General features: G+C 50.1%; 7 protein-coding genes and 3 long non-coding RNA genes across 21 annotated transcripts in view; 2 read left to right on the plus strand and 8 right to left on the minus strand.

Moving 5' to 3' along the window:
- Positions 1–3,346: 3,346 nt before the first annotated feature.
- Positions 3,347–16,767, minus strand: LOC122393763 (protein scribble homolog). 2 transcript variants are annotated; one of them, XM_043390100.1, is made up of 3 exons: positions 16,334–16,622; positions 7,649–7,742; positions 3,347–5,103 (listed from the first exon to the last, which is right to left on the minus strand). In XM_043390100.1, the coding sequence occupies exon 3, from the start codon at positions 5,092–5,094 to the stop codon at positions 3,892–3,894; it is 1,203 nt and encodes a 400-aa protein (XP_043246035.1). In that variant the 5' UTR covers positions 5,095–5,103; positions 7,649–7,742; positions 16,334–16,622; the 3' UTR covers positions 3,347–3,891. The 2 variants fall into 2 exon arrangements, with proteins under 2 accessions (XP_043246035.1, XP_043246034.1); XM_043390099.1 differs by lacking the exon at positions 7,649–7,742 and having other exon boundaries at positions 16,334–16,767.
- LOC122393764 lies at positions 14,118–15,736 on the minus strand. The gene is made up of 3 exons (XR_006258745.1): positions 15,715–15,736; positions 15,363–15,377; positions 14,118–14,252 (listed from the first exon to the last, which is right to left on the minus strand). It is a non-coding gene; the product is annotated as an uncharacterized LOC122393764 (long non-coding RNA).
- A 41-nt stretch (positions 16,768–16,808) lies between the features above and the next one.
- Positions 16,809–28,673, plus strand: LOC122393765 (heterogeneous nuclear ribonucleoprotein Q-like). Of its 6 annotated transcripts, none has more exons than XM_043390101.1 (13): positions 16,809–16,941; positions 20,581–20,751; positions 21,582–21,761; positions 23,365–23,519; positions 23,935–24,111; positions 24,422–24,557; positions 24,746–24,951; positions 25,093–25,242; positions 25,633–25,775; positions 26,137–26,240; positions 26,839–26,990; positions 27,317–27,485; positions 27,801–28,673. In XM_043390101.1, exons 2-13 carry the CDS (start codon positions 20,592–20,594, stop codon positions 28,001–28,003), a joined length of 1,935 nt encoding a protein of 644 aa, XP_043246036.1. In that variant the 5' UTR covers positions 16,809–16,941; positions 20,581–20,591; the 3' UTR covers positions 28,004–28,673. The 6 variants fall into 6 exon arrangements, with proteins under 6 accessions (XP_043246036.1, XP_043246039.1, XP_043246037.1 ...); XM_043390102.1 differs by lacking the exon at positions 16,809–16,941 and adding an exon at positions 17,035–17,117; XM_043390103.1 differs by lacking the exon at positions 16,809–16,941 and adding an exon at positions 17,098–17,151.
- Positions 28,553–33,833, minus strand: LOC122393766 (arrestin homolog). The gene is made up of 8 exons (XM_043390108.1): positions 33,663–33,833; positions 32,518–32,639; positions 30,977–31,105; positions 30,651–30,755; positions 30,275–30,376; positions 29,861–29,992; positions 29,496–29,738; positions 28,553–29,188 (listed from the first exon to the last, which is right to left on the minus strand). The coding sequence occupies exons 1-8, from the start codon at positions 33,703–33,705 to the stop codon at positions 28,889–28,891; spliced, it is 1,176 nt and encodes a 391-aa protein (XP_043246043.1). The 5' UTR covers positions 33,706–33,833; the 3' UTR covers positions 28,553–28,888.
- A 280-nt stretch (positions 33,834–34,113) lies between these two features.
- On the minus strand, positions 34,114–78,737 carry LOC122393767. The gene is made up of 29 exons (XM_043390109.1): positions 78,573–78,737; positions 61,059–61,131; positions 60,611–60,742; positions 49,412–49,693; positions 49,109–49,162; positions 48,646–48,795; positions 47,694–47,762; positions 47,305–47,436; positions 46,764–47,000; positions 45,485–45,626; positions 44,984–45,232; positions 44,551–44,702; positions 44,002–44,122; positions 43,565–43,701; positions 43,141–43,264; positions 42,759–42,907; positions 42,162–42,300; positions 41,848–41,963; positions 41,422–41,514; positions 41,055–41,249; positions 40,568–40,678; positions 40,250–40,354; positions 39,887–39,997; positions 39,619–39,723; positions 39,047–39,188; positions 38,653–38,807; positions 35,663–35,773; positions 35,199–35,303; positions 34,114–34,799 (listed from the first exon to the last, which is right to left on the minus strand). Exons 2-29 carry the CDS (start codon positions 61,093–61,095, stop codon positions 34,456–34,458), a joined length of 3,999 nt encoding a protein of 1,332 aa, XP_043246044.1. The 5' UTR covers positions 61,096–61,131; positions 78,573–78,737; the 3' UTR covers positions 34,114–34,455.
- Positions 78,738–81,220: 2,483 nt separating this feature from the next.
- LOC122393783 (tudor domain-containing protein 7A-like) lies at positions 81,221–109,852 on the minus strand. Of its 2 annotated transcripts, none has more exons than XM_043390159.1 (17): positions 109,827–109,852; positions 103,462–103,576; positions 103,098–103,195; positions 102,581–102,734; positions 101,768–102,221; positions 101,342–101,480; positions 100,730–100,906; positions 99,760–99,930; positions 99,270–99,443; positions 98,623–98,718; positions 98,210–98,455; positions 97,459–97,584; positions 96,533–96,934; positions 96,107–96,252; positions 95,064–95,325; positions 83,645–83,802; positions 81,221–82,090 (listed from the first exon to the last, which is right to left on the minus strand). In XM_043390159.1, the coding sequence occupies exons 2-17, from the start codon at positions 103,538–103,540 to the stop codon at positions 81,685–81,687; spliced, it is 3,288 nt and encodes a 1,095-aa protein (XP_043246094.1). In that variant the 5' UTR covers positions 103,541–103,576; positions 109,827–109,852; the 3' UTR covers positions 81,221–81,684. The 2 variants fall into 2 exon arrangements, with proteins under 2 accessions (XP_043246094.1, XP_043246095.1); XM_043390160.1 differs by having other exon boundaries at positions 109,823–109,841.
- An 810-nt stretch (positions 109,853–110,662) lies between these two features.
- LOC122393780 (U2 small nuclear ribonucleoprotein auxiliary factor 35 kDa subunit-related protein 2-like) lies at positions 110,663–117,391 on the plus strand. 5 transcript variants are annotated; one of them, XR_006258746.1, is made up of 3 exons: positions 110,663–110,826; positions 115,992–116,090; positions 116,846–117,391. XR_006258746.1 is itself a non-coding variant. In XM_043390158.1 (3 exons), exon 2 carries the CDS (start codon positions 113,950–113,952, stop codon positions 115,723–115,725), a length of 1,776 nt encoding a protein of 591 aa, XP_043246093.1. In that variant the 5' UTR covers positions 110,669–110,693; positions 113,940–113,949; the 3' UTR covers positions 115,726–116,090; positions 116,846–117,391. The 5 variants fall into 5 exon arrangements, 3 of the variants coding, with proteins under 3 accessions (XP_043246093.1, XP_043246092.1, XP_043246091.1); XM_043390158.1 differs by having other exon boundaries at positions 110,669–110,693; positions 113,940–116,090; XM_043390157.1 differs by having other exon boundaries at positions 110,684–110,734; positions 113,940–116,090.
- A 129-nt stretch (positions 117,392–117,520) lies between these two features.
- LOC122393781 lies at positions 117,521–118,871 on the minus strand. The gene is made up of 2 exons (XR_006258748.1): positions 118,448–118,871; positions 117,521–117,922 (listed from the first exon to the last, which is right to left on the minus strand). It is a non-coding gene; the product is annotated as an uncharacterized LOC122393781 (long non-coding RNA).
- Positions 118,872–122,878: 4,007 nt separating this feature from the next.
- On the minus strand, positions 122,879–126,854 carry LOC122393782. The gene is made up of 4 exons (XR_006258749.1): positions 126,377–126,854; positions 125,124–125,287; positions 124,700–124,777; positions 122,879–123,970 (listed from the first exon to the last, which is right to left on the minus strand). It is a non-coding gene; the product is annotated as an uncharacterized LOC122393782 (long non-coding RNA).
- A 3,592-nt stretch (positions 126,855–130,446) lies between these two features.
- The window catches only part of LOC122393784 (zinc finger protein 574-like), a 22,428-nt gene continuing 11,988 nt past the window's right edge, over positions 130,447–140,886 (minus strand). Inside the window, exons 3-7 of the mRNA XM_043390162.1 lie at positions 140,078–140,131; positions 138,867–138,968; positions 135,946–136,072; positions 134,368–135,321; positions 130,447–133,974 (exon numbers count right to left, since the gene is read on the minus strand). Coding sequence (XP_043246097.1) covers positions 133,652–133,974; positions 134,368–135,321; positions 135,946–136,072; positions 138,867–138,968; positions 140,078–140,131 — 1,560 coding nt within the window. The 3' untranslated portion in view covers positions 130,447–133,651. The remainder of the gene's footprint in view (positions 133,975–134,367; positions 135,322–135,945; positions 136,073–138,866; positions 138,969–140,077; positions 140,132–140,886) is intronic.

The raw sequence follows: 140,886 nt of genomic DNA on the forward strand, positions 1-140,886 counted from the left end.
CGGGGCGGCTTCAGTTCAATCTAAAGCACTTCTCTCGAGCAGACCGGCCACTCGCAGTCCAAGGGCAGCCAAGCCAAGCCGTGATTGAAATCGGTTAATTGGACTGGTCTCCCTACTCCCTTGAAGCGCAGAAAAGACGACACCGGAAACCATGCGCTCAGTGCCAGAAAGTGACGTCGGTATAATCACGGGAAGGTCGGGTCAACCCACAACTCGATGTAGGGTGAGGGAAACCGCCAACCTCGGGCTTCCATTTGGCCAATGCCACCCCGCGGGATCCGCAACAAGATTACAACATTTTCTGCAAAATTATTTACAAGCGCTCATTATATGCTAAATACTTCATGCGCTTGAATGCGTAATTGGGTCGTGGCCTTGACGTTGCTACTCATTGAGCGAAACTATGGTATGTTACAAACGAAGCGTTATTAGTAAAAATTAGACCCATTCAAGCACGCTAATGATTATGCAAACGACATTGAAAACGGGCATGCTGTGGTCACGATATGGCTTGCTCTGAGTGGGTGTCCCAGCCACAGTGACAGCAGGTTCTAGCATAAAAGACTCAATTTAATTATAAAGCGGAGTTCTATAGCCATGAATTAACTTTTCAAAGGCTCATTTGTAACATGTGATGCGCGATATGTGTGATGTGATTGATGGTGGCGACCTAAAGGTCTCAACTCTCAATAGAAGATATATGCAATACAGATTTCAGATATGTTTAAGTGCCGTGATCGGATCGCATTGGTGGAGATGATTTGGTGACGATGGTGAATGGTGATATGTGGTGACGGTGACAATAATGGTATCGGTGGATCGCAGTGACTGTACGGAAGCGTGGAGGTAGCCGTCCTGACGGTTTCTGGTAGTTCGGTTTTCGGTTCAGGTGCACCTGCTGACCGTTGTGGTTCTACCAAGTCCTTACCTAACCATGAGCTCCCATTTGGCATGCTAACATTGGGTCTAACATGTCATGCTAACACACTCTTATAGGCGAAGAATTCGCAGTGCGAACTGCGAGTGAGTGCAACGACCTGTGCCATGTTCGCAGAAATGGCACATGCCGTTCAACATTAGACACCGCACAGTGTTTTTAGATGTAGACACCTGGTTACAAATACATACAATTCGCTTCCATATTTGCTAACACAACTGCATCAATGTCAAGCAACATATTTATAACAAAGGGCTCCTTTGCAAAACGCTCCATAATGTCGAACTGCGCAAAAATCGCGCCACAACCAGGGCAAAAAAAAAATGAAAGCAAAACTGGCGCGGTGGGTAGCCAGCCACCTGCAGCACGACATATTCCAGGAAGGCATTCTATGTATACCACCAGCGCGGAGGAGGAAAGTGGCGCTGTCGATGGGTCGGTGGAGCGTCCAGTTGTGGGACGCGCTGCTCCGCCTGCTGGCGAGGGCAGCTGAGACAGCGCGGCGCCGCGGCCTGTACGGAGCACGCCGCTCAGGGTCGCTGTCCTGGGCGCGCGCGGTTAGCAGTAAGATCCCCGTCCATCCCCAGTAGCTGGTCACACCCTCCCCATGTTTGATGCTAAACATTTATGGTTAACACACTTCGATAATTATTGCAGCTACAATCAGGTCCAGCATACGCCTGCGCCTTGCCATCGCTTCTAACAAGTAACATCTATCTTAATCATCATACGTTTTACCGCTTTTCTAGCATAATCAAATAACTGCTTATGGAACAATAGGTACCTACCAAGAAGTAGCTCCCGCTGCGCCAAACACGCCATAAATCCCGTGGTAATGGCTGCTGCGTGCTATGGTATTGGTTACCTACTTCTCTGCCCGGCCACCGGAGGCCGCTTTGGAGCCGAGTCGATGGAGATGATATTTGGGCAAATTACGCCAGTCGTCATGATTCCTGTCACATTGCGTCAAACCATGCTCAATGCCATTTGCCCATATATCACACTCAGCTACACAGGAAGTCACCAACATCATCTCCCAATCTCCTTATATAATTTTATAAAGCCAGTCTGCATACATAATTCCGTGCCGTCAAGCCAGTGTCATGGTCGGGCCGTCCCGGTCCCGGATGCCTTTTCCGCCACCTGGCAGTTATACTGCACCGCAAGACATCTGACAGAAATACAGACCCATTTCTATTATAGTAAAGCGAGTTCGGACTCGGAGTCACCTATGAATTCTGAAGTCTGAACTGCATATGTTAGCAGAAATGCACAATTTGTCCAATAAAACGTATGTGCTTGTCAACAGGATTAAAAGCAACTTTGTTTATAAGTAATCGCATCACCGATTACCTATCAAGACTAATACTTGCATAATTTAAATTTCTTCTTATGGTGATAGGTATAAGTTACGCACACACTACACCACAATCCGGCACCCGCTATTTCTCTTATCCCGACCGTTCGGACTTGTTCCCAGATGGTGCCGGTAACAACCGCATCAGCCGCAGGTGCCTGCGGTCTGGCAGGCGCCGCGCTCGACCACTCAGCAGGTATACCTACCGCGCTGCCGCCGACCGGATGCGGCCGCCGCTCCACACCGTGAATCCAACACCATCGGCCTGGTTTGCATGTCCGACCGGAGCAATCGGCTCAGGCGGCTCTGGAAATCGCGTCGGATCGCCGCTCGCCGGTCGGCACCGTCCAATTACCGGGCGCCGGCGCCGACCGCAGCCCCGTGTTCAACAGCACGTGCACGGCGCGAGCGGCGCCCCTGGATGGCCGGCGATGGCGTGACTGACACCGCTGCTTCTTAGTGAGGGTACTAGGTCTCAGGAAGCCCCCTCGTGATGACCGCACCTCTTCAGAAACCTCTCTGCAGGACAGGATAGATAGGTGCGAACCTGCATAATGTAAAACGACATCAATTCAATTGGCATCGAAGTGTAATTAATTCAGGTGATCGTTACCGTACTGCTCTTCTATTTTGTTACATTTGTTTCAATCCACTTGAAAATCCACCTAGTCCTAGACACACTTTTGGCTATATCGGGTCAAATAAATGCTCGTCCCTATTACCACTATTTTCAGCGGATATCTGATCGCAATTCGCATAGCGGAATACCTACATTAAGTTAGTGATATTCGCACGGAGGCCGATAAAGCAAACAACGACATATTCAATAAAGATGATTTAAATCTATAGCTGTTTTCCGTTATACATCCTGTCAAACAAGTGTGAGTGACAAGTGTGAGAACATGTGACAATTGTTCCTCTCTAGCCCGATTACAACCCCTCCCCTCTCCCCCTCAAAAAAAAAAACATGGACCGTGCCATTAGGCCTACTGCAGGCCAAATGTGCACGTGACCCTGTGAAATTCCGTGGAGTTCCCTCAAAATATGGCAAATTTTGTATAAAGTATATTAACCCATCAATAAAACAGAACAGGTATTGATCAGAACCCACACATCCCCGCGACAAAGACATGAATACTGAATAGGAAACACGGAGCATAGCCACGGAGCGAGCCCGGGAGCGAAAGACACGGAAACCCACAGTCCCACACCATCGCGTAAGATCCCCCTACATGAAGTCACCTTCTTCCACTGACCAGCAGGTGGCTAAACAGCACGATGAGTGGTTTACCTCCAAAAATAATATAAGCCAGTTCTGGAATCGGATGGCAGGAGCTCATTTAGTTATGCCAAACTTTGAGATGAAACCATGAAGTGGCTATAAACTGAGAAAAAATAAAAACCTAATTTATCAAGCTACAGTCCGCACGTCCGGAATGGTATCAATCTGAAAGTGAATGCGTAGTAGTGCCCTGCTCAAAGTTATGCCGTATTCCGACCAAAACATTATCACACGCAGAGCCATCGCGGGTGGTCAGCGCACACGAAGGCGTCATAAATGAATACCGAAGTGTCACAGCACCGTCTAACGAAAAGATCACCTGGCCCTCCTGCCGACACACCTGAAGCAGGTTACTTCCCTGAGCGGCAGTGGCCGGCCAGTGGGATGCACCAGTGAGGCCCGACCGTGTCGCAGCGGGCCCGGGCGTAACCGCACCTCGCAGCCGCCCTCGCCGGCGAAACAGGGCCGGCCGCACTGGCGACACCTATCGCACTGTACCAGAAGCTCCAGTAGACAGAGCGGCAGCTCGGCGGCGCTGGGGAGGCGGCCGCCCAGCCGGCGGACGGCCGCTCCGGCGGCCAGGTGCTCCAGGGAAGGAGGCTGATCAGAGCACGGCCCATAGACCGGCTCGACGCCCGCGTTCCCGTGGGTGTCCACCTCCATGAGTTCCATCCGCTCCAGCTGCGCCGGCAGCCACGACAGCCGGTTGTTGGAGACGTTGACGACGCGCAGTCGCGCCAGGTTGGTCATACACTCGGGCAGTGTCGCCAGCTGGTTACCGGCGGCGTTCAGGAAGTGCAGTTTTGTGAGGAACGCCAGTGTGTCGGGCAGCGCGGCCAGCCGGTTTCCGCTGACGTCCAGGTAGGCCAGCTGAGAGTCTGCAGGCCGCTCGGCCAGCGGCTCCAGCGTCTCCAGCTGGTTGCCGGACAACCGGAGCTCGCAGAGCTGTGGCAGCCGGCGGTCGATCGGCGGCAGCCGTGTCAGACGGTTGCCGCTCAGGTCGAGGGAGCGCAGCTGACTGAGGCGCAGCAGGCGCTCCTCGACGCGCCGCAGTCGGATTCCGTTAGCAGTGAGGTGCTGCAATCCCGGCGGAAAGGCGCGCACGTATTCGCCCGAAGTGCGCGCCGTTAGACGCGTCGGCGGACGGCCCATCTGACTGGGCTGTACGCGCTCAGGCGCCGCGGCCGGCGGCGGCCGCTCGCTGTCCTGGCCGCGCGCAGCACCACTCAGCTGCGCCAGGAACGCGCGCACGTGCACTGGATCGCCGGTCACCAGCAGGTCGTGGGCCGGCTCCCGGAAGCTCAGCGACGTCTTTCCGGCGGCCGCATGGCGGGTGAAGACGCGCGTCAGACTGGTCACCTGGTAGCGCAGGCCGCGCTTGTTGCGCGGAGTGTATGCGGTGACCAGCAGCTCGGGCATGCGTCCTGACAGCACCAGCAGGCCCTGTGACTTGCGTGACGACTGTGAGGCGCCAGCACCGGTCCGGTACACCGTCTGCAGCTCACACTTGAGCTTCATGGTGAACACCTATGATGAAAGCAGAAGCCACATTGTCAATTTAACCAGAATAATGACACTGCCAAGAATGTTAAATACCTACCTGTAAAATATGCCTACCGCATTTTTTGAAACACTTCATAACAACAAATCATGAATAGCTCAAAAGCCTCTTACATATACATTTTGTGTAACCTTTCAAAGACATGATAAATTCATATTTTTGGCAGGAAAATATGTTTGACAATGACATGTCTTGCAGATTAACCCTATTCCTGGCGGGGGGGGGGGGGCCTCAGGAGCCCCCCCCCCCCCCTGAGGTCTTTTGGTTATTTCTCCCAAACGCGTTGAGCTAGGAAGCTCAAATTTTCTGACTTTTCCTAAAAGGCTTCTACGCAACATGTCTGAAAATTTTGAGTTGATCTGACCTCAGGCCAGGTCACCAGAGGCGGTTTGGTGACCCTACCTCAGAAAAGTTTGCAATCACGCCAGAGCTAGAGTTTTTGACCGATCAATTTCTTCTCTTCAGGCTTTAGTTAGGGTACCAGTATGTGCAATTTGTATATCTCGGAATTTTGATATCGGTGACCTAAGGTCAGGTCAGTTTCGCGACCTCCCCATTATAAGTCAATGGGGGAAAAATCAACTCCCTGTTTTTACCACTAAAACGGGTCGGAATGGCCCCATATACCATACATGACTTCATATACGATCAACCTTCACTACCTTGAGGTCTGTTTTGCTGTTGGGCAGCTGTGAGGTCATGTGACGTCATCAAAGGTCACCAAAGGTTTTTGGCCAATAACTCCGTACAGGAACAAGATACAGACGCGTGGATGGTCTCATTGTGTTCAGCTCGTCAAGACGCATCGAATGATATACATGATGACCTCGAGGTCACGTGACCTGAGGTCAACCTTTGACCTTGACCTTGCGAGGTCAACATATATATCATTCGATGCGGATTGACGAGAGGATCACGATGATGCCCTTAGTTTGTTCCTATCTTGACTAATTCGAAAGTTATTCGAGAAAAACTCTCTCCATATCTAGCGCCGCCATTTTGACTTTTTCGACCCCTGTGACGTCATCTTTGACCTGACCTGAAAATGACCTTAGTAAAAATTGTAGATCTTGACCGCGCGTATCCGATGCCGTTTACCGTTTGTCGCTATCTTGCTTCGTTCTCGAGATCTCAGGGGGGGGGGCCGAATCGGCCCCCCCCCCGCCAGTTTCTTGTCCCGGCGGAGCCCGCCAGGAATAGGGTTAAGATCCAGCACCTACTGAAAAAGCCAGCTATTGGTACCTAGTGCAATCACCATTTTTTTAGCAGAGGAAACTGATTTGAGTTGAAGTGGCAACAACTCAACCAGGCGTAGCTGTTGTGGAATTCCATATTATAGATTGATAACTTGAGGCATGTTTGAGCGTCCGAATAAGCTTTTTATTTCCACAGAAACCCAATATCTCAATAAGCTTAGCGCATTGTAGCGTCGTGCCGTGAAACAAGGCCGGAGCCGGAAGTTCCGGGGCCACAAAAATCGGCGGAGCGGTGTGTTCGAGGCTGGCGGGGGCAAGCGAGGGCCCGGCAGCGGAGCAGCACGTGCTCCGGTACATCAGCCTCTTCTCGGCACGCACCGCTTGTCTGGGCACTGCTGGCACGCCGCGGAGGGGAGACAGCCGATTCGGTGCACGTACTGGAGCGAGCGGCCCCAGTGGCCCGCCCTCATCTGGTGCATCGAAACAGCGTCGTCTCGGTCCTCCCCGGGGATAGGGAGCGGCAGCGTGCTCCCGGGGAGTGGCTTGAATAGTGACTCGGTCTCGGACCAGTTGTCGCGCGACATTGATGCGAGGCCGCACAATGAACCGCCCTGGTCAGCACATTCCCCTCGATACCGCAGTGGGCAGGAGCCCACTGCGGTATTACTTAACGACGCTCGACGATGTTCAACAAGGCTCTTCACTCTTCCATCATCCATGCCTATCTCTACACCGAAGGTTGAGGCCTAACCTGGGCGGCCGCTCCTCCGCTGAGTATAGACTCTGGGTGGCTCGCCAAGTCGAGCACGCGACGACAGGGGCGAGGACGTCTCATCCAGAAATCTCTCCAGTCTCCACAGCCGCCCACAGGGCAAATCTGCTGCTAGATTGACCAGCGTGCCGACTAAATTCGGCAAAAAATTCTGAGGCCACCCTGCGCTGAAAAATCCAGCCGCCGCTATGCGCATGTGAAATTACGCCGGACGCATGCGAAGTTACGCCGGACGTGCGCTGAAATTTTCGGCGCAATCCTGCCACTACGCCGAACATATACGGCATAACGTGTATTTGTTCCAGTCTGGATAAGGCTGATAAGGGCCAAGGCGTTGGGGGCATTTATTCGCCCAGCCGGCCTATCGAATTTCTGAGCAGGGGGCAAGTCACTCCCTGGTCAGTGGTCACTCTGGCAATTTTGGCCGGGAAGCAATCGTAACGTCAAACTTGAACTGAGACCAGTTCATGTGAACCCGGTAGCAAAAACAACGTCATGGCATAACATAATGTAAGCAAAGCTCAGCAAAGCTAAATGACTCACCTGGTTGACTCACCTGGTTGGGTTCCTCGTCACTGTAGAGTCAGTCATGGGCGAGAATAGGCGAGTGTAGGAAAGGACATTGACATAGGAACCCCTTCGAAGAGACGCGCCAGACCAAGAAGTAGGTATGGCAGTGCGTCAAGCCAGTGATATCGTCTGGGCAAGTGCGTCTTCCGGTGAATTGAGCAGAGTGCATATACCAGTGGTCGGCAGGTCATTCGGGGTCGTGCCCCCTTTTTGGGCGCCAGGCAGGGCCATTACCCCCACCTAACAGACCCCATTGCTGACACAACTATGTTTACTGAAATTCCATACCGTCCTGGAACTCTTTGGGTATTTGTGCATTTCCAATGCATCAAATTTAAAACATGACACTTCCTCCACAAAACATTTAATGCCTATATCCCAGTAGCAGCGGATCACCTTCAATTAAGAGGGAGGGGGAGCACTGCCGACTTTTGGTCCCATTCTTTCCATGCAACGCCCATAGGGCTAATGTTAAATGCAAAAATCAAAGGGTGCACGGTGCCCCCCCCCCCCCCCGTTCCGCCGCCTATGCTATATCCCATTTAACCCTTGTACGTACAGGGGCGGCGGGTGGTTTTTCGTTAAAAGCTCACGTAAAAGGCATTGGATCACGACCAAATTGTACCCTCGAGCCCATCATTTTTTTTTTTCACCAGCCCGGAAAATATCATGACCTGAGACCAGTTTTACCAACAGAAAAATAACCGCCTGCCGGAATTTTTGCCTCAAGACCGCTTCACATACGGAGCGTAAACGCGATGGGCTCGTAAGCGGATAGGGCTTTACCGTTTACGCTCCATATGTGAAACGATCTTTAGGCAAAAATTCCGGCAGGCGGCTATTTTTCCGTTGGTAAAACTGGCCTCTGGACCCATAATGACCGTTGGCTTATGAGCTTTTTCTGGAGATCATCTTGAGCCATAAAATCTCACTTCAAGAAGTTATAGCGGGTCCCGATTTTCTCGACACTTATCATTGCCCTCTTGAATGAGACGGAATGACCAAGGACCTTAAATGGGCAGCAGCGGCTTCCTATGGTCATGGGTAGCACGCTCGTCTTTTTTATGCACAGCTCCATATCAGAGTCCGAGAGGCCGCGGGGGTCCGATCGACTCCTCCCCCTTACGTTAGCGGCTGTTGAAACGCCAACAGACGGGCGACGGTTAAAAGTTGCAGCTGCTTTTGAACGACTGTACGGAGGGGTGAGATGGTGAGGCGAGCAGGTACGTGAAAATTGGTATCTAATCAATAGTGTGCTGTGCCTTTGGCCTGGGCTAATCTTTGAACCCTGGGATGCAACAGTCACGATGGCTACATCACTGGAGCTACAAACTCTAAAAAGATAGGCTTTCTCAGAATCCCTCATTACCCCCAGGGCATATTTTAAGGATTTTTTTACTGCGTCCCAAAGGTGGCTAGGGCACATGCTTCGATCGGAAAGGGCACATACCACATTGCAAGCGAAATAGTAGGGTAAGGTGCCTAATTAGCGACCCTTTCCGATTTGCGACCTACCTCCCTACAGAAAAACTGGCAGGAGAAAACGAGGTAAAAATATCGTCAAAAGGTCAGCCATACTTTGGTTATTAAATTAAATCATTTTCCGGTCGTCGATGTTTCTGGTGGGACGTTTCAGGTGATTTAAAATAAAAATGACGAGTTTCTTATCCAAAACGTGTGTGTTTGGGCCCTCTCTGATGAAAAGCGATGCACATTAGGATGATGCACCTTTTTTTTATTCTGAATCGACGTTCCTTCTTCAATTGGTTGCCGTTTTCCCATAGTGAATCGCTCAACTGTGCACAGCATGGCGGTTAAAAATGTGTCATAACTCATATTTCCTATTTGCGCCCGACATGGTCGCAAATAGCTCAAGAAGGGAAAGAAAGGGGAAAAGAGAGAAATGAAAATGAGGTGTTGCTGAAGCTTGCAATGTGTGGCAGGGGATGCCAAATGTCGTCACCGACTGCAGGGGTGCCGAATTCAGCGCGGACCTCGAATATCATACGAGATAGCCCGCAAAATTTGGGTTTCCGCCTTCTTTTCGCCTTTCGGTGCATCACGTGATCAGTCTTTACTTCCGTAAATGTGTTGGATAGACGTTCCTGTTCGAGTGATTGAGTGCTTTGCGTATGGGTTACCTTTTTGAGATCATATTTCAACTTTTCAGGCGTCGCATTTTTTGCCATTTTTAATATGGGGAAACCCATAGACTTATTAGCGACCCTTCCCGGTCGCTAATCGGGAAGAGTTCCCTTTTAGCGTTTTTTGCAATGGTTTGCCAAAATGCTCACTACAAATAAGTTAGTGAATATTGGGTCAGAAAATGACTATATTTTAATAGAAAAATGCACAATCTCTCCGAAAATCAAGCCAGTAATACAGTGGCACCCACAGAGCGTGAGCAATGACGGTTCAAATTAAGGAGGTCGCTAATTAGGCACCTTACATATAATGCAGGTGAGATACACGTGTCATTGTGTAATGTACCGGTGGAGGGACAGCAAACGGGATATTGGGAGCGGGCTGTGATTGCTTTTGGCCAGTCTCGAAATTCGCCCAGTCATAGCGCGTTCTTTTTCCGCATTCAAAGGAGGGACCGGCGAGTAAATGATATTTTCATTGCTGTTAGTCATTCGTTTTCCTGAACGTCGTTAGGCGTGTTTGACCTCCCTTGATGCACCTAAATGTACCTATGTTTAGAGAATAAAAATGAATATGTACATGGTTATTAGAATATGATACACACGTCACGCGTTTTCCACCCTTATCAATCGAGTCAAAAGAGAGCTTGACGTGTGAAATATTGTCAATTCGCATTTAAGATATTCTGTGTAAGGCCGGGCCCGTAGAAGGCCAAACACAGACGTTTTCAGAAAAGCGTAAGCCGTATAGATACAGTCGTGGATGGAGTTTTGCTGTGATTCGGCTCTCCAAGAGTGCGTCAGGGTACCAGGACCCGGACAAAGGTCATAGTGAACCGGCATCTGATAAAATCCGCTCACCACTTAGCAGCCGACTTCGACCCTTCACCATCGTAAAACACAAAAGCTTGCCGGTCATCAATCCACCTGCATCTCTGCATCTGCTTACTACCTATATCGACCAGTTACTGCAGCCGTTTCGGAGCGGCTCACGGCCGATAACACGCCGGGCGTGCGCTAGCCGCCGGTGCTAAGCGCTAACCACTGAGTGCGCGTGGCCAACTGTCGCCCCGATGGCGCTGGCCTCCGGCACCGGCGCGGCGCTGCTGACCCATGGAGGGGGGGGGGGGGGCGGGGGCTGATAATTAGTTGAGCCGGAATTGGGATAGAAGCCAGTATGGGATTGTGATAGAAGCTCAGCGAGACTAAGGGATTGTGTGGTGCCTTCGGTACGCCCCTCAAAATCACCCGTGTAGGGCCCTCAGGGCCGCCGGTTATAAGCCTAAAGGGACCATCCCACCTTAACATTAGTTTTGAGTTGAGATAGCCAAGTTTGCGGCCAGGCTCAGAAACCACCATTTATCCTGGTCGCAAACCCCGCAGCTTTATGGTGTTCAAGAAATTTCTTCCCTTTACTTGCAGGGTGGGACCAGCTTAGTCCCTATCTCTTAACCATTACGGGAATCTGATGACGTCATCAGGCTTTCGAACGTCCGTTAAATGTTTGACTAAAACGTTTTGTAGCACGCGGTGGTATATGATGCTTTGCGCGCAACAAATGCCGCACTTTCAAATAAAGTCGCTAGGAACAGCGGAGATCCCAAAAAGTAAACAAAAGTAAAAGTCTAATATCTTGAAAACCGGTGAATATTTTTCGATGAAATTTGGTAGATATTCGTTTTTGCTCTTTCTGAACCGAGCGACATCACTTTCATGCCAATTCATTAACTTTTTTGAAGGTGGGAGGGTCCCTTTAAAGGCACTGGTGTGGGCCCTCACAGGTACCGGTGTGATGCTCTCAGAGGCATTGGTGCGGGGCCCCCAGAGGTGCCGCTGTGGGCCCTCAGAGGCGCCGGTGAGGGTCCTCACAGTTCCCGTTGTGGGCCCTCATAGACACTGCAGTGTGGGGTTGTCACAGTCGGGTGTGAGACCCTTAGAGCTGCTGGCTCGAACCCTTTACAGGCCGACAGGGGCTCTCAGAGACCGACAAGGGGCTCTCAAGAGGTCTGGCGTGCCTTCGGGAGCCCTGTGGAGTCCTTAGAGACCAGCAAGGTACACTCAGACGCTAGTGGTGCCCTCAGAGTCGTCGGTGTGGGGCCCTCAAAAGTCACCGGTGAGTGGCCGTCCGATGCGGCTCCGGCGTTGAGCCCCCAGAGCCGCCGATATATGGCCTTAAGAAGCACTGGTTTCGGGACCTCATTCAGGGGTGCCGGTTGCACTCAGAGGTGGCAGTGTTGGGCCCTCAGCTAGGCACCGGTGTGGGGCATTCACAGCCGCCGGTGAGGGCCCTCGCAGGCGCCGTTGTGGGGGCCTTCAACCATTGGTTTAGGGGGTCATCGCAGGCGTGTGTGGAACCCTTAGAGCTGCTGGTCCCTGATAGGCCGATAAGGGCCCTCAGAGGCCGGCAAGTAGCCCTCAGAGGTCGCTAATAGGCCCTGAGAAGCCGGCAAGGGGCCCTACAGGCCGACAAGGGACACTAAAAAGCCGGTGTGGGGCTCTTATGGAGAGAAGTGTGGCTCTTCGGAGCACATAAAGTGTTCTTCCGAGCCCTGTGGGGCCCTTCTGAGTCGAAAGATGCCAGCGTGGACCCTCAGCCGCCAATTGGCGTCGCAAGGCCCCTCTGGCCCGAGAGGCCCCCTGATCCGATGGGGGCACGTGCCCCCTGCTTCCCCTCCCCCGGGTGCAGATAGAGAATGCAATCGGCGGTGCAAAACACAACAATTGCAATCGTTCCTCCTCCCGCCGCGAGGTCGCCCATCCGACCCATATCCCATGATTGTCAACCCTGGGGCTCGGGTCGGCAATGTACCGGCAAGGAAATCAGCTTTAGGTGAGTAAAAAATTATTAAGAGTCATTAGTTGTCGTTACGTTCGTCGTTCAGTAATAACAACTATACGGTGCCAAATGTGCCCGACGTACAGCTTGGAGCCGGGCGCCGCCCAGTCTCCACCAGTGACGTCACGCTAATGCTTAGCGACCGGTCCATTGGAAATCGCGGGATGATTCTACCTCTCTTATACGGCCTTGGTTTCAATGGCCGGGAATCCCCGGAAGGGCGGGCGCCGATTCCGCCCGGGTCAGCCTAACATCCAGGCTCGCACGTCCGCCTCGGCTCCGACAGGTCCAGCACGGCGACTACGCGAATGTGAATCATGAATGGGTGGTGGGCGGTGGATGGTACCACAGGGGAGGGGGAGCGGAGGGGATTAAAGGTGACACTTATGTTGCTTGTGATAACTCGCCTCGCCTCCCTGGGGTCCGCCCAGGACCAGGGATAATCTTCTCCAGCTTTAGCTAGTCTTATATTTGATTTTTTTTTAAATCAATATAAGAAATATTGGATCTGAGGGCAGGGCAAGGAACAGGACTAGATATGCACAATTTTCCCGAAATCCGGGCCCAGCACCGAACCGGCAGCAGCACCGAACGGGTCCTTAAGACGGGAAGACAACAAGGTATCGGGTTTGAGGGCACTGGGCAGGGCAGAGAGGGTCACAGGGCCTGAATGCAGAGCAGGGCGCAGGGCCTGTAGGAAGGGCAGGGCAAGGTACAAGACTATAGGACAGGGCACTGGGCAGGTCACACATCCTAGGGGTATAGTGGGGCAGGACATAACAAGGTGTACGACCCTAGGATAGGGCAGGGCACAAGGACTGGAGAGCGCATGTATGTGCTTAGGTGCAATCAGGGCACAAAGCAATCAGAAAGGCAACATCTGTTGCATAGTAAAAGACCGAGGCATGCTAATTATTTTTGCTTGCACTTTTCCGCTGAAACCGTGACATTTCAGTGTGGGACGCAGTGGTCCAAATTTCGCGAGGGCTACGTCCCAAAGGCAGGGGGCTGCGTCCCAAAATGGGACGCAGTCAGTATGTTAAAATATGCCCTGATTACCCCCACCGAAAGGGCTCCATTACCCCCAAAGGGGGCATGCCCCACCATTTGCCGACCCCTGGCATATACAATACATGTGTCTGTTGCAGTTGTGGGTGTCCTTTTATCAGAGTGATCGGCAGAAGAATGGGAAATAACAGGCACAACATGGCATATAAGCCACACCAGGGCTGCGGAGTCGGAGTCGGTCGGAGTCGACAGTTGTGACCGGAGTCGGAGTCGGAGTCGATTTTAGAAACCTGAGCCGGAGTCGGAGTCGGAGTCACCGAAAATCTGTCGACTCCGCAGCCCTGCTAGGTCTGCGGAGTCGGAGTCGGGAGTTGGAGTCGGTCGGAGTCGACAATTCTGCCCGGAGTCGGAGTCGGAGTCGGAGCTGGTTTTTGAAAGCCGGAGTCGGAGTCTCTTACCTGGTCTCTTACCTGGTTGGGTTCCCATTTGTGTCGGAAAGAAAAGGCAAGGTGGAAGGACCGAAAGGAATTGGAAGGAACCCTGAATGCCAGACGCGCCAGCCCAGTTGTGATATTCTTGACCATTAGTCCTGGGAGTTTTGACTGGTATTGTGCGTCTTCCACAAGCTCGTCAGATGAATACAGTCACATTTCTACACGCTTAGCTACGAGGAAGTAACCTACATACCTATAACTACTTACAAAATCAGCACTGCTCATCCTCAATCATATCTGAACAGGCTATTACGTGCATGTACCTCAATCATTTTCTTAAAGCTAGCTATGTTAGGTGCACGGACAGCATCCTCAGGCAGTGAGTTCCAAACAGCAATGCATCTGACAGAGAAAAAGCGCTTTCTAGTGTCTGTGTGGGTGAGAGTGGGGAAAATCCTAAAGCAGTGGCCCCTAGTCCGCTCCTGTGGAGGGCGGTCGAACAGGTCATCTGGACTCAGGCACGATCTACCGTTAAACAGCTTCCAACATTGTATCAAGTCCGCACGAATGAGCCTCCCTTGGACAGAATACAGGTTCAAGGACTGTAGGCGATCTGCATAGCTTAATCCATTCATTCCATCCACTCGCTTTGTCCACTTCCTCTGAACATTTTCTAAGACCCGCAAGTCTTTCAGATAACCTGTATGCCACAAGCATGAACAGTATTCTATAACAGGTCGGATATGAGTAGTGAGCAAGAACAACATAAATGCGCGAGACCTGCAAACGGTAGACTTAAGAAAACTATGGGCCAGACCGCTAGCCTTGTGTGCAACAGTCCTAATGTGCTCGTGAAATTTAAGCTGCGAGTCGACAGTAACACCAAGATCAGAGTGAGAATCTACATGTGGGATTTGCTGTCCATCAAGGAAGTACACCGGTGAAGGCAAGTTAGCGCGGGGCCTCGCAAAGCGGAGAACTGCACATTTCTTTGGGTTCATTTTCAGACACCACGATGCTGCTGTGGTTTGCAGTGTATCAATGTCTTTTTGTACTTGGACAGAGGATAACACTGGTGAGGTTCCTGGGGCATGTTTCACACAGGCATAAAGTTTCAGGTCATCTGCAAAAATTTTATATTCACTTCTCAGCTGTGATGCTACGCCGTCAATATAAACCAGGAACAACAGGGGCCCAAGGACAGAGCCCTGCGGTACACCACTGCTGACAACCCTAGGTTGGCTTATCATGTCCTTCACACACACCTGCATCTGTCTGCCCTGGAGAAATGAACGTATCCAGTCAATGAGAGCACCTGTCAAACCAATCGATCTCAGTTTGGTTATCATGAGATCGTGGCAGACGACATCGAACGCCTTACTGAAATCGAAGAGAATGACGTCAGTCACGCCACCAAGGTCCATGTTTTTAGACACTGTGTTATAAGCTAGGAGTAGCTGGTCCATTGTACTTCTGCCAGCCCTGAAACCGAATTGGTTTGAGGTCAGCAGTGAGTTCGTTTCCAGGTAATTACGTATCTGCGTGCAAATCAGGCGTTCCATCGTTTTGCACACAACAGACGTCAGACTGATAGGTCTATAGTTTAGTGGATCAAACCGGGAGCCCTTCTTGAAAATAGGTATAAATAGGTATAAGTCGGAGTCGGAGTCGCCGAAAATCCATCGACTCCGCAGCCCTGAGCAACACTACTCTGTATACGAAAATAGCTCTTCTTTTAAAGGGACCCTCCCACCTTAACATTAGTTTTGAGTTGAGATAGCCAAGTTTGCGGCCAGGCTCAGAAACCACCATTTATCCTGGTCGCAACCCCCGCAGCTTTATGGTGTTCAAGAAATTTCTTCCCTTTACTTGCAGGGTGGGACCAGCGTGGTCCCTATCTCTTAACCATTACGGGAATCTGATGACGTCATCAGGCTTTCGAACGTCCGTTAAATGTTTGACTAAAACGTTTTGTAGCACGCGGTGGTATATGCTGCTTTGCGCGCAACAAATGCCGCACTTTCAAATAAAGTCGCTAGGAACAGCGGAGATCCCAAAAAGTAAACAAAAGTAAAAGTCTAATATCTTGAAAACCGGTGAATATTTTTCGATGAAATTTGGTAGATATTCGTTTTTGCTCTTTCTGAACCGAGCGACATCACTTTCATGCCAATTCATTAACTTTTTTGAAGGTGGGAGGGTCCCTTTAAGTCATACTCCAGCAGTCGGTACTTACGTGCACAATCAAATAGCCAACAAATGTGGAAAAATGCTTGAGAAGACCCAAACGTAATCCCTCTTTTTTCTGTAGCCTTCGGAATGGAGTTTTGTGCAACGGTTTTGTGGAGTTTGTTTTGTTTACCATACAATTGTCGCATCTGTGTCATATTTGACTCGTATGGCGGTAAATTTTCCGTATACAAATAAAAATTCTGAGATGAACTTACAATCAAAAATGTATTAAAATTAAAAAAAAAACATCTATAAATTAACTGACGAATCCGTAACTCACTGTTCGTTCAATTTATATGAAAAGCTCGGCGAGGTCGATACAAATTTAATGAGAGAGAGAGAGAGAGAGATTTCTATATGAAATTCACCATAAATCTTAAGCCAATGATACGACACATGATATTTAAAACACATTTCAAAAGTATTCATTAAAAATTTGATTATTGTGGGAAGGACAGAAATAACAATTTTGACAATCATTTTGGTTTAGGGCTATGAATCCTTCACGAATGACGATCCCGACAGCAACCGCGCTGAAACGACCGTGCGCGCGGCCATATTTGTTTTTCGGCTTGTAAAATTTCCTGGGCGGGAGTTTGGGCCGAAATTTCCGTGAGTATTTCCGTGATGAGCCCATTTTCAACCATTGCATGATGAACTGTAGGAAATTCCAATCGTTTTCGTTCGTTTTTATGAGCTTGCTGTGCATTGGTACTGTAGTGCGAGCAAATGTTGCCGGTGGCGTGCTGCAGACCACGTGGTCGCCTAGAGTGGCGCGTTTGATTGCTGTATGTTGATCTAGTGGCGCGAACACGTTATATGGTACTTTTGCACGTGTGGGGAGTTTTGGAAAGGGTGCTGCTGTGCAGTCTGCATTGTCGAGATCATTGGGGGATTAAGGTTTCACATTGAAATGAAATGCCTGATGTGTTGTGGATTGGTCTTGGTTCTTGTGATGCAAGCTGGAGAGGAGGTCGAATATGCTTGTTTTGGTGCTGCCACGTGTTAATGTTAAGGCACATGTTTCATAGCGTGTTGTGACTTAAACCAGTGAGATGTCAGGATGACTGAAGGCTTTGTTAACGTACCCAGACTGTTGGGATCAAGGACATGTTGTAGGTGGCCACAGCCCACTTTCAGCAGGCTGTGTTATTTTCTTATATTATGGAAGGTGGCCACTGCCCACTGAATTCAGCAGGCTGTGTTGTTTTGTTATGTTCCCAACATGCTGTGGCTTGTCATGCCAGTGGTTTGATGCAGTTGAGTTGTTAGCCTATAGACTTGATTAATTGACTAGCATTGTTTATAAAAAATGAGCATGTGCCATTTTGCAATGGGGAAGTGACCTGGATGACAGCTATGTTAAACTCATTTTTACCTGGCCTGTAGATTAACACGCGCACTGCAGCGGGTCTGAGCCAAACACGAACTGCAGGGGGGGGGTTGAAAACAACCCCCCCTGAGATCTCGAAAACGGCGCAACGTAGCGACAAGCGGTAAACGGCGTTGGATAGGTTAACATGAGATCGACAAGAAATACTAAGATCATTTTTGGGTCAGGTCAAAAACGAGGTCACCAGAGGTCACCGAAGACAAAATGTTACGATTTTCACAACAGGAATTTCGCGGTAGTTTTTCTTGAATAACTTGTCTTGCACACAAGACAGAGGATCGATTCGAACGCCATCGTTCTTAGCTCGTCAAGGCGCATCGAATGATATATAATATGACCTCGAAAGGTCAAGTTGAAAATTTGACCTCAGGTCAAGGTCATGACCTGACCGAAATAGGTCATGTTGCATATCATTCGATCCGCATTGACGAGAAAAACACGATAAACGTCGAACGGAGTCTCTATCTCTACTCAATCTCAAGTTATTGAAGAAAAACCGCTGGTGACCTCAGGTGACCTAAGATGACCTGGAGATCACCTTCCAAAGGTCATAAGTGATATGTTTCGGTGAAATCACCAACAGGGACCTGTAATACTATGATCCTGAGCGTATTGAAGTCATAGGATGGCATTCAGAGTAAGTTGAAATTTCTCCCATTGACTTATAATGGGCCGGTCGCAAAAATGACCTGACCTTAGGTCATTGATATAAAAATTCTGAGATATACAAGTTGTAGCTCGTGATGACTTTACTATTTCCTGTGGGTTTCAAGATCATATCTCAACAACTGTGCGCTTGGTGGGATTGCAAACTTCGAAATTTACGTTTCGAGGTAGGGTCACTTGACCTGACCTGGTGACCTGACCATAGGTCACCTGGGGTCAAAATTTTTACTCAAGGTGTGCAAAAGTTGTGAGAACAGGTATGCAAAATTTGGCGGCGCTACGCGCCGCTGTTTTCTCGCAATTTGCGAAAAACCACAGGGGGGGGGGTGAAAACAACCCCCCCCTGCAGTGCGCGTGTTAACACATCTCAATCTGGCCTTGGGTGACATTGGAAGGTAGTAATTGAGCTCTATCTGCATGGGTTGGGAACAATTTTGAAAAGTGTCTGGATGGTATTTACCAGCATTGAACAAATTAAACTTACAGCTCAGACAATTATTGGGGCCCTTCATAAATAAGATTGCCTAAAAAAGGAAGCCTTTAAAATGTTTCTACAAAAGATTATTGTAGGACATGGTTAATGACAATTCACCTTTTAAATGTTGCAAGCATTTTACACCCCTTTTGGTCAGTAAAAATTAATTATTACCAGATGGGGTTTGTAAATAATTAAGAAAGCCTTGATAATCAACATAGATACATACTGTAAAATGGGGTGTTAAGGGACAGTGGGGTGATAAGGGACAGTTGTGTGGGAAAAACTTTGAATCATGTTAAGTTCCTAATTTGAGAAAGTTAAATAAAAACTTAAGTGTGGTAGTTGACACTGTTTTGTTCTTGACTATAAGATAAAATGGCATGGTTTTTCATCCAAGTGATTTGGTTAAAAAATGGTTTTGAAAATCATGCTACATTTTCACAAAATTGAGACATCTCCAAAACTCTGTGTACCACATAAACTAGTAGGTGTACAGGTAAAATGAATGCATAAGTGTATTGTCACGTGTATTGCACATGTTTCCTGAAAACCTTATACAAATCCACCCATTCATTCATCATCCTCTTCCTCTTTTCTGGACACATGCATATTTTGCGGTGGATGTGGGGTGCTAAGGGACAGGGAAGAAAAAGTAAAAAATAATATCTAAATACAATTTCATAAAGTTTTCTATCAGTAGGCATGGAAAACACCAAATTCCACATAAAATGCTGGCAAGCTCATGCTTTCATCTCTAACACATCTTTAGTTATGTAACAAAACACCTCAAAACTCCCTAAGCACTCTGTTTTACAATGATGGGTCAATGAAGACTGATGTAGGTAAATGTGATGTCATCATAAAAAAGGCCAAAACAAAGAGGACAACATAATGACAAGTGACTAGCTTCAAAATGGGTTTTTGTTGATGACAGAAAGATACTTTTTGGTTATATTTACCTTATAATTAGCACGTTTTCCAGAAGCGCAAACTGCATTACATGTAATTGGCTAAAAAGGCCATAAGTGGTGAATGAACCTGACTTGTTTTGTGACACAATATGCAAAACATTTCAATAAATAAATTGTGTGCCCTTTCACAGCCCAATTGTGGACATTTTATGCCTATTTCTTGGAATAATATAGGTGTCCCTTAACACCCCACATTGGGGTGCTACGGGACAGTGATGAAAAATAATAAAAAATAATATGCAGGCATATATTTTTAAAACTTTAATGTAGCATAAGCAGGCCTGTAAAGTACCAAATTCCACATAAAATGCTGACAAGTTGATGCTTCTATCCCCAATTTTTCTTGAGTTATATAACAAAACACCTCAAAACTGTCCCTTAACACCCCGTTTTACAGTAACAAATAAGGTTGCACCTTGATGTGATAATTCCTGTTTGAAGTGAATGAAAGACATGTCAATGCAAGGCCAGAGGTGATGATTGCTGTAATTGCCTGTTTTGAAGTTCCAGGCATGTGGTGCTCTAGTGTCTATGACTCTTGTGCCTATTTGGCTCTAAGCATGCTGTATGCTGTAATAAGTGAATAAATGGAAGAGCTGATCTCTTCAGCTATCACCAGTGCATGATATCATCAATGCGTTTCAGTAAAGCTCCTACCACTTCATAATACTCTTCAGTTATCTAATAAACTATAACTATAATATAAAACTAAACTATAACTATAAACTTCAATTTTATTCCAGGAAATCTCACCATGGCTGAAGGAAATGGTGATGCCACTGTCAAGTCTGAGCCTATTAACATCAAGGAAGAGCCAACAAATTCTGTTGAAAGAACTGAAGACTACCAGAAATTGATCCAACTTGGTCTAAATGAGAAAGTTGCTGCCAAGCTTGATGAGATATACAAAACAGGTGAGTGGCTTTGTGATGGCATTGAATGGTCAGGCTGGGATCACTTAGGATTCCTTTTTTATAATGGGCTAAGCATAAGGCAAGATATGGGCAATGGGTCACTACCTAAGTGACATATGCATGATGATATGGGAATTGCTTTCATGGTTGTTCTGAAACTTGTGTGGATGTGTTGTGAATGGCATTTGGCTCTGATGAAATGAAAGTTGCTATCAGTTATTAAGCATTTTACTGTACTAAGCATTGTATTGCATTGTACTAATCAGCTGCCTCCTGATCCCTGGAATCAATTTCAGTTTCAGTGGTTAGGCAAATGCTATTGATTGCTATTTTGGAGCTTGTTTGCTTGTATGTTCTCAGGTTAGATTTATGGCCAAGGTCAACAGATGGCTTCTGGAGTGCAAAAACAGCTAATGACCCATGAATTATTGGTGCCCAAAAAAACGTCTTTGGCAAAAAGGAACTTTAAATATGCTTTCTGAGATTTGGCTCTTGAAGCAGTGCCTGTAAAACCAACATTTACAGTGCAGATTTTAATGACATCATGCTCCTCTTGAAAAGATCAACTTAAAAGTTCAATTTGGTCAAATATGACTAACATTGACTCTTGGCAGAAGTATTGACTCTTGGCTGCAACAGCTCTTTTGATTGCTGAAGGGACCATTTCACCCTGATATAAGTCATTGATTGGCTAAAAAATGTTGTTTCAGTGTTAGTATTTAGTATTGTATTTTTATCTTAGCCTCTTCTAACAGTTATGTGATTTCACACTTCGATATACCTATTGGTGAACTGTGATATATGACAGATTCATGTCTTTTTCTTTCCAGAAAAGTTGGTCCATGCCGACCTTGACGAACGAGCTCTTGATGCATTAAAAGAGTTCCCTGTGGAGGGAGCTCTGACCGTGCTGAAGCAGTTTGTGGACTCCAATCTGGAGCATGTGTCCAACAAATCTGCCTATCTGTGTGGAGTCATGAAGACATACCGGCAGAAGAGTAAGGCCCAAGGTAAGCTCAGTCCTGGTCACAGGTCAGTGGTGCATCGACCACATCACTGTTAGAAAACAAGAATGTTAATGGATGTTGAAAATTTAAACCCTGTCTGCGCCCTCAGGTATGGTAGTAAAATAAAGGCTCCCATGCATGATCTTTGACAACCCTGAACTTCCAGCTCCATGCGACCGATCCTGACCGTAACTACCTTTGGACATTTATTATATCGATTGCAATGCGGATACGATGGCTGGAAGCCAGAGAGCTTGCTTAGTAGGTAAACACCACTTGAATTGTCCTAACGTGACTAAGATGACGGCTACTACACCTTTTTGCGCCCAATTTAGGCAGTAGTGCACACCTTGCAGTAATAATGAAGATTTCTACAGTGCGTCATACTGCATTCGTATATTGAATCGTGGCACGATATTCGTCATGGTGCACCCATTTCATCGGCAGAGGAAAGTGGCCCAGGTTCAGGCATATTAGACATGGCACACATTATTCGTCAGATCGTTGCAATTTCAGAATGCCACATGTAATATAGGCGCTGTTCAATAAGTCCGGCATTGCATAAAGAAGCGTTACCATTTTTTATACGTCCAACGCTACCTGAGCCTCCAATAACACCCAGAGACAGCAACGCGAAAAAGTCACGTAGCCTGTCTGCCTTAGCTTCAACCATATAAGACATATTGCACATTATTCGTCGGGTGCTTTCAAGTTCGGCGTTAGCAATCTTTTTTCGGCTTAATTCAATCGAATTCGCCACGATTCTGAAAGGCGATAAAAAATGCATAGCATGCCTGATCTTTTTGAACCAGCAACGATGTTGTGCAACCGATTCAGAAGCCCTGAATGCCACGTTACCGTGTCATTGAGTTCTTAGAGCGAGACTAATGATAGTTAATACCTGATTGCTGAAGCTGCATTTGAGCTGCTCTTGACCATGTGATACACAGATTTCAAAAATATTTTCCCAATCCAGCAGCGAATTCACTTGAAAATCGCCTAAACTGCTTCGCGTGACGCCAAATATCTTGCCACATGACAAAAATAAAACCGTGCACTGTGGCGAAATTTAGCCTATGGGCCCTGACTTAATTTGAGTGCATTATCTTCTGAATTGATTGCTGTTTTAGAAACGTGTGCGTTATTACTGAACATCATGCACTCAGTCGCACTAGTGGTGCACTATGCCGAACTGTCGAAATCGGTTACAACTTGCACTATTACCTGAACAGCTATGTGCACTTTTTCTATATTTGGTCATAAAAAGGTGTAAAATTTTAGGTTTAGTGTTCCAAAGGTTCATACTAAACTAAATTGAATATGCAGTCTCCGGACATGTTTTACAGCTCTGGGCTTAAAAAAGTTGGGTAATGCATCAGTCTCTCCCTTTGGCCATCGATGGTCAAGGAAGTTCCCGTTCTCAAGTTAATTGATCGGTTGGTTGTAGCGTTGATCTTAATAATTATACAAAGATCACGGTTGGTTGTAGCGTCGGTTGATGTATGGTTTGCAGCAGGCTCTGTGCCTTGGAAAAGCCTGTTGTATTAGGCGTGAGTATTGTTCAGCGTGTAAGTTACGCTTTACTGACGTGAATTCGCGTCGGCAGGTCCGGCGTATCCGTCCAACCTGGGTCCGGACGAGGAGAAGCTGAAGGCGATCCTGGACCGGACCGGCTTCACGCTGGACGTCACCACGGGCCAGAGGAAGTACGGCGGCCCGCCGCCCAACTGGGAGGGCAAACAGCCCGGCGCCGGCTGCGAGGTGCGTATGGTATCGCATGGCACCGCCATCACGCGCAGTTGGCGCGCCCTAAAGCCCCAACAAACAAACAAACAAAATCGATTGGTCTTCTTGAGACGCACACTGGCAGGGTTTCTTCTTGTTTTCCTTATATCCGTAATGTAAGGTGTTACGTACGAAAAGGATGACGCAATGAAGCTCAGCAAAAATGTAAAGTGATGCCCGGTTTTGAAGCTTTACAAGGATCGTATGCTTTGATTGGCATTTTTAGCTGTTTTTAAACTGTGTTCTTCGTCATCCTATCTTATTATATATCTTAGTATGTCAATATATCAGCGGATGTGCGTATGCTAGGGGTGATTTTGCATACATGCGAAAACCTTTTTTTGCGATGTATCTTATATTTGTATAACAAATCATTTTGGTATGTTTGCAGGCTTTCTGTGGCAAAATTCCCAAGGAGATGTTCGAGGACGAGCTGATTCCGCTGTTCGAGAAGTGTGGTGACATCTGGGACCTCCGTCTGATGATGGACCCGATGACCGGCCAGAATCGTGGCTACGCCTTCATCACGTTCACCAACGAGGAAGGCGCCAGGGAAGCTGTCAAACAGGTATCGTCCAGCGTCTTGTTCGGCAATTTTGTCGAGGCTGCTACGAGATGAAACAATACTTGTACCATTTATAATAACATTTATGTTGCAGTTCTGGAGTTGGCACTCCTGGGTGCCTCGTCATCATTTTACTTCAGAGTCGTCTTTAAACGTTTGGTTTACCAGGTCTCCTCTTTGCCGTGTTGAGTGGGTAAAGTGTTTGAAATGTTGAAAAAGGCGCCTCGTCACCAGAAGCGAGTGCGGATCTGGCGGGGACCAGTGCTGGTATTCGGTGGTGGCCACTAACCATTTGGCGTGCTTCGTTCCACAGCTCGACAATTATGAGATCAAAAAGGGCAAGACGCTCAAAGTCAATATCAGTGTTCCCAACCTGCGCCTGTTTGTCGGAAACATTCCAAAATCTAAAGGCAAAGAGGAGATCATGGAAGAGTTTGGCAAACATACAGGTAAAATTTTGTTTTATTTTCTCTTAAATTGAGTTTTGTGCAAAAAGAACGCAAAATGTTGTAGGGATGAGCCCCAGTCGGACGTGTTTGGGGAATATTATTTGATGATTTCATTTGTCGTGTGCGGTGTGCTGAGGATTGTGATGTCAGTATGGCGGCGACGTGCTAACTTGGCGTGGCGGTCGCAGAGGGCCTGGTGGACGTGATCATCTACAGCTCGCCAGACGACAGGAAGAAGAACAGGGGCTTCTGCTTCCTCGAGTACGAGACCCACAAGGCCGCCTCGCTGGCCAAGCGGCGGCTCAGCAGTGGCCGCATCAAGGTCTGGAGCTGCGACGTGATCGTCGACTGGGCCGACCCGCAGGAGGAGCCCGACCGGGAGGTCATGGCCAAGGTAGGCACCGACTACCCTCTGGTGAATGTACACAGCTTATTGAGATGTCGATATAGAAATTTGTGCCAGGGACAGTCTGAGTCTACACGTTTCTCCAACGGTCTTCTCTGTCGAGTACTCAATATAACCTGATGTTTGCAGGTGAAGGTCCTGTACGCCCGCAATCTAACGCAGGAGTGCACTGAGGAAGCTCTGAAGCAGGCGTTCGAGATCTACGGCAAAATCGAGCGGGTGAAGAAGATCAAGGACTATGCCTTCATCCATTTCGAAGAGCGGGAAAATGCTCTGAAGGCAAGTTGTGTTAATCATGAACTTGTTTTTTGGTTGGGCTGCGCGCACGGTCGTCTGTCTGTTCGGAAGTTGTCAAAGCTGTTTGCCAAATCTACAAAGAGCGCGCCAATTACTGCAAGTTTACCCTAAATGCCTAAAATAAAAATAAGTTCCAGATGACTAGGCTGAAGTGCATGGTCCACTGTTCATGCTCGATTTGTCATGTAATAGGGATGTTTTACAGCTCATATGCCGTTTTGTAAGAAAAAGACGTGTCGAAATATAAATAGTTTTGAGCTCGGCCATGACGTAGGTCAAGGGCAACAGATGACATTGTCTTCCGAGATTTGCCACACGCAAAGTCCACTTAAGCCGTTGTACTGATGTGCTGATGTCTTTTGTCCCATCCAGGCCATGGAGAACCTGAACCAGACGGAGCTGTGCGGGTCCACGATTGACGTCTCCCTGGCGAAACCGCCGTCCGACAAGAAAAAGAAGGAGGAGATGCTCCGCGCCCGCGAGAAGAGAATGATGGACATGATGGCCCAGCGCGGGTGAGTGCCTTCAGCGCCCAGCGTAGCTCCTAATCAACCAGCAGACTCGTCCGGATGCTGACGATCACGTGTCGTGTATGCGTTGCCGTTTCCCTCATGACATCTTGCCCTGATATTTAACGTGTTTTCTCACCTACATATGATAACTGATGGTATTTCTGGTTCTCAAGTATGCAAACTGTTTATTAAGGAAAATTCCGAAGCATCTTCCAGACATTTTGTGCCATACGTTTCGCGAACTTCACGTAAAATTGTCCACTCATTACCAACTGGTATTTTCGGGGCTGCTATATTGTCCCTGAACGAGCTACAGGTGTGTGTGGGTGTGCCTGAGGTTGACTGCGGTACTCTCCGGCTGCAGGTTCCCCATGTTCCCGCCGAGCATGGGGATGGGTCACCACCGCGGCGGCTACATGCGCGGTGGAATGGGCGGTGGCCGCGGCGCCATGGGCCGCGGCGACTATGGTAAGTTCTCCGGGTACAACTACTACGCCAATAACTATTGGTACTACTGACGTGCCAATCGGTGGCGCGGTGTGCCCGCCAATGGGCACTGCGCATAATATGCGCGCCTGACGGCGGCTGGAACGTGTTATGATCTGGGTGATGTTTTATTCGTGCCTGTGGGCGCGTAACGTGTTCGAGCGCGCATTCTCAGTCATCAGACATCAGTAGGGCTGTAGAATCAGACCATGCTCATTGTGGGACGCTATGTGCGTGGACTATGTGCGACGCAGGTTTATTTTTGTAAGTGTGTGGACATGCGTTTTGAGGTGGTAACGCAATACATATTGCATCAATATGGCATGTCCTGTTTGATCTGGGAAGTGTTAGTGGCATGGCTGGGTGTTAGTTTTAACGCTGATCTGGTTACTACTTTGTAAAGTGTTTGTCTCGATTATGCCCGTTCCTTCGCCTCACTATGACTGGCATCTTCAGGCTGGCTGTCTTTCAGATGCACCTACCGGTTTCAGATATGACAACAAAATGGGTCTGGGATGTTATTAAATTATTGCGTGCCGCTTTGGACATGACGTAACAATCTGGTATCCCGTCTTTCTAGATGTCGGTTATGATAGAGATTACGAAGCGTATGGATACGGGGAATATCAAGGTGGCTACAGCGATCCATATTACGACGATTACTATGACGAGCGTTCGTACGGTTATCAGCCGAGCTACGTGTCTGCCAGAGCAAGGGGCAGACCTTCAATGGTGGGTGACCGTTTCGGCTTCAGTTCATTCCGAAATTATGTAGCTAGAGCATTCTGCCTTCTATTGTTTCGTCGTTAAATTGTGCAAATTTCTTTCCACTCTTTCTAAATGCCTGCCTGTCTAGTTGTGTTGGCTACCTCGTGGCTCATCTGCCGTTTGCCTGTCGGCTATAACTACTGCTGCCCCAGTCGAGTTGGTTGGGAGAGCCGCCAGTCATGGTGTTCCGGATCCCGGTCCTCTCCCGCCCGTGCCGCCGGCCGCTCCGCCGCCGCCGCTGCCACACTGCCGCACCACCGTCTGAGAGAGTTTTGTGTTATCATTTGCAGGCTGGCCGCTCGCGTGGGGGTATGGGGGCGCGTGGTCGCGCCGCTGGCCCGCCACGTGGGACTCTCACGGCGAGGGGTATGGCAACTGGTCGTGGAACGGCCACCACCACCAGGGTTATGCGCAGCCGTGGGGCGGGCAGAGGGGCCGTCAGGGGACCAGGCTTACCAGGTCAGAACCGTCTCATTACTCTGCTCCTAACTTAATTTAGAGGTCAGTCCCGCATAATTTAATGGCCAGTCCCAAATCAGTTCATTTTTTTTCAGTTCACCTGGGACTTTTTGTTTTGCTTGCCTTTGTTGTCCGTTTTAATCAGCCTCACACAATCATTTCATTGCTTTGATATTTTGTGTCGTTTCACTATTAGTTAAATTGATTTGTTCTTGTTGCCATAATTTGATCTCATATTTAACCTCGTGAGTAAATTGACTTTTACTGTTTCGGTACCGTTTTCAAAAAGGGGACTGAAATTGTACGTTTTCACAGGTAAGCGGAAATTTGAAGGCGGTCACCAGAACCAGGGGGATCATAAGCGGCGCCAGACCAGTACCAACTGGGGTAGCAATCCGATCCCGCAGCAGCCGCTGCGCAGTTCGCGCGGCGCTGCCGGCGGCGGCGGCTATGGCTATGGCGGCGGGTACGGATCCGCCAGCGATTTCTACACGGACTCGTACGGCGCCCAGTGGTAGGCCGGCCGCGGATCAGTGGTGAACGCACGCAGCGCCCAGCCATGCCACGAGATCTCATAGAGACGGAGATGGTGATGGAGAGACGCGCTGGGGAACGCCGGCCGCTCGGAGCCGGTGCCGAGGCGCCGATCGTTGAGAGGGCATCGCACTGCCGTCGTCCTAACCCGGGTATTGCGAGCACCGGCCGATTTGATACTGTTACATTGTTCAACGCAAATGAAAATTCAAATTCACTTTTCAATGCGGTTAGTGGCATTTTCGGGCGACATTGTGTAACTGGTTGGTTTTGGTTTGGGGCATCCTGCGCCCCCTCGTTCTGGTTCGAGTGGCCACGAAAGGACGACCGACCCTCCCTGTGTACCGGGCTCGTGTTACGACTGAGCTGTGAGCTGTGACGTGTTTTGCTGCGTAGTGAGTGAGAGAGCTCGGTAGTGGAGCTGGTGCCTGAAAGGCGCCGCAGCCGCCTCCCGCCAGAGACGCGGCTGCTTGTCTTTTGTACAGGAGTGTGTGCGCCGCGTGCTCAACGCTTCTACTTCTAACTCGATCTACTTTTAAACGTCCTGCGGTCATTACTGTTTTAGTTAGACCATCGAGTCGGAGACTTGTTGTATTTTACTATCTTGCCCCCATTGGTTTCTTTCGTTTCCGCCGACAATAAATATCTTTCCGATATAATTTGGTTTTATTTATCCTTTACAGCTCCAATCAGTCTCTGGGTATCTTTGACCGGTTGTCTGTTGGTGCGGTGCTGTATTTCGGGCCGGGCCGGGCCGTCTGCTGCTGACGTAGCGTGCGCGGCACCGGCCGCCTGCCCGGGTGCTCGTGCTGTCTGGCGGCGCGTGGCTGCCAAGGTTCTCCAGAAGACCGTCCTCGGGTCAGTCGGGTCTACAGATCGTCGACGCTCTTGCCGCGGCGCAGTTTGGAGAACTCCTCGAACACGATGTCGTCTCCCTTGGCGGGCCGGTCGATGGCGGCGGCCTTCTGGTTGGCGCGGTGCTGCTGCTGCTCCTCGGAGCCCGGCTGCGGGTGCAGCAGCTTGAACGGCAGGTCGGCCATCAGCTCGCCCCCCAGCGCGCCGCAGTTGAGACGGATCCGCACCGAGTACGAGATGACAACGCCGAGCGCGTCCGCAGAGCCGCGGTCGTTGGCCGTCAGCGTCGATGATGCCAGGTTGACGTCAGCGTCCTGCGTGAAGACGGGTTGGTGGGTCAGATTGGCCAGGGGCGAAGATTGGTGGGATCATATGAACGTCTGGCAAAGTGTCAAACTGGAACTCTTCGGGGCGCAGACGTGAACCAGCCCACGTCCCGTCCATGTCTTTCCTTCTGCCTCGTTTCTTTTAGTGTCAGCAAGTGGCGCTGGGCACTTGACCTGACTATTCAGAAGTGCTGGTAGATTTTACTTAATATCTGAGGCTGCACACAATTTCCTTGGATGGATCATGTGCCGAGGTGAAGATACCGGGCATGGGGAGGGTGCAGTGCCCACTGACCTTGAGTTGTCCGTCCAGGGCCACGCCGCGGTCCTTGCTGTTCTTGGCCAGAGGAGTGAGGTGGAATGTCTTGGAGAGGGAGGCGCCGGGCGTGATGGGGCATCCCTCGCGGGTCTCCATCTCTGCCACCACGCGCGTGAAGTGCTTGTTCACCATGGTCACCTCGCAGTGCTGTACGATCTGCGCCTTGATGTTCTTTACCTGCTTTCGGGACGAGTTGTTTATCTGGATCTTGGCGTTCACCTGCGGTGGGTGGATCACGGTATCAGGACGGATCCGCATGGGTGACGCCTTCGCGGGGCCCTCCCTATGCATTCACTCCGCCATATTCATCATGTTACATTTCAACATTTTGGCACTCGTACCTGATCACTGTGGTAGAACACGTCTTGGTCCAGGTTGACCTCCAAGCTGAGCTTGCCGGAGCTGAGGGTGAAGCCCTTGGTGACGAGGGTGCTGGGCTGCTTGGCCTGACGGTCCACAGGGGCGTACTGGACCTGTGGTCGGCACCGGGGGAGGGGAGGTCAACGCCGACCGAGAGAGGCGACAGGCGCTCAGGCAAGGTCCGGTTCCAGGTCTACGGGTGAAATGAACAGAGCGTGTTAGCTTTTAAGATAAATAGCGTGGGGCGATCTTCCACTCTGAAACCCTGACGGTGGACCCCGATCTAGTTGTTGGGTATCAGTCTCCTAAACCAAACAGTCCGGTTTGTTGAACGCCTCCAGCGCTGTTTTCAGGTCGCCTGTTATCCGGATCGTACATGAGCGTGCATGGCTTACCTTGCGGACGACCATGGCGACTGAAGAGCGCTTGTGCGGCTTCTCCTCGTCATTTTCGGCCACGTAGCACTTCATCTCGTAGGCCACACCCAGCGGCTTGCCCTGCGGGGAAACGCGGAACTGCGTCAGCGGACCCGCAGGATTTAGCCATGAAGCTTCTATTGACAGTGACCGGGGCTTATCGCAAAGTGACTGTTGGAGCTTACTGGGAGAGCTCCAGATTCGTCCGACTATTGCTGAGCTTTCGCTTGAATTTGAACCGTATCGTGGGAGTTCGATAGTGATTATCGAGTGCGTAATCGAACGGGCTGTGCTGCATCGAAATAGGGCACCTTCGGCACGCGTGTCGTTGCCAGCGAACAGCTGGCTCTCTTACCGAGGTTCCCTCGCCGGAAAGCAGGGTGACGGAGCAGGGCGCCTGTTCAGGCAGCTGGAACCGGAACGGAAACGCATTGGGTCCCAGCTTCTTCAGCAGCCGGTCCTGTGGTAGTGGGACATGACGTAGGGTCAGCGACGGTATGGGTAGAACGGCGCACACCAGCTGGAATTGAGCAGCTCAATGTAGGTAATTATCCGGCGATGCTGCTCTCGGCTACATGGATCGCCAGTGTATCCCATGATCCCCTGACCCTTCATACTCGTAGTATTGAGTCGGCTTGTTGGACAGGTAGTTATCGGTATTATCCGTATCCGTATCCGTACCTGGAGCTCGCTGACTTCGCCGTTGTTCGCCTGCGGGAAGATCTGCTCCTTGAAGACGGTGATCTCCTTGGCGAAGTTGAGGCCCATGACCTCATCCTCCTCGCGTCCATATCGGTAGTTGACGACCACCTGATGGCGAGACCAAGTGCGGTCAGCGGAGACAGAATGGTGAGAGGTGTTGGGGTCGCAGTTGGAGAGCGAGAAAAAGTAATTAACCCTCGCCCCGTTGGGGGGGGGGCCATTTTGGCCCCCCCCTGTGGTTTTTCCTAAATAGCAAGAAAACGGCGGCGCGCAGCGCCGCCAAATTTTCAGTACCTTCCCGGGCATCAATTTGACACCTTCACACCAAATTTCAAGTCTTAGGTCACCTTAGGTCAGGAGTTATTGAGGTCAAACTGAGGTCATGTTCGAGCAAAAATGAGCAAAAAACATGCAATCTTGAAACGCTCACCAAATCTACAGTTATCAAGCAATTTCAAAGTTCTTTATATGGTCTAGTAGACAAAAAGCGGCGCTACAAAACTGCTATCTCGGATTTTCAAAAATTTTGGTTTTTGACAAAAAAAAATTCAAAAAATTGATTTTTTTAGAAAAACTTTGAAAAAATCCAAAATGTTTCCGAATTTCGAAAAAAACCGGAATATATGTGATAGTCCCACCGCTCTTCTATATACATACCAAATTGCAGATCGATATCTCGTTTTTTGGCCAAGTTATAGCGAAAAAACTGTTCAAAAATGATGACGTCAAATTTTTGAACTCAATTTTTAGCAATTCTAGACCACGTACGGCAAAACAAAGACCACTATTGAACTCCCCGTGACAAGCTGCATCGATTCGATACCCATTTTATGCAAAAATATTAACTTTGAAATTTGACCTAATTTGACCTGACCTTGACCTGACCTTGACCTGACCTTGACCAAAACGTGATCTAAGCTGGCCCCAAAGGCTGCCTGACCCATATAATCACATTTGTCATGTAAAATGGACCATAAAACATGTATCACACGACACTTTCATATTGTGACCCCCCCGTGACCTGACCTCTGTGACCTGACCTGGTATCAGTGACCTCAAATAGCAAAATATGTGTTTGAAGAACATTTCCCCATCGATGATTTTCAATGAAATGCATTTTACTCGATTTTACAACGCATTTCTTGAAGTGCCTGTAAACGGTGAAAATTGGACCTTTGACCTGACCTGTGACGTCATCGGTTTGACCTAGGTCAACAAAATTGGGTCACAAGGTAGTTCCCCGTTGGGGCTATCCAACGCCGTTTACCGCTTGTCGCTATGTTGCGTGGTTCTCGAGATCTTAGGGGGGGGCCAAAATGGCCCCCCCCCAACCGGGCGCGTTGCTCGGCAGAGCCCAACGGGGCGCGGGTTAAAGGGACTTGTCTTTAGCAGATCATTCAATCCTGTGAGAATCGAGCTACATTAGAAGCTTTATGAACGGCTTTGCCTGTAATTGCGGTACAGATTTCCCTAATGAACCGCTCCGTGTACCTATCTTCAACAAAATGTCGCTGACTTACCGATCCGTAGACCTTTCTGCTCTTGATGTATCCATCTTCGACGACGATGACGCCGTCCACCGGATCGGTATGATCCAGGCGGTCGACGAAATCGCGCCGGCCCAGATAGACCGTTAGTTTACCTGCGGCGTGATCGATCGTGAGTGATAAAAAATATCATGGCAGCAAACTTCGCAACGGGACTCTACCTTGCATAGGCTTAGGAACAGGGGTGGCGCGGGGGGCATGCCCCTCCCCCCCCCACTTTTCAGCCATTTTTTAAAGCAAAATCTTTATTTTTTGATTTAGATACAATAATAAGAGCAGAAATGGTCAGCAAGGTGAAATGAGCACAAAACTGCAAAGAATTTCTTCGTAGGGGCACTGGGGCTCCCATAAAGTGACATTGACGTTTCGCTGCCGGGCTGCCCCACCCACTTTTTGTGAGGCTCTTACGCCCATGCAGTACCTTGCATAGACTCCTGGCCTATGCAATGGATAATGAAACTGCCGATCGACTTGATGCATTGCAATTGAGTGTCGTCACGGAACCAGCGCCTTCATTTGGAGGCTTTTTCGCCAAATAAAGGTTCCTATCAGTGCCTTTAAGGGGAGGAATAACGAATAGGTAAGTTAGCAGCAAAATTATAAGGAGTTTGTTATTTCAAGTGCAAGGTGATTTGTGACGAACTCCAAAAAATTTCATTTTTAGCAGCACGAGCTACGTTCCAGAGAATAGCATCAACTCGCTAAGATTGGACTTTCAGTTTTCACTTGTTCATTTTTTATGCACAGAAAGGCGCGCCAAAAGACATGAGTGGACAAAGCGCAAAAAAAAATATTGTGACGTAGGATTAAAATTTGGAACCTTTTACAGCTCGGTTGCGAGCGCCGAGTCGTCTCCAAAAGTATGCCGAGATTGTAAGGCCCACGCAAGACTTTAGTTTTGATTTCGGCGAATGTCCAAGTTTTTAAGATGACACAAATACGTGGACAGCAGATTTACAGGAAGCACACTTTTACTTCGCAAGACTTTCACGGTGTCTTTGAAATTAAACGTTCCCTGAGCCCCCACTAAAGGCTAGAAGCAAGAAGTTCGTGGCACAACCACGTCGTCTCGACGCTCCAAGGCTCAAGCCCTCGGATGGAGGACGGGCGCTACTCACCATTAGGACTGGTCTTCTTGAAAACCTTGACAGCCACCACCATGGGAAGGTCGGGGAGCGGAGGTGTCTCCTGTATGTGTTCTCACAGCCGCCGAGCTGGTCGGATCACTGGCGAAACCCCTGACCGGCGGTACCGCTATATACCGCGCCGCTAACTGGATTGGCCGCGGTGGCGAAGTCGCAGCAGTGCCGTCCCGACTGCTCGGTCGCCTCTCGCGGAACCGCGGGCCGCCGGCCAGCCGAAGACTTACCGCGACAGTGGGCTGGTGGGAGCTGACGGGTGCGCAGCCACCAAAGGGCAACTGCGAACTTGGCTCAGCCGATCGCCTCAGTTATGCGTATATTGCAAAGCATCAAGTACGTGCAGCAGACTATCCCCCGTGTGGTTCCTAATGTTCACGGCTGTTTAGATCCATGGATTTATCTCGAATCGCATTTCTTATACTACGGCTACTATCGGTGTACGTTTATTAATATATTTTCCGACTTAATAGAGGAAGGCACTGATTGATGAAAAAAAAATCACAATAAAGCCCCATTCAATACAGTAGGCAGCTGATTGTCTTTGATCGCTATTGAACGCGTCGCATGAACGAAGTTCAGCAAAAGGTTTATATAAAACACCGTTCATAAACTGTCACAATCAAAACTTTTTCAGTACAGCCACTGATCTTTTTAAACGATACGTCGGACGAACATTTTCGGTTATCACTTTATTCCGTTTACATATTGGAGGGTCACGCCCCATCCATGTGTAGCTGTGGAGCCGCGCGGGCCGACCGACTCGGCGCGCTCAGCCGGCGGAGCGTAGCAGGGACGTGGCCGTGTTCGTCACGGCTTCTCTGGCCTTCACCAGCGGCTCTGTGACCGTCTTTGTAGCCGTGCCGAGCAGTGAGGCCGGCCCGCCGCTGTCCGTGGTGCCGCCGCTGCCCGACAGCAGCCGCAGCCGGCCGCCCTGCTCGCTGGCTGTAGAGCTGCTGCTGGCCCGCAGCGTGTACGCGTCGCCGCTGGCGAACGGCACGCCGCGCTGCGAGTGCGTGGTGCGCACGTGCTCGCGCGTGGTCAGGTTCATGCGCTCGATGTAGTCCTGGCGGCGGTGCACGTGCAGCCGCAGACCGTACAGGTTACGCAGCAGACCTGTCGGATAGGAAAACGGTTGATACACTTGCAAGCTGGGGGGCTAGCTGGCTGGGTTACGGACGGGTCTTGGTTACGATGATATGGGGTTACTCCTGGGATTAAAATTCATCAAATATGGTGCTGGGGCCTGGGATGTTACTTTATTCATCCAACGAGCCACGAAGGAGCAAAGAATCTCCTTTTTTAGTAGTGACGCGCAATTAAAAAAGCAAAAAGCTATGGATTCCATGGTGTCTCAGATATTCTGAAGACTTCCGAGTAGGTACCGATTAGGTATTGTGAGCTGATGCGAAGCTCAGCCTCTACAACATCTATTCCACCCTCGTGGATCAGAGTCGCGTGGTGATCGGCCTATCCAACTTTCGCATGGGGCGCCGGGTTTGTGGGCCATCCTACCTTTGACGAAGCGCGACTTCCACCTGTCGCGGGTGACGCCCTCCTTGCCGTGCCAGCGGAGCACCGTTTTGGCCGCCGCTGTGTCGGTGCTGTTCAGATGGGTCCCTGTGGAGGACGGGCGGAGAAGGGTGTCAGGCGCCCGTCCCGAGGAGAGCCACGTCGGGCGCACGGCTGGACACTACAGATACAGTTACGCATCCAGACACTTAGCCGGCCATACTGGGCACATAACTAGCGTAAATGGTTCATTGCAACTGGTTGACGAATGTCAACAGTTGTAAACCTGCACATTGCACAATGCTCAGCGCATTATGTTGAGCTAAACATCCCTTAGGGCCAATTTGCTGATGCATTTCCTTACGTAACATATTTTAGCGGCCCGAATAAAATTGATAAGCTACTGAGCTAATCAGAGGGCCGCCAGACGAAAATTAAATTACTCGCAATAAGGCACACGCATTTACCTCGAATGCTGCTGGAGTTGATATTGGCCTCCATCAGTTCACTGTTCTTAAACTGCACAACCTTGTTTCCTTGATTTTGTGCCTTTTGTAAGAACTGTTGGATGCTCGTATCTGTGAAGAATAAAATACATTTGAATGGTAGAATTAGGTGTGGGTGCTGTCGTTATGAAAGACTAATAGCTTGTTTTTATAGCCATCGGAAACTAAGCTCAGCAGCACAAGACTGCAGTAATTCGCCATTACCCATAAAATGCTCAAAGCTCGACCTCCATATCTAGAATCGATTTAAGTCTCATTTTATGCACTACAAAGTACAAATACAGTCAGTGGCGCAGCCAGGATTTCGTTTCGGGGGGGTCATCGCTTCCAAAGCGGGCCCCCTAGTGTGCGGGCCCCCACCCATTTTTCAGAATCTCTCCATATTTCATACGCATTCTGCTGGGCGGGCCCCCTTTACCTGCACGATAACCCTGAGCGAGTTTGAATCAGAAAATTTGCATAGAACAGTAGCTCGGTAATCACCCGGTCTTCACTTTTTACGCAAATTGACCACGACAGAAATATGTTACTATGACGTATGACTTCATATCTTTCGAGTCCGATATGAGCCCCAATTCCGCAATATGCATAGCATATTATATGCAATCGGAACTGTTGCCTGCTTCTGTCGCACAAGATTTAAAAGTAGTCCCATGTGCCTGTCCTAAGTCATCTATTGGCTGCTGTAGTAGATTGTGCTTTTATTCTTCTTCATTACGTGAATTCGCTCGTAAGAAGTTTTAACCCTCGCCGGCACAGGGGGGAGGGGTTGATGCAACCCCCTAAGGTTTTTTTCGCGAAGAACTCGCGTAAAAAAGCGGCTGATCGCGACGTAATTTCCATAGTGCGCTGAAATTCGCGCAACTTATAGAACAAGGATGGGTAACGTGCCTGTGAAGAGTCACAGCTCGATCGGGCCGGTGGTGAGCACATGGCGCGTGCTCAAAAAGTGCAAATTCGCGTCATAGACTTTACATGCATAAATCGGCTTGCAAAAATGGGCGACAATGGCTCAACTTGCCCGACACGGGTCCGGTCCCCGTGCAGTATCTCGGTCACCGTGGGTCCGATCGGCACGAGGAACACAGTATCGTGCATGAGAATCGAACGGGCTATCGAATGGTGTGCGGTGCAGGGATGGCACGCGCCACGTGCACCCGTGAGGGCACTTATGCTTGAAAAATTGACGTTTTGGACGGATTTTGGACTTAATGCTATTTTTGGGTGACTGTTAGACGGAGCGGGTTCAAACAACGCTTGTTGGCAAGAGAAATGTACCTACCGCCTCTCATGGGAAAATTGTGAAAAGCTAATTGATCAAAAACAAGGTGGAACAAATTGCTGGAGAAAATAGCATTTGCTTATGACTTACTTAATTACAGGGGTTTTGCTACATAACCTGGTATGTTTGACAATTGAAATGGGCATAGATTGGAAGAGCATTCAATTGTGACCAAGGTCCAATCATCGCTTTTGCATGACGAGCAACAATATTCTTAAGAATATAAATGTTTCAAACCTCTACATAGTAATTTATCGATGGCTTTCACTCTTCAATAACCTACGCCAACCTATGTCATGAAATACACTTGGCATGTTCTATAGTAGAACGCATGGTTATTATCAGACACGAGCACCTCGATGCGATGGATATTTTTTCCCAAAACCAAAATGCTTAGCCGTCAAAAGGCAATCGACCGTAATGGATACATAACCCACAGACACAAGACCAACCAAACGCCCACCGATCGAAAATACCCCTTATTCGCGTTGCGAAGCAAGCGGGTCACCCTAGCGGGCCCCATTCACCCGGGGGCTCGGGCCCTATCCACATGGGGGACCAAGCCCTATCCATACGGGGGCCCGGGCCACGTTCACCTGGGCTCCGGGCCTCGTCCACCCGGGGCTCCGGGGCCCGCCCACCAGGGGGCCCGGGCCCCATCCAGCCGGGGGCCCGGTCCCCGTCCACCCGGGGCCTGGGGTCGGTACTCCCGGGGGCCCGGACCCATCCATCGGGGGGCCCTGGCCCCATCTACCCGGGGGGCCGTGCCCCATCCACCTAAGGGGCCCGGGCCCGTTCTCCCGGGGCCCGGGCCCCATCCACCCGGGGGCCTGTGCCCTATCCACCCAGGGGCCCGTGTCCTATCCACCCAGCGGGCCCAGGCCCGTTCTCCCGGGGCCCGGGCCCCATCCAACCGGGGGTCCGGCCCCGTCCACCCGGGGCTCAGGGCCGTTCTCCCGGGGGCCCGGGCCCCATCCAGCCGGGGGCCCGGGCCCCCTCCACCCAGGGGGCCCGGGCCCGTTCTCCCGGAGCCTCGGGCCCCATCCACCCGAGGGGCCTGGACCCGTTCTCGCGGGACCCGGGGGTCCGGGCCCCGTCCACCCGGGGCCCGTTCTCCCGGTGGCTCGGATCCATCCACCGGGGCCCCATCCGCCGGGGGGCCCGGGCCCTATCCACCCGGGGGCCCGGACCCATCTACAGGGGGCCCGGGTCCCATCCACCCAGGGGGCCGGGCCCGTTCTCCTGGGGGCCCGGGCCCTGTCCACCTGGGGCCCCAGGCCGACCCCTCACCCGAGGTGTCGCAGTGGGCATTTCTCGAAGCGGGCTCGTCCGATTAGATTAGGACCTCTCTCTCTCCTCTCTCTCTCTCTCTCTCTCTCTCTCTCTCTCTCTCTCTCTCTCTCTCTCTCTCTCTCTCTCTCTCTCTCTCTCTCTCTCTCTCACTCTCTCTCTCGAGCGGGCCCCTGACAGATATTTCGGGGGGGTCAGCTGACCCTCTGACCCCCCCCCCTGGCTGCGCCACTGAATACAGTGCTGACTGCTGAGTACCTACATTCATGAAGGCTGTAAAAAAAAAAATCATATGAAATAAAATCCAGCTCTAGCTCAACTTGAGAAGAGAGGCAGTAACCGGAGGCAATAGACAGACGGAGCGGGAAGCGTCACTCACGCTGTCGGCCGCGGCAGAAGCGGCCCAGGTGCTGTGTGTGCTGCATGCCGTCGTAGACGCTCCGTCCCCCGTCGGGACACTCGCCGTTCGTCGTGATGACGCCCATGTCGTTACCGAACTGGCCGCCCTCAGACGAGCAGAAACAGTTGCCGCCGCTGGAGAGAAAGTGAGAGGATTAAAACCGTCTTCGTGGCCAGCTTCTGGCTACCGCTGATATAGGGGACTGCACTGGCATGGCATAACTGTCGGTCAAATCGTTTCCAAAATGTACCGGGATGTGAACCGATAAACGGGTCAAGTTAGATATATCAAATGGATAGGAATCGGTGGACGGGTAGTGTCTTTCGGAGCAGTTTTGCATCGCGTTTTCCCATTCCCCGTCGTCCCCACTTACTCATATATTGCGTAGAAGAGTTTTTTGTCCATGAGACAGGAGCATAGGCAGGTGAAGGGCGATCCGCGAGCGGCCGAGTCTCGCGTCCACCCGGTCCAGTTGGCCGGCCCGTCATAGCACTGGCCCTCCACGTGAATCTCCACTGGGGCACGACACGCGGGGCGTTACAGTGTTGACGACTGGACGGGGGCGTCGTGGTGTAAACCCCGCGAAAACCCAGAAGTAATATTTATGGACGTTCGTGTACCGCGGGATCGCTTCGTTGTGTTTGGTTGGCAGGCTCAGTCTCGGCTCGGCGGAGCTGGCGACTGCCGCCTGAAGGTTAGGCTGTGCCGCCGCGCACTCGGGCGCGGCGGCACAGTATCCAGCCGAGTCGCAGGCCGGCGGACGGACGGAATGCGTCCTACGCCGGTCCTAAGCACGGATAGTGACAATTCGAACACAAAATCACCGAACTTGAAGCAAGTATAAATATGACACAACGAACATAATAATGGGAACCAAATAAATCAATACCATACAAAAGCAAAGCATCTAAGGAGATGCTGCATCGAAAATTGCATATGACTTACATATGACGGATCTTCCCTCGTTTCGCTCGGTGGCCTTGTTTATCTTATTGTTCTGTCGATTCATGCGCACATCCATTGACATCGAGTCTCCGAATGTTTGGTTCACTGGAAGAGGTGGCGCCAGTTGATTGATCAAGTGGCACAAAAGCAATGCTAATAGCGAAAACAGCAGCGCTCTTGAAGGTTAAAATGTTTTGCTAAGCAACATCATTTAATAATCCGAATTTATCAGCAGGTGACGTGACTGGTCTGCGAGTCGCTGTCTCACCTAGCAGATCCTTCTTCAGCATGTCCGACGTGACTCGCGTGGAGCGAATGGCGTTCTCGTCTACATCGTTGGTGAAGCTGGACGCGGTCTGCGTGGTCCGGTGGCCCTTCACTGAAACAGGCAGCACACACAGCCCACTCGGTATTTACGGGTCCCGAGAGTGATAGATGGATACGAGGGAATCGATACGTTGGAACCGATGATGGAACGTTGTACTGTCAATTACGTGTCATCCATTCTGAAAGGCTGGTCTGTAACAAGCGAGCTGTCAATGCAAGCCTGTGAATTTATTTCCACCTCAATAAAAACAACCAGGAATACGTGTGACCGAAATAAAAAGCACAGTCGGCGTCTGCACGTTACCGTATTGTTTCTTGTAGCCGTCGACAGTGAGCTGATCTCGCAGCTCCTCGTCCATAGTCAGGTTGCTGTCCTTCACAGAGTTGACAGAGATCTCGTTCCGTCCAGCTGCCGCGAGAGCATTAGTCACTAGTCAGCATGTTTATTGAATGGCGTAACCGGTATGTAATACAAAACAGACGATTCATGGTAAGACTGGTAAAAGGTCTGCATAAAAAGTGATGTTGAAAAGACAATCCGACTATTATAGTTAAACGTCAGTTGCGTTACGATAGTGAAGACAGGTGCTAAGTGCAAACGTTACGTGTCTACATTACCTACCTTTGATGTTGTGTTGCTCGCTGGTCTTCAGATCCTGTTCGCTACGTTCTTTCTGTACTAGTTTTTGAGAGGTGAGGTCTGCAGTTCCTATCTGTCCACCTTGGACCGAACCTGAAACGAAGCGAACACAGCTTTATATGGGTAATGATGTAAATAATAAACCAATTAGTACAAATCAAATATATTCAAAAGCACACAAACTATGTGTGTTTTTACTAAATGTGTGTTTTCGAATATATTTGATTTGTACTAACAGCTTTATATGTTGACGATTTGTGGGAGGCACGTTGCAAACATATCCTTTTTCCAATTTTTCGCCAACATGAGGCATTTAGGTACAATAAAAATGACTGATGGGTACACATGACCGAAGAGTGACGGGACAGGTTTCGGTAAGTTTTCTTTCTGCTAGCTTTCTATGTTCTAGAGAAATTAGAAGAGGAGTTAGACGGCGGAGTGCGTGACGTTCGAATCCCTCCGCACTGACCGTCTCTGGTGAGGTTGCTGGAGTTCTGGGTGATGACGGTGACGTCCTGCACGTCTGTGACGGAGAAGTTGCGCCCGTCCACCACCGATGAGAAGTCGGGGCCGTTGGTACGCGCCTGGTCGGCCGACTGCGTCTGCACAAAGAAGCCGCCGCGGATCGTCCGAGAGCGGGTCTGGTTCGTGTTCTTGACGGTCACTGCGGCAGAGACAGAGGTCAGAAAACGACTTGGAATCCAGTGAAGAGGGAGGGAAACACGCATCAGCTCGGCCAGTCTGTAATCAGCGCTTACTCTGACATTCTCTGCGGGCACGTTTAGGCTACATTGGGACGCTCGTGGTTTAAGGTAGTGAACACAACTACAACTCACGTTTGATCCACGGCTGGACGCTGACGTTCAGATCTTGGTCCGTCTTGGTGAGGTTCGCCTTCACGATCCATTCAAACTTCGGTGGAACGTAACCTGCAGGAATGGTTTTTCTGCTTTATTGAATATTGGACGATGCGCAATTACGTCCGCTGTTGTCCGAAATCACAAGTCCAGGAATCCATAGAAGTGGCAACGGCGTAGTACTTTTTTGAAGCACTTTCACTCACAGTGCGTGAATGGAAAATAAGTATGTGCATTTCATGATGGGTACCGCACCATCCTTTTAAATAATTTATCAAACAATGTGTGGTGGATATTAGAAAACATAAGGCTTGAATCCTGAATTATGAAAGTAAACATCTAAGTTTACCAGAAACTTATCAATAGAAATTGCCAATTGGCTCGTAAAACAATACGGCGCCATACCTTTGGAGGCTTGCTTTCTGTGGACGAGTAAGAAAACGCGAGCGTTTTTCACCAGCGGATTGCAGAGCTTATCTGTCTTGACATTTGGCGATCCGAAGCCGCACTCGCAACCATTCCTGGTGATCATCGAACAAAGGACGATTGGTCATTACTTTTCATGGCAGTTTATTTCTGGAATAAGTTGAATAAGGTAATGCCTCATCAACTATTTAACACCCGTATTCTTATAATCTTATCTTACATGGCCTTGCTTATAATAAGCATGCATAATTTGACAGCCACGTGTCTTGACCCCTGCGAACCGTGTGACTCACACTCCGAGTATGATGAGGCTGACGCCTCTCTGGTCGTTACACGTGTTGACGCACTGCTCTAGGACGTTCGCTCCCGGCTGCACCTCCCACTGAACGCCGCTTGGCCGCTGTCCCACCCAGCAGACCCGCTGGTGTTCCGCTGCGGAGAGTGGACAGGGGAGGTCATTGCCGGGCCGCTGTCCCACCCAGCAGACGCGCTGGTGTTCCGCTGCGGAGAGTGGACAGGGGAGGTCATTGCCGGGCCGCTGTCCCACCCAGCAGACGCGCTGGTGTTCCGCTGCGGAGAGTGGACAGGGGAGGTCATTGCCGGGCCGCTGTCCCACCCAGCAGACGCGCTGGTGTTCCGCTGTCGAGGCCGGATACAGCGGGAGGTCACCACTGTTTTCACTTCACCATTCTTACCAAATACGAAGGCATAACTTCATAATTCCATATGCATTACAAAGCAGTAAAAAACGATAAAGCTTTGTCAATCCGCGGCTTGTCAGGCTCCGCTAGACAACCACGTCAGACCTACAGTTAGAGTCCCGACGTTCATCCGTCATCAGCCACCTTTATATCCACACGCGTCCGTCCAATTCGGCCACACTAACTCACGTTGGGCGGTGACGGTGGCGACGTTCCTGGTCCAGACGTCAACCGACAGCAGTGAGTAGGCCTTCGAGTCGTCACCAGCGTCCTGACAGCGGGCCATCGGCAGCCGCCGCAGCTGGCCGTCCTGACTGCTCCCGCACAGACAGCCCAGTCTGGCGGTATAGCGCGTCATACGGGCTGTCACACTCATCGCCCAGTATTGGGGTTTCAGGGTCTGCTGAGGTCATTTTGCGTCTCAACGACCGTCACACTCCCAATCGGCATGCCGTCGTCAGACCATTATAAACTTACGTAGCTTAAAAACATTCAATGGCGGATGGACATTGGATAAGCTCGATCACAGCTAACAGAGCCCATCTCGAAGCGAAATATGGTCGACGCTCACCTTCCAAAAGCTGCATACTCTTTTTTGTCGTCCTTGCAAAGCTTCATACACTGGTCGAAGAAAACCATCCTGGAATAGATCTTCCAATGTTTGGGCTCACTGGTGCAGTGCCAGCCCTCAGGAACTGATGGAGAGACGGGTTAGATACCATAAATGGCACCAAGCAGAGTGCAGTGCCTAAGTGTCAAACCTCGAAAGTGGCTGACAGACACGGGCTTAGTACCGAGTAGATACCAAAATGCAACCACATCCTCAGAGCACTGCCACTCGTTTATGTTGACCCAGGTCGTCTATAGAAATTACTCTACTTCACTTACAAAGGTAATTTAAAAGAATGTCGGCGATCCGTGCGATGAGGCACACCGACAGGCCCAGACAGCACACAGCAGCAATGCTGGGTTCATTGTAGCTAGCTGGTGCTCACCGTTGACGAAGCCGCGTTTGTCGAGCATCAGGTATCCTTGCGAGGGGTTGTGTGGAGCGTTGGCGCTTTTGACCACCCACTCGTTGACGTGCACGTTGGTGACGCCCTCTCGCAGGCTACCACAGAAGCAGCCCTCCCTGCGGAGTGGAGAGAGAGAGAGAGAGAGAGAGAGAGAGAGAGAGAGAGAGAGAGAGAGAGAGAGAGAGAGAGAGAGAGAGAGAGAGAGAGAGAGAGAGAGAGAGAGAGAGATATCACTTTTATCGAAAGACTTACACGCCATCTTTCATCAAGGCTTTGGCTTTCTTTTCCAGTGACATCGCAACTCCCCGGATTTTATCAGTGCTGCGGTGCCCATGGTGCTGCGGATCTCACCGAGTATACTGTCCTCTGTAAACCACTCAATATTTGATACATAGCCCCGCCCCTCCGCCACTCACGGTCCGACGGCGACGAAGCGCCGGTCACAGTTGAGCACACACTGCTCCAGCTGGGTGATGCCGAGCAGCGAGGTCCAGAAGACGCCCGGCGACCGGCTCGACACCCACCAGAACACGTAGTCTGGCGGCGGAGACAAGGGTCGCACGGAGGTCACAGGGGTCACACAGAGCTCACACAGGTCACACGGAGGGTGTATAGGTTAAACAAAGGCTACATGAGGGTCACACAGGTGACACGACGGTCATACGGGTCAAATGGAGGTCACAAAGGTCACACAGAGATCAAACGACAGTCACACAGGATACATGGACATCAACCACGTCACACAGAGGTCACAGAGATCACATGGAGGTCGTTTAAGGACCAAGGTAACAAAAGTCATACAGAGGTCGCACAGGTCATGCGCAGGTCACAGGTCATACAGGGGTAACACAGGTCATAGAGAGGTAACCAATTCGCACAGAGGGCATGTGGGTTATACAGACGTGACACAAGTGACCCGGAGTCCACTCACTACCATCCCTGACACATATGAAGGCGGCACTGACCGTACACGGTGTTTTCGACCATGACGATCTGCCGCTCGACGGCCTGGATGCTGAGCACAGAATAGGCGCGCGTGGTGGTAACGTTCATCTGGCACTGGGTGCGCGAGAAACGCTCCAGGTTGGCCGTGCTGTTGCCGCAGTAGAAACCGTCCCTGGTGACAGGAAAGAGGTGCGATTTGGTGAGCGAACGGTACGTGGTGTTCGTCGCATGGCGCTCGCTTAGAGGTAGCTGAGTATGTACAGAGCACACAGCTGGACATGTAAATATGTTGCCGCAAAATTCTTCCATCCTTGCTTGTAAATAATGAACGAAATTATGAGTCATTTGCATTTCATTTCATTTTTACCTTGATCACCGTCGGTGTAATGTTAGCAGTTTTAGCAACAGGTTATCCCGTTTCCTCATCATCTCGTGTATGTGTTCAGTACTCACTTTCCCGGCGTGAGGAACTTGAAGCGCCGCTCGCGGCAGGCGATGAGTGCCTCCTGTAGACTCTCGGCGGCCGTGACGCGCACAAAGTGGGCCGGCGCGGCCGTGCACTCCCAGTCGGCCAGGCCGGCCGGCTGCAGCTGCACCGTGAAGCCGGGGTCCAGCGCGGCCTGGCGACGGCGCAGGTAGGCCAGGTCCTCCTGCGGGATGGTCACCGTCTGCCGGCCGGCCATACCGCACCGGCAGCCGCGACTGCGGGCAGGGGTGCAGGGTGCAGGTCACAGGTCACAGCAGTAGGATACAGGTCAGAGGTTACAGACACAGTACTCGTATGGTGTAGTTTATTACGCATAGTATAGGGTGCAGGTCATAAGTCAAAGAGCGACACAGGGTGCAGGTCGTATCAGGGCACAGGATACAAGACACAGTATGGTAGATACGGACCTTTTTTTACATCATTTCCATCTAAATTGTTGGCTGCAGGTGCGAGGGTGGTTTGCTTACTAGTCGACCCTGGCGAAGTCCTGGCCGAACTTGTAGCAGAGCTCGCCGCAGCCTCTGATGTCCAGTGGCTTGTAGGCGATGTTGGACACGGTGCCCCAGATGACGTCGGACGGGGAGCGGGCTGACACCCAGAACTGCATGTCTGCCCACAGAACAGGGCGACCGCGCACCTCTCATACCGCGTATAACGATTGTTATACATTGGTTTTGCATATTAGGTAACATACTTACTTAACCCTATTAGTGGCAGGCTCCTGGCTACCCCTATTAGTGGCAGGGGGGCTGTTTACGACCCCCCTTGATATCTCGAGATCTAACGGGCCGATTTTCAAAATTCAAACGGCATTCGATTTCGCTCAACGAGATCTACATTTCTAAAAAAAAAATGTCAATAGGGGGGTAGAGGGGGGTAAAAACGGGCAAATTGCAGATACATTTTAGACTGTTTATCACGGCCAGGTTTCTGGACCAATCTTAACGCAACTTTTGCCGATCGATAGAGAATGAACCAGGAATTCACATGGATCCTAAAAATATGCATTTTCAAAAATCATAGGCGGATACAGATCATTGAGATTGGGGGTACACAAAAAGTAAAGTAAATAAGGTTTTTGTTGGTACTGTTTCTAAAAAGGGTGGCAATGGTCTTGTTATGTTACAATTTTCTTATGAGAGAACGACTAAAATTGTATTGGTCATGCATAGGCGGTGTCAGGGCACCTATGTTGGGAGGTAAAAAATAACCCCCCTTTTTGGACGCCTGGATCCGCCTATTATAGCAAAAACGTGTCAAAAGAGGATGCACAATAACTTTGTATATGTTATCACATGATACCTTTCATTCACTGTTCGTAAAACTGGTGCCGCATCGTGATCTTCGCCCAAATGACTCGCCTCACGAATAGGACCCCCAATTCCCAGTGCTCTGGAGCCGCCCCTGGTAAAGTTATGAACTTGAAATTTTCAGGGAATGTGCCCAATTTAGTTTTAGGAAAAGTCAGAAAATTTCAGCATCGTAGCTTCAGCGGTTTCGGAGATATTCCCGAAAAACCTGACTGAGGGGTGGATAAAAACAACCCCCCCCCCCCCCCGCCACTAATAGGGTTAACCAGCGAAGGGGAACCTGTCATAAAGATACCTACTGCCCATCATCTATCATTCGCCGATCTAGCCACGCAAAACGGTAAATGAAGGCGCCGCCGATCTCCTATTTGGGACGGGGCGCCGCCGATGCGCCGCTGGCGCCCCGTCCTCGCTCGCCCCAGTAACCCATTCTCACCTGGCTGGAGGCGCGCCAGGTCCTTCTGGAAGAAGGTGACGTCGATGATGTGGTAGGCGGCGTCGGTGCACGAGCCGATGGTGAGCGGCGCCACGCTGCTCCAGAACTGACAACCGCCGGTGCCGACGAGGAGATAGCGCACGCCGCGCCGCAGCGCCTCCAGCCAGCACTGGTCGACCGTGGCGTACCGCGCCTCCCACGGCCGCCGTGTGGGGGTCACGGAGCAGAAACAGCCACCTGCCGGGACCGCTACAGGGATAGATATCGCCGCAGAACGCCATGGTACCGCAATGCTCCACGGTAACATTGTATGGACTAGCTCATGTACTTGCCGCTGTTACCGAACAAGTCTCAATAAGTGATATAAGGTTGATCCATTTTAAAATTCTGGCCGTTTTCGAATGACATGGCCAAGACGTAAAAAAGGCTCTGTGATTTCGTCCTGGTTAGCTTATAAATTACAAATTGCATTTTTGTAACTTGTTACAAATTTGTTACAATTTACAATTGACATCCTTTCACCGCTTACAAAAAAACTCACGTTTTCTATCTTTCATGGCCCGCTGCACGTTGCTCTCGATGTGTTGTTCGGATGGCTGGAGCTTCCTTATGTTGTTCCGGGCCTGCAGGAGCAAGTTGCCAGTCCCGCTGCTTACCGCGTCCGCAACAGCTCCTGTCAGTACAGGAGGACTCCGCTCGTCATGCTTCACACGGGAGATTACTATCATTACGGTCAGTCTCATATCATTTGGAAGCCTTTCCTCTAGGGATTGAACTGTATGATATTTTCAGCCTAGGAAGACGAATCATTGGTCGGACACTTGACCGTTGCTAGGATGAGCTCAAGGATCTCCTGTAAGATAAGACGTGCACACAGTACTGGTGATGCAAATTATTTCATAAGAGACGCTTTCGTTGACCGTCACGTACCCTGTCCTTTGGCAGCGAGCGTCGCCACGCCTTTCTGGATGGCGCCGGCCGCGCTCCGTCCGGTCAGCCCTGTCGGTATGATCATGCGAGGTTTGTTATTTAATTATTTATGTTTTGTTTATTTATTTATTTATTTATTTATTTATTTATTTATTTATTTATTTATTTATTTTTCCTAACATCCACGGGCATGGGCACCCAATACCCATTGATGGACGTAGTCCAATATACATACCTACATATCACAAAAATTATACGAACAATTTGCGTGTAACATACAAGCTAATAACATTTTGTGTTTCTGTTGCTCGCATTGTCGCGTATTTCTACTTTTCGGCTATGTGGTCCGCACCAAAAATTTATCTGCTAAGAAACCGCCAAATAGGAGTAAAAGGATACGTCTATATAAGTAAAAGTATATGCCGGCTTATACGCATGAGAAACTGCATCAAGCGCTAACGAGTACAAGATTGACCATACCAACTATAAGGTAAACTACTTGTGCTGATCAGCAAAAAGTGAAAAAATGTGACCTGTCATGTCAATCCTGCATGTCCGCGATAACAACTGTTCTTACGAAAGAATGCGAAGAGACAGACATAAATCAACCATCAACGGACGCAAAATAGTAAACGGCAGCTTTATACAGGAACTGACCTCGCGCATACAGGCTCGCACGCTCGGTGGCGTCAGCAAGCATGACTGTCAGTGCCTATATACGTATATGGGGCAATTTATCTGTCAACTAGCTGTCAATAATTCACGACTTTGACCTGTCAACGGCACATACGAGTATCTACCCTGTCATCACTACCACGTCGTCTGCACACGGCAAGCCTAAATCTGTCAACTATACAACTCTAGCCTGTCATCTGCACATTGCAAAACCTCAATCTGCCGCCCGCACACTGCACAGGTCATACCCTTACCCTCCGCAGCCGAGAGCTCTGACCTGGCGACTTTGCCGGTGTGCAGTACTGCAATTTGGCGTCGAACGCCAGCCCTTTGGCACACTTCTTCACGACGTACCGGCCGCCGGTACAGTGGTAGTAGCGTGTCGGGTTCTTGTGCGGAAACATTCCGTTACGGGTGCGACACGGACCTGCGAAGTCAGACGTCGAAAAGGGAAAATACATAGAGGCCGGTCAAGATAACAATTCATTATGTATATCATATATGTAGTGTGTACGTTTTAATTTACTTGTTAATGCGTATTGAACTTACGAGTAGCGGTAAACGTGTGGATTTAAACGATTAAAACGATGCTGCTCTAGTTTTGCAATTGCTCGCCGATGAAAGTGTCTGATTTTGTGCACGCAAGTAGGTAAGAAGGCGCTTATCTGTGCGCTGTCTTCTGAGACTCGTAAAAACTGTCTTCTCTGGGAGACTAATTAACTACATGCGCATTGCATTACCTTTCTTCGCTTTGGCAACTGAAACGCCTCCGGCGTCTCTTGCCAGAGATGCACCTGAAATTGAAACAATGAGGGCGTTAAGACACGATTATTATCGCTACAAATGCATAACATCACATTGAGCTCATCATGTGTATACCTAAACGGGAGTATAAAATATACAATTAACGATATACGCTCTGACCTGAGGTGCCATTGATGCACCAGATACCTCCTATGGTTTTAATTGATTAGCAGATCTTGATTAGTCAAATCCACTCGCTACCCCAGTATCTAACGACTCCTATTTCCGAGACAGCTCACCTGACACACTTCCGCCGAGATCTTGGGCCATATTACTGTACAACATCCTCGTGGTGGCCTTCGACTGGCCGCCGGCTGCGGTCGCCCCCGGCGGCAGGAATATCTGCCGTTCGGCCGGCTCCTCCTCAGCATCGGAGTTGACGATCCGACCGCTGCTCGACACGGCCTCGCGCTCGCTCTTGGGGATCATGGCGGCCCGGATGCGTTTCTCGTCGGGTCGCACGGGCCCGTCGTCGTCGGCGGTGGCGCGCTCACACTCGGCACCCACCTTGTCCACTCCGCCTGTTAGGGGGGGGGGGGGCAGGGGAGCCCAATCAGTTTCAGGTAGTCTTAGGAGACGGCCGCTCAAAGCTCAAGCATCATTCATATCTATTGAACTGCAGGCTAGACAGTGGACGTCTTATTTCACTGCATATACTTTTCTGCATGTGACGATCGCTACTAAAATGGATGTGATCGCACATGCAGCTCTGATCGAGGATCAATAATCACACCTCCGCCAACTCTCGGGTCGGGGCTGCTCTGCTCAGTGCTGATCACACCTACAGCCCAAGGGTCCGGGGGGGGGGGGGTAAGGATCGGCGCCCCCCGCAGGGGGCTGACCGTGGTCGGAGCTGCTGCTTAGCCGGGGTCATCTGGCTCCGGCTGTGCGGCGGCTGTGACTTCGGCCAGTAAGGGGAGTAGCGCCCCCTCGGCCCCAGCTTGGCGCGCGTTTGACCTGGACTTGCCTTGCTTACTGGATGGATTGTCTGCAGGATTGGCCCCGCAGGGGGTTGGCAGTGGCCTGGGTCGCTGTTGGACTGGGCTCCTTGGGCCCTCGCCCCGCGGCGGTCCTGGCCTCGGCCAGCAAGGGGAGTAGCGCCCCCTCGGCCCCAGCTTGACCCATGCTTGCTTACGATTTGCTTTTGATCACTGAATGGACAGATGGTACGGCCCGACTTTTCTTGGTTTCCGTGGTTTTGTTTCTCTTGAGCGGTCTTTGTTTGCTTTTGCTTTGCTTCTCACCGGATGTCCGCGTTTCGTTCGATCACAGCTTTCTGATTCCTTTCCCCTTTTTTTCGTTGTTTTTTGCACCCGCAGGAACACAGCCGAGTTGGGCTAGTGTAAGGGGAGTGGCGTCCCCTCGGGTACCAGCCGGTTTTACTAGGCTAGGCGAGCCGACCCGTACCCCAGGACAACGGGATCCTGGAGGTTGAGCCCCCCACCGTGCGGAGCCAGTCGCGGTGGCTGGGCAACACGCCTCTTTGGCCCTGAGTTCTGTAAGGGCGGGACACTCAGTGGGGCGCCGCACTTGAGGAGCCATTCCCAGTCGTGATGCCGCCGGGGGTGGTGTCGGAGAGGTGTCGCCGGCGGGGTTCGGGCACCTGTGCTCGTCCTCCGTCGGTGGGACTGATCTGTCGCTGCCCCTGGCGGTGACTCGGCTAGGCGTCAAGGGAGGAGGCGGTATCCGACCGTGGGGGGTGGTGAGTCTCTCTCTCCCCCTCGGAAGGTGCCGCCAAGTCCCGTACAGTCAGCTCGGCCGTCCCAGGCCTTGTAGCGGCGCCGTTGCGGAGCGTCGGCGGCCGAGCTGGCGGAGACCAACAGACTCGCATGGATACATTGACCAACCCCTCCTCCCCCTCTCTCACCAATCCCTCGGCTTCGGCCGATTCTCGCCCGCCGGCCTCGGCCGACGGGCGAACGTTGCACGTTCCAAGACAGAAAAATCCCAGAATCCTCATCTTCCGGAGCGCAGACAGGGAGCTGAGCTCCTTGTCGCCCTTCCAGCGAAAGGACGGTTGTGACCGGTTTGGCAGCATCGTCCGCTGCGACCGCATGCGGGACGGAGCACTTGAGGTGGAGTTCCGGAAGGGCGAAGAGGCGACGAATGCCTTAACTGCCACTCGATTCGTGTACTCGGAAGGACGTGCCTCCGGTCGGAAGCTCGTTTCTTTGCCGCTGACGGTGGAACCACACCGCTCCAAGAACTCCTCTCGAGGAGTTATAAACTGCTTCGACTTGAGGAACGTGAGTGACGAGGACATCGCGGACGGGCTCTCGGAGTACGGCGTGACAGCCGCCCGCCGCATCCTCACGCGAAGAGGCACGGTCCCGACAAATAACATCATTCTTACATTTGACACCACCGACATGCCGAACGAGGTCCGTGTGGGGTACATCAAGGTCCGCGTGCGCCCATACGTCCCGGCACCCATGCGCTGCTATCGGTGCCAGAGGTTCGGCCACACGAAGGACAACTGCCGGGGTAGACCCACATGCTCCAAGTGCGCTTCTCAGGACCACACTGACGATACGTGCGACTCGGAGACCCCTCGATGCGTCAACTGCGGAGAGGGGCAGAAACCGCACTCCGCGTATGACAGGTCCTGCCCTACATACGTCAAGGAGAAGGAGATTAACACCATCAAGGCTACCAGGAATCTGTCATTCAAAGAGGCCCGGGAGGTATATAACCAAAATCACCCGAAGACCTCGTATGCCCAGAAGGTGAAAGTGACAAACTCTACCGATGCCTCCCAGATGAGCGTGGCACAGCTCGTGCAGCTTCTCAAAAGATTTGGCCTCACTGTCGTAGCCACTGGTGACTCCGCGGACTCTTCGGCGCCTGGTGCGCCGCCGAGTGACACAGAGCAGACTGCTCAAGAGTCAGTGTGGGGTCCACCCAGTCCCGCTCCAGCTGCGAGCGGTGAAGGAGACGATTGGACCGTCGTCCAGCGCCGACAGGGTGGTCGGCGCCCCCCGGCGCAGGGTAAGGCGCCATCCACCCCGCCCCGCCCCCGACCGCCCACGGCGGTGCAGGAGGCTCTGCGGCGGGGAGAGGAGGAGAGGAGGGCACGAGAGGCGAGGAGGGCTCGCCTCGTTCAAAAGGCCATTGAGGCTAAGGAGGCCTCTGTTGCCGCCTCCGCCTCCGGGAGTGCCAATGCGGCTGTCGCCGCTGACACCCCGGAGACCCCTCAGGCGGGGACTCGGCCCATCATGGGTCCCCCGCCGCCTCCTCCACCTCCGCAGCGGCGGCCACCACCGCCGCTGCCAGAGACGCCTGTGTCGAGGACACAGGCCGCCGCCTCGACATCCCCGTCGGGGCGGCAACAGCCTTCCGCGGCTCCAGGGCGCCTCGCCAAGCGGCAGACGCCCCCGAGCTGGTCGCCCTCGGAGGGTGACGCCCCCCGGGCGAAAAAGCCCCAGCAGGGCTCGAGCCACGCCCGATCTGCCTCTGCTGAAGGGAGGCTACACCGAGAGGGCTCGGGGCATCCCCGTATCCGCTACGGGGGGAGCGCCTCCTCGGAGTTAGAGGACCTAGTCTAGTCTTTCAGTCTAGTCATCTCCTCTTTTATCCTTTTATCTCTCTCGCGCTATTGCGCTTTTTTTACCAGGTGCATTTCTCTCGGTGCTTTTTACCTTTTTTGTGGTCAGTCAGGTATCTGTGTGCGCCTTTGCCTCATGTTATACGCGCCCTTTCTGCGCCTTTTTAACTACGCCTTTTATTCTACAGTGGAACTGTAGAGGCCTCCGGGCCAACTACCAGGACCTACAGTCTCTTATCCGTTGGCGCACACCCCTTGTTTTAGGTCTCCAGGAGACCAAGCTAGCGCCAAACGTTACCTTTGCCATCAAGGGCTACTCTGTTTTTAGAAGAGACCTGGACACCCCGACCATTGCCCATGGAGGTGTGCTTCTGGCGGTTCACCACAGCGTACCTGCGCGCCAGGTGCCGCTGCAGACTCCCCTGCAGGCGGTGGCCGCCAGAGTTGATTTCAACCACCGGGAACTAACTGTATGCTCTTTATACCTTCCACCAGGTATAGCGCTCCCGGTGGCTGAGCTGCATCGACTCGTCGATGAGCTTCCACCTCCGGTCCTGGTAGTCGGCGATTTTAATGCCCATAGCCTGGCGTGGGGATGCGACACGACTGGCACTCGTGGTCGACTTTTAGAATCTTTTATCCGCGATGAGGCGCTGTGTATTTTAAATACAGGACAGCGCACCCATTTTACAACACCCTCCGGTCAAACATCGGCTCTGGACCTGAGCTTAGTCAGTCCACGGTTAGCTCAGCTTTTTACCTGGTCCGTCCATGACGACCCACTCGGGAGCGACCACTTCCCAGTGTGGCTGGAGCACCAGGAGTCCCCAGTGTCAGGCAACCGACCACCTAGGTGGAATGTTCGGAAAGCCGACTGGGGCGAATTCCAGGCCGCTGTAGAGGCCTCTGTTTTATCCAGAGCCGACCCCTCTGTGATGTCTACAGAGGATTTTACATGTTTACTCATTGACTCCGCAAACGGGTGCATACCCAAGACGTCGAGTCAGCCTCGTCGTCCTCCGGTCCCGTGGTGGACCAAGGAATGCGGAGATGCGATTCGTGCCAGGAAGCGCGCTTTTAAAAAGTTTGACCGGAGTAGTACTACTGAGAACCTCATCGCTTTTAAGAGAGCGCGGGCTTTTGCCCGACGCGTTTTAAAGGAGGCAAAGGCTGTTTCATGGCGCACTTACGTAAGTTCCTTAAACCGTTTTACTCCTACGACCCAAATATGGGCACGCATGAAGCGCATTGAAGGCCGGTTCAGCTCTGTTCCGCTTCCGGTTTTAAGAGTGAACAACACGGACATATCTCACCCTTCAGACGTCGCAGAGACGATAGGCCGTGCACTCTATCAGCGCTGCCGAGGAGAGCCGTCCTCACGACCTGCACCAGCCGCCGTGGACTTCAGCACAGCTGAAAATTTGGTGTACAACGAGCCTTTATCTATGGCTGAACTCACGTCTGCCATCAGCTCGTTGCGCAGCGTCTCAGAAGGTCCGGATGCTGTCCACAACGACATGCTCCGTCATCTCCCGGCAGTTGGGGCGTTCCACGACAGATCGACCAAAAAAATCGCGAAATAACACCCTACCTCTCATATTTTGATGAAATTTCGTCTATGGGGTTATCTTGTCCGGCGATTCGTGTTGTGACATTTTCAATCTCATTCGTCCAATACTTTGGGAGATATTGCCCCAGGCAACTTAATGGCTACTATAAAAACTCTAAGTTTCATCCGCAAATATTTAGCTAAATACTGATTAGATTCATATAAAACTGCATATCATCACAATAAGAATTAACCAAAGATTTTGGTGATATCAATTATTTTTGAAAATTTTGCTCTTTTAATTTTTTAACATAAAATTGATTTATAAAAATCAAATTTTGAGAACGTGGCCATCTTTTTTTAAAATTTATTTTTGCAACAAAAGTCTTGTCAACGCATTGACTTTCAATGATGAAAATATTAAAAACATGTTTTTCCCCTAAAGGTCGCTATACAACATTGAATTTCGTCGTACAGTGAAAAAAAATAACAATAACTGTCAACCGGTCTAAACGGAGTACGGTGAAATGTGATCAAGAGCTCATTGCGACGCTGTTAATTCTTTTTAAAGATGCTTAAGACACCTACGAAAGCTAAGCTAGGACCCAAAGATCCAAAAACGTCATAATGGCGTATTGTTTTCAAGAGAGCGAGGTTTAACCCCCTGTGGCCGAGGGAGCGAATGCTAATCACCTTTGACGGTTTTCTCATCACTGCTGGGGACGCATTGGCGATAGAGTGCTGAAGCCGGAAAGTTATTACAAGTTATCTAGTTGATTTATCTTGTGACATCAAATGAACTTTCATATAAGGTCACTTTACTGAACTATGACGTCACGTAAGTGAGCCTATCTAATGCTTAAAAATGTTACTATTGCGAAACGCCAAACAATAGTTTACGGAGAGAACGTATGTAATTCACGCATTCTTTGCAAGGTCCGATGCTTTAGTTTTGCTGGTGGGCCTTGCATGACGTCATAATGACGCAACGTCATTTATGACGTCACTAACGCTGATTGAGTCGAGAGTTTTTCGTTAATAGATTCCTAACAAAATGACGACATTGAGGGGAGGGACATCAATGTACTGAGAATGAGCTGTCGAATCGACAGATACTTTTGCCGTAGGTCGGTATTATCTCAATTGACCAGTTTCGGGACCTGAAATATTTTGCCAGATACCGAAATGACGGTTCTGCGACCATTTAAGGGATTTATTGACCGAAAATTGGATCCCTGCCTCAAGGCATATGACCTCACCTCAGAGGTTACCGGTTGCCGGAATGATAAAACTTGGTTTGGAAGAGGTCAGCTTAAGATGTTTTCCTCAGGTCGAGGCCACATCAAAACCGCTGAGGTCAAGAAGCTGTTCAAATGAGGCCATTTCAGCCGTTTTCACGACGGATATCAGACGAATCTAGCCAAATCTTTTACTACAGCTATTTTCATAACGTAATTTTATTCTTATGCTTGAGTAAAAAGTAACGACTGATAATTTGATAAATAAGGTCAATAAGCAACTAGCGCAACCTAAGCTAAAAACAATTAAGAATCAACTATGAACCAAATTTGACCAAATCCCAACAAATATCAGTTAATGTGTGTCAGATAACCGTCGTGAAAACGGCTATTGTAAGTATATGATTCAGTTCAGCAGGGTTCCCTGAGTTCACTGGTGGCTTGTTCGACTCGTTAGATAAATTCCATTCAGTCATTGACAAAAAGAAAACCGATGACCTCACACGACCGTACAATGTAACGGCATATACGGCGCATTGCAAGGTCCTCAATCCAAAACCTAAGAATCGCTCATCGCAAAAGTGTATGAAATCACGATTACAGGCGTTTGAGATGGGCTTGGATCATTTTCGGCATCCAAATAACAGTTCAAATGTTTCAATATTTCCCATTGACTTATATTAGTGAAGTCACGTGACCAGCTTGACTTCGGGTGAAAATTTAGGAAAGTTAGGGGAATTGATGTTGTGAAATCTGAAGAGCCGTTACTGCCGTTACTTGTGTCATCCCCTGCAAAAGGTTCCCTTACACTGAGAGTACAGTGCAAAGCTGCAACTTTTTGCATTATTCCGAGGTTTATTTGTGACGTCGTATGTCAGTAAGCTGACCTGAGCCTGTTCTGTTGGTGTCAACAGATTCGGAATGTCAACTTTCAGCTCTCCAGCCTTACACCACTGCAAACAATATCGAGAAAACCGTTGGGGCTGCACATCAAACCCTCCCCTTCGGCCGGGTGGGAATAAAAATACTATGAAAGTGAATGTTAGTGAAACATGGAGCATCCCAAGCCACTAGCTACCTCGAAATGCATTAATTTCAAAACGTTAGAGATGCTTCCAGTTTCAAGAAAACAGAATTCAATATCGGCGAGTTTTCAAGTACTTACAATTTTGTCACCCCCGCCCACTCTGACCTGGTCACGCCCCTGGCAATTGCAATCAATTACCTTCAAATGCCGCATTTTGGTACTCATATAATTTTTTGTGGCAAATTTATTCATCAAAATTACTGAAAGTCCGTTATTACAAGGACAGAGCGAACATCATGCGATTACTAGCTAGAGCCTTCTCCTCATTTAACTCTAACACAGCCTCGGCTCTTATGAACGGAAGTTGTGTAGGTATGTCCGCCGTCCGGCCACAATGTCCGATTAGCAATTTTGATAATTCCTAACGTTTCATTGGCGGATCGAGCTGGACGTTTTTTTTTGGGGGGGGGGGGGGGGCAAATGGCCGAAATGGCCCCTTCCTTTCCATGCACCGCCATAGGCGCAATGTTAAAACTCGGGTTTTTGCGGGGGGGGGGGGGGTAAACGGGCTTTGGGGGGAGCATGGCCCTACCCCCTGGATCCGCCAGTGTAACGTTTCACCAGTGCAAGCTGCTTAGAAGCATATCAGAATTACATGCGAGGCGGCCGATATCAGTGTTCAGCTCATTTTTTTTTTTGCCTGAACAATGTTCGAAACTACAGCGAAAGTGAAGCAAACATCATTCAATAATCACATGCCTGGTCTGTGAGTGTGAGTGCCAGGCTTTTATTTCTAATTTTCATGAAACAGTTCGAGGATATGTGGGTAGGAGAATGATTGGCTCTGGAAGGCATCACCAAATGTTCCCTTTTGCTACAAACATTGTCGTAAACAAAAAATTATATAAAAAGTTAAAGGCAAAACATGTCTCTAATTTTTTGGACATTAAATTTCCATATCCAGAGGCATCTTTTGGCATAATATTTTTGTCAAAAATTAAATGGCCACCTTTTGAAAATCGAAAATCAAAAATTCATTATTTCAAAAAATCTTGCGATTTTGAAAATTTTCAAAATATTTTGGTTGGATAATTTTCTACTGTCAATGAGGATTCCAATGATATGCATATTAATGTAGGTTACTGGCTATATTTTTTGATAATACGAGTTTAAAAGAGGGTTACTCTGGGCATTTTGAAAAATGCCTCTGGCTATAACTCGTAAACCCTTCGTAGTATAACGCTAAAAATAAGAGATTATGAATCTACGGTACGGATAACCCCGTAGACGCAATTTCATCAAAATCTGAGAGGTAGGGTGTTATGGCTTGGTCGATCTGTCGTGGAACGCCCCAGTTGCCCTCGAGGCGCTGCTAGCAACTTTCAATTCGCTGTGGGAGACTGGCACTTTCCCTGAGACCTGGCGGGAAGCCACTATCATTCCTATCTTGAAGGCTGGCAAGTCGGGACATGACCCTCTCCACTATCGGCCCATCTCTCTCACATCATCGCTTTCAAAGCTGATGGAGAAGATGGTCAATGTGCGTCTTAGCTGGTTTCTGGAACATCACGGTGTTTTTACAAACGCCCAGTGCGGTTTTAGAAAGCACCGCAGCCCTGTTGACCACATTTTAGCCCTCGACACCGAGATACGCACCTGTTTTACTGAAAAGAAGCACCTTGGAGCACTGTTCTTTGATATTGAGGCGGGCTATGATACAGTGTTACGACACAGAATACTTTCCAAAGTACATAAGTACGGCATACGTGGCCGAATGGGTCTCTTTATCAAGAACTTTTTATCGGGTCGTCGGTTCAAAGTCCGTGTTGGCAGCCGTCTTTCGAGCAGTTTTATTCAGGAGAACGGAGTTCCTCAGGGCGGAGTGCTCAGTGTGGCGCTGTTCGCTGTGGCGATCAATGACATTGGCGACAATCTCGCACCATCTATCGGCAAATCACTATTTGTCGATGATTTCGCAATCTGGTTTTCAGCTACGACCGCCCGTCACGTTGCCAGACAGTTGCAGCTCGCTGTAACCCGTCTGGAGAGGTGGAGCGACGACAACGGCCTTCGTTTTTCAACAACGAAGACCGTCGCTATGCACTTTTGCCGCCGCCGCTGTGACGACTTAGCCTTGGGAATCAAGCTCCATGGACAGGTGATTCCTACTCGGCCGGTGGCGAAGTTTCTTGGAATCTTTTTTGACAGTCGTTTGACGTATAGAGAACATTTTAGAACGCTTCGGGAACGATGTTTTAAATCCCTGAACGTTTTAAAATGTGTCGCCCGCACATCTTATGGTGCGGACCGCAGGACCCTTCTTCTTCTCTATCGATCGATTATACGATCGAAGCTGGATTACGCTTCCTTTGTCTATGATTCAGCGAGTGAATCCAGCAAGAAGGTCTTGGATACAGTCCATCATGCAGCACTCCGAATAGCCACCGGAGCATTCCGCACCTCGCCCAGGAGCAGCATTCTTGCTGAGGCGCACGAGCCGCCACTTTCTCTCCGCCGCCAGACGCTGGGGATGCGTTATGCTCTTAAACTACGTCAATTCCCGACGCATCCGACGTACCCGTACGTCTTTTCGCGTCACATTGCTTCATCTGGTAATGGGACGAGTCATCCATTCGGAGCACGCATGAGAGGTTTATTCTCTACATCGAATATAGACTTGCGCGGCGTTCGGCGTATCTGGGGAACGCCTTCTCCACCCTGGAGAAACGCCCCGCCGCAGGTAGACCTCTCGCTTTCCGAAGTAAAAAAGGATAGCCTGCTGTCCTATGAAGCACAAACCAGAGCCTTGGAGCATATAGCCTCGTATGATGGTTTTATTTCAGTCTACACAGACGGCTCAAAAACATCCGAGGGAGCGGGTTGCTCTTTTGTCGCTGGTCGGGACACCCGCTCGTTTTCCCTTCCACCCAGCGCCTCGGTGTTTTCCTCAGAGCTAGTCGCCATCGAAAAGGCTCTGTGTTTTATTGAGGTGTCCGACGGTTTTTTCTATTTGATTTTATCAGACTCACTAAGCAGTCTGTTGGCTTTACGACGGTTTAATCCTGACGACCCGATCATTCAGGACATTTTAACTCGGCTAACTTCGGTGGAACAGTCCGGAAAAACTATCCGGTTTTGCTGGATTCCCAGTCATGTTGGAATCCAAGGCAACGAGCTTGCTGACGCCGCCGCGAGACGCGCCGCCGCAGCGCCCTACACTCGGCGATTTCCTCTGCCTGCCCGGGATTACTATCCCGTCGTACGATCTTCCATGCTCTCGCAGTGGCAAGCAGAGTGGGACTCGCGCGCGAGCAGTAAGCTGAGAGATATCAAGCCAACTCTCGAGCCTTGGTCGTCATCCATGCAAAGTAACAGACATAACGAAGTCGTCTTATGTAGGCTGCGCATCGGCCATACGTATGCCACGCATGGTCATCTCCTCCGCGGAGAAGAGCAGCCCACCTGTCGCAGGTGTACCGTGCCTCTCACTGTCTCTCACGTGCTTTTATCTTGTCCTCTCGCTGAACCGAACCGGACACGCTACCTCGGGCGCATCGCTCCGGGTACCACTATCCGCCGCTTACTGGGTGACGAGTCACCCTGGGTTTTATCCGGCAGCATCTTTTCTTTTATCCGTTCGATCAACTTCCAAGTGATTTACTCGACCTGACCCCAATCCAACTAGCCCTCTCTAGTCCTTTCATCTAGTCAGTTGTCTAGGACGACACCTTTGCGCTGTTTTATCTTACCTTGCTATTTTATATCGAGTCTTACTTTCTAGTCTTAGTATCTAGAAGGTTCTTTCTTGTGGCACACTTGTTTTATTAGTACGACGTTATGGGCGCAAAATGACCTTAGCAGTCGGCGCGCCCTAAAGCCCCAATCAACAAACAACAAAGGATCGGCGCCGTTTTGTCACAGCCCATGAGTGGTCGGAGCGGGACAGCCGGTCAGCTGGTCACACAACCCAGGGATCGGCGCCGGCCGCCCAGCCCAGGAGCAGCGGCCGTCGCCTGTCGCCCAGGGGCAGCGGTCGCCGCCGGACGCCCAGGGGCAGCGGTCGTCGCCGTTTGTACTCACAGCCCTCCATCCTGGCCATATTGGTCTTCCGGCTGTCCAGCACCGTCTGCAACTCCGACAGGAAGCCCTTCACGCCGTTACCCTTCTTCCGTCCCTTGCCAGCGTCGGTCAAATGCGTCGTCAGCAGAAGGCCTGAAGAGAGTGTGTAATAATGGACACGACGAATGTTACGTTTGAATTTTATAGGTGTTGGCATTCCCACAAGTATCCTTGTATGGTCGTGAGTTGACACAATAAGCTCGATCATTTAAAAAAAAAAATCAATTTTGCACAACCGTGCAACGCCCAGCCCTAAGTCTGTTCTTACCTAACTTATTCGTACTTCGTCACTAAAAAAGATCTAGCCATTTCAGTTACAGGCCTAATATTTATCTAGCCATTACTTTATCCCGCACTCCAATTGTCACAGCACGGCTCCACCACGTCTGCCCACAGTGGCGAAACTCACAGCAGTAGAGGATCCACAGCTGACCGCCGGCAGCCATGGCTCCGCCTGTCCGACTCCGGACACAGCCGATCTCCTGTCAAATTAGGGCGGCGGGCACAGTGTCAGACAGACGCTCACTTGTTCTCTCAGTGAACACTCAGATAGTGAACACTCACTGAACACTCAGACGCCCACTTTAGACGTCAGACACTTCAGACGTCAGGCACTCACCGAACCGATGCACAGTTCAGTCGTCAGACACTCTCTTCAGACGTCACTCACTTTAGACGTCAGGCACTTTAGACGCCAGACGCTTTAGACATCAGACACTCGTTTCAGACGTCAGAACACACTTCAGACTTGAGACACTCACTACAGACGTTAGACGGAACTTCAGATGTCAGCAAAACTTGTTCCCTTTCAGCCTCCCCTTTAACCTGTATCTGGCTGAGCACTGAGCGCACGTCCGTCGTTTAACCAGCCGTGTCTGTCACTGCGCGTGTGAGTCTGGTGCCCTCCGATGGTGCACGCCACGTGACATTCAGTGCGTCACCGACTGGTCTGCACCCCCTCCCTCCTGTCACCAGCCGCCTGTCACTCCCCCCCCCCTCCTCCCGCTACACACACGTACTATTGCTTCCAAATTAAGCTCGATAGGCACCTCGCTCTATATCCGTGCTGAATACCCTCCCAAATCCCTCACGTAGCCGTCCCGGTGAGGTGCGTGCCAAACTGAAACGGTGCGTGGACCCTGTGACATACCGAGTTAGACCGCGCCTGGGGCAGGGACACGGGTGTGACCTGTGATTATGGTGGACACACGTATGAGCGTGACATATAACTGGGTCACATTCTATTCAATCGGGGACGATGAGAGCGGACACAGTGGTCGGGCCGATGCACACTGGTCGGAAACGCTCCAGCGAGAGGCCAGCGGCCTTTCCGCAAAAGTTTTTTGCTTGTTATTCCACAACTAGTGAAGCAAACTCCATAAAACTTTGCATACCTTCTCTGTCATATGTAAGCTATCATTTGGATGTCAAGCACTAAATATATGACGTGAATCTGTTAAGTTATGACGTCATAATTGAGTATAATACAGGATCTAGCACCACTTTAAGTGAACAAGGGAAATTGGAAGCTGCTATTCGGGCACCGGGAATGGTTTCATGCACTCCTTGCAAGGTCGCAAGGTCCGGTGCTTCACTTCAGCATTGTTGACTTTGCGTGACGTCATTTATGACGTCACTAAGGCCATATAAGTTTTTTCGTCAATAACTCCTGATCAGATGGAGCTAGAGAGTCGGGAAAGCCACCATTGGACTCGGGAAGACCTGCCGAATCGAGTGATATGCGATATATCCTCCTTCAACCATTTTCGTGACCTGAGGGGCTCCGACCTGACCTTGACCCGAGGTTAACGCCTTAACCCTCGCCGGCCGAGGGGGGGGGGCGGGTGCCGCCCCCCCCCCCATAGGGTTTTTTTTTCGCGATAGCTCCGAACACGCTGGCGATAGAGAGCTGAAACTTGGCATACCTGACCTTTGATCCAAGCCGGATCTTTTGACACCAACCGCATTTTTGGGTCAGGTCAGGTCACTGACCTATGACGTCATAAGTGAACCTCTGCACGGTCTTCAGATGTCGCAACTTCGCAACGCCCTCACTGCCAGAGGAGATGTCACAGGGAAATGAAACTTGCAGGATCTAGTATCCATTATGAGTCCCACAACTTGTATATCTCGGATTTTTCCTAAAGGTCATATGAGGTCAGGTCATTTTCGTGACCTCACCATTATAAGGCAATGGGGAAAAATGAAAACTGCTATTCTGGCGCCGGGAACGATCTCCAACTATCTCAAGCACACAGAATCGTGATTTGATTCACTCCTTGCAAGGTTAGATGCGTCACTTTTGCAATGTTAACCTTTCGTGACGTCATGTATGACGTCATCAAGGTCATATTAGTTTTTCGTCAATAACTCTTAATCAAATTGAGCTAGCGAGTCAGGAAAGCCACCAATGGACTCAGGAAGGCCTGCCAAATCGAATGATATGCGACATGACCTCTTCCGACCAACTTCGTGACCTGGGGGTGCTGACCTGACCTTGACCTGAGGTCAACACCCTAAGTTGACCTGACCCGGACAAAAAGTATATCATTCGACGCGCCTGAACGAGGCGAACACGATGCTACCAAAATCGGCGCTCTGCGGCCGTTTTTTGCGAAGTTATTCACCAAAAACTGAACCGTACCTTGGGGCACTTGACCTGACCTCAGAGGTCACCGGTTGACCTAGGACCTTAAAATCGGGTACCAATCTCTGCGTCTCGTAACGGCGCACACGCTCGTTTTTTCCGCGACGCGCTAGCTCCACCAGGGGCGAAACGGCGAGGGGGGGGTCGTACCCGCCCCCCCCCCCCCTCGGCCGGCGCGTATGTAGAAAACCAATAGGTCCGGCGAGGGTTAAGTTGACTTCACCCAAACACCAAGTATAGCATTCGACGCTCCTGAGCTAGACAAGCACGATGATGCCAAAATGGCGGCAGTGCGACCATTTTTGGCAAAGTAATTAACCAAAAACCGAGCCCGTGCCTTGTGGCACTTACCTGACCTAAGAGGTCACTGGCTGACCTAAGACCTTAAATCGGGTAGTACTTGCTGCGTCTTATAACGGCACACAAGCTCGTTTTTTTCCGCGAGGCTCTAGCTCAATTAGAGGCGAAACGGCGAGGGAGTTGTATCAACCCTCCGCGGTCAATATAGAAAACCAATCGGTCCGGCCAGGGCTAAATACCGGAATTGTGATTTAATGTAAAAAGACGGCCCAAGGTAACCTGACGCCAGTGACAGGTGTCCTATATTCGCAGCGTCTTATATTCACGAAGGTCTCAATTTCCACTTTCTTAAGCCGAGTGATGGTTACTAATAGCAAGGCTCTCTAAATGCAAGCCGTAATCGCCACGCAATATGTGGAAGGCTTTTGATGTCAATACAAACATAAATGCAATAATAAAACCATATTGTATGCGCTTTCCACAAAATTCATAAACTCAAGCGCGTCTGTTTTTAATGACCAGTCAACTACGCATGGATGCGTGCAGGCCACACAGGTCAGCGTAAGCCGGGCGCGGCGGCCGAGCCGAAACTGGGGCGGGGCGGGCGGTAGTTGGGTAGGAATAGCGGCTCCTGCAAATTTTGCGCAAATATGCGCAGTTAGCTTTTATGTTGCCCTGGTGTAAATTTAAATCCTGCTTCATCTCACAAAAAATCAGAGTGGGACTAGATGGGACTACCTGTTGTTTCCTTACCTAAACTTTGCAGTTATATTCCAGAATCACTCTAGGAGAGCCCTCATAAAAAAGCTACAGTAGATCTTAGCTGGGGAAAAAGTATACCAAAAAATTTGCACTGACCAGTCGGCAACTTCATAACAAACATTTTGATGCATAATATGTGGGATTTCAATTTGGTGTCTATCAGCAATAAGACTCTGAATATCCGGCTCAAGAAACCTCTTGCTCCGCGTCAGTTTCCGAGTTCTGGGATACCCCATCTTCGGGGGCTGATTACAGTTATTTTTGGTCACCCGGATTAGTTTTTTTGGCCTAATTATAATAATTTGATCAATTTCAAATCGATCTATATAAAAAATAATCCGAAACTCCGGAATCGCCCGTGGCCTCTCGTGAGGGCGTTTCCGACCAGTGTGCGATGGGCCCGGTGGGGAGATTGGTTGGGCGTGTTGTGGGCGACAAAATATTGAGTAGGTACGCTTGATAGGTAATAGAGTGCTACACGGACTTTCACTGACACTTGTCATTTGTCACATTTTCTGAAGCGGGAAATCCATTTATGTCTTAGCCCTCGCCGGCTTAGGGGGCTGGGGGGGGGGGGGGTACTTCTCCAGACGACTTTTTCCGATCGCACGGAGTGTGCAGAGTCAGACCATAGATAACTGAAGGTTGACATAGCTTAAGCTGAAAGTTGCTTTGTGACCCCAGCCATATTTCTAGGTCAGGTCGTTTACCTCTCACGTCAAAACTGAACCTCTGCATGGTCCCAAACTGTCGTAACTTCGTTGCTTCCTCAGTTCCAGGATATCCTTCACATGGAAATCAAGATGAAACCTTCGAGTTTGTACGACTATAGTGTTTGGTGGAGACAAGGTTTTAAGCGAGGATGAATGCCTACCCGAAGGTAAACATTAAAAGGACATTCATGGAAAATAGTTAAATGCTTTTTTGTAACAAAGTCGCCGAGATAACCGAGATAAGTGCATTACGATATATTTACGGAGCGAGCGAAGCGAGCGTAGTCTTTCCTTAGATTAACGGAAATTTCTGAGTATGAGCGGCCGGCCGGCCGGCCGGCCGTGGTCACGCTTTTGCGAGGCTTATATCTCAGCAACCACTTGACCGATTTACACGCGGTAATTTTTGTAGGGTAGCTTCATTCCTGCTACCAAGTATTGGACTATTCCCGATGCATGTGGGTGACCCCTTATGCACGTGCCACGTGCAAAACGAAGAGGTGTCAGTTTTGTAATTGTTGCAATATCTCGGTAACTACTTGGCCGATTGCGCTGAAAGTTGGCATGTAGGTAGGCACCCAGTAGGGACTGCATATCCATGTGCCAGAGTTGGGGTGCTGCTGCACGTGCGCACGTGCAGGGGTCGTTTCCAGATCTCGGGAACGGCTGGACCGATTGCGCTCAAATTTGGTACACGGATAGGGACCGGTTAGTAGGGTGCCGTGCACAAGTCAGTTGGAACCCATTTTGCACGTGCGCACGTGCAGGGTGCCGCTTCCAGATCTCGAGAACGGCTGGGCCGATTGTGCCCAAATTTGGCACATTGCTAGAGACCAGTTAGTAGGGTGCCGTGCACAAGTCAGTTGGAGGTACCCCCTCGCAATTTCGCACGTGCAAGGCCCACCCTCTCGCTCGCTCCGTTAGTCGCCCCAAAAGGCGTTATACTGGTTTATATTGATAACGTTTGTTGTCCAAGTAGAAACAGCTTATAAAATTTTGAGCTGGTCACTCTGCCCCGTCCACTTTGCCCCACGCGTACCGTCCGAGAGCAAAATATTTCAGCTGCTATTCATGTGGTGAAGCACATTAAAATTGGCATACCTACAACATGTACAGGGATGTTCACGAAAAACTGACACATTTTAAAACGACTTTGTGAGCATGTGAGAGCTCACGGAGACTTGATTTGCATGCCATTCGAAAGCCTGTTGAAAAAAGTTTTGTATGTGCATAGCGCCTTTAGGTAGCATCACACAAGTTTTCAAATAAATAAGAAAGCGTTAAAATGGGGAAATTTGACTTGGCGACAAAACTTAGCGGAAAAGCAATGAAGCTCTCGCGGCTACCATCTGCCACCACGACTGAACCAGTCCACGAATCCGTCTAAAATTTGGCATATTAATGTTTCGATGGATTTTGTTTTATACTTTTGGCATATTGTGGGCAAATTCCTAAGGAGTGCCAAAATTGGCAAGCTTGGAAGTGCTGATGCCAGAAACCATGGCCGCATGCTGGCAGTCACTGTAGAGTGGTACCGTGCCATCTTTTAACGGCTTCTGTTAGCTACTGTAGCGGAAATGGGTCGACGTCTACACCATTTGGTGGTTCTGGCACGTCAGGGCCACCACACGTACAGTAACCGCGATCATCGGTCTCACACGAGAACAGGGGGGAGGGGGCATTGTCTCGCGCATCACCTCTCACCCATAGCCGGCCATTTCGCTCTACCTCAACACCGTGGACTATTCCTGTGGGGTCACGTGAGTGACATGGTCTGTAGCAGCGGCCCAAAGGACATCAAAACTCCCGACGAGTGCAGTGAGAGGTGTTGCAATTCTTCAGGCACGTGCCCAAAAACGGGTGATAATTTCCTGTTTCGGGCTGAGTCGTGCACTGCTCCAAAAACTCGTCATCTGCAAAATACGCTGTAACTTCTTAGAAACGAAAATGACATATTCCCAAAATATGTCAATAAAAACTTAGAAGTCCACTCTATTTGCACATAGCATGATCACCGTGCTGAGGGCAAGTGTTTTCTCGTAATTCGGAAATAAAATGTGTCAGTTTTTCGTGAACATCCCTGTACGATAACCACTCAATGCAATAATAAGAACGCTTAAAACCCGCGCCCCGTAGGGGGGGGGGGGCCGAAACAGCCCCTCCCTGTCCTTTTCCGTCGATATCTCCTAAACTTTCCGAGATATCGCCACCAAACTTTCAGAACCCCTCCGGGCATCAATTTTACACATTGTGACCAAAAAATTTTCCAGAGGTTATGATAGGTCGGCCATAAATGACGTCAGAATGACGTCATGTTGTCATTTTCGACCGTAAAAAGACCTTCGCGAGAAGACCTGTCAGGCCTATAGCTTTGAAGATACAGAAAAATGATCAACACATAAAAGGTGTAAAATTGACAGGGCTACAAAACTGCTGTCTCGGATTTTTGAGATTTTTGAGTTTCGACCCCCAAAAATAAAAAAACATTTTTTGGATATATTAGCCGAAAAATCAAAAAAGTTTTTTGAGTTTCGAAAAAACCGGAATATATGTGATAGTACCTACCGTCTTCTATCTACATACCAAATTTCATATCGATACCTTGCTTTTTGGCCAAGTTATAGCGAAAAAAACTGTTCAAAAATGATGACGTCAAATTTTCAAACTCAATTTTTGGCAATTCTAGAGTCTAGACCTCGTACAGCAGAAAAAGACCACCATTAGACTCCCCGTGATGAACTGCATCGAATCGATACCCATTTTATGCAAAAATATCAACTTTGAAATTTGACCTAATTTGACCTGACCTTGACCTGACCTTCACCAAAATGTGACCCAGGCTGGGCCCAAAGGCTGCCTAACCCACATAATCGCATTTGTCATGTAAAATGGACCATAAAACATGTATCACACCACACTTTCATATTGTGACCCCCGGTGACCTGACCTCGCTGTGACCTGACCTGGTATCAGTGACCTCAGATAGCAAAGTATGTGTTTGACGAACATTGTACCATCGATGGTTTTCAATAAATTACCAATTTACTCGATTTCACAACACATTTCTTGAAATGCCTGTGAACGGTGAAAATCCGACCTTTGACCTGACCTGTGACGTCATCGGTTTGACCTAGGTCAATGAAATTTGGTCACAAGGTAGTTTCCCGGTGGGGCTATCGAACACCGTTTGAATTTTGAAAATCGGCCGGTAAATTTCCGAGATCTTAGGGGGGGGGCGAAACGGCCCCTCCCCTACGGGTGGTAGGGTCCGCCAATAGCCCTACGGGGCGCGGGTTAATTTAACTTCCAAGCTTGTATGTACATGATAACATTCAAAAAGCGTAGGAATATTGGGATAATAAGAATAACCCAAGAAGAAATGCATTTCCGTCTGGCACGGATCAATGCGAGAGGCCAGAAAGTCCGGTATGGCTCATTCGAACGAATGCGAAGAGAACTAGACAGCCATAAGGTGAAGCTGACGTCAGTTGTGAAGGGATAAAACGCGGAGTGGCCACTTTGCCCGGGTGGCCGCTTTGCCCCGGCCTCCTCTACTTGTGTTTGAGCTTGAAAATACAGACTTTGGTACAGTCTGGAATGATTTTGAAGTGCCTATATTATAACGAGGTGTCATCACAGGCACCCAAATTTCATGTATGGAATTCCGATTTATGCTGGAAAATATTTATAGTCACCGTGCTGGGAACCTCTTCGCTGACGGGCACTGCCCGACGCCCGCACGGCCGCCAAGCATCGTCTATCGGCGGCGCACATGCTGTGCCGCTGTACACGTTTGCCATGCGGGTAGCCTACCAGCCCCCGCAGGGGGCTGACCGTGGTCAGAGCTGCTGCTTAGCCGGGGTCATCTGGCTCCGGCTGTGCGGCGGCTGTGACTTCGGCCAGTAAGGGGAGTAGCGCCCCCTCGGCCCCAGCTTGACGCGCGTTTTGACCTGGACTTGCCTTGCTTACTGGATGGATTGTCTGCAGGATTGGCCCCGCAGGGGGTTGGCAGTGGCCGGGGTCGCTGTCGGACTGGGTTCCTTGGGCCTTTGCCCCGCGGCGGCCTTGGCCTCGGCCAGCAAGGGGAGTAGCGCCCCCTCGGCCCCAGCTTGACCCATGCTTGCTTGCGACTTGCTTTGATCGCTGGTTGGACAGATGGTACGGCCCGACTTTTCTTGGTTTTCGTGGTTTTGTTTCTCTTGAGCGGTCTCTGTTTGCTTTTGCTTTGCTTTTCACCGGATGTCCGCGTTTCTTTCGATCACAGCTTTCTGATTCTTTTCCTACCTTTTTCGTTGTTTTTGCACCCGCAGGAACACAGCCGAGTTGGGCTAGTGTAAGGGGAGTGGCGTCCCCTCGGGTACCAGCCGGTTTTACTAGGCTAGGCGAGCCGACCCGTACCCCAGGACAACGGGATCCTGGAGGTTGAGCCCCCCACCGTGCGGAGCCAGTCGCGGTGGCTGGGCAACACGCCTCTTTGGCCCTGAGTTCTGTAAGGGCGGGACACTCAGTGGGGCGCCGCACTTGAGGAGCCATTCCCAGTCGTGACGCCGCCGGGGGTGGTGTCTGAGAGGTGTCGCCGGCGGGGTTCGGGCACTTGTGCTCGTCCTCCGTCGGTGGGACTGATCCGTCGCTGCCCCTGGCGGTGACTCGGCTAGGCGTCAAGGGAGGAGGCGGTATCCGACCGTGGGGGGTGGTGAGTCTCTCTCTCCCCCGCGGAAGGTGCCGCCAAGTCCCGTACAGTCAGCTCGGCCGTCCCAGGCCTTGTAGCGGCGCCGTTGCGGAGCGTCGGCGGCCGAGCTGGCCATAGGCGGCGGAACGGGGGGGGCACCGGGGCACCGTGCCCCCCCTTGAATTCTGCAAGGGGGGCACCAATAGCAAGGTGCCCCCCCTTAAATTTGATGTATTAGTACTAGGGGCAGATTCGGGGAAAACTCCAAGGGGAGGGCCATGAATCGAAGTGGTGCCCCTACCTATGCCCAAAATTAAAACCTCAACGGATTTCGGCCACTTAATTTTGGTGGTGCCCTATTTTCAGTTTTTTTTTATTTTCTTTATTTTTGGTTAGTCATGTGATGACTAGTGCCCCTGCACCTGCTAGGCCGCTGATGCCCCTGGAAAGACTGTGGTACCTACCTACCCTGCCCCTGACAAGCCTACGGTGGGCCCTGACATGACTTAGGTGCCCATGGGCCCTGACAGGCCTGTGGTGTCCTTGCTAAGCCTGTGGTGTCCCTGGGCCTTGGCAGGTTTGTGGTGCCCCTGTTAGAACGCAGGTGCCCTTGACAGGTTTGTGGTGCCTCTGACAATCCTAAATTGCCAACGACAGGCTTGTCGTGCCCTTGACAGGCCCATGGTGCCCTTGCGAGGCCGGTGGTTCCCCTGCGAATCCGATAGTGCCCCTGGCAGGCCTCTGGTGCCCCTGGCAGGTCTGTGGTGCCCCTGGAAGACCTGTAGTGCTTTTGCTAGGCCGATGGTGCTCCTGACAGGCCTGTGGTGCCACTGACAGGCCCGTGGTGCCCCTGCTAGGCCTATGGTACCCCTGGCGGGCCTGTGGTGCCCCTGTCGGCTGTCAGGCCTGTGGTGCTCCTGGCAGGCATGTGGTGACCCCAGGCCCTAAGTCATGACCCATGTGACCTCCACCCTGGGATTCGCCACTGATTAGTACCATGCGATGGCTTCTTGGTAATTTGTTACATGTAGGATTAATGGAATTTATCAAACGAGAATAAGGAAGAGACAAACACATAGGTACTTGGGGATCAGCTTAAAGTTAACCACACATACGGGCAGGGGTGTAATTTTCCTAAAATGATTGTGGGTGCCCAGCTGTAGGGGCGCCCGGCGCCAGGCCGTTTTGGGGCGCGATAGATATTCTTTATGTGGGAGCCTAAATTAACACCGAATTTGATAACATTGCTAGCCGAATGGCGCTTCAAGTGACGTGTCTGACTAAGCAAATACACGCTTAAAAGTGGAAACTGACCGGAAGGACGTAAAAAGCTGTAGAGGGCGCCATCCAGTAGGAGGGGCACCAAATGTGGAGGCACCAGACGGTTACGACTTACGAGGGCGCCGTGAGACGATGAAAAGGGCGCCATTCTCTTGGGAGGGCGCCGAGTGATTGAAAACGCTATGTGGTCCAGGGGCGCTAAGAGGCCAGAAGGGCGCCGCACAGTCAGTAGTGCTACGTTGGTGGGGACGTGGGGACGCCAGATGGTTACGAGGGCGCATTGAGATCATGAAAAGGGCGCCATTCTCGTAAAAGGGTGCCGAGTGATTGAAAACGCTATATGTGGTTCAGGGGCGCTGAGAGGCCAGAAGGGCGCCGAACAGTCGAGGGATGCACGGTGAACAGAGACCTAAGGACGCGAGACGGTCAGGAGGGCGCCGTTAGACCATGAGAATGGCGCGGTGCTGTCAAAAGTGCGCCATTCTCCCAGAAGGGCGCCGAGTGATTAAAAACGCTATATTATCCATGAACGCGAGACGGTCAGGAGGACGCCGTTAGAGCATGCGAAGGGCACCGTACTCTCGAAAGGACGCTTGCAGCCTTGTAAAAGACTTGTGGGTGCATTTTCATCATTGTGTGGGCATACATAATTCAGGATTGTGGGTGCATATGCCCCCACAAAGAGATATAAAATTACACCCCTGCATACGGGGGTGAACTGCCATTTTCGTTTAGTAAAAAATAAAATTAAAAAAAATCATCGTGTCAGGGCTGTGACGAAAAATAAGTGGCCTAAATCCGATGAGAAAACAGGATTTGGGGGTACCCTAGGTTTGGCTCCTTGAGCCATGGTGCCCCCCCTTGTCTCAAATCGTTCCGCCGCCTATGGAGCTGGCGGAGACCAAGCACACTCCATGGATAACTCGACCAACCCCCCTTCCCCCACTCTTACCAATCCTTCGGCCTCGGCCGATCCTCGCCCGTTGGCCTCGGCCGACAGGCGAACGGTGCTTGAAAAAGGTCCACGATCTCCTAAGATCCTCATCTTCCGGAGCGCAGACAGGGAGCTGAGCTCTCTGTCGCCCTTCCAGCGGAAGGATGGCTGCGACCGGTTTGGTTCGATAGTTCGTTGTGACCGGATGCGTGATGGCGCGCTGGAGGTCGAGTTCAGGAAAAGCGAGGAGGCGGCGAAAGCATTGGACGCTACTCGCTTCGTGTTCTCCGAGGGACGGGCATCCGGCCGGAGGCTCGTTTCCATCCCGCTTACAGTGGAGCCCCACCGTTCTAAGAACTCCTCACGAGGGGTCATTAACTGTTTCGATTTGAGGGGAGTGAGCGACGAGGATATTGCGGACGGGCTCGCCGATTTCGGCGTGACAGCGGCTCGCCGCATCATGACGAAGAGAGGCACGGTCTCGACCAACAACATCATTCTGACATTTGACTCTACCGACTTGCCGAGTGAGATTCGCGTGGGCTACGTGAAGGTTCGCGTGCGGCCTTTCGTCCCAGCGCCCATGCGCTGCTTCCGCTGCCAACGTTTCGGCCACACAAAGGACAACTGCCGAGGAAGACCCACGTGCTCCAAGTGTGCTTCGCAGGACCACACTGACGAAACCTGTGACTCGGAGACCCCCCGATGCGTCAACTGCGGAGAGGGGCAGACGCCGCACTCCGCGTATGATAGGTCTTGCCCTGCATACGTCAAGGAGAAAGAGATCATGACCATCAAGGCTACCAGAAATCTGTCTTTCAAAGAGGCCCGGGAGGTGTACAACCAGAGTCACCCGAAGACCTCGTATGCCCAGAAGGTGAGAGTCACAAACTCTACCGATGCCTCCCAGATGAGCGTAGCACAGCTCGTGCAGCTTCTCAAACGATTCGGCCTCACCGTCGTAGCCACTGGTGACTCAGCGGACAACACGGCGCCTCGTGCGCCGCCGAGCAACACAGAGCAGGCTGCTCAAGAGTCAGTGTGGGGTCCACCCAGTCCCGCTCCAGCCGCGAACGGTAATGGAGACGATTGGATCGTCGTCCAGCGCCGACAGGGTGGTCGGCGCCCCCCGGCGCAGGGTAAGGCGCCACCCACCCCGCCCCGCCCCCGACCGTCTACGGCGGTGCAGGAGGCTCTGCGGCGGGGGGAGGAGGAGAGAAGGGCACGTGAGGCGAGGAGGGCTCGCCTCGTCCAGAAGGCCCTCGAGGCTAAGGAAGCCTCGTCTGCCGACTCCGCCTCCGGGAGTGCCAATGCGGCTGTCGCCGCTGACACCCCGGAGACACCTGAGGCGGGGACTCGGCCCATCATGGGTCCCCCGCCGCCTCCTCCACCTCCGCAGCGGCGGCCACCACCGCCGCTGCCAGAGACGCCTGTGTCGAGGACACAGGCCGCCGCCTCGACATCCCCGTCGGGGCGGCAACAGCCCTCCGCGGCTCCAGGGCGCCTCGCCAAGCGGCAGACGCCCCCGAGCTGGTCACCTTCGGAGGGCGACGCCCCCCGGTCGAAAAGGCCCCAGCCGGGCCCGAGCCATGCCCGATCTGCCTCTGCTGAAGGGAGGCTTCACCGAGAGGGCTCAGGGCACCCCCGTATCCGCTACGGGGGGAGCGCCTCCTCGGAGTTAGAGGACCTAGTCTAGTCTTTCAGTCTAGTCATTTCCTCTTTTATCCTTTTATCTTTTTCGCGCTATTGCGCTTTTTTACCAGGTGCATTTCTCTCGGTGCTTTTTACCTTTTTTGTGGTCAGTCAGGTATCTGTGTGCGCCTTTGCCTCATGTTATACGCGCCCTTTTTGCGCCTTTTTAACCACGCCTTTTATTCTACAGTGGAACTGTAGAGGCCTCCGGGCCAACTACCAGGACCTACAGTCTCTTATCCGTTGGCGCACACCCCTTGTTTTAGGTCTCCAGGAGACCAAGCTAGCGCCAAACGTTACCTTTGCCATCAAGGGCTACTCTGTTTTTAGAAGAGACCTGGACACCCCTACCATTGCCCATGGAGGTGTGCTTCTGGCGGTTCACCACAGCGTACCTGCTCGCCAGGTGCCGCTGCAGACTCCTCTGCAGGCGGTGGCCGCCAGAGTTGATTTCAACCACCGGGAACTGACAGTGTGCTCTTTATACCTACCACCAGGTATAGCGCTCCCGGTGGTTGAGCTGCATCGACTTGTCGATGAGCTTCCACCTCCGGTCCTGGTAGTCGGCGATTTTAATGCCCATAGCCTGGCGTGGGGATGCGACACGACTGGCACTCGTGGTCGACTTTTAGAATCTTTTATCCGCGATGAGGCGCTGTGTATTTTAAATACAGGACAGCGCACCCATTTTACAACACCCTCCGGTCAAACATCGGCTCTGGACCTGAGCTTAGTCAGTCCGCGGCTAGCTCAGCTTTTTACCTGGTCCGTCCATGACGACCCACTCGGGAGCGACCACTTCCCAGTGTGGCTGGAGCACCAGGAGTCCCCAGTGTCAGGCAACCGTCCACCTAGGTGGAATGTTCGGAAGGCCGACTGGGGCGAATTCCAGGCCGCCGTAGAGGCCACGGTTTTATCCAGAGCCGACCCCTCTGTGATGTCTACAGAGGATTTTACATGTTTACTCATTGACTACGCAAACGGGTGCATACCCAAGACGTCGAGTCAGCCTCGTCGTCCTCCGGTCCCGTGGTGGACCAAGGAATGCGGAGATGCGATTCGTGCCAGGAAGCGCGCTTTTAGAAAGTTTGACCGGAGTAGTACTACTGAGAACCTCATCGCTTTTAAGAAAGCGCGGGCTTTTGCCCGTCGCGTTTTAAAAGAGGCAAAGGCTGTTTCATGGCGCACGTACGTGAGTTCCTTAAACCGTTTTACTCCTACGACCCAGATATGGGCACGCATGAAGCGCATTGAAGGCCGGTTCAGCTCTGTTCCGCTTCCGGTTTTAAGAGTGAACAACACGGACATATCCCACCCTTTAGACGTCGCAGAGACGATAGGCCGTGCACTCTATCAGCGCTGCCGAGGAGAGCCGTCCTCACGACCTGCACCAGCCGCCGTGGACTTCAGCACAGCTGAAAATTTGATGTACAATGAGCCTTTCTCTATGGCTGAGCTCACGTCTGCCATCAGCTCGTTGCGCAGCGTCTCAGAAGGTCCGGATGCTGTCCACAACGACATGCTCCGTCATCTCCCAGCAGTTGCCCTCGAGGCGCTGCTAGCAACTTTCAATTCGCTTTGGGAGACTAGCACTTTCCCTGAGACCTGGCGGGAAGCCACTATCATTCCTATCTTGAAGGCTGGCAAGTCGGGACATGACCCTCTCCACTATCGGCCCATCTCTCTCACATCATCGCTTTCAAAGCTGATGGAGAAGATGGTCAATGTGCGTCTTAGCTGGTTTTTGGAACATCACGGTGTTTTTACAAACGCCCAGTGCGGCTTTAGAAAGCACCGCAGCCCTGTTGACCACATTTTAGCCCTCGACACCGAGATACGCACCTGTTTTACTGAAAAGAAGCACCTTGGAGCACTGTTCTTTGATATTGAGGCGGCCTATGATACAGTGTTACGACACAGAATACTTTCCAAAGTACACAAGTACGGCATACGCGGCCGGATGGGCCTCTTTATTAAGAACTTTTTATCGGGTCGTCGGTTCAAAGTCCGAGTTGGCAGTAGTCTTTCGAGCAGTTTTACCCAAGATAACGGAGTTCCCCAGGGCGGGGTGCTTAGTGTGGCGCTCTTTGCAGTGGCGATCAATGACATCGCTGATGATCTGCCGGTCTCGATCGGTAGATCGCTCTTCGTGGATGATTTTGCCATTTGGTTTGCCGCTTCAAGCGCTCGGCATATGGCCAGACAGCTGCAGCTTGCAGTGACGCGGTTGGAGAGATGGAGTCGAGACAACGGTCTTCGTTTTTCAACAACGAAGACCGTCGCTATGCACTTTTGCCGCCGCCGCTGCGGCGACCTTCCCTTGGGAATCCAGCTCTATGGACAGATGATTCCTACTCGTCCGGTGGCGAAGTTTCTTGGGATCTTTTTTGACAGTCGTTTAACGTATAAAGAACATTTTAGAACGCTTCGGGAACGATGTTTTAAATCCCTGAACGTTTTAAAATGTGTCGCCCGCACATCTTATGGTGCGGACCGCAGGACCCTTCTTCTTCTATATCGATCTATTGTACGATCGAAGCTAGATTACGCTTCTTTTGTCTACGATTCAGCGAGTGAATCTAGCAAGAGGGTCCTGGATACAGTCCATCATGCAGCACTCCGAGTAGCCACCGGAGCATTCCGCACCTCGCCCAGGAGCAGCATTCTTGCTGAGGCGCATGAACCGCCACTTTCACTCCGCCGTCAGATGTTGGGTATGCGGTACGCGCTGAAACTGCGCCAATTTCCTATGCACCCGACGTACCCATACGTTTTTTTACGGCATGCCACCCGATGTAACGGAAGGTTACGACCCTCGTTCGGAGTGCGCATGAAAGAACTGTTTTCAATAGCTGACATAGCATTGCGTAACGTTCGTCGTACCTGGGCTGCGCCCCCTCCACCGTGGAAAAGTGTCAGTCCACAGGTGGATCTTTCGCTTTCTGCAGTTCCAAAGTGCAAGTTGCTGCCTGCAGAGGCACGAGTCCGAGCCTTGGAACACCTTGCCTCTTACGATGGTTTTATTCCTGTATTCACAGACGGCTCTAAAACACCTGAGGGAGCGGGCTGTTCTTTCGTCGCTGGCGACGATACCCGTTCATTTTCGTTGCCATCTTTCGCCTCGGTGTTTTCATCGGAACTTGTTGCCATCGAGAAGGCTTTGTGTTTTATTGAGGTATCGGACGGACCTTTTTACTTGATTTTATCGGACTCCCTAAGCAGCCTGTTGGCCCTACGGAGTTTTAATCCAGCCGACCCGATCGTTCAAGACATTTTAGCTCGGCTTCAGTCAGTAGAACAATCGGGTAAATCTGTTCAGTTCTGCTGGATTCCCAGTCACGTTGGCGTTCATGGCAATGAGCTGGCAGACGCGGCTGCAAGGCGTGCTGCTGCAGCACCCTGCACTCGTCGGTTGCCATTGCCGGCGCGTGATTTTTACCCTGCTGTACGATCTTTTATTCTAACGGAGTGGCAGGCAGAGTGGCGCCTGCGTGGAGGCAGGAAGCTCCGAGAGGTGAAGCCGACTCTGGAGCATTGGAGGTCTTGCTCGCAAGACAACAGGTCAAACGAAGTGATTTTATGCAGGCTCCGCATCGGTCATACGTATGCGACGCATGGCCACCTTCTCCGCGGAGATGAGCAGCCCGTTTGCGGCGGGTGCGCCGTGCCTCTCACCGTCGCCCACGTGCTTTTATCTTGTCGACGCTTGGCGGCTTGGAACCGGACCGGACTCGCTACCTGGGCCGCATCGCTCCGGATATCACCGTCCGCCACTTGCTGGGTGACGAGTCACCCTGGGTTTTATCTGGCAACATCTTTTCCTTTATCCGTTCAATCAAATTCCAAGTAATCTACTCGATCTGATACCAAACCAACTAGTCCTTACGCCTAGTCAGCTGTCTTTTACGATACGCTTGGAGTATTTTACCCTTCTTTGCTCTTTTTAACCAGCTTTTAGGCTTTTTTAAGCCTTTTATTACGTCGGTTTTCTTGTGACACACTTGCTTTACTTGTATATAGTTATGGGCGCAAAATGACCTTGTAGTCGGCGCGCCCTTAAGCCCCAATAAACAAACAAGTAGCCTACCAGCGCAGACGTTTGGATTGCGGAGCTGCACTGTAGCGGCATCAAAATGAGATGATTTGAAAAGTAGTTATTCGTTCAAATCTCGGTGATGAAGACATGGTGAACAATGAGCATGGCGACTCATGTAAGTGGGCATCGTTCAGCAAAATTATAACTTCGTAACGCGTTCCTCCGTGACTTTTGTTGCCCGTTTATCCCATCTTCTGCATAAAATGTATGGTTAACGGAAGTTTTTCTATAGCCCGTTATTACGTAATAGCAGAAAAATGCACAATAGGACAGTGTTTATTTTGCACAATGAACAATTTTCAGATCGAGAATCGAGCTAGTCACTAATCCCGTCGAGAAAGCAAGCCACCAACTTTACTAAACCGACACCGCCTGTCGGGCTGGGACGATGGACCGTCTGGCTCGCAGGGAAGACTGACTGGGAGAAGTGACCGGGACGAGGGACTGGCGTGTCTTGGAAGCGACAGGCTCGGAATGTTTGAGAGACTCAGGCACCTGCTTTCTCGCATTTCTTCTATTATTTTATGGGAAGACGGTAAATCCGCTCGGGTTTTTTTATTATTTAAGTGACTTTGTCAGGTCCATTCACCATTGAAAAGTTATTGATCATTTCTTTTTCATTTTAGATAAGTCTTCGTTCAACATTTAGTTACATGTTTATGCGCTATCAATTTTAGCCAGCATTCGCAATGCTATTTTATTATTTGGAGCTGACCACATTCTCAAATTTCCAAGATACAAACATTCACAATTATTGGGAAATGGTGAAATGTTAGATCCATGGGCCATGGCGCTCCGCCCGTAAACTCAGTGATCACTCGGTACTCACCTGTGACCAGTGCAGTGGGCAGGGCGGCGGATGGACGTGCTGTAGGTATCAGAGGCAGCCTCAGACGGGCACAGATGGACACTGACGCGGCACGCGCTGCAGCCGAACGGCCGGCGCCACTGGTCAGTGAGCTCCGGCCGTGGTACCGTGCCGCGTGGGAGAGCCGTCACGCGCGTCACCGCCCCCGGACCTGCCGCTGACGGGTGACGGCCGCGACACCGCGTCACACGGCGGCCGTCACTGTCACTCACACGAAGCATCACAGGCCGTCACGGGCGCGCCTCGGACGGAGCGTCACAGGCCGTCACGGACGCGCCTGGGACGGAGCGTCACAGACCGAGGTGGACTCGCGCTGGCAGCGGGGTCACCAGGAATCCACCCCATCTGCCACTGTATACATATTATATATAATTATATAATGTCGAGCATTGGCCTGTAAACGGCTACTCCCCTTTATGTACGAGGATAAACTATATGGGCGCATTTTACATGGGTTATATCCATACCTACGATACCATCCATATTATATTTTACATGGGTTATTCCAGCGGCTAACTATACGTGTTACTGTCATTTTTCTGCTATGTTAAAGTCGGGAGAGAAGCGCTACTGTGAGGCATTAACCCGAGCCCTGCTGGGGGGGGGGGGGGGTTGAGCACCCCTTTGTGGTTTTTCGCGAATATCTAAAAAAGGCAGTGCTGAGCGCCGCCGTTTTTGGCACACCTTTTTATACATCTTTTCTGCACATGTTGTGAGAATTTCAGACGCAGGTCACTAAAGGTTAGGTCGCCAGGTCACGTTAAGTGACCTAACTCCTACGTAAAAAGTTTTAATGTCTGCCATAGCTACACCAAGTGACCGATCGCCTTGAAACTTTCAGCGATTGATTAGAGCAACAGTATATAAACATATACAAAATGTACTACCTAGCTCGGAATTTTGACATCGGTGACCTAGGGTAAGGTTAATTTTGCGACATCTCTATTACCTATGTCTCAACGGAAGAAAATTGAAAGGCGCCTGTTTTGGACGAAAGTCATTATAACACTCTCAAACACTGCATTACAAGTAAATTTGACATGCAAATGGCAGCCGTGACTCCTTTTTACACCTCTGAGGTCTCTCAAGTCTCAGGTCACGAATGGTAGCTGACAGTTTTTCGCGAATAACTTTTGATAGAGGCATGCTAGAGCGATGGAAACACCTTGGTTGTGTTCGGCTCGCCCATACAGATCGTCTGATATGCAACATGACCCTTACCGGTCAGGTCATGACCTTGACCTGAGGTCGAATTTTCAAGTTGACCTTTCAAGGTCAAATGATGGTTCATTCGATGCATCTTGATGAGAAGAACACGATGCGATGCCCGTAAAAGAAAGCTCGTGCAAGGTTTGAGTCAAAAGTTATCGCAGAAAACTTTTTTTAATCGTCTATTTTTTGCAGTTTTTGTTCCCTGCACGCAAAACCGTCGACGATCAACGATGGGTCAAATCTGAGAGAATTAATCAGAAAGAACGGTAATAGGGCTATAAAATGCAATTTTCCGCGGCGCTGTAGCTCTATTAGTCTCCGAGCTGGGCGTCGATTTTTGAATTGTCGAAATTTGACCTGGAAATCGGCGAATGTTTGCCTTCAATCACCTCTGATGACCTGACCAATGACCTGACCAAAAAGGTGACCCATATACCTAATTTCTTTCTTATTTTTTACGCTCTTTCAAACGCCGCCTTTCTCGTGTCGCTAGGTGGCCCAAAAGCCGAGCTAGAAGGGGGGGGGGTTCACCCCCTCCCCCCAGCAAGGCGTGGAAATCCAGGACCGCCAGCGGGGCGCGGGTTAAACAACGGACATTTTTTGTGTGCACATTCCTGTCCACCACCTTTTCTTGCATTCTCCATCCACCTTTATCTTGCAGCAAGTTGGACATCTCGCGTGCTTTGCCAATGTAGTGATTTTCGATTAGTTAACGGTCTTTCATTCCTTTTTGAAATCCTCACAAGTCATATGACAGATTATGAGAGGCCGCCACAGGCTGTGACTGTCGGTCGTGCGACGGTCCTGCAGGCAGACGGCATTTGGGGGCAGTGCAGCAAAGCAGCCCTGCCACTGCACCGGCTACCGGTGCAGGTATGTATAGCACGAGGCCGCAGTTGATTCGATTCGGGGACGCTTCGGGTATTTTCTTCATGCTGGGTTGGTATTGATGCGTCAGCAACCCCAAACGCGTTAGAATGCCGACTGCCGTTTCGATTTATAATAAACAATTTATAATTTATAAACAATTAATAATAATTGTTTTCGGGTTCAGGCCGAATGAGAGCAATGTTCTCTACCATTGCGTCAACTTGGTCTAGACCGCGTCAATTGATAGTGTGTGATGGTGTGTACTGCGTAGGCACAGCCTTCGCCATACCACGTCGAATAATTCGTCATTTCGACGAAGCCGAAAATCATAGCTCTGGGACTATGATTAAAGTTACTCGGAAGTCAGCACATGGACAAACTACGGGCAATGGCTATTTTTGCTTGCACTTTCCCCAGTAATTAGCTTTGGTTTGTCACTCAATCGAGCTGACATCGAGTGAATCATGTTTGCATCCATTGATATGCGCAGTAGCTCAAACCACAAAACCTTTGACAGAAAGATGTACCGTTATGCCAACGTATATTAAATTCTGAACTGCGTAACTGGCGGAGTGCTCTCTTCCAACATACCTAGCCTCGATCACCGTTTGCACGTCACGGCCAACCGGTTTGCTACCGAGATGTCCCACAGACACGGAATAAGACACTTGACTGTGTGTACATTGCATAGCGCCGTTTCACACCACCGTTCTATAATGCTGGGGAGACTATAAAACAGCCCAGCCGTAGTCGTCGCACTGGCTCAGCTGCCGCTGCCCGCGCCGCACGGGCCCCCATCCGCCGAGTATTGTAGCGTGCTGCGCCGGCGCAGTCGGCTAGCAGTATCACAGGGCCGCGCCGGCGCAGTCCAGCGGACTCGCCCACAACACGTGACATTTCGCTACCACACACCCGGATACATTGCTGACGGCTGGAGATATCACGTGACACGGGGAATCCCCGGCACGGTGGCGGCGGGTTCATCGGTCCATCACACCGTATAGTATTCGCCCGTGTGCACCGCGTTCCCGGCCCGCACCAGCAGCCGGTCCACGTACACATCCGAGTCGCCCGACGTGTCCACCAGGCGCACGATGATGAGCTGCTCACGCGTGATGGCGTCCCGGCTGAAGTCGAGCAGCTCGGCTACGAACGCGCCGCCTCCTCCCTCGGCCGAGAGCAGCCGCTGCAGCGCGATGCAGTCGTCGATCGTCCAGTCGGAGCCAGCCGGCCGCACACCGCCCAGGCGCGCCTTCACCGCCTGGCCAGGCAGCTGCCGGAACGGGTGGGGCAGCGGCTGCACGCAGCTCGGCGACAGAGGCACGTAGCTGAAGTCGCCGTAGTCGATGAACTTGATGGTGACCTCCCCGCTGTCCAGCCGGGTCTCCACTCGCGCCCTGCAGAGGAAGGATGGATGAGATACATCGAATCTCGCAGTAGTCCAGCAAACAGCTCAGCTGCCGACACGCTTTAGTAGTAGACAAAGATCGGTGAGCAGGTAGCTCAGCAGCGGATGGTTCGGCATATCATCGATAAGCACTAAGCAGTTCAGCAGAAAACGCTCAGCAGTTTAGCAGCAGGCTACACTAGCTTAGCAATGATCACTGAAGTAGTTATTACATCGCACACGACTATATGTAATTGCATTCACCGTATGTTCGTAAAAAACCAACACTGATCAGCATTCAAAGACATTCTTGATTTGATTCACTTTAGCGTATCATTTAAGAGTTCCTTTCATATCAGATAACCACCACATTCTAATGCTTTGCAAAAATCATACACAAAGACCAGGGAACAAGCTAAGCTCATGAAACAAACTGAAAATTCGCCGTTTGAGTGACAGCCTCGTTAAATGTCAGGGACACGGCCGCCAACGGGGAACCCGCCCAAAAAGCGACATGTGTGCGGAGGGAGACAATCCGGTTTGTGTGTGTATGTGTGTGGGGGGTGGGGAACACCCTCGACGTAGTTGGCGTGCGGGACCGGGGAAATTATGTGGCGGTATGAAATCCTGGTTGTCAATCGTCCGATATCCAACGCCCCGCTAAATGTCTTTTCCCGGGGCGAGTGACGACTGTTGGTCGATCACAGCCGCAGCAGTGAGGGGTGGGGAGTGGCTCTACATACAGGGGGAGGGGTCCTGGGGACCGTTTATCAGTGGGCGAGGGCCATTGAGGGGAGATAAAGAGTCTTCTGCCCGTAGACTGGAACCTTGGGGGAGAGCTGGAAGGCCTGCCTGTCTGTAGATTGGGACAGGCGAGGGATTTGCTGTTGATAATGATGATAATATGGTTTTGATGATGGGATTTGTGGTTTTAGGGCGCCCGGACTTCAGAGGCCATCGACATTTATCGCACAGTTGGAGTATTGAGGGGCGGCAGTGTGATGTCTGTCTCTGAAGAGAGGAGGCGGTGATGACATGGATGACATTCGATCGGTCCAATCACGGGAATAGCGGGCAGGGGGAGGGAGGGACGGGGATGGGGTAGGTCATGACATCAGGTGTCAGCACTGACGCAGGGCAACCAACGCCGAGAGCAAGCGACTAGAAGCTAGTGGCAGGTTTGCTTTTGAATATCGATTTTTGATATCGCTGACGATGCAGTCGATGTCGATATGGCTATCTGGCGAAGAGCTCACCAGGTACGAGTATAAGGAAAATTAGTAACAATAAAAAAAATGATTGCACTATGTAGGAAAAATAATGCTGCTTTCAAGGTCCAAGATGCCGCAGCGCCGAGAGTTTGTCGACGCAGTGTTCAGTTAAAAAAGTTTTATTCGTAAGTCTTTCACTCAACCACTCTTCCCCACTTGCTCGGGACGGCGCAAATGAACGCACCCGTGCTCTCTCTCTCTCTCTCTCTCTCTCTCTCTCTCTCTCTCTCTCTCTCTCTCTCTCTCTCTCTCTCTCTCTCTCTCTCTCCCCTCCCTCTCTCCTGCTGTCGTACCGGTACCAGACGCCGTCCTCTGGGTTTTTCACCGCGCAGAACTGTCCGCTGACGATATCACCCGTGTCCAGCGGTCGAACGTTGGCCGGGTCGCCGTAGTGTTTCTGCATCGTCGACATCAGGTTGCTGAGTTTCACACCCTCCATGTATGGTTGGACCTGATCGGAGAACGTTGGGTCAGCCAGCGGGCCGTGATATCACAGTATGTGAGACGTGCGGTGACAGTCCTGGCCCGTGAGGCCACAGTCGTGCTTCGGCAGACCGACGGCGGGCATGCCCAGTGACTTTAGGGCCGGGTTCACATATGTTTGTTTGTTAATTGGGGCTTTAGGGCGCGCCAACTACTTAGGTCATTTTGCGCCCATAACGTCGTTTTAATAAAACAAGTGTGTCAAAAGAGAGAACCTTCTAGATACGAAGACTTAAAAGTAAATGACTCGATATAAAAGAGCAAGGTAAGATAAAGCAGCGCAAGAGTGTCGTCCTAGACAACTGACTAGATGTAAGGACTAGAGAGGACTAGTTGGATTTAATGTCAGGTCGAGTAAATCACTTGGAAGTTGATCGAACGGATAAAGGAGAAAATGTTGCCGGATAAAACCCAGGGTGAGTCGTCACCCAGAAGGTGGCGGATAGTGGTATCCGGAGCGATGCGCCCGAGATAGCGTGTCCGGTTCGGTTCAGCGAGAGGACAAGATAAAAGCACGTGAGAGACAGTGAGAGGCACGGCGCACCGACTGCATGTGGGTTGTTCCTCTCCACGGAGGAGATAGCCATGAGTCGCGTACGTATGACCAATACGTAATCTGCAGAGGGCCACTTCCTGGTGCCTGTTGCTTTGGAAGCAAGACTGCCAGGGCTCCAAGGTAGGCTTTACGCTCCGCAGCTTCCCAGATCCTTGGAGATGCCACTCTGCCTGCCAGCTTGACATCGTGAAGGTTTGGATGGCTGGGTAAAAATCACGAGCCGGCAGGGGCAAACGCCGAAGGCATGGAGCCGCGGCCGCGCGTCTCGCGGCCGCGTCGGCGAGCTCATTGCCAGTTATACCCACATGGCTTGGAATCCAGCAAAACTTAATAGTTTTGCCTGACTGCTCCACCGACGTGAGCCGAGATAAAATGTCTTGGACTATCGGATTGTCTGGGTTAAACCTCTGTATAGCCAGCAGGCTGCTGAGAGAATCCGATAAAATGAGGTAAGACAAGTTGTCAGACACCTCGATAAAACACAACGCCTTCTCGATTGCAACGAGCTCGGATGAGGAAAACGGAGGCAGAGGAAGGCAATGAAAAAGTGCGCGTGTCGCGACCAGCCACGAAAGCGCAGCCGACGCCGTCCTCCGTTTTCGAGCCGTCTGTAAACACCGAGATAAAACCGTCGTATGACGCAATGTGTTCCAATGTCCGTGCTCGTTGCGCACATGGCGGTAGGTCGTCCTTCTTGACCTCAGAGAGCGTGAGGTCTACTTGCGCTGGAGCGTATTTCCATGGCGGAGAGGGCGTACCCCACGTACGTCGCACTTCACGGAACTCTATGTTGACTGTAGAAAAGAGCTCTTTTATGCGCAATCCGAAGGAGACCGATTGTCGCACTCTGTCAAGACGATTAAAATCAGGAGAAAAGACGTACGGATACGTCGGATGTCCTGGGAACTGGCAGAGTTTCAGTGCGTACCTCATCCCCAGCATCTGACGGCGGAGAGATAGTGGCGGTTCGTGTGCCTCGGCGAGGAGGCTGCTCTTGGGCGACGTGCGGAATGCACCTGTGGCAACACGTAGCGCCGCGTGGTGCACGGAGTCAAGAGCCTTTTTACTGGATTCGCTGGCAGAGTCGTAAACAAAGCATGCGTAATCCAGTTTCGATCGGACGATCGACCGATATAAAAGAAGGAGCGTCCTGCGGTCCGCGCCATAAGATGTGCGGGCAACACATTTTAAAACGTTCAGGAATTTAAAACATCGTTCCCGAAGCGTTCTAAAATGTTCTCTATACGTCAAACGACTGTCAAAAAATATCCCAAGAAACTTCGCCACCGGCCGAGTAGGAATCACCTGTCCACGGAGCTTGATTCCCAAGGCTAAGTCGTCGCAGCGGCGGCGGCAAAAGTGCATAGCGACGGTCTTAGTTGTTGAAAAACGAAGGCCGTTGTCGTCGCTCCACCTCTCTAGACGGGTTACAGCGAGCTGCAACTGTCTGGCAACGTGACGGGCGGTCGTGGCAGAAAGCCAGATCGCGAAATCATCGACAAATAGCGATCTGCCGATGGATGGTGCAAGTTTGTCGCCAATATCATTGATCGCCACAGCGAACAGCGCCACACTGAGAACTCCGCCTTGGGGAACCCCGTTCTCTTGCGTAAAACTGCTCGAAAGACAACTGCCAACTCGGACTTTGAACCGACGATCCGATAAAAAGTTCTTGATAAAGAGGCCCATCCGGCCGCGTATGCCGTACTTGTGTACTTTGGAAAGGATTCTGTGTCGTAACACTGTATCATAGGCCGCCTCAATATCAAAGAACAGTGCTCCAAGGTGCTTCTTTTCAGTAAAACAGGTGCGTATCTCGGTGTCGAGGGCTAAAATGTGGTCAACAGGGCTGCGGTGCTTTCTAAAACCGCACTGGGCGTTTGTAAAAACACCGTGATGTTCCAGAAACCAGCTAAGACGCACATTGACCATCTTCTCCATCAGCTTTGAAAGCGATGATGTGAGAGAGATGGGCCGATAGTGGAGAGGGTCATGTCCCGACTTGCCAGCCTTCAAGATAGGAATGATAGTGGCTTCTCGCCAGGTCTCAGGGAAAGTGCCAGTCTCCCACAGCGAATTGAAAGTTGCTAGCAGCGCCTCGAGGGCAACTGCCGGGAGATGACGGAGCATGTCGTTGTGGACAGCATCCGGACCTTCTGAGACGCTGCGCAACGAGCTGATGGCAGACGTGAGTTCAGCCATAGAGAAAGGCTCGTTGTACACCAAATTTTCAGCTGTGCTGAAGTCCACGGCGGCTGGTGCAGGTCGTGAGGACGGCTCTCCTCGGCAGCGCTGATAGAGTGCACGGCCTATCGTCTCTGCGACGTCTGAAGGGTGAGATATGTCCGTGTTGTTCACTCTTAAAACCGGAAGCGGAACAGAGCTGAACCGGCCTTCAATGCGCTTCATGCGTGCCCATATTTGGGTCGTAGGAGTAAAACGGTTTAAGGAACTTACGTAAGTGCGCCATGAAACAGCCTTTGCCTCCTTTAAAACGCGTCGGGCAAAAGCCCGCGCTCTCTTAAAAGCGATGAGGTTCTCAGTAGTACTACTCCGGTCAAACTTTCTAAAAGCGCGCTTCCTGGCACGAATCGCATCTCCGCATTCCTTGGTCCACCACGGGACCGGAGGACGACGAGGCTGACTCGACGTCTTGGGTATGCACCCGTTTGCGGAGTCAATGAGTAAACATGTAAAATCCTCTGTAGACATCACAGAGGGGTCGGCTCTGGATAAAACAGAGGCCTCTACAGCGGCCTGGAATTCGCCCCAGTCGGCTTTCCGAACATTCCACCTAGGTGGACGGTTGCCTGACACTGGGGACTCCTGGTGCTCCAGCCACACTGGGAAGTGGTCGCTCCCGAGTGGGTCGTCATGGACGGACCAGGTAAAAAGCTGAGCTAGCCGCGGACTGACTAAGCTCAGGTCCAGAGCCGATGTTTGACCGGAGGGTGTTGTAAAATGGGTGCGCTGTCCTGTATTTAAAATACACAGCGCCTCATCGCGGATAAAGGATTCTAAAAGTCGACCACGAGTGCCAGTCGTGTCGCATCCCCACGCCAGGCTATGGGCATTAAAATCGCCGACTACCAGGACCGGAGGTGGAAGCTCATCGACAAGTCGATGTAGCTCAACCACCGGGAGCGCTATACCTGGTGGAAGGTATAAAGAACAGACTGTCAGCTCCCGGTGGTTGAAATCAACTCTAGCGGCCACTGCTTGCAGAGGGGTCTGCAGCGAAATGTGGCGCGCAGGCACACTGTGGTGCACTGCCAAAAGTACACCTCCATGGGCAATGGTCGGGGTGTCTAAGTCTCTTCTAAAAACAGAGTAACCCTTGATGGCAAAGGTAACGTTTGGCGCTAGCTTGGTCTCCTGGAGACCTAAAACAAGGGGTGTGCGCCAACAGATAAGAGACTGTAGGTCCTGGTAGTTGGCCCGGAGGCCTCTACAGTTCCACTGTAGAATAAAAGGCGTGGTTAAAAAGGCGCAAATAGGGCGCGTATAACATGAGGCAAAGGCGCACACAGATACCTGACTGACCACAAAAAAGGGTAAAAAGCACCGAGAGAAATGCACCTGGTAAAAAAGCGCAATAGCGCGAAAAAGATAAAAGGATAAAAGAGGAAATGACTAGACTGAAAGACTAGACTAGTTCCTCTAACTCCGAGGAGGCGCTCCCCCCGTAACGGATACGGGGATGCCCCGAGCCCTCTCGGTGTAGCCTCCCTTCAGCAGAGGCAGATCGGGCGTGGCTCGAGCCCTGCTGGGGCTTTTTCGCCCGGGGGGCGTCACCCTCCGAGGGCGACCAGCTCGGGGGCGTCTGCCGCTTGGCGAGGCGCCCTGGAGCCGCGGAGGGCTGTTGCCGCCCCGACGGGGATGTCGGGGCGGCGGCCTGTGTCCTCGACACAGGCGTCTCTGGCAGCGGCGGTGGTGGCCGCCGCTGCGGAGGTGGAGGAGGCGGCGGGGGACCCATGATGGGCCGAGTCCCCGCCTCAGGTGTCTCCGGGGTGTCAGCGGCAACAGCCGCATTGGCACTCCCGGAGGCGGAGTCGGCAGACGAGGCTTCCTTAGCCTCGAGGGCCTTCTGGACGAGGCGAGCCCTCCTCGCCTCTCGTGCCCTCCTCTCCTCCTCTCCCCGCCGCAGCGCCTCCTGCACCGCCGTAGACGGTCGGGGGCGGGGCGGGGTGGGTGGCGCCTTACCCTGCGCCGGGGGGCGCCGACCACCCTGTCGGCGCTGGACGACGGCCCAGCCGTCTCCATCTGCACCGTTCGCGGCTGGAACGGGACTGGGTGGACCCCACACTGACTCTTGAGCAGCCTGCTCTGTGTTGCTCGGCGGCGCACGAGGCGCCGTGGTGTCCGCTGAGTCACCAGTGGCTACGACGGTGAGGCCAAATCGTTTGAGAAGCTGCACGAGCTGTGCTACACTCATCTGGGAGGCATCGGTAGAGTTTGTGACTCTCACCTTCTGGGCATACGAGGTCTTCGGGTGACTCTGGTTGTACACCTCCCGGGCCTCTTTGAAAGACAAATTTCTGGTAGCCTTGATGGTCATGATCTCTTTCTCCTTGACGTATGCAGGGCAAGACCTATCATACGCGGAGTGCGGCGTCTGCCCCTCTCCGCAGTTGACGCATCGGGGGGTCTCCGAGTCACAGGTTTCGTCAGTGTGGTCCTGCGAAGCACACTTGGAGCACGTGGGTCTTCCTCGGCAGTTGTCCTTTGTGTGGCCGAAACGTTGGCAGCGGAAGCAGCGCATGGGCGCTGGGACGAAAGGCCGCACGCGAACCTTCACGTAGCCCACGCGAATCTCACTCGGCAAGTCAGTAGAGTCAAAAGTCAGAATGGGGGCATTCCACGTCAAGTGGGACAAAAAATGATCATTTTGAACCTCACCTCCTCCGATTTTTGCGAAACTTTGTGAAACTACTCATCTATATGTGAAAAGAATGGAGACATATTTTTGTCAAGATATGACGTCACGTTTCCGAGATACACGTCATCAAACATTGACTTAGGCAAGGCACATTATCATCTTTAGAGCGTCATAACCATTGAAGTTTTAGACATATCACCACGAGACAAAGTGTGAAATGGAGGGAATAGGTCAGGCTTTAATTTGAGGATAACAATATTGACGTTATTAACTAATTAGTGAACTTAATTAAAATTCAAAAAATAAATTTTGATTTTCTGAAAAATGGGTACCCTTCGATTTTGCTGATTTTTACATATTTTATTCTCCTATAAATTAGCTACATCATATAAAAAATCCAGAATGGGCCGACGTCTACGTAACTGCCTTTTGGACTTCGGAATGTCTGGCACTCGCGTGTTTCGTTTTAGCAACAAAGGAGAGGCGCTACCCGGAGATGCTTCTTTCTACCCCAAACCAAAGCAAACCCAACCTGACCTGACGTGACCTGACCTAATCTAACACGCGTAAACATGTACAGCCCTCATGGCAGTTGTCGACTGGCCAAATGCTACCGAGATACGAACATTAGCCCTCACGACAGTTGGGGCATTCCACGTCAAATCGAACAAAAATCGGCTGTTTTGCACCTTACCATCAGCGATTTCATTATAAATTTGTGAGCGAGTTCCTGTGTCGCCCCGGACATTACATCGATGTTTTTTGCACATTCTGACCACAGGTCTTCTAAATATAGGGCATCAAATTTTTACAAAATGTTGCATCTTTATATTTTTAAACGACCATAACTTTGGTTGTACTTGTTTGATTTGAATGAAATAAACCTTACTGTTTAGGTAATTTCTTAACCATTTGTTTAGAATTGCACCTGCTTAAATATATGACCTTGAAATTTGCTTAACTCTGTTCTTAAGCACAAAAATTAAAATAGCAAAAAACACGTCACCTTCGATTTGGCTCATTTTTATATATTTTACTGCCTACCATATTCTTAACAACCTGTGAAAAAATTAGAGTGGGCCATTCATAAGTTTTGAAGAAAATGGCACATTTGCAAACGTATGTTAGCACGCGCAGTGGAGGGGGAAGAGCGAATTTCGCCCCACCCCTCCTGTTTTTCGCCAATATCTCATAATATTAATGCAAAAGTAATTGTGGCTACTTGTCCAGAATTGAATTGCACATCTCATCGTGCAAGCAATAAGAAAATCGGTTCACAACTGTTCTAGTAATAGCGGTGTAAAGTGACCATCCTGTCGCCGCGGCGACGCGGCGACTCGGCAGCCGGCGCCGACCGGCGCTACGCGCCGCCTGAATTGTAGACTGTGCCGGGACGGAACGGAACTATTCCCTCTTTACATCGCGCTCCTTAGCGCTGATTACGTTCGATTCGCGTCAAATTTTGTGAGAAGACTAAGAAATGTACAGGCAATCTTATAGTGAAAGAATTTTGAAAATCAGTTGGTAAACAATTGAAATATGAACGTGTAAACACAAAATTGTGATTGTTGCGTTTCCCGCGTCGGCCGATCCCGCCTCAGCCGGCGACATGTTACTCTTAGCAGGCCTCTAACTGCCATATTTATTATTGGATTAACTAGAAATTCCCCATGCATACTCAAAAATGTATGTTCTTTCGTATAGTGAAGATAAAAAGACGTGAAGATATCGTTGCGTGATAATGTTTTCGTTGAATTTACTTCATGATGCATTTCCACACGGCTCAAAATTCATCGCAAAATACCGTTTGCCTGAGACACTTTTACTATGGAACTTGAATGCTTGACTACGATGACTATGCATTTCCATTCTCGCAGAGTTTGGGATATCACTAATCAGCAATCATTCATTTCAGAAAGTGTACACAAGGAAGCATATCTTGACTCTGTCTTTCAAGGTCACGCGCGGTTGCGTGATGTTGATGCATGAAAACGGGGTTTGCCGCGAAAGTTATGAATGGCCCACTCCAATTTTTTCACAGATGGTTAGGAACATTGTGACGGACATAATATGTAAAAATTACCCAAATCGAAGGTGACGTGTTTTTTGCTATTTAAATTTTTCTGTTTTAATTCAAGGTCAAGTGCATTTCAAGGTCACTTCAATTTAATTTTATAATTAAAAATTAAAGCCTTATCAATTGCCTACAAGACGCTGTTAATATCATTTTGATACCAGAAAAGGAACCGGAGTTATAGACATTAAAAAAATTGGTGTGTGGCATTTTTGGCTATATTCGATGACCTATATCTCAGCAATACGTTATCAAATTGCGAAAATATTATACGTAACTCAGTTTTGAACCATGCCCAGTCTGCCTACAAATTTTCAGAAAAATCGAAGGGGATGACGGATTTCGGTGTTTGATTTGACGTGGAATGCCCCAGTTGCCGGCTGGCCAGATGCTACTTAAAAAACAAATGCGTGTTTAACACTTCAGGCTGACCCGCTGCGAGCCAGCGACCTTTAGATTTCGAGGTGGGTACACTCGGCACACTTACTACTAAGCCACGAAGATAGCTGGTCATCGTAAGCCAGTTTTTAATGATGAAATTGGGCATTCTCCGGGCAGCGCCTCTCTTTGGTTGCAAAAAGAAAATACGCCTGACTCTCCCAGCGCTAGGGGAGAAAAGCCCGGTTTAGCCAAAAAAGTATTAAAAAAAGGAATTTGAATTGTAGGCGGGGAACTTTATCGTGTGCCAATTTCATGGTCCTAGATCAATATATTCAAGATCAAATGAGGTTAAACGTGATCAAATTTGCTATAGTGACTATTTTGCGTTTATACGCCCATAGCTCTAAGAGATACTGGCCGATTTTCCTATTTCTTCCTTTATACGACATTTGTAGTGTTATGAGAATCTCTAGTTAATCTTACCATAAATTTGGCAGTTAGTGGCTTGCTAAGAGTAAGATGTCGCCGGCAGAGGCGGGGATCGGCCGACGCGGGAAACGTCATAGTCACATATTGTGTTTGCACCCTAATAATTTAAGTTTACCAGTTGATTTTCGTATTTATTTGAACATTAGATTGCCTGTACATTTTTAAGCCTTCACACAAAATTTGACACGAATCGATCATAATCAGCGGTAAGAAGCGCGGTGCAAAGATGGAACCGTCCCGCGCCGGCACAGTCTACCATTCAGGCGGCAACGGCCGGCGCCGGCCGCCGAGCCGCTCCGACAGGAATGTTTGACTTTACACCGCTATTACTAGAAAAGTTGTGGACCGATTTACCTATTTCTTGCACGGGAGGATTTGCAATTCGATTCTGGACAGATACTGAAAGTTTAACGTTAATATAATAATTATGTCGTGAATTATTGGCGATAAACTGGTGGGGTTAGCGAAATCGGCCCCTTCCAACGCCCGTGCTACGTTGCACTACTTGTTGCTATATCATCCAAAGTTATCGTTGGCCCACTCTAATTTTCTCAGCACCTGTGCCTTACGTGTAGTGGAAGACAATATCTAAATTTGAGCAAAATCGAAGGGTACCCATTTTTCACAAATTACATTTTCAGAAATAAATTCAAAATAAAATAAATTCAAAATCACCGAAAAATGTAAAAATTGTCAAATTTTACTAGCATAACTCCTTATGTACACGTTTCAGTTTGTTTGAAATTAATAACTTCAAAAATGTTGAAGCTATAGATCTTTCAAGATTGCAATACACGTCCAATTCTGCTCAAAAAGCAGAAGTTTAGCGACTTGTATCTCTGTAGCCCGAGGGCAAATGACAAAATCCTTTCACTCTCAGAGGTTTCACCCAATAGCCAATAAGTATACCAAGTTTGAACAAAATCGCAGAGGTGGCCGATTTTGGCTGTCCCGGTTGACATGGAATGCCCCAATGATGTTGTTTGTCGAGACCGTGCCTCTCTTCGTCATGATGCGGCGAGCCGCTGTCACGCCGAAATCGGCGAGCCCGTCCGCAATGTCCTCGTCGCTCACTCCCCTCAGATCGAAGCAGTTAATGACCCCTCGTGAGGAGTTCTTAGAGCGGTGGGGCTCCACTGTAAGCGGGATGGAGACGAGCCTCCGGCCGGATGCCCGTCCCTCGGAGAATACGAAGCGAGTAGCGTCCAACGCTTTCGCCGCCTCCTCGCTTTTCTTGAATTCGACCTCCAGCGCGCCATCACGCATCCGGTCACAACGAACGATCGAACCAAACCGGTCGCAGCCATCCTTCCGCTGGAAGGGCGTCAAGGAGCTCAGCTCCCTGTCGGCGCTCCGGAAGATGAGGATTTTTGGATTTTTGGGTCTTGGATCGTGCAGCGTTCGCCCGTCGGCCGAGGCCGGCGGGCGAGAGTCGGCCGAAGCCGAAGGATTGGTAAGAGTGGGGGAAGGGGGGTTGGTCGAGTTATCCATGCGAGTGTGCTTGGTCTCCGCCAGCTCGGCCGCCGACGCTCCGCAACGGCGCCGCTACAAGGCCTGGGACGGCCGAGCTGACTGTACGGGACTTGGCGGCACCTTCCGAGGGGGAGAGAGAGGCTCACCACCCCCCACGGTCGGATACCGCCTCCTCCCTTGACGCCTCGCCGAGTCACCGCCAGGGGCAGCGACAGATCAGCCCCACCGACGGAGGACGAGCACAAGTGCCCGAACCCCGCCGGCGACACCTCTCCGACACCACCCCCGGCGGCATCACGACTGGGAATGGCTCCTCAAGTGCGGCGCCCCACTGAGTGTCCCGCCCTTACAGAACTCAGGGCCAAAGAGGCGTGTTGCCCAGCCACCGCGACTGGCTCCGCACGGTGGGGGGCTCAACCTCCAGGATCCCGTTGTCCTGGGGTACGGGTCGGCTCGCCTAGCCTAGTAAAACCGGCTGGTACCCGAGGGGACGCCACTCCCCTTACACTAGCCCAACTCGGCTGTGTTCCTGCGGGTGCAAAAACAACGAAAAAGGGGAGAAAAGGAATCAGAAAGCTGTGATCGAACGAAACGCGGACATCCGGTGAGAAGCAAAGCAAAAGCAAACAAAGACCGCTCATGAGAAACAAAACCACGGAAACCGAGAAAAGTCGGGCCGTACCATCTGTCCATCCAGCGATCAAAGTAAGTCGTAGGCAAGCATGGGTCAAGCTGGGGCCGAGGGGGTGCTACTCCCCTTGCTGGCCGAGGCCAGGGCCGCCGCGGGGCAAGGGCCCAAGGAACCCAGTCCGACAGCAACCCGAGCCACTGCCAACCCCCTGCGGGGCCAATCCTGCAGACAATCCATCCAGTAAGCAAGGCAAGTCCAGGTCAAACGCGCGTCAAGCTGGGGCCGAGGGGGCGCTACTCCCCTTACTGGCCGAAGTCACAGCCGCCGCAAAGCCGGGGCCAGGTTACCCCGGCTAAGCAGCAGCTCTGACCACGGTCAGCCCCCTGCGGGGGGGTTCACATATGACATTTGGCCGACAAGGTTAGGTGGTCAGCAGCGGGCAGACGGGCTCACACCGGTCACAGGGGCTCTGACCACCGGCCGGCTCACTGACAAAGGCATGTTCAAACTTTACTCATGCATGTCAAGCGTTGAAATGCCTAGCGCCTTAAACATCATAACTAGTGTTGGTTATCAGCAGATGTAAAAAATCACCCAGCAAAGTGGGTAAAATGCACCACATGGTACGCGTCGAACAACGAATGAATACAATATCATTAGGCACAAACGTCTTTCTGTTCTATAATCTGTCCTTTAAAAGCGCACAATGTAAGATGTGTAGGATTGCGTATCTGCGCTCGACTTACATAAATGTTCCAGGGGCTAGAGCAGCAGGACACTGTGACGTCCAGATATCCGTCTCCGTCGCGGGGCACCTGGTACTGGCCGATGGGCTGAGAGTCGCCGGCGGTGGGCGGCGACGGGTCGGCTAACCTCAGACGCTGGAGCTGCTCAGTGGGGCTGGGAGAGCCGCGCGCCAGAGCCGGGGTGGCGGGCACGGAGGCCGGCGGCGGCTGGCACGAGTCGGGCCGACTCGATACGGACGACTGGCGGCTGGTGGTGGGGCGCCTGGCGGGGAGAGGGAGGGATGCAGTCAGCTCCAGTCGGGATACCGCAGAGCGGTATGAAGCGGCGCACTTAGGTATAGATAATTAAAGAACCCATCGACCCACACAGCAATGGTCCAATGGAGCCCGATTCAGGACAATGCGTTAAAACTATGGCACAAATAAAGCTGTGTGTCGGGCGAGCACAATGTCGAACTGGTATACTACAGTGCAATACCTAAGTGCAATACAACAAACATTTTATCACATGTTATAGTGCACATTAGAAGGAAGCGTAATCATAGAGCACAGTAGAGTGCACACACAAAACACATCACCACAGATGAAACGTGCTCTACACTAGCATGCGGCGGGTAGGTCACATGGGGAAATAATGAATAATTCACAAGTTCAACCGTACAAAGTTCACAGAGAACGTTGGGTCATGGGGTCTGATGAACTGATGGTGGTTTAGGGAATGATTCATATGAACACTCTGCGGTCGAGTGACCCTGTGCGGTAGATAAGTTTGCGAGCGCTTCACTAATAAAAATGTCATTCTAAGCAAAATGACTGATTATTATAGACGCCGGAAAACACGCCATCCGGTCATTAGACTAGGCAAGCGCTGGAACGATCCTAGACGTAGTGCCTGGTGCGCTCACGATCAACTACACCGGCCTCGGTACCGGTTGGGGTGACAGGGACCAGCGCTTCTGGCTCTTACCCTGACATGTGCGCCTCTACCGACTCTTACCTTGACATATGTCCCTCCCTGACCCTTGCCTCGGCACGTGACTCACCCTGACATGTGCGCCTCCACCTGCAGCGTGGCGTTGATGGAGACGAGCTCGTTGTTATCTATCCGTTTGTACGCGTCCACCTCTGGACAGCCCGAGTCGGGCTGGGCGGTGACGCGGAGCACCACACGGGTGCCGCCGTCAGGTACCTGTCGTCGGCAGTCAGCGGCAAGCGTCAGCAACGCACGTCAAGATCAGGTCAGGATTGGAATATCATCAGGTTGTATTCAAGTCATCAACGGTAAGACTATCGATAAGCCAACGTATCCCGCAAAATTATCTTACTGCTGAGCCACTGTCTCACGCCAAACTACTACTTCGGTTAGCCAATTTGACCATTGAACTGACTCATTGACCAGCCATTTCAGTGAACCACGGTGTCCCAAAATTATCTACCATTTCAATGAGCCAGTCCGCCCTTTCACCTACCATTTCAGTGAGTCGCAGTGCGGCCGCGTCGTTAAACTGCACGCCGCTGAGCCGGACCGGCAGCGCCTGCGGCGGGTGTCGGGCCAGCGCCGGCGGCAGCGCGCGCAGCTCCGACACCGGTACAGTCTCCTCGTTGCCGTAGTCGACAAACAGCACGGGCACGGCGCCGTGGGCTGTGGCCAGCGGTCGGGCGCGGTACCAGCTGCCGTCCGTGTATCGGGCCAGCACCAGCCGGCCGGGGGTGACGGCAGAGGGCGCCGGCGCCGGCTCGGCGGCCGCCAGCTCACCGGCCGTCAGCACGCGCTGACACACCTCGTCAGCGGCTGACGAGTCGAGCTGGACGAACAGCCGGCCGTCCTGCGGCGAGACGTGAACGACGAACGCGTCCACGATACCGCCCACCTGAGGCAGAGGGGCCGGGACGGTCAGCAAGCGGGGGTCAGCGGTCAGAGGTCAGCGGTCAGAGGTCAGCGGTCAGCGGGGGCCGTGCGACCGACGGCCAGGGACGGTGCTAGATTCCTCGTTGGCTCAGGCACAACAAAGCTAACCAGTTGTGGAGTTGATTCTCTGATCGCCGCCAAAGCATCGGTTAGCGGCGAGGCTTCCAACCAGCTAGGGAAGCCTCGTCAGTGCACCTCAGCTCTGCAGAGGTGCACACTGATTTCTTTCTCCATTTTGCTACAATTTGATTCGTCAAGCCAAAGAAGCCCAGCTTATGATTAAGGAATGGGGGCACCATTGTCCCGGGGGCTATCAATTATCATCACTGAAGGCAGTTGGTAAGTCAAATATTTTTAGGTTAAGTGGTTATGCATCAGGCTTCAGGCCTAATTCATCTAAGCCGCTCGGTGACGAGAAACAGGGGTCTAGAGAACCCTTCCCATCGACAGAGAGCACAGCTGCGGCTCGCGCGCCGGGTCACTCACGGGCGGCAGCTGCGGCGGCGCCTCCACCTCCGACATGGCCTGCAGCGTCTGGTTAATGTTGACGTCGTCCTCGCCGGAGGTGTCGAACAGCACCACCTCCAGACGGCTGTCCTCGGCGACCACCACCTGGCAAAGGGTCACAGACAGGTCAGGTCAGGGAGGTCAGGGCAGGGCAGGGCAGGGCGCGACGGTCCTCGGCAACCCCCACCTGGCAAAGGGTCAAAGACATGTCAGAGCAGGGCAGGGCAGGGCAGGGCAGGGCAGGGCAGGGCAGGGCAGGGCACGGCAGGGCAGGGCAGAGGTCAGATCAAAGACAAAGCATTAAGCAGGTCAGGCTACTAGCTACCTCAGATTAGTTAGAGGTCAGCTCAGGGGCAGGGACAGGTCGGATCAAGTTAGACATTAACCATCCATCAGGCTTACACTATACGAGTAAAGCAGCAGTCTTGACTGCAGCAGTATTGGGAGCCAGAGGCCGGGAAAACTCGAATATCACCGGTGATATTAAAGTATAAAATAAGACGCACAAATCTGGATCGGTCCCACCCACAAATCAAGTCTAACCCACCAGCAAGGCCGGTAACGCCACGCCCACACCGTTTAGTCAGGTCAGGCCAACTAACTAGCCACACGCAGAGTTCCACAGTTTGTGTTGGACTAGACACTCCACCCGTGTGTCTGTCAACCACCATCCTCCACTCCACTCCAAGTGTCTCTACTCCCCTCCCCTCCTCTCCTCCCCCACCCTCACCTGACAGATGAGGCTCTTCCTGAGCACCAGTCGGCTGAGCGCCTCGGTGGCGCCGGGCCGCTCTCCGTCCACACCACTGAGCGAGGCGTGCAGTGCCTGGCCCGGCAGCTGGCCGAACCGTGCGGCGTCCAGGGGGCGCAGACTGCGAGCCGCCACCAGCTCCGTCAGACCGATGTCGACGAAAAACGCAGACACCATATCGTCCAGGATGTCGGTGACCTGGACACGGTGAGGGGTGCCGTCCACCTGGCGGAGAGGTCAGGGCGGGTCAGGTCAGGTCGGGTCGCTCAGGATAGGCCACTCCCAGACTGAGACTACATCGCTGGCTGACAGGTAGACAATCATTGAGCGCCACGCCATGAATCCATGGTGACGATTACGAAGCCAAGTGTACTCTCGTCCGTGATTCGTACCTGCGCCAGGTAGATGCCTCCGATGACGGGTGTGACGGGTCGCTGCTCCTCCACCAGGCTGACCTCCATTTCCGTCATCAGGTCATCGAGCCGGTCCTGCCAGCACACAGTGTGGGGTTACAATGGACTCGCCATCTAGACCGTCCCGATCAAAAACTGTGGGAGCTAAGTGCTAACACTATCAGCGCTCCGATATACGAGCACAGCACACAAAGGCACATCATAATATCGGCCCGGCTCGCTTACAGCCATGTTCAAAGTCACGCTTAGCTGGGCAATCCCGAATCGACTCAAGTCTGTTGGCACCGATTGTAAATCAAAAGATAAAAGAGAAAAATGACGTAGGAAACGTAGACTAAGCACATACATACACAAAACAACACGGCAACACAAACCCAGCTGCGAGTATCCATGCATCCACCCATGCAACTACCACATAGCTCCCTGTAACAGTCGTCATTTCACAAGCCGAGAAAAAGTCATCATCGCTGTCCGCTGAAGATCAGAAGGGAGGGGCTTGTACGGTGGGGACGCAAAAATTGAAAAAAAAACCGGCGTCGGTCCATCTCAACCCTTGACCTGGAAAGGTAGTTAGGTCACATGGCGCTCCTCCCGGACCCCGCCGCTCGTCCTTCCCAGCCTCCTACCGTGTATTGTTCGCCGATGAGACGGAAAGCCAGCTGCGATCCACTCAGCACACAGGTGACCCAGACGGGGAACATCTCCTCGTCAGGCAGCTGCACAGTGTCCAGACGGGTGAGACAGCCGGCCGGCGCGGCGGTAGGGGCGGGCGAACCGGGCTCGCCGGCCGGCCCCACCACCTGGTGACGGACGGCACACAGTCAGAGGACATGGCTGGGTAACTGGGGCGGGGGTAAGGTCAGGTCAACACAGGGGGGCATGTTACTCAGAGTTGGTCAGTACAAGATTATCCATTGGCGATGTTTCAGTGACCCATGTGAACAGCACACGAGCTACCACACTACTGGGGATGTAGCCCGACTCACGTAAAATGTCGAGTAGAGGATGCAGTCTGACTGACTCACGTGAACAGCCGAGTAGAGGATGCACTATGTAGTCTGACCCACGGGGACAGCCGAGTAGAGGATGTAGTCTGAGAGTCCTAGTCTGACTCACGTGTACAGCCGAGTAGAGAATGTAGCGGTCGGCGCCGACGCAGTCGAAGCGCACGGTGCCCGAGTCGTAGAGCAGCTCCTCCCAGTTATCGGGGACGCGCTCCTCGAACTGTCGACGGTACTCGTCCGGAACGCTGTCCCGCCATAGGCCGTACCGACGCGTCTCCAGCATCTGTCAGACAGGAACGGCTGGTGAATAACAGCCATATGCCGTACCGACGGGACTCGAGCATCTGGCAAACAGGGGAGATGCTCTGTTCAGTAGCGGCCCACCGCGACTCCAGTTGCATCCAACAAAGGGGAAAGACTGGTGAGCAGTGGCCCAGTTCATGTCGGTGTGAGTATCCTGGTGGCGGGGAGACATTCTGGTCAGTACCGCCAGCACTGGTCAGTGCCAGCCTCAGTCCGCACCGGAATCACTCCAGCATTTGATTCAGAGCGGACAATGGCTACATGATACTGTCCGATCCCACGGCCCTATGCCGTCTTCTCTCCTAGTGAATGCGCACTCTCATATTCTGTGCAGTGCCTCCTGGTGATTCTGTCGGTATAATTACTCTACTGCCTCGTCTTTCCTGTACTGTGCCCTCTCATATCCTGTAGATCCGTCTGATCATTATGTCGGTACTGTACTGTACCGTCTCTCCTGTACCTCCTTTACTCACCCCTGTCGCATTCTGCAGTGACGTCTGGTGATTCTGTCGGTACTGTTATGTACTGTCTCTCCTGTATCTCCTGTACTGCCCTCTCTCACATTCTGCAGTGACGTCTGGTGATTCTGTCGGTACTGTTATGTACTGTCTCTCCTGTATCTCCTGTACTGCCCTCTCTCACATTCTGCAGTGACGTCTGGTGATTCTGTCGGTACTGTTATGTACTGTCTCTCCTGTATCTCCTGTACTGCCCTCTCTCACATTCTGCAGTGACGTCTGGTGATTCTGTCGGTACTGTTATGTACTGTGCCGTCTCACCTGTGCGATCCTGGTGACGATCAGCTGCTGGTCGTCGGTGACGGGCGACTCGCGCTGGCTGTTGTCCTGCTGGCGCCGCTGCCGCAGCTCCTCCAGCGCCATCTTACAGGCGGCGTCCTCGGCCAGCTCGGCCGACGGACTCTCGTCCGGGTAGGTCTGACAGCGCACCTCGCCCACCTGGGGACAGGGAAAGGGTTGGAACGGAGTCGCAACAGCAGTACCATCCAACCCCATGGGCCAGCCGGTAACACCCAGTTCCCAGCGAACCGGCCGGTTAGTCCCCTAACGGACCAGCAAGTACCAGTCAACCCCAACTCCAGCCCCAGCAGAACAGCTATCACCACCGTGCAGCAACGGACCAACCAGCCTAACCCAATCACAGTACTTTACTCTCAGCCTTCAGCGTACACCGGTATTACACGGTAGAATATCCCGTCCGCACGGACAAATAACGTCCAAAGAATGCGTCTGAAAGATACACTCCCAAATCAAGACCAACAGGTAGTGTGTCCTGTGTCCGCAAAGGAACACAAGTTTACAGTTGGGAAATACTCTTACCCAAAACGTGACAAATCTGGTCATCGTAGCGCATTCCACCCCACACACACGTACCGTAATAGTCGAGTAAAAGCTGGGCACCCGGCCGGCCGACTTGGATTTGGGCCGGAACGACACCGTCTCCAGCTTGGCCTCCGGCAGGCCGTGCTGCCGGATGAAGGCCTGAAGCTCCTGTTTGGGAGTGAGGGCGGCCCTGGGGACGGTTGGTACCGGTCAGCGGAGAAGGCAGCTGGTGGCACCAGACCGAGCAATCAATAGGCACTCATTGTGCGGCTTCTGTGGCTTCCGACAGCAGCGAGGGACTGCGATTCGACGACTGGCGGCATTCTCCATACCGTTCATGAAAGCGCAACTTCATACTGCCACGCCCATCATATTGATAGCAGACATTACATCCTATCAAATAAAGTAAGCACTTAAGTAAAATAAAAATGGCACACTAAACGTCAAAAGTATGTGCTAGTTATAGTGACCACGTACCTCGTTTGTTTTTCAACTGGCGCTGGCGCTGGCGCCGGCTGCCGTGCCGGAGCCGGGGTCGGCGTGGGAGCCTTGACCGAGACCGGGGCCGGCGCGGGAGCCCTGGCCGGCGCCGGAGCCGGGGCCGGTGCGGCGGCCGGTGCACTCCACCGCGACTGAGTGTCGGGCGCCGGCCTGTACTGCGGCTGAGACTGCTGGGGCGGCGACCTGGCCGGCTGGGCGACCGGCGGCCGCGCCGCCTGCTGCTGCTGCTGCTGCTGCTGCTGGTATTGCGGCTGCTGCTGCTGGGGAGGCGGCGGCGGTCTGTAGGCGGCCTGCGGGCGTACCGCGGCCGGCTGCGACCAGCGCGGCCGCGGCGGCGTCGGCAGCAGGCCGTGCCCGCTGTTGGGGCGCACATTGATCGCGCGCCGAGGCTGGAAGTTGAACCGCGGCGCAGAGAAGCCGCCGGGCCGCCCTGTCGCCGGGAGGAACGCCGGGTCAGGTCAGAGTAAAATGGCGACGCCAGCATATACCGCTGGTGGCCAGGCATCAGCGGCAGCTCAGTTCCCGATACCGGTTTAGGGGACCGATCGAAGCATTCATACGAACTGGGTCGTAAAAAAAAACCTTCAATGCAGCCCAAGCTTTCAGTGAAAGTCATAGTCCAAGTTATCAACGAAAGACTGAAGGCGTAAATGGTAAAATAACAGCTCCGGTAAATTACTGTCCAGTTCAAAGGGAGCACTTATCCGGTTAGATAAAAGCACACCACCCACACGGCACACCATGTTCCGCCTCTCCCCGCGGAACCGGTCCGCCCCAACCACCACTCACGGGGGCCGTAGCTGGGCCGCGGCACATAGCCGGTGGGTCGGCGCGGCGGGGCCTTCTTCTTGCTGCCCTTTTGGCGCTGCACGAGCGAGGCGATGCCGGCAGTGCTGGCGTCGACGACAAACTGCACTACCGGCTCTGGGCCCGAGTCATCCAGCTGCCAAACATGCGGGGAGGGGAGGGACTCATTACCAGTCATCACCGGAGATATACGGACCCGACTGTGTGGCAGCTACTGGGCATTGGTGTCCACAGGAATGTGTCGCATGTGCGACATTCGATATATTTACTGGACAATAAGTGTGACCCATTGTGTGCAGTAGTAGTCAAAGGACATCGACGCGTCCCGTTGCATGTCTTAGTAGCAGCTGGAATGTGCCCATAATGTGCGGTACCAGCATACCACCAATGTGTCCCGTCAGGTGAAGTACCTGTCCCGCTGCATTTCATGCAGTATACATGAGCGGGCCCGACCCGCATACGGTCGGTCAGACCACTGATCAGACCCAGACTGACTTACCCGCACCACGTCCGGAATCGAGCGCAGGTAGTCCTCCAGACTGCGGTGGCCCGAGTCTCGGAACGGGATCGGGTAGCCCACCAGCGTCTGGAAGTCCCCTGCAAGCGCGTGCCGGTCAGCGACAGACCGCACAGTGGCTCAGTGTAAAACAGATCGGCGACAAATTCGCGACGTCAGCTATCAAAGAACTTCTTCGCCGTGCGCGCCGTGCGCTATACATTCATCTGCAATTGATAGCTGCGATTTTTAACTAATCAAAGCGGCAAACTGACATGGACATTCACATGGATCGAAAGGTTGTGTGTGAAGCAAATAAAAAGGTGTATGATTTTTAACGTGACAGCTACTGGCTTCATTTACTTACTTTTCAGCTCTCGGAGAGTTAGACCACCTTTGGTGGAGATCAGGCAAGAGCGTATTAGGCTCTTCGTTTCGTCGCCCATTTTTTCTTATTTTAGAGATTCACTTCTGCTTCAGATCTATGCAATCACAAGGAAAAATGGTAATTAATACTTTATGCAGTGATACCATTAGTATCACGGCATAAAGTTACCAAGTTAATCTTATAAGCTCACATCGCCGGATTGGGAGCTTATAAGCTCTAATCCGTATATAAGTAACTTTTTTTGTTAAATTCAGTGTCAATTTTTGAGATATGCACCAATAGATGATTATCAAATATTGATATCATCTCTGTTGGATTAGGTGTCGTTGGATTGCTCGATGTTGGATTTCTACATTGTAGCATGGTAGCTGCTAAAAAGGTTCATGGTGAGCGGGAGAAGCTTGTGCATGGACCTAACATTTTCGCCTCACAGTTCTTCGCCCAACTCAATCTTTTTTTCGCATTCCAACATCACTCATTTCTTCGTCTCACAGTTGCTGGCCTTTTCGTGAATAATTTCTCGGTGCGGAAAGTCCACGCTTAAAACTGCACGTCCGAACGCACGATTTGACGCGCAGGTGGACGAAGAAATTTCGGCGCAAACGGACGATTTAACCCTCGCCCGTATTGGTGTTTTGCCAGCCGCGAACGTGTAAGGCAGGGGGGGGGGGGGCGGGTCCAACGGACTTGCCGTTTTGCCCCTGAGTTTCGCTAGAGCTCACAGTGGGGATTTTTCCGATCTAGCGCCTATTAATTCAAAAAATATTTTTTGGATTTTTGTTTATTTTTTGTGTCAGTAGAGCTAAGAAATGTCTGAATTTTTCATATATGGCATTGTTTTATCTGTATGTCCACAGCGAAACTAGGAAAAATGCGCCCAAAGTTCACACTCATGCGTGATTACTCAATGGGCTCAGCAAGGCCCGAAAGTATAGCTCAATTTCATTGTCCTGTCCTGTTGGTTTTAATCTTGCGAGGTCTTAAAGTTGCATATCGCCTGAAAGGCACCTTTATTAGGAATGGAATGGCAAACAGAAAGTATGCCACAACCTTACTAAGGTCACAAAAATGCCCTTTACAAAAAACCCTTACAGACACCATATTGAAGGAATGGTATTCTAAATAAATGTAGGAAATCAATAATGTTCTCCACACTTTTCCACTCCGAAATATATCCTATCGAATTCGCCACTTTCTTCTGCACAAGACAACGCCTAGTTTGGCTGCCGAAACTTGCCTGAACACGGAATATTCACATTAGAGTATCTTAACACCCCACTCGAGGAGCGCTAGGGCAAACAGCACGATATAGGTATGTTCCGGACATAGGCGAATTATTTTACTTCGTGATTTATATGATGCATATTTTCTGAGACACATTCATTAGGAATAGGATGACAAGCGTAAATTATACATACCATAACCTTATTAACCATCGCACTTGTGGGGAGGGGGAGGGGGAAGGGGTCGGATAAAACCCCATGGTTTTCCGCAAATTACTCGCGCAAAAAGCGGCCGATCGCGCCGAAACTTTCGGTACCCTCGAGATCATCAATTTTACATCTAACCTAAAAATTTCATGACTCTGACCCAACTGACCTTTGACCTGTGGCATATTTCTCGAGACCATGTTTGGCCGGAATCGCGATTCGGCGTATGCCAGCTCACATTATCCGCGGTTTCCAGTCTTTTTGTGGTTTTAAACGTTCAAATATGTGAAATGATGTTGGTGCCATGCATAATGGTGGGAGTCAAGGTCACGTGAAGGTCAAGTCAAGGTCATTGACCTTTTGATGACCTTGGTTCACTTTTTCGAGTTTTACTTGTTTCTAGGGTAGTTTTTGGTGCTGATTTCGATTTTAGCAGCCATTTGAATATTTACGAAGTAGTTCTAGTGCCTTCGTTCCATGTTACGAAGCTATCAGTAGTAGGTGACACTTCTATGGATGGCCGGCAGGACGCCTACTAATTGATCTAACCTGACCTGACCCGACCTGGCCTAAATGCATAAAGACATCGTCTGTGATCAAAACTAACATGAAATTCGTGATCAGCACCCCAAAATACCCCGTAACACCCTAACTTTGCGAAGTTTCAAGAGGTCTCGATTTCCCAACTTTAGTTGGGTCATTAAACTGACTTGGAAAGTCAGCTTATGACCTTGGACTTTGAAATTGGATATATTCGGCCTAATTTCGTCATAGGCAGCACGCTGGACTTTTCCGCGAAGCTCTAGCTTGATCAGGGGCCAAACGGCTGAGAGGGGGGTCCAATTGAACCCCCTATACTATGTTGATTATGCACATTTACAGGTAAAATTCTCACCAGGACACACCAGCCAACATCTGTGCACAATCTGGCTACAATTCTACCTATGGTTTGCCCTCTACGAATAAATACGTGCTAGATCGGAAAAATCCCCACTGTGGAGCTCCGCGAAAAAAAACGAGCGTGTTGCCCGTGACGAGAGGAGGCCAATGATACCCAATTTTAAGGTCCTAGGTCATTGGTTGACCTTGCAGGTCAGGTCAATGACCTAAAAGTCGGGAAAATCGGGACCTGTTAGACCGTCGTAAAGTGTGGCTGCTGTTTTTTTTTGGGGGGGGGGGGTGCTGATCACGAATACCATGTTAGTTTTGATCACAGCTAATGTCTTCATGCATTTAGGCCAGGTCGGGTCAGGTCAGGTCAACCCGTAGGTAGGGGTCCTGATGGGTAGGTGTCAACCGCCTCTGACAGCTCCATAACATGTTACGAAGGCACCAAAACTACTTCGCAAATGTACAAATGGTTGCTAACTTCGAATTCAGCTAAAAAAAAAAAATAGTTTAAAAACATGTATAACTCGGAAAGATGAACCGAGGTCATCAAAGGTCATTTACCTGACCTGACCTTCAGGAATCGGGTAGCCTTGACAAGTTGACACCCACCCTAATGCATGGGAGCAACATCATATCACATATTTGAACGCTTGAAACCACAAGACTGCAAACGCACGGCTAATGCAAGCCGACGTGTGCCGAATCGCGATTCCGGCCAAACATGGTCTCGAAAAGTAGGTCACAGGTCAAAGGTCATTTGGGTCAGGGTTATGAAACTTTCAAGGTAGGTGTAAAATTGATCAACTCGAGGGTACTCAACGTTTTGTCGCGATCGGCCGCTTTTTACGTGAGTTATCTGCGAGAAACCTGGGGGGGGGGGGGGTCCGTTCGCCTCCCCCCTACGGGCGAGGGTTGAAATTTCGGCGCAAGACGTCGAAATTTAATCTTAGCTTACTTCAATTTCTACAGTCCACATTCGAATCATAAACCCGAGTCGATGACTGACGGAGTGACGGGTACGTATTATTCATCGGAGGTCACCCGGCCCCGAGCCCCCTGGGTTAACGTTTGGGACAGCCCTCGGACGATTGGGACTACGGTCGATCTTCGGGCTCCTAACCGCTGAAGTTGTGCCTGGAGTGGACAGTACCTGAGTGAGGCAGCTGGCTATACAGTTTTTAAGTGGGGTTTCGCAGGGCTTTAGAAGACTGATCGGATTACTAGGCCCGAAGGTCGTACTCACATTGTGTCCTACCCATGCCCTGACACATAGCGTGCGATTACATTTGGGAGGTATTTGTTCGCTGAATCATCTGAAGAGAATCACAGAAATTTTACATGCAGTTCAGTATGAGGACCAAATTTCAGTGCTACAGAATCGCGGATGATTGTATATCATCCACGTGCTGGTGTTATGTCAATCGATATTCCCGATACTGATATGCCCTGGGGACAGTTGAGTGAATGACATAATAGGGTACCTACCTATACCGCACCCCTGACTCCTGCAGAAGTGAACCGGCATCAGCTAACTCCGGGCCCCGGCAGATGTGCGCAGGCATTTATTCGTGTCGCATTTCTTCATAAGGGCAAATATTCATACATCGAGGCATTTCTTCGTCTCCGCAAATCTTTGTCCGTTAACATCTGTTCACATCTGTTCCCCGTAAGATTCTTGAGTCGCTCATCCGTGATTGTTTAATGGACCATTTGCTATCAAATGACCTGCTGTCCAAGGAGCAACATGGGTTCCGCCCGAAGCGATCTTGTGACACGCAACTGCTTGACTCTTTAGACTCATGGAGCCGCCTGTTGGAGGACAAGACGGAGGTCGAAGTGATTTACCTTGACTTCCGAAAGGCGTTCGACACCGTCCCACACAAGAGACTGATAGATAAGCTGCGCTGTTATGGCATTGGTGACCGAGTGTTGTGTTGGATTGAATAATTCCTGGAAGACAGAATGCAGCAAGTGTCCCTATATGGAAACCTGTCAGACTTGGTCCCTGTGCGCAGTGGTGTGCCCCTGTGCGCAGTGGTTTACCCCAAGGCTCAGTGTTGCGCCCATTGCTCTTCTTGCTTTATGTCAATGACTTGCCAGATGCTATCACTTCAAATGTGCGAATGTTCGCGGATGACACAAAGCTGTTCTCAGGCATCTCTTCTGAACATGATGTGCAGACATTGCAGGCAGACCTGAACGCCCTCGTGGAATGGTCTAGAACTTGGCAGCTCCACGTGTTATGGTCCTACAAGACGCCCTGCATTCCATTCGATCACTGCTCTGCACATCTACCAACGTCACTCCGCATGAGCGTCTGTTTGCGTACAGCCGTCGCTCTATGAGTGGCTGCTCTGTCCCCTCGTGGCTGGCCTCAGGGGGACCCGTGCTACTGAGGGGGCATGTTCGTCATTTGAAGTACGATACTCTGACCTCTGGTAGAAGAGGTGGAGTTGCTCGAAGCGAATCCTCGATTTGCTCATGTTCGTTTCCAGGATGGGAAGGAGTCCACTGTGTCTGTGCGTGACTTGGCTCCTCGTGGTGATGCTGCTACATTGTCTGATAGGAGTGCTGAAGAGGGCGGCACCGAAGCTGCTAGCCCTGTTGCCTCTTTTAGCAGACAAAGATTTGCAGATGAAAAAATGCATTGGTAAAAAAATGTGAAACGAAGAAATGCGCTGACAATAAACTACATATTGATATAAAAAGAAGTGCACCACAATGTTTATGCTAACGAAAAAATGACATAAAAATGAGTGGATTAAGTATTGCGGACAAAAAATTGCAAAGACATGCGCGACAAAAAAATGTCATACAAAAATGTGTCCTAGAATCAGAACATTACCTTATACCTATTCTTGTTCAACTTCCTTTTTATGCAGTCTTCTTGTTATTTATTTAAAACTTTTTAGTATCTATGGAATCGATAGGTATGCACAATGCACATACACAGTGCAGCTTCTAAAAATCTGAAATCGTAAAAAGGCCAAAATGTGGCACAAACAAGCCCTAACTTTTGGAGCAACTTGTGCCAAAACTTCGGCACAAAGTCACTTATATCAAATTTCAGCACATCCTGAGACGTCTGGTGAGGTGTTTGGTTTTTCTTTTCCAGTCTGCCCCCCGCCCTGCAGATCCAGATGTAAGTCAATATACCCTGGATCCACTCACCTGTTCAACTCACCTGTTTGGGGTTCCCTTGGTCTGAGAGTAGCCAAAATGAATGCAGGGATGGGGAGAAGGGAAGGAACCCGCATAGAAAGAGCTCGCCCGATGGATGAGAACACATCCAAACGGGAAAGTGAGCCCACAAGTGCCAAATGAATGAGTTTACAAGAGTGATAAGATACAAACAGCAACATTATAATTGGAACACAGTTAACGGTCATGGGACACAATTCATTTAGATACGCACTAGAGACTAGTATACAAACAGGGTATCACCCAGCGTCGCAGATAACATGGATTTGAACCTGGTTAAATCTGGTTCAGACACTACTTCGTCCGGTAGAGAGTTCCATGGAGTGATACAGCGGACACTAAATGATCTGGCACGTAAATCTGTTTGGGGACGGACGTGTGGCAACTTAAAGCGGTGGCCTCGGGTTCCAGAGGATGGCGAGAGCACAAAAATATCCGAAGGTTTGATTGAACATTTATCATGGAAGAGTTTCCAGCATTGTATCATGTCAGCTCGGAGGAGCCTGCCCTTGGCCGAAAATTGGTTCAGGGCCTTAAGTCGAGAGTAGTAATCTAGGTTGCCGAGACCAAGGACGCGCTTCGTCCAACGCCGCTGGACTGACTCCAGAAACCTTTCCGGATCCACCGGAGTTCTAGAGCCTTGGTTGGATCCTCCAGTGAATCCCCATCCCCCATGATTATCAAAATATCACCAGGCTGCGGTTGATTATATATGAAGCAGCTTGCACAGCTTCATTGTCAGCATTAAAATAGTAAAAAATTCAGAATTAGCCAGAAACAGATATCAAAATAAAATAAAAATGATCTCAAACACGCACATACCGCGCACCTCCCCCAAAACAAGGAGAAACGCGTGGGATCAAGGTTAAGTGATCACGTCTGTGAATTTGGCATGACCATGAAATCGGCACTAGCCAATAATTCAACTACAGCAGCAGCATCACTTGGGACTCAGATCAAATAAGGAACAGTAACGCAAACATGACACTTATTTCGGCATATTTTGCTCTTTTATCACCCCCAGTCATCAAGGCCAAATTGAAGATCAAAGGGCGGGGAACAATATTGAGTCTAGTGGCACTTTGGCGTCTTAATTTTATTTTGACCTTGAGATTGACCTTGTGTCTTCACCTTGAAATTTGACCTTACATATGTGCAAACTATTTTCCATCAATGGCTGGAGCTTTCAGCTTTGGGTGCGTTCATGAGCAATCAGCACGATAATCATAATTACTTTTCCTCGTAAGAAAGGATGTCGCAAAAGTTACGCATCCGAGTAGTTTAGTTATCTTGATGTACATCCTATCCTATAGCCTATAGGTAATGTTTGTTGATCACAGGTATGCATATGATATAGTCTGAGCATTATAGGGTGAGGCGGATGAGGGATCAATTCCTTTTTAACGATCTTTAAAAAGTATGAATATGACGCTATCTAGGTACGATTTTATAACAAATAGGAAAAGAAAAATGCTGTAGACACATGAATACTGCTCGGTATTTGAACCAAAAGCTCTTCACCCATGGATCAACGTCCATGATTTGGTCCATGTGAAGTGGTATCACGAATTTAGATTTAAATATCCTGCACAATTGATGAACAAGGTGCAAAAATATATTTTGACATTACTGGCGCGCTTGATACAAAAGTGGTGTGTGCCATTTTTCGGGCCGCCCCCGCCCCTTCTTGTAACTTGTTGTTGTGTCCGAACTCCGAGGCGGAAGAAGGCGTAACTCAAATTATTTTTACTTTAGGTGTATGATCCAAGCATGTGGTGTATTTCAAGAGTTGTTGCTGCCTGGCCTGCTGCATCACCATTTAGTACCCTTTGATTTATATAGCAAGGTTGAATCCATTGAGCATGCGCTCGCAATCATAGGCATTGGCATAAGCATGGGTCAGGGGGAGTGTGGGCAGAACTTGCCTCTTTCAAATTTCTGGAAGATCAATGTATGTTATTATTGTAATACTATATGATATTGATATATTCATATTTTAGCCACTCTCAGCCACTAGGACATGAAACTTTCAGCACCCTGTGGGCCGCAGGTCGCAGTATTAAATTAACTGGATTATTTGCCAACATTCACTGTGTGATGGCGGTAGCATAGCTTGCTATTTATAAATGCTAAATATATAAACTAAATACCTATCTATTAATTTCTCTATTAGTGACATTTTTTGTATTTACATATGTCTATCTACTGGCACCGTGCTTATACTTAAAAGCATGGTAGTTATCATACGTCGCCAGCTGGCCAGCCAGCTGACTGAATCCAGATAATACTGAGGCCCACCTTGTTCTACCTGTTCTAACTTATACCTTTCTCAACAGTGATTATCTGGAGCAACACAGTCTTTTAGTTATTTGATTAATAGTTATTTGATATTTTCACCTTAAAGCATATTGCACCTGGGGCGTTCCACGACAAATCGACAAGTGCCCTGCACCCTCATATTTTATTTTTTGCTTAAAATTGGTCTAATGGGTTGTGATGGGCGGGGAAGCCAGCTGTGCCAAGGATTTTTTTCTTCGAACAACGGTTTCCGAGATATAGCCTCGGGCAATTCCTGGATGTCGCGCTGCAGCCCTATGTTTGGCGGCCTATAACTAAAAAACTATTGGTTTTCTACAATAAAAACTTTATATGGTTCAACTCACAATCAACCAACAAACATTTTGGCTATCTCGGATTTTCAATTTTTGAAAATTTTGATCACGTGACCTTTTGACCTGTTTTTCGAAGAGTGACCTTGATATTTTCCCCACTGAAAGTTGCAGTTTTGTCTGATGACGATTAAAGCCTTATCACTTGTCATTCATATGCGAAAATAAAAAAAGTGGATATCGCCCTGCGTTGACCTCAGGTCAGGTCATTTTTATGACCCGTCCATTATTACGAGCGGGAGCGACAGCGAGATCTCGAGAATAAAGCAAGATAGCGACAAGCGGTAAACGGTGCAGGGTACAAATGGATAAGGTCTGTAATTTTTACTGAGGTCATTTTCAGGTCAGGTCAAAGATGACGTCACAGGAGCAAAAAGGAAGTCAAAATTGCGGCACTACATATATATGAAGTTTTTCTCGAATAACTTTCAAGGTATCCCAGCTAGGAACAAACTAATATCACCATCGTGATCCTCTCGTCGATCCGCATCGAAACATATGAATGTTGACCTCGAAAGGTCGAAAGGTCAAAAGTTGACTTTAGGTCACATGACATAAGGTCAACTTTTGACCTTTCGACCTTTCGAGGTCAACATACATATGTTTCGATGCGGATCGACGAGAGGATCACGATGGTGCTATTAGTTTGTTCCTAGCTGGGATACCTTGAAAGTTATTTGAGAAAAAAATTCATATATGTAGTGCCGCAATTTTGACTTCCTTTTTGCTCCTGTGACGTCATTTTTGACCTGACCTGAAAATGACCTCAATAAAAATTATAGACCTCATCCGTGTGTACCCTGCACCGTTTACCGCTTGTCGCTATCTTGCTTTATTCTCGAGATCTCGCTGTCGCTCCCGCTCGTCACGTGACCTAAGGTCAACTTTTTACCTTTCGACCTTTCGAGGTCAATATACATATATTTCGATGCGGATCGACGAGAGGATCACGATGGTGCTATTAGTTTGTTCCTAGCTGGGATACCTTGAAAGTTATTCTAGAAAAACTTCATATATATGTAGTGCCGCAATTTTGACTTCCTTTTTGCTCCTGTGACGTCATCTTTGACCTGACCTGAAAATGACCTCAGTAAAAATTATAGACCTTATCCATTTGTACCCTGCACCGTTTACCGCTTGTCGCTATCTTGCTTTATTCTCGAGATCTCGCTGTCGCTCCCGCTCGTAATAATGGACGGGTCATAAAAATGACCTGACCTGAGGTCAACGCAGGGCGATATCCACTTTTTTATTTTCGCATATGAATGACAAGTGATAAGGCTTTAATCGTCATCAGACAAAATTGCAACTTTCAGTGGGGAAAATATCAAGGTCACTCTTCGAAAAATAGGTCAAAAGGTCACGTGATCAAAATTTTCAAAAATTGAAAATCCGAGATAGCCAAAATGTTTGTTGGCTGATTGTGAGTTGAACCATATAAAATTTTTATCGTAGAAAACAAATAGTTTCTGAGTTATAGGCCGCCAAACATAGGGCTGCAGCGCGACCTGCTGGAATTGCCCGAGGCTATATCTCGGAAACCGTTGTTCGAAGAAAAAAATCCTTGCCACAGCTGGCTTCCCCGCCCATTACAACCCCTTACACCAGTTTTCAACGAAAAATAAAATATGAGGGTGCAAATTTAATTTTTTATTTGTCGATTTGTCGTGGAACGCCCCACCTAACATGCTCAATATATCTCTTTTATTGTCCCTGGTGACCTGACCTAGCCTATACCTTGAATATTATACCTATGACATAATGTGTGCTTCACCCTCTCTTGTAGGCCTAAAACCAGGTTATGGGTGATTCTCAGTCAATTCTTTGCCAAATGTGCCAGAAATCCAATAATGTGAAACTTGCAGCTTTGATCCTTGACCTGACTTACCTTCTCTTGAGTAGTGACCTGCTAAAGCAAACAGAATTGGTGCTAAAAATATATGTCCTGTCTATATTTTGGAGTGCTTTTTCCACTGTATTTCTATGACTTTTCCTTTAGAATATGAGTGCAGCAAAATCTACCCTGGCCTCCCCCCCCCCCCCCCCCCCCAGCAGGCCACGTTTGACTGAATACCCCAGTGGGCTGCTGGTTAATGATGGGCTGCTTGGAGTGTGATAACCATCGCCTGGGAAAGGGCTAAATCAGTCCACCTAAGGTTTTCCCATGAAAGTTCTAACACCTTTTCTGTTCATCTGTTTTCCTTATCTGTCTACTGAAAGCTAAGTGAGCCACATGGAATGCTTGTATGTATAACAATTTTTGTAGTTGCAGTGACATGGACAAGGAAAGTTCACCAACGGCTGTTCATTTACCACATAAAGTATGGCGCAAGCAATGGAAAAAGATGAGACGGAAGAAACTTCGACAAATATCAGCCAAATTCCGAGATGCAGCTGCGGAGCAAAAAGAACTGGAGCTTATGAAGAGTCATTCTTACCGGTCCTGGCTGTTGGAGCAAGAACATTTAGGAGTCATGCGGGAGGCTGAAGAACAGGAGGCTGCGCTGGTCAGACACCAAGCATGGTTGGAAAGGGAAAAGCAAGCTAAACTTGAATGGGATCAAAGGAAGCTGAAAGAAAGCCAGCAAAAAGAGGCTCGCGAGAAGCAAGAGAAACAAATTCAAGAGGAATGGGAAGCTATTAAAAAGGCTGAAGAAGCGGAAAAACAGAAAGAGGAAATGGAGCAGCGTCAGAAAAAAGAGAAACAGGAAGCCCTGCTTCGTGATGCTCTCTCAGAGCTGTGTCAGCCCTCTGTCCAGAACCCTCCCGTCCCGTCAGCTGAGGAGCGTACCGTGGAATCTCGTCCCGGTCTGCAGCTGTGTCCATTCTTCGAGAAGACTGGCTGCTGTCGCTTCGGGCCGCGGTGCTCCCGTAACCACAGACATGTACTGCTGAGTCGCTGTCTGCTGCTGGAACACTTCTATCAGCCGCTCGGCGTGCGGTATACACTTGATGACGAGCAGAATCTGGATGTCGGCCTCGAGTTCGATGACGCGGAGAGGGCACGACATTTCAACAACTTCTATGACGATGTGCTGCCTGAACTGCGATCGCATGGCGAGGTCGTTCAGTTCAAGGTTTGTCAGAACTACGAGCCTCATCTGCGCGGAAACGTATACGTACAGTATGCTACGGAAAATGAGGCAGCGCGAGCGTTTAAAAACTTAAACGGACGGTGGTACGGCGGAGAGCAGATATCTGTGCGGTTCGTTGACGTGCAGCGGTGGTCCCGAGCCATATGCGGCTCATTCTTTCGGGGGAACTGCCCGAAAGGCAGAAACTGCAACTTCCTGCACGTGTTTAAGAATCCGAACGGTGAGTTCAGGAGAGCTGACCGGGACCTGCCGACGTCAGCGGAGTCGACGCGGCAGAGGTCCTCGTCCCGGAGAGAGACGAATGGCTGGAGCACAGAGAGGCGCGGCAGTGAGCGAAGCTCAGAGCGGCGCGGCCGTGATCGGAGCTCAGAGCGGCGCAGCAGACGACCTTCGGAGGATGCGAGGCGGCGCTCCGTGTCGACCAGCAGACGCACGCCTACCGAAAGGGAAAGAAATAGGAGGGAAAGGAGCCCGGATCGTAGGAGTTCTAGCAGGAGATACCGAGCATCGACTGATTATGATTCGCCCAGAAACGAACATCGGAGCACCGAAAGAACGCGCGGCAGCAGAAGCCGGAGGGACGACCGATACTCTCGTGAGGAAGGTACCGGTAGTGATCGCAGAAAGTCGCGGAGAAGTCATAGCCCAGAGTCGAACGGACATCAGGATGACAGCGAAAGACATACAACTCACCGATCTCACGAACGCTCCCGGAGTTCTAAACGGCGCCGTTCTCGCAGTAACGATCGTGAGCGGAAAAAGAGGAGTAAGAGGTCTCCGAGTTCGACGCACCGTCGCGAATCGGGTAGCCAGACACGAGAAACGAATTCTACCGAAGCTGGCGGGCCCAACAAGGCGGACCGCGATTCAGACTGCCGCGGCGAAATGGCAGAATCTGATTCTACAGCACTACGAAAATCCCCGGAGGTGGCATTGGCATTGAGCCAGGATGGTTAAAAGCGTATTTGTATCATTCGTTGACGCTCTGAAGCACTTTCAAAAACTTTGTCATCATCATGAACTCACAAGAACGCGCCTGTGATTACACTCATTGTTGAATGATCTCGCTACTTCGTTATTGTTTGGGTGAGCTGACTGTGCCCTCATGCTGTTGTGTTTGTAGAAGGCCAGTATGTCTGTGTCTGTTAGCTACTCCATCATTTCACTGAACATGTTGCGCACTGCCCCAAATTTCCTGCGTGTTTCCTTGACTGAGATGTCAGTATTGCGAGCCTCTGCCGTGAAATTTCGTCGAAATCGCTGAGCTCGACAGCACTGCGAAGGCCGCCTGTTCCTGCTGTCCAGCCGACAAGCAGCGCCAGGTATGTGATAGTACTTAAATCTATAGACTTTTCCTATGGTAAGGGATATCGTTACCAGCCTGAGCAATTGGTTTCCAGACTCCAGGGTGTCTAAATAGGATATGGCATGCTCAGGTTTCAGTCCAAATCAGTGATGGTTGTGGTTACCTTTTAACTGTCGTATCATGTTTACTGTGCAGTTTTGCATGATATTTGAAATCCCTTTTACCCTTTTCGTGCTTGTAGCATATGCGCCGGAGATGACAGAATCTGCAGTGCTGATTAAGTCTTTCACTGATGGAGGGGGCGGATGCCTTTCCCCTCTCTTGCTTTTTACGGAAAGCTCTTGTAAAAAGTTGCAGATAGTGACGAACCTTTGAATGCTTTCGTGTTAATCAATCCTATAGATTTTGTTAAGTTTCCATGACCGTGATCCGAATAACCGTTGACATGTGACCTCTGCCCCGAGACATACTTCTCAATCGCTGAAACTTCCAAAGCAGTGCGCGGTCGGTGCAGGCTGGAGTTTCATTTTCTTGATATTTAATGAACGAAGCCTGTCATAGTGATGTGCCGAAAAAGATGTGCCTGTGTTAGGAAAGTTGAGGTAACGATTAAGATATGTAAGCCATTCCTCGGCCTTGTGGTTCGTTAATCCTGTATGCTTAAATCGTGCATCTGATTGCTTCTGTTTCTGCTGGTCGCAGCTCTCCCTCGTACCCGTTTCAGTGGTGTGATAAAACCTCTGCTGATGCTGTGCTCTGTCCCTTTCTCAGAGCTGCGTCCGCTAACGGCGGTGTCTCGGCAGACCAGACTCGTCTCCTCCGGCCGGTGACGGTGAGTGCCGTCCAGATGTCACGGACAGAGACTGAACACGAGCCCGGCACTCTCAGCAGCCGCAGCGGTCCCCACGACACAGCGGAGCTCACCGTGACATCTAGCGACTCAGCGGCCCCATCCGTCCCCACGACACAGCGGAATGCACCGTGACATCTAGTGACCCAATGGGGTATACTGGGACATGTAGTGACCCAGCGCTCGCACGGTGACATCTAGTGGCCCAGCGGGCGCACTGCGGCACCACGGCAAAATGTGTGTTTATCGCGTAGACTAGGGGGCGCCCCGTGCCATCCGGTGACCCAGCAGAGCGTACCGCATCTTAGCGACCCAGTGGAATGAGCGGCGGCATCCCCGCCACACTAGACATTGGCTGTGATATCATGGAATTAGGGGGAGTCATTTGTGTCTCAGAGCTGATGGTGTTAAACCATCAGAGTTTGTATTGTCAAATGTGAGCATAGTAATACATGATCTTTTTTGTACTTACATATTTTCAGTACTGAAAAGTCAAAGGTCCTAGTCCCATTATTGGAGATCCGAGTCCCTTCATGAAAATGTTGGTTTGTTGCGGAAAGGCTAATCACAAGGTATTCGTGATCATAAAATCAAACTAGATGTTCAAATAGCATGATATATTTTGTCGATGAGAAATAATAACGGGCACATCCCTCTCCCCCTCCCCCTCCCACATATACACATTAACACACATACCACGCATTGGCGCTGCGTAAAAGCCGCACTCGCTCGGGCTATTTATTCCAATAGCAACAGTCGTTAGCTGTGAGCTGGCGCCGATCTGAGATCCTCGTGCTGGGAGATGTTTGTCCACTCTGACCCCTCCCGGGTCGGGCGTCATCAGGTGATGAGGGGCCGTTTGACGGGCCACAGGCTGGTGTCGCACTGGCGCGCCTCGTGACACTGGTAGCGGCCCAGCTGCTGGTCACACCAGCAGTCGACGCAGTTGAGCGTGTAGTGGAGCACCTGGTGGGACGGTCCCAGCCACGAGCACGGCCCTGCAGGCACCACAGAGCCCGCGGTGATTGCACCTCGGTGCGCTCTGCATTGGCTCAAAGGTGACAAGTGCTAGGGTGCATGCATGCTGTAATTTCACATAAGATGTTAAATGTTTAAATAAAAGGTTCACATTTGGCTTGACAGCTAAATTTGGGTTCGTTGGTGGTCTTTCCCTACTGCTAGCTCCATTAGATATTGGTTATTGACGATATACTCCGATGACCTTAGGTGACCTTAGTACGCCGTCGTATGCCTCATATAACGGCACGCAAGCTGTGCAAAAAAAAAAAACATGTTGAACGTAGGACATGAAATTATCATTCTTGCCAACCCAGAAGATTCTGTTTTGATTGAATGAAGGACCAAATTAGAGCTCTAATAGGGATTCTGTACCAGCTCATTGCTCAAAGAAACTCAGGCACGTCACCAACGTCCTCCCCTCGGCCCGAGCGTCCAAACTCATGAATAGACTACGGCAATTCGAAAACGAGCGAAGTGGAGTGTAATTGACGAGTTCCACTTACCTGTGGTGCCGATCATGTGTTCGATGCTGCTCATCAGGAAATCATAGACATCCTCTCCGCTACTGGGAACTTCATCAGCTGCACTTAGTCCTTTCAACAGGAAAGTCATCCATACATAACATAAATATTGCCCTCGAACAGTAAGTAGTTGGGTCATACCAGCGTTTTATTTTTTTCCTTTTCACTACCTTTGCAAATGGATTGCTAATGGATCGAGTAAAAAAGATTTGGTTTGGTTGTGACCAAGGCCATATATGTATTTGGTCGTGGCCTGATATAATAATGTCATGTTCTTTGAGCTAAGCAACTACAAATTGCACGTGCTAACAGTTACACGTGCCTGTTACTTGTTTGATTAACCCACTTGGAATAATTGAAATTTGAAAAAGAGCAGAACGAAGACCGTAGCAGTGTTTATAACAGCGTCGATTTAAAGGAAAAGTGCCACCTTCTTGAAATATGAAGATATCGTTGGTTTTTATTTTGACATTATTATTTTCCATTTTCTTTTCAAAACCGGTGCCAGAAGTGCATAATTCGCTAAAAAGTATTTCAAACTATTTAACATATTGGTACTATGTTTATACTCTCTACCGCAGCTACTGTATGATGTCATAGCAATGACGTCACACTCAAGCCAATCAGCCTTGAGGAGGATAGACTCGTCGGACTGTAGCGGTTGTAAACAACTTGTCGCCCCGTGTGTCTGCCCGTGGCGCTAGTTATATGTCGAAGGTAAGGGTGAAAGATGGATATAATGGCCATGGAACGCTATTTTAGGATTATTGGTGAATAGCAAGAATATAGTTTTGGTGGTTTGAAATTGTTTGTCCTCAGTGATTGGCTTGATTCTCATTTTGCGGCATAAGCGGCTGTTTGGTTACATTGCATTTTTTATGATTGTGTAATTATTATGATTATGTTCCTCCAAAGTAGGCATCACATATCAATCTCAAAGGCAGATCATCTTCTTTTCATGCCTATAATTTTCTTCAAGAATATTAATAAAAAATATTCCATTTACCCCTGCCTATCATATATCCCATGGAGCTGCCGGTGGAAGTAGGCATGCAATGTGACCTAGCATTGGCGATGTGGTTAATTAGCTTTAAAGTACTATGGAATGCTAAAGGTCATCATTTAGAATGGTTTTCAAAACATTCCACTAGGAAATATTCATTGAAACCTGAAAATTACTTACAAAATGTAAATGTATAGCCACGTCTCAAGAGCATTCAGCCGTCTTCTCAGTAAATATGTAATGAAACATAATCTTACCTGACCTAGCCTTACCTACAACCTACAACGTACGGCATTGGTAAAGCTGGCATCACTGTCAGCGTATATTAGTTTGGTAGGTTGTGGGTAGGTAGGTTGCAGGTCAGTACAGGCGCGGATACAAGGGGGGGGCCATGGGGGCCATGGCCCCCCCCCCCTTGGCCGATTTTTTTCAAAAATAAAATAAAAAGTTAAAAAGCTGAAAAGGGGGCCTCCTGAAAATAAAGTGGCTATTCATGTTGAGATGTTGCCTGAACAGCTAGATAAGCTCAATAGACGCAGTTTTTTTTTGGGGGGGGGGGCCCAACAAGTGGGAAGATGGGGCCTCCAACAGGTGGGATTATGGGGGCCTCCTGGTTTCTAATGGCCCCTCCCTTGGAGATTTTCTGGATCCGCCCCTGGGTCAGTAGGTAAGGTTAGGTTAGGTTAGATTGTTTTTAAGATTCCTTTTATCTACACATTTACCGGTTAGCGCTGACGGTGACACCAGCTTTACCGATACCCAACCTACCACCAACAACCTACAACCTAAAACCTACATTCAATGGTGGCGGGTGGTGATAATTGTTATACCTATATGATAATACTGGAGATAAATACCATACAGATTAGCTGGTATCCATGACACACTTTCTTAAGAAGAAGGTCTTCTATTAAATCATGTCTATTTTATAGGAATGAAATGATTTTTGTTGTAGTCACATTCCCTACTCTGACCATCATGTCTGATTATTTCCAGTTACCACTGACAATGCCCAAATCAAGAACAACAAAGGCCCAAAGGTGGCTGTTTGGTAGTGCGCAAAGCTGCTGGTAAGTGGCATCAAAGCCGTAATCGCCACGCCATATGTGGAAGGCTTTTGGTGTCAATACATACATACATACATACATACAAAGGATAGGATGTTGTTGTTGTTATGGGTTAGGGCGCGTAGCAACTTGGCTCTTGCGTCCAACATCAAAGGATAGGATGTGCTTTGTTATTTCCAGGCACGTAGCCAGGATTTTGCTCAGGGGGGGGGGGGGTCACAGGTTGTGGCCTAGTGTTGTACCCCCTCCAAAAAAGGAAAATTTCTCTGATTAGGCCCACTATTTTGGGGGGGTGTCACAGCTGTTTTTATTTAAAAAAAATCGCCATCACCGAGGGGGGAAGGGGCACGAGGGCATGGCTCCCGTGCCCCTCCCCCCTCCTTGGTTACGTCCTTGGTTATTTCTGAGAGTTTGGATATCACAAAGCTTTAGATATAAATTAGAATGTAATAAGAAGCTTTCAGCATTGCACCTTTCCAGACACTGATAATTCATTTGCCTTTATTGTTTCAAAAGTCAATTTTCAACACAAAAAAAGTTGAAATTATTAACTCAAATAATTGCAAATATATACTTTGGTAATTTGCCTTTCGCATCACTATCAACAAAATAATCAAGGGTGACTAAATATGAAATGTTCCTGCATGATCTTCATCGTGAACAATTGTCAAGGTATGATGTTTGCGTGTTGAAATGTTATAAAGAACTTATGTCATAAAAACACAACTTGTAAAATTGTGTCTTTCCATATTATTCTGCAAGTAAGCCTTGGAAGGAAGAGACACTATTCCGTCCTACAGAAGCCATTTAGAAATGTGTGACATGTTCAGCACTTTGAGTCAGTCGGTGCCCGGACCTCAGTCGGCTGTATGACCGTCTCCTCGTTCTCTTTTGTCGGCTCCGCCCCGTGCTGTTCTATAAGGGTGTCTGACCCGCTGCCGCTATCCCCACTGTGAGGTCTGACCCGCCGCGCGCTGTCACCACTGTCGGCCCTCTGTGTGCGCGGCAGGTGGTGGTGGACGTCTCTGCCCTGACGCGCGGCGTGCGTCTGCTCAGTGTGGAGGTGCCGCTGACAGCGGTGTCGGCCGGACCGGCTGCCTCTCCGGCGGCCGACATTGAGCGCGGCACGTGTCCGCCGCCGTTCGGGCCGCTGCAGCTGTTGCAGTCGGCGGCGCAGCTGTCCGTCTCCGTGTCGCTGGCCGTGCCGCTGGACCTGCTGCCGCGGCCGGCGCCGGCGCGCTGCGCCTACGGCCGCCTGCTGGCCGTCGTCTCGCAGCGCGGCCTGCAGCGCAGCGGCGTGCTGCAGCTCATCCAACAGCTCAACGAGCCGCCCAGCCCGGCGGCGGCCGAGGGCGCCGCGCCGCGCCGGCCCGGCGACGTCAGCACGCCGGGCATCAGCGGCTTCTGCCTGGCCGACCGGCAGCTGCACCTGCTGTTCGCCGAGGGGCGCGCCGACGCCGAGCTGGAACAGACGGCGGCCGCGCCGCGCGCTCTGCCGCGCCGCGACGCTCGACTCTGCCACCACTCGGGCCTACTGTTGGGAGCGCCTGTACCCGCGCCAGCCGGCCGCGTTCCGCGTGCTCGAGGACCGCCCGCTACGCGCCCAGCTGCTCGACACCCGCCTCTACACGTTACAGAAACAGGAGCCGGCGCGCGCCGTCCGCGCCATCAGAGAGTGCTTCCGCACGCAGTGGCTGTCGGAAAATGAACCTGCTTCCCAACGAGGCCGGCCTGCAACAACTGCTGGCCGGCTGTTGGCCGAAAAAAAAAAACGCCTTCAACCGGATGTCAGTTGTCAAATCAACGCGTATTAATGCATTCACTAGGATGGGCTTACGTAAAGCTGTAGAATTGCAAATATATAATGGCACTGTTTTTGATCCGTTCGGTATGCATTGGTATCATATGATCTCTCATTCACAGACGATCAGCTGCGAAGACCCAGATCCGTAGTAGAGGGCTCATCGAGTCCGGGTCCAGCTCCCCGTACTTCCTCCACTTTGGAAACACCGCAGCGCAGATCACAGTTATACATAATATTTAGTTTTCATTCACTTCATAACCGAAGGTTGTTTGATAGGTGATATGCTGCTTGAGTTGCACCCCGGTATATCAATACGAAGCTTCCGTCCCTGCCACATACCAGTGAAGGAGGCGGCGGCGGAGGCGGCCGGGGCCGGGCTGCCCTGCCCACCGACACAGTCTGTGAAATGCCCCAACAACCTTTAAAATTCAACAGGCTTCATGAATGTTTTTTTGCACCATATTTTCTCGCGTATATGAAAGCTCTAAAATGTACAATATTCCTTTCAGCCACAAGCGATATAAAAGCTCTACAAAACGTCATGTCTCTGTGTGCAAGAAAGACACATATATTGTGTATAATCGAGCGTACATGATCTGCAGCGCTGCGGAGGGCTGCTCGGTTGCCGCTTTTTACCAGTCGGCTCTAGGTCGGACATATGGGTAAACAAAATGGAATAGTAATATTAAACAATGCTACCTGCTGATGCTACTGGGCCTCTCATTGGTGAAGAACTGGCAGCCAGCCAGCGTGTTTTTGTGAGAACTGTTTTAACAGCAGCAACCGAACGGCTCTCGGGCCAGCGACCAGTGAGCGTAGACAGCACAGCGCTCCGTTAGGCATCGGCGGGCAAGCACGCATTAGCTGTGGACGGACCGGCCGCCCGAACATATTTGTCGGTATCGAAAGTATCGTGAACCAAATGACTGCTAGCGAAAAAAGGACTGCCTCTCGTATCCATGAAAACATGTGTTATACAAAAGTACATAATTGCTTAGTTGTCGCCAGTCACTCATTGCACCATGGCGTCAGTGTGGGGCCGCGCCCCGAATCATCTCAATCGCCAGGCAAAGCATCTCAATCGACAGGCACATGGTAGTCCAGCTACGAATCCGAGCCGCGGCATCCCGTCTATGTATCTACATTACACCACAATCGAACACTGTCGGGCCACCCGAGACAGCAGTCTCCAATGTAACATCAAAACCCGCCACTCGTCTAATATCAGAAAAATGAGCATTGAGTACCTACCGAATATCGACTACAGAAGATTACAATGGGGTGCAGATCTAGCAAGAGTGTCGCGGTTCGTCTCGGCACGGCTTACAGGCCGCCGAGCCCGCGCAGGTGACCGCCAGCTCCACCTGTTCCACCTCCGGCGCGGAAGCTCGATCACAAGACTGACCTCAGTCGGCGCTCTGTGCTCGGCACAGGGCGACCGGGTCAGGAGCGGGCCGCTGCCGCCAGGGCCGCGGCCACCAGCCACGCGGCAGCGCCCGCGCACCGGCCGCCACCACCCGCTCAGCCCAGATGCGCGCCACGGCGTCATTGGGGCTTCCCTGAGCAGGATCGAACCAGAGCTGCATGCACGGCTCCGTATCCGCCGTGAACTTCCACGAGTGATCCCACACCTGAAAAAGGCGCACGGTTTGCGTCACAGCTCGGCTCACTTTCACAGTCCACGCACCGGCAGCAATTAAGGGCTACTTAGATAGTGTGCTAATAGAGCGCAATCACTTAGCTTAATCCATATAGTCAACCATGAATTGTTAATTACGAGCGAGCGAGCGAAGCGAAGTCTTTTCAATATCACGGAAAAAGCTCAGTATGAGCGGCCCGACCCGGCCCGGCCTGTAACGCTTTTGAGAGGCTTATATCTCAGCAACCGCTGGACCGATTGGCCTGCGGTCTTTTTTTTTTTTTGTTGGCTAGCCCTATTCCCTCTACCCCGTAATTGACTACTCTTGATACATTACAGGGACCGTCGTGGCACGTGCCACGTGAAAAGTCAAGGGTGTTATTTGTCAAAAGTTGCAAAAGAAGTGATTTTGAGAGGCTCATCTCAGCAGCCGCTTGGGCGGTCTTGCGGTAAATTTTGTAGGGTAGCTGCACCCCTTCAACCAAAGGTCGGATGCTCTTGATCTATGTGAGTGACCCCCACTGCACGTGCAAAATGCAAAAAGAAGAGGTGCCGAATTTGTTCCCATTTCAATAACTCTGTAATTACTGGGGCGATTTAGCTGAAACTAGGCATACAGGTAGGCAGTAGGCACCCACCAGGCAATGCATTCCCATATGTTGCGGTTAGGGTGCTACTGCTTAGTGAATTATGTGTAAAATAAAGGACGCTTGAATCTTACTTGAGTGATGTCCATTTCTTGATCACTTTCATCTGTGGGTGACCGAGCAGCGACAGCAACCCAAGGCGTATACGGAATCTGTAAAAAATCAGCACACCGTTACCACATGTTTTAATAAAACTTACCTATAGGGAGGTAGCATAAAATACAGATCAAAACAATAACATACAAACATACAGATATTCGGTTAGGTTGAAATGGCTAAAAAATATAAAAAATAAGGGCAAGGTACTAGGGCTGTAAAGCTGTAAGGGCTCGGTACAAGTAATAATTTTTGGCTAAAAATATCACAAATAAAGACTCTGCACTAAAGCTGTAATGTCTGGTACTAGGAATAACTTTAGAGTGAAGTGTTACAAAAACAATATTCAAAGTCTTTTGATAACTTTGCAGGCATTTTCATCACTTTTAAAAAATAACTTACATTCTGATCCGGCACAGCACTGTTCTTTAGACGCAAACGTTTTTGACTGTGCTTATCATGGTGCGCACTTCTTGTTAAGTTTAAGTGGTCATGTGGTCTTGGCTCATTGGTCATGCCACACACCCTCATCCACTTTTCTCTGTACTTCTTTTTTTAGCGGGAACCTAAAAGTAAAAAAGGGTCAACACATGCTTAGTCCATGCAACACATACTCTGTGTATTAAGCTGAATAGCTCCACTGAGCCCAGTTTCACCAAGTGCGGTAAACTTAATTTTGGGGTAGTTTTTGTAGTTAAGTAGTGGGGTAGTTTGGTAGTTTACCCCAAATTGAGTTTACCGCACTTGGTGAAACTGGGCTCTGGTGAGTTTCCTTTTCTTGTCAGCACATAAGTGAAAGAAAACTGTGTAGACAAGAGATGAACCAAACCCCCATGGAAAGGTAGGTGTTACCACAACCAGGAAATGGGATTTGAAGGGCTGGATAAATGTGTCTGAGTTCTGCCTTTCAGCCAGACTGGAAAACATCCATACACTACGCCGGATGCCCGTGAGCCCCTCATGCGCCAAAATTTGAAGCAAGCAATTTTGAGCTGAAATTCCAGTGCATGATTTCCACTGAAAGTTGGGTGCCTGTTTGCACCAAAATTAAGCCACTTTTACATAAAGCACATGTGCATATCTACCGACCAAGGCTATATCAACCAGACAGATCGTTCCGGGGCCTCGGAGTCAGACGCTCTTCCCTTTCTGAGCGTCTGAATTAGTTAATGTTCCCATGAAAACCCAATACCACAATTTGTGTGGCACACTGTAGAATCTTAAGGTGAAACAAGGCCCAGGCCGGAAGTTCCGACTCTCTTCAGACCTGCCAGCGCCCGCAGGGCAAGTCTGCTGCTAGATTGACCACAGCGTGTCAAAAAATTCGGTGACAGCCATTTGCATAAACATTATGCGCCATGCGGTCACCCTGCGCCTAAAAATTCAGCTGCCACCATGCGCTGAATTTGACGCATGCAAAATTATGCTGGATGTGCGATGAAATTTTCGGGGCAACGCCGCAATCACGCCACTTCGCATGACATATTCGGCATAACTTGCGTTTTTTTATCCAGTCTGGCATTTCAGTTGTGAAAGCCTGAACAGTTCAAAAGGGTTTGCTAATCCAGGGGAGAGTTCTGTGAAAACAAAAGTAATAGAAGAGCCATTGCAATAAATAAGAATTTAGGTACCTACCTAGGTACCTAGGTACTTACTTGTGCACAGTCACACGCATATCAGTCCCGACCCGACGTAGGTCGTTTGCTCCGCGGATCACGCACTTCTTCATCGTTATTATAGGTATTTGTTCGAACAAAAATGCCCTGATTTCGGATCAGAGCCACGGTATAAAATATGGTATACTGCCTTGCGTAAGATAAAAATGCATTTTAGCAATTGGCTACCAAACGAGATGTCATCTGTTCAGGGCATAGCATAGGTTTACTTTCATAGACCTCATGAAAGTAGCTCATGAAACTCATCACCAATCAGCGCGACGGATTTCAAGATTCGATTGCGGATGTTCATCCGCCGGCCGATTGCCAGAACAGACAACGAAAAATAACGCAACTGCTCGTGGTCTGCTCGCTAGTACAGGGATCCGTGCCTGATCAGTACTGCTGCAAGCTGATTGGTTAAAAACCAAAGCCTCGCCGCGGGTGGCTGTATTGTCGGATAAGAACGCATTCCTGGGATAAGAACGCATTCCTGGCATATTTTCTTTTAAAATTGCCGATAACTACGAATGGAGGCCGAAATCGGCCGTAAGGAGGTAAACAGAGAGGTTTTCGGACACGGGCTACAAGATGGCTATCTCAGTTTCAATCCCCATGTTAAAGGTGGCCCTTTTCCTTTAACCGTTGCTGCTGTAAATTTTGAGTAAATTGGAACTCGTCAGTGAATGCGTATTCGTATGCGTCGCTAAGTTCACGGACACTTGGTTGGCTGGGAAGAGCTAAGATCAAGGCTAAGATGAGGAATTGTCGACTGTCCGCTGTCGAATGAGGTAATATGTAGGCATGTTTGTAGGGATGAAATGAAGACAGTGCTCATCTTTAAACGCCCACCTTTGTTTTCGTGTTTATTTGTTGGCCCATAACACTCTTAAATAGTAACACATTGATCCGTTATACAGTTACACACACGATAGAGAGGAGTTTAAGCTGGCTTAGCACCCGCAGAGAAGGAGGCGACGAGCGTATCACACTGCTCACAGCGACTTGAGCTCACCGGCTTATGAGATCGAGCTCACTCACGACGCACACACTACAATCATGTAAACGAACATCCGCGATCCAACGCTCTCTGATCGACGCGAATACCTAAATTGTGAGATCATATTCAGTCATGTGGGCTACGAGCCGCTACAAAAAAGCTACCATATTTGTAGTATATCTAATCGTATCAAAAGCGTTTCCCAGATGCTGGAATAGCTTAAACAAATTGCCTAGTTCACTGCATGTATAAACCAAAAATAACAAAACAAATAAAAATAAATAAATCCAAAGTACTATTAAAGCTCAGTATGGGGTTATAAGCTTTATGTGCACGCGAATTACACACAGCGTTACACAGATCAACAGAGGTTCTTTGCACTAAAATACATTTCCTGGCAGGTCCTAATTTTACCGACAATTTGCCTTGCCGTGTAGGTAAGAAAGCTTCCCATTTCCCTGATCGGTAGCCATATCACCGTCGAATAGCATGCCTTCTTTATTGATTTGTTGAAACTGAGCTAAGCTCAATAGTTAAGCTGTGGCTGAACTGGAGTATTCACCGACTGGGATGTCGGTTTTGTGCTGACCGCAGCCGACTTTAGTGACCCTACTCCGTGGATCAGTGTTCCATTTTTGGGAATTTTGGGTGGAAAATCACACCTAATGGGCAAAATATTTTCATCCCCAAAACCAGGTAAATTGGAATTCTTTCATCTTTGAAAAACGCTCAACGCATGCTCAACAATGAACAGCCAGATTACCAGATACACCTAGCAGCGCCATATAGACAGTTAGAACTTACAGGTTTGCTACATAATGCATAATTTCCATGAAAAAAAAAAGATGCTAAATCAAGGCACAAACCCAACAACTCACCCTGACTGACAACGAAAGAAAATAACCTTGCACACTTCCAGCTGTTAATAACAAATATGCGTTGAATGACCTTGATCACCTCAACTGTTTGTAAGAACCAGGCTTGTGTTCTGAATAAATGCTTTTGGATATTCATAACAACTATGATTGGTGGTTTGCTGCCAACGCAAAACGGATGAGCCGCTGCTTGCGCAAATTAAATACTACCTCTGCAATTCGCTTTTGACTAAGTTACGCAGGATACGCCTACAAAATTTTCATCTTTGGACCCGCAGTCAGCTGGGCACACCCTGCGCACACCCTAGGGATGAATTTAAAACTTGGTGGGCTATAACTTGTTTCATATACAAAATAGGGTTATAAGACCGATACCAATTTATTCTACATTCATTTCTGATCCTATTGTATCAATTTCACCACAAATTATGTCCGTCAATGGCTTTTAGAGGACTTTAAAGCTCGATGCGTCGGGCCTGGCAGAGGTCCAGGATGAGAAAAGCCACCCTGCGCACACCCTAGGGATGAATTTGAAACTCCGCGGGCTCTGGCTGGTTTCATAGGTAAAATAATGTTTTGAGACCGATCCCAATTTATTCTGCGTTTATTTCTGATCCTATCGCATCAATTTCGCCACAAATTATGTCCGTCAATGGCTTCTAGAGGACTTTAAAGCTCGAGGCGTCGCGCCTGGTAGAGGTCCAAGATGAGAAAAGCCACCCTGGGCACACCCTAGGGATGAATCTAAAACTACGCGGGCTCTGGCTGGTTTCATAGGCAAAATAATGTTTTGAGACCGATACTTATTTATTCTGCGTTCTTTTCTGATCATATTATATCAATTTCACCACAAATTATTAACGTTATTAGTTTTTAGATGTCTTTGAAACTCGAGGCGTCGGGTCGGGCAGGGGGTTCAAGATGACTGACACGCCACCCTGGCACACCCTAGGGATGAATATGAAACTCTGTGGACTCTGGCAGGTTTCATACGCGAAATGAGGTTATAAGACCGGTAATGATGTATTTTACGTTAATTTCTCATGCTTTTGCAATAGTCTTACCGCCAATTATTCATTTCAATTAGTTTTAGAGGTTTTTAAACACGAAGCGTTCGGCCGAGGGAAAGCCAAGACGAGTGAAAGGATACCTTGGCACACCTCTAGGGATAAATTTAAGATACGGTATCCCCAGATCTGCCCAATACATGTTCTCAAGCTGGTAGATGGAATTAAGCAGGCCCTAGCTTTTCTTTTTAATAAATTATCCCTCGCCCGTATGGGGGGGGGGGGGTCGAACGAACCACCCCCCTCGTTTTTTCGAGAATAACTCGCGTAAAAAGCGGCCGATCGGGACGACACTTTCAGGACTCTCGAGTCAGTTAATTGGACACCTACTCTGAAAATCTCATATTCCTGACCCAAATGACCTTTGACCTGTGACCTATTTCTTGAGACCATGTTTGGCCGGAATCGCGATTCGGCGTATGTCGGCTCGCATTATGTCCTGATGTCCTGATCAGCGATGCCCTCCGTTCCGTTGCAGTTGCTCTGATCAGTGATCACTGATGCCCTCCGTTCTGTTGCGGGTGCTCTGATCACTGATCACTGATCAGTGACGCTCTCTCACTCAGCACTTACCACGTGACATGATAGGTAGCTACCGCTCAGTTTCGGTGGCCTGCCATGAGGTCGGTGGCATCCTTTTTTTTTTTGCATCCCGTTCCGTTCCGATACGGATGCCCTGGTTAGCTGCACGCTTTTTATTGCGATGTTGCGTATTATGCTGCGCAGTGCACATCGTTCCGTTTAGGGTGCCCTAATCAGTGACCCTTTTTCTAGTCTCATGTAGTGCACCGTTCCTTTCGAAGAGTTGCGCTGACACCGTTTCCATTTTCACTATGCGTAATGAGTACCGACTATCGCTGGCCGTTCCGGCGTTCGGGCCGAGAGATTTCCGGCGTATGTCATGCTGCATAGTGCGACTGCAATTGCATACTCAATGCTGCGTCCCGTTCCGTGTGCTCAGAGCAAAGGCACCATTTCCAGTATCATCCCGGCCATTGTCATATCTGTTGAGAATGGAAAGCTCAAAGCTATACTGTGTACACTGTACGAATATTACCAGGTCAGATGCGAACGAAAACTACATACTTATATTGCCGCATATTATCTCAAATATACAGTAATCTTGGAAGCAGTGCTGCCATAGGCGCAAAACGTCCCAGCCAGAGGCCAGAACACATGAGTTACATATTTCAACAGAATCATTGCATCTTCTGCTTCTTAAGGACCTAGTTCGCTCGCATGATGGCGACTGGCGTCGCGAGGATGGAGGTCCGCGGATGATCTTCTTTAGGAGAAATATACAGGCAGAAGGACCGTCCTGGATCCGTGCCAGTAAGCATGAGTAGGAACGTAGCAGATGCTGACGGTAATATCTGCTATCTGCATCTGAAACGGAAAGGAAGGCATTGATTTAAGGCTAGGAGAAGGATGGCCACTGGACAGTCATTCAATTGTGACAATGCATTTTGACTTGTGAGGAAAATGAAATCTCACTGGTTGAAGTAGGTATTCATTCTTTGCTGTATAAGAGACAAGGGTGATTCTTAAATTCATTAGTCTCAATCAAACACAAATGTTGGGATAAAATGGGACGCATTTAGAAACACTTGGCGATCAGATGTTAAAGTTATAATTCTGCCGTAGATCATCCTTACCTATTTGCATCGTCTTTTTCGGTTAGTTTTGGTGGTCAGGAATGGTATGTTCTTTTATTATCAGCCAGCGTAGCGTTACGCCTTTATTGCGAAAGTGATATAGGTTTTCACTTGTTTTTTTTCTCATCCTAGATTTTTTGGTCATCATCGTCACACCCAACCAAAATCCAATTTTAGAACACTGCCGTGGATGATATGCACGGCACGTGTCGTGGACGGGAGCACGTGGCGTGACCACGTGCGGCACGTGGCTGGCTGCACCCTGTGAGTCGGCACACTCGCCTAACCGCCAGACGGTCATACGATCAATCGGTATACGTTAGTGGGCATTTAACTTTTTGGAAGAAAAGGCATTAAATTTGTATTTAGGCTAATCGAAGGTCTCACTAAGTCCACTTTCAATATTCGGTTAGGTAACTAATGGAATACTTAATCTTAGGGGAAATCCACTGTTTATATTTTATGAGGTACAATTTTATTCCATCGGCCGTAAGCTGCACTGACATTATCCGACTACTTATTTTAATGAGACCGGCAAGTAAATGCGGAATGCACAACCTTATTTCAGCTATTTGAGCCGTTTTCATGGTCTTTAACAACTTTTAATCATGGACGGCGGGTGAAAATGGATTATATATCTATATCTTACATTTTACTCACCACCTGCCTACATATTTAGCTCGTAGGAATATACATTTTCACCTAGATACATCAGCTATTATGTTTACAAAAATAGCTTATGATTGCACATTGAATCACGTGGAAGTGTTTGTATCTCGCCTTTGAACGGTGGCATGGCGCGCCCTGCGAGTACAGCCAATGGCGATAATTGTTTGAGCGACGCAGGACCGCGCCAGTCCGGGAGCGCCAATGTGACCATGTTTTGGGGGCAGTTGGCCCACAGTGCGCCCTGCACGGGCTGAGTCCCCGGGCGTCAGCGCGGCGCGACACAGGCAGCGACTGCAGTCGCCGAATGACCGCTGTCATTGGACAGAGGCGACAGGCCAGACACACCGACGCACACCGATACATCGAACACCAAAATAATAGTGAAACATGCAGCGGCATATGCGAATAGAGCTGCTCAAAGGTCGGATGAGGCTGTCAAATTACTAAGGTCAAATGAAGACGGCATTTGCTAGGCTTTATGAATTGAATGAACTCATTATGAGTTAAACACAAATTATTGTTGAACTCTTAGTAAGCGATAGATATTGGGGCGTTTTATATGTAAACAGTCACATTTTGATAGATAGGTGGGTTACGCGTAAACTAATTTTGGTCCTGATCAAGGGTTTCTTCGACCTTTTTTGCGATGCAAAAGCTTTATGTGTTTTCAGTGCACAGTTCACCATCGTCAGCTTTTTGTTGTGGTCAATACCCAGGCAGGGATACTGCAGCAATTAAATTCGCGAAAATAATTAGTGGAGCAATTACGTACTCCTCTGTTGATAATGAACACCAACCCTGATGCGCTTTGCTGAGGGAAGTATGAATACTGCCTTCATCTAATTTGGTTCCTGAGCCACGTATCATGAAGTGGTAGGCTCGCAAAAAGTTATGATGAAAGTGTTGTTTCAATAGGACCGGATAATATTCCCTCCGGTCGCTTTTTAGGTCAGGTCGAAGGTCAGGTCAAGAGGTGTCATTGGAGTACGTTGCTCGGATGCAATGTTTTTTACGAATGGGCTGATGAAATATCAACTAAAATAGCGAAAATGTGCATTTTTCTTGTTCGTAATTTTCGCCAGATCCTAATTGGGAGGTAATAAAATTCATCTGACCTCAGGTTCTGATGAAAACGCATCTAGTATTAATGAATGTACTAGTGTATCGTAAGAATCATGACCCTTATCAGTCCATGGCAGTTTGAAATTAATCGTGGAAGGAGGTACGTAAATTTGGTTTTTAACGATAGAACTTGACCTGACTTTGTGGCCTGACATCTAATGACCCGGAGCAGACATTTCAACAAAAAAAAAGGACGGAAATGATGCAGGCACTGAAGGGTGTACTAAACCTGGAACAACGAATATCCTGATAGGTGCTGCTCAAATACGTCCTCGAATCATGACGCTGTTTGAGATTTAAAAGTGTGCCCAGCGTTTTTAAATACATTATTTAACGTTTAGTTGGCACAGATGTTTGAAATAAGTTATCGAAATGCCACTAAAATCTTCAGTACGATGCATATTAGCCGTTGCAGAAACAAACTATGTCTTCCGTCACCCGTTTGTTTGAACTTGAAAGTCATGTAGTATCCGCCAAGCTCCAAGCACAGTTATGATATGCACACATGAATGAGACTGAGACACGCATGGAACATACTAAGCCTAGGCCGCCGCTCCCGAGCAGTCATGAATGAGATGAACGGGCGAGTAGGACAGAATAGGTCTCATTGAAAGATCCGCCTCAACTGTGCCTCGCTCGCACCAATCGGGAAACCTACCTAATTAGTGATCACTGGCTGAATGTTATCTGTCTGTCCACGAGCCAGTATGGATGCTGATCCAAAGTAAGCCTTCTAAGCTCAGTTGTGCGCAGCTAGCTGTCATTCTTTGATAGATAGTCAAACTTAGAGGAGAGCTAAAAGCAAACCTATGACCAGGGTAGTGTCGCGCTGCGACGGCCGCAGACCCGTCCGTCCGCGCTCGGCGCGCACCGCCCCGTCGGGCGGGCTAGCCCCACTGGGGTGCCGGCGGCGTGCCGGTCGGGCCGCCGGGGGCCTCGGCGGGCGCCAGCCGGCCGCAGAACGAGGTCTTCTGGTGGCTGCGCAGACCCGACGTGCTGACGTAGCGCCGGCCGCAGCTGGTGCACACGAACGGCCGCTCGCCGGTGTGCAGCCACAGGTGCAGCTTCAGGTGCACCAGCTGAGTGAACCGCGACGGACACTGGTTGCACGCGTACGGCCGCTCGCCAGAGTGGATCCGCATGTGGGTCTTCAGGTTGGAGGTGGAGCTGAAACGCTTGCCGCACATGTGGCACTTGTGCGGCCGCTCTCCTGTGAATACAGATAAGGGAATCAGTGGAAGAGATGGCGTGAACTTTCACGTTGCGGAGTTGTCTGATAGTCGATCAGCGGAGTGAGCTGAACCCGGCTGTGTAGAATGCTCAGAACCATTCCATCCACCTTTCGGGACCACACCACTGACCAATGGCCATCAGAATCATTCCGCTGATCATTTATATAGCCATTCCACTCATTCAAGCTCGTTCCCACTGACCACTCAGAACCATTCCACCGACCATTCAGTACCATTCCATTGGTCATTTCGAATCACTCCACGTACCATTCCATACAATTCATCTGACCGTCTATCAACATTTCACTGGTCATTCATTACCATTCCGCTGACCATTTTGTGCCATTCCATCGACCTCCCGCCCGGCTCACCTGTGTGCACCAGGTTGTGTTTCTGCAGGTGAGCTAGCTGAGTGAAGCTCTTGCCGCACACTTGGCAGGTGAAGGGTCGCTCGCCGCTATGCGTGCGCAGGTGCACCTTGAGGTTGCTGAGCTGGCCGAACGTCTTCCAGCACTGGTTGCACTGGTAGTGGATCTTGCCGTTTTTCTTGTTGAGCGGGAAGGGCAGAGCGCGCACGCCGCGGGGCTGGCCGACCCTGCCCGGCGGCGGTGGCGGCGCCGGTGCCGGTCGGTCGCGGCCGGTCTCGGGCGCCGGTGGGGGCGGTGGATGCGGAGGACCGCACTCGGGAGGCGAGTGGCGGTCGTCGAGTGGCAGCAGAGCCGCGGCGAACGCCGCCGGTTTGAACGGCTCTCCGGCTGACGGCGGCCGCGGCATCGTGCTGGTAGCTGCCGGCAGCAGGCGCCGCTCGCCGGTCAGGGTAGCGCTGACCGACCGGGCCAGCGGCGGTGGCCGGTGCGCCGGCGGCGGCACCAGATTGCTGACGGAGGCCTCGCGCCGGCGCGCCGCCTCGTTTTGTGAGCTGATGTGGTACACCTTGGACATTTTGATTTTGACCATGTGGAACTCGTTGCTGTGCTCCCGGTGTCGGAGCGGCGGCCGCGGGGTGCCGGGCCGCGCCGGTGGCTCCGGCGCCGGCCGGTGGCAGTGCCGGGTGCGCCGCGGCCGCTGCGTCGGCCGGCTGCAGTCGAGCACGAAGCTGTTGTCGGTGTCCTCGTCGCTGCTGGTGCCCGGCCGAGACGAGTCGGTGAGGCTGTCGTGGCTGGTGCAGCCCTCGTCGGAGGAGCGGCCTGGCGAGCACGGCAGGGAGGTGCCGGCGCGCGCGGCCGTCCGCTCCGACTCTGTCTGCCACGGGCGCGGACCGAGCCGCGGCGGCGGCCGGCCGGCGACCCAGGCGTCGGCCGGGTGGGCGCGCTGGTTCCACCCGTCTGAAGGAGCCGTGGGGTGGTGAATGGGATGTCACAACATATACAGACAGACCACAGAGATCGCAGATAGCTGACAGAACACCCACACACACTTCAGATCGCCTGAAGACATCTAGACATCTGACAGAAACTCACGCTCACTGCAGGTCACCCGCAGGCGCTGCAGTCGACATGTAGGACGTATGTATAGACTAAAGAGAGCTTCAGATATGAGATAGCCCTCACACACAACAGACAGCTTACAGCTACAGACAACCTTTAGACATTGCAGGCAACACATATGTATGTAGATTGTACAGATTTCCTGTGGCCAAACCTCCGGGACCCCGACCGCTAGACCGTAGCATTGTGTCGGAGGGTCAAGTCCATCAGAACGACGATACTTTCACAGGAGCGTTTTAATTTAGACAATGTGGAACTTCTACGCAAGAGGCTTTTGGGCGACGGTAAAGCAGGCCAAGCAGCGTAAATGAAATGTCATATTTTCCATGACGCCGTATTGAAAAAGACGATATAGCATGAAGCGGGACGAGGCAACTAAAGAAGAAAACGCTTGGAGAGAAACCTTTATACAATTAATAAACTATAACGGGATTTTACTGGGGTGCAGCAGTGACGACTCACAGGTATGTTTCAGTATCACGGCGCTGGACAGCGAGGAAGTCGGTAGCTGCGAATACACTTCGTCATACGGAGCACTGCGACCGAAGTTCCGTGAAAAGTCGCGAATCGTATAGAAATCCACCTGGCCCTGCAACAGAAAACGAGTCCTCCGTCTTGAGCACGGTCTTTCTTGCAGATATTGAGCTACGTCAAGCATATAAAATGCATTACAGCGCATATGAACATGCTAAGTCACGATACACGTTAAGTACACGAAGAATAAGTAGGCACACGTAAATAAGTACCTACATATGTATAGGGTACCTATGGACGACTCGTCGGAAGGTCATTGAATGCACAAACGGAATGACACCCCTGTCGTCTGGTAAATGATTATGATCTGATTCTAGTCTTTTTCTTGAAGCCGACCGATTGTGTTGTGAAAGTTCCTATTTGCTGAGAACGTAATGATTTTTATGCATGATATGATTTTCCGACGAAACGTCCAAAGGTACACGGAAAATGGATGCAGTAAATTGTAAAACTCTTTTTCACGAACACGACACAACCAGCCGAATGTGATCCAAAACTGGACCCGGGATGTTAAATCAATACGCAGCTTAGCCATTAGGAATGTTTATTAATCAATCGAGTTATGCAGCGTTACTTTGCCGCTTCTCTTTAGAAATGTATCTGCAAACGCTGGTAATGAATTATGGTTATTAAACACGGAAACACCTATAGTACGTTACGGTGATCAGAAAAAATGAGTCCATAACAAACTGCATGCAAGAAGGATTATAAACACAGAAACAACATCGAGTGAAGAGCCCTTTATGCGGAACTCCTGATGGATACGTGAAATGATGATGACAATTTTTAAAGTTATGATATTTTTGTGAGATATCGAAGCGGCAACATCGTCTCACCTCTAACGTGCCACTATCCGTTTACCGTGCGCCGTGCGTCCGGGTGCCAGTAGTCGGAACCAACCATATAGAATTGGCAGGGGATTCGTCCACCTAAATGTAGCCAAGCCACAGGACGATGAAGGGAATCTTCGTCGCTATCTAACTTGCGATCATAAGTATCGCCCCCATCTAACTTGCCAGGAACAACAAGTGTAAATGTCCTTAAAAATTCATTTCAGTAGAATCTGAGTGTCTCAGTATAACTCGAATTTTACCGATATTTCGAGAGAGATCATAGGACCTCAGGAAATTCTTTTTTACCATTGTGTACTATCTTCGCGAAGGACGGCAAGACTACATCGGTCGCTATTCTTACAGGAGAGTTAGTTAGAACGACTTCGGCTGACGGTCGATAGTTTTATATTGTTCAATGCTCTCTTCACCTCGCAATGAAAAGTTTATGGGATCATATTTAGGTTGTTTTATGTGTAAATTGAGGATCCAAAATATTAAGACAATAGTTAATAGCCTCAATAACTTATCGTAACTAAAAACAGTCGTCAGTTGCTGGGGTGCTTTTCATTTTAGTGAGTTTAATTTTTTATGGTGATCTTGGTGATGACGTGACGTGACGAGAGTGGACTTTAAAAATTGGACTGCTTGGATTGAAATGCAATAGGATGTACCCGAAACGATGGCAATGGTCACACCTTTAACAAATTTATTGACAAAAGGTGGGCGTTAACCCTCGCGGGCCCGGGGGGGCGTTTTTCGCCCCCCCCCCCTGGCGAATATTTGCGATAGCTCCCGAACGCTTTGGGATAGGAAAGCGAAACTTTCAGTACCTTTTCTCCCATCAATTTGACATCTTCTGAAGTAAAAAAATTGGACCTAGCCCCCTTGATGACGTCACAAGGTCCATTTTTCTAGACCCCTGCATGGCAAACTTCGGCGTCACAGACGCAAACTTCAAATAGCTGCTAAAAATGGAGTTTTAGAGATAAAGACAAATTACGAGCACGGTTGTGTAGCGTTTGACCTAGAGAAAAATAGAAAAATAGTTTTGGTGACCTGAGGTCAGAGGTCAGGTCAACGACCCCGAAATGTGGTTTTAGTTTTTCGCAAATAACTTCGACAAAAATGGTCCTAGAGCTACGGCAGTGGTACCATCGCATTCGCCTTGTCAAGCCGCGTCGAATGATATATATTTTGTTCGGAAAAGGTCAGATTTTATGTTGACCTCATGTGACCTCGAATGACCTCTGGTTGACCTTGACACATGAAAGGTCGTTCATGATGGATTTGTACCCGCTGATCACGAATCTGGCATCTATTTTCCTCTAAGCCTTCATTTAGAGCTTCTGGATGGCAAAATTGTCTTATTTATTACTACTAACTTGAATTAGTGAAATAGCCTCTAGCAGGGATACTCTTCTGTGACCTTGACCTTTGAGCAGCCTTGTATCGTAAGATGAACCACAAATAGGGAACTGATAAGCCTCAAAACATTTCAAAACATCTTGGAAGTTAGCACGCAAGATGTGCGAAAAAGTGCCAAGTTTGAGGTCAATTTTGAGCATGACCTTGACCTTAACCTTTGATTTTGAGCACATTTTCGGAATCCTCAAATTCTCTTCTTTCGTTTGACACCCAATTTTGCCGGTTTGATGCAGCTTGCGGTCCTCTAGAAGGCTTAATTTGAGATCACTACACATGTGCCGGTTTTTGCCTTTGACCTTGACCTCTGACCTTGAAAATTGACCTGAGGTCAAAAATTTTAGGTGCTTTAGAATCGTCTCGTAAGGACCTTTTGATTGGTATCGCTTTTGTTTCCGTAGCTCCCTTATTTACGGAGTTAGACAGGGGGGGGGGGCGAAAAACGCCCCCCCCGGGCTGCGGTGGTTGGGATTACCCCCCGGGCCCGGCCGGGTTAAAATAATCCTCTCATCCTCGGTGGATTTAGGAATCATTTGCTGAATTTTGTATATTTTCTCCTAGAGGACAGCTGGGATCGTACACCTGTACTTATACCTGGCTCTGCAGCGCAACTAGCAGCGACGCGTCGGCGCCGGCGGCCGGCTGACGGCAGTGGCGGGCCCACGTGCCGTGGCGCGAGCTGTCCATCCCCCAGACCTGGGTGGACGGACGGCGGTCACCACTGACACCAGACACCAGACACCAGTCACCAGATACCCGACGCCATTCGCCAGATACTCACCAGTCACCATATACCATATACCAATCACCAGACACCGTGTACCAGATATCAAACACCATATACTCACCATAAACTATTCACCAGCCGCCACCAGTAATAAGGCACCAGTCATAAGCCACCACCAGTCATCATAAACAGTTATCAGTCACTATATACAAGACATCATTCACCAATCACCAGACTACAGCCTTTAGAGAACAGTCAACCCGTCACCAGAGTCTGGTCAGAGTCAGTGACTGGTCTTCCCGCCAATAGAGATCAGTCAGCCGTCACTAGAAAACAGTCAGCCCGTCAGACTAGAGAACAGTCGCCCGTCACCAAACAACAGTCCGCGCGTCACTATATAGATGATGGCTATTTTTTTTTATAGTGAGTAATGGCTACACCTTGATGACTAGACAACAGTTGCCCGTTACCAAACAAAAGTCCGCCCGTCACTAGAGAACAGTCAGCCCGTCACCAGAGGACAGTCTTCCCGCCAATAGAGAACAGTCCGCCCGTCACTATAGAACAGTCAGCCCGTCACTATAGAACAGTCCGCCCGTCACTATAGAACAGTCCGCCCGTCACCATAGAACAGTCAGCCCGTCACCAGAGAACAGTCCGCCCGTCACCAGAGAACAGTCACTCCGCCAATAGAGAACAGTCAGTTTGCACCAGAGAACAGTCAGCCCGTCAGAGAACAGTCGTCCCGTCCATCCGCCCGGGCAGCAGCACCGCCGGGAGCCCGGTGTCGATATGCTTTCATAATCGCCAGGCGCTGTCTCCAGTCACTGGATTGAGGGCATGATGGACAACCGAACAATCACAACAAGTAACCAAGCATTTATTATAAATTTAAATTGTGAGAAGCAAGGGACGACGTCGAATATTGAAAGGATTAGCAAAATGAAAATGTTTCGCCTCATGGAGAGGAAGGCGGCTGTAACTGATCGTAACAAATGCGAAGCAACAGTTGCACTTATTTTTTGCTGGAGATATCACTGACAAATTGACAATTGATGAGTTTAGTTCGGTTTCTGACCTGTTTCTCCACGGATTTCTCCCACATGGCTTGGCGGCCGCGGTCGGTTACTCCCTGGAAAAAGACACCACGGTAAATATGTTGGCTGCTTTACAGTCGGGCATTGTTAGTTCACTGCCTCGAACAGTGGCCCTTATCCGAACCAACCGCATTGAAACGGGATGGGAGGTGTGTTGCGTTTTCTTCAAATTATCTCTTGGGCTACGTAGAAACAAGCAGTAAATGTCGTTTTCTAAATGTTCGTAAATGTCGCAAAGGGTTGATTGGAGCCGTCAAATAATAAGAAATTAAATAGCTATCTATATCATGCTCTTGCTGCCCTTTTACATTTTTATATGTGAATAGGTAAATGAGCCTCATCAACATTATCGACAAAAGTATGAAATTCTCCATAGCGATCAGCAATGTTCCCGATTGGATGTGGTTGACCGACACCGTATATTTCCCCACTAATTTTGTGTGTTTGTGTTTTTTTTTTTTGCCAATGTGTCGATAATCCTATCCGACCACAATGAAACGGGGTGGGAGGTGTTCTACGTTTGTCGTGTTTTAGTGTGTGTCTCTTTAGCCCTTTCCGATTGTGGGAGTTATTTGCCGTTGTGCTTCTGTCATTCTTCGACGTTTCTTCTTTCTCGCGATTTCTCCGAGCATGCTAGAGATAACTAGAAGGCTGAAAGTTGGCATGCCTTACCTTTGAATCATATCTATTTTTTTGCATCAAATGCATTCGCAGGTCAGGCCAGGTCAATGACCCATAATGTCATACGTAATCCTCCACGGTAAAAAATGACGCAACTTTGCAAAGCTCC

The sequence above is a fragment of the Amphibalanus amphitrite genome, unplaced genomic scaffold (genome assembly GCF_019059575.1).
Source record: "Amphibalanus amphitrite isolate SeventyFive unplaced genomic scaffold, NRLGWU_Aamphi_draft 000553F_arrow, whole genome shotgun sequence".
Classification (NCBI taxonomy): domain Eukaryota; kingdom Metazoa; phylum Arthropoda; class Thecostraca; order Balanomorpha; family Balanidae; genus Amphibalanus; species Amphibalanus amphitrite.

Coding starts and splice junctions, on each gene's coding strand:
- LOC122393763 (XM_043390099.1), bottom strand. CDS start 16,462: ATGGTAAACAAAACAAACTCCACAAAACCGTTGCACAAAACTCCATTC. Junction 5,104..16,333: donor TTGGCTATTTGATTGTGCAC/GTAAGTACCGAC, acceptor CTTTCATCATAG/GTGTTCACCATGAAGCTCAA.
- LOC122393765 (XM_043390101.1), top strand. CDS start 20,592: ATGGCTGAAGGAAATGGTGATGCCACTGTCAAGTCTGAGCCTATTAAC. Junction 21,762..23,364: donor GCAGAAGAGTAAGGCCCAAG/GTAAGCTCAGTC, acceptor TCGCGTCGGCAG/GTCCGGCGTATCCGTCCAAC. Junction 24,112..24,421: donor CCAGGGAAGCTGTCAAACAG/GTATCGTCCAGC, acceptor TTCGTTCCACAG/CTCGACAATTATGAGATCAA.
- LOC122393766 (XM_043390108.1), bottom strand. CDS start 33,705: ATGGTGGTGGCTGTCAAGGTTTTCAAGAAGACCAGTCCTAATG. Junction 32,640..33,662: donor CAAGAAGACCAGTCCTAATG/GTGAGTAGCGCC, acceptor ATCACGCCGCAG/GTAAACTAACGGTCTATCTG. Junction 30,377..30,650: donor TTTCCGGCGAGGGAACCTCG/GTAAGAGAGCCA, acceptor GTTTCCCCGCAG/GGCAAGCCGCTGGGTGTGGC.
- LOC122393767 (XM_043390109.1), bottom strand. CDS start 61,095: ATGGCTGCCGGCGGTCAGCTGTGGATCCTCTACTGCT. Junction 60,743..61,058: donor GCTGTGGATCCTCTACTGCT/GTGAGTTTCGCC, acceptor CACTCTCTTCAG/GCCTTCTGCTGACGACGCAT. Junction 41,515..41,847: donor CAGAAAGCAAGCCTCCAAAG/GTATGGCGCCGT, acceptor CCATTCCTGCAG/GTTACGTTCCACCGAAGTTT.
- LOC122393783 (XM_043390159.1), bottom strand. CDS start 103,540: ATGGGCGACGAAACGAAGAGCCTAATACGCTCTTGCCTGATCTCCACC. Junction 98,719..99,269: donor TCATCGGCGAACAATACACG/GTAGGAGGCTGG, acceptor GTGTGCTGGCAG/GACCGGCTCGATGACCTGAT. Junction 95,326..96,106: donor GTGGAGGCGCACATGTCAGG/GTGAGTCACGTG, acceptor TCTCCCCGCCAG/GCGCCCCACCACCAGCCGCC.
- LOC122393780 (XM_043390158.1), top strand. CDS start 113,950: ATGGACAAGGAAAGTTCACCAACGGCTGTTCATTTACCACATAAAGTA.